Source organism: Corvus hawaiiensis, chromosome 8, assembly GCF_020740725.1.
Source record: "Corvus hawaiiensis isolate bCorHaw1 chromosome 8, bCorHaw1.pri.cur, whole genome shotgun sequence".
NCBI classification, from domain to species: domain Eukaryota; kingdom Metazoa; phylum Chordata; class Aves; order Passeriformes; family Corvidae; genus Corvus; species Corvus hawaiiensis.
Window position 1 is genome coordinate 34120315 of NC_063220.1, and position 143248 is coordinate 34263562.

At 47.1% G+C, this 143248-nt stretch overlaps 2 protein-coding genes and 3 long non-coding RNA genes across 7 annotated transcripts; 2 read left to right on the plus strand and 3 right to left on the minus strand.

Moving 5' to 3' along the window:
- The first annotated feature begins 16570 nt into the window (after positions 1 to 16570).
- Positions 16571 to 35477, plus strand: LOC125329539. Its single transcript, XR_007205201.1, has 3 exons — positions 16571 to 16658; positions 27062 to 27068; positions 35465 to 35477. It is a non-coding gene; the product is annotated as an uncharacterized LOC125329539 (long non-coding RNA).
- LOC125329540 lies at positions 30440 to 31565 on the minus strand. Its single transcript, XR_007205202.1, has 2 exons — positions 30602 to 31565; positions 30440 to 30503 (listed from the first exon to the last, which is right to left on the minus strand). It is a non-coding gene; the product is annotated as an uncharacterized LOC125329540 (long non-coding RNA).
- Positions 35478 to 52238: 16761 nt separating the features above from the next.
- Positions 52239 to 74377, minus strand: LOC125329785. Its single transcript, XR_007205273.1, has 4 exons — positions 73012 to 74377; positions 59848 to 59857; positions 57840 to 57844; positions 52239 to 52250 (listed from the first exon to the last, which is right to left on the minus strand). It is a non-coding gene; the product is annotated as an uncharacterized LOC125329785 (long non-coding RNA).
- Positions 74378 to 75267: 890 nt separating this feature from the next.
- Positions 75268 to 80359, plus strand: PCBD1 (pterin-4 alpha-carbinolamine dehydratase 1). The gene is made up of 4 exons (XM_048311247.1): positions 75268 to 75381; positions 78847 to 78978; positions 79322 to 79402; positions 79918 to 80359. Exons 1-4 carry the CDS (start codon positions 75379 to 75381, stop codon positions 80014 to 80016), a joined length of 315 nt encoding a protein of 104 aa, XP_048167204.1. The 5' UTR covers positions 75268 to 75378; the 3' UTR covers positions 80017 to 80359.
- A 1417-nt stretch (positions 80360 to 81776) lies between these two features.
- On the minus strand, positions 81777 to 112868 carry SGPL1 (sphingosine-1-phosphate lyase 1). 3 transcript variants are annotated; one of them, XM_048310941.1, is made up of 14 exons: positions 112736 to 112868; positions 104012 to 104177; positions 102086 to 102153; positions 100341 to 100488; positions 98947 to 99026; positions 97567 to 97695; positions 90077 to 90165; positions 89279 to 89384; positions 88738 to 88836; positions 87838 to 87987; positions 86585 to 86823; positions 85866 to 86012; positions 84848 to 84968; positions 81777 to 84766 (listed from the first exon to the last, which is right to left on the minus strand). In XM_048310941.1, exons 1-14 carry the CDS (start codon positions 112736 to 112738, stop codon positions 84626 to 84628), a joined length of 1686 nt encoding a protein of 561 aa, XP_048166898.1. In that variant the 5' UTR covers positions 112739 to 112868; the 3' UTR covers positions 81777 to 84625. The 3 variants fall into 3 exon arrangements, with proteins under 3 accessions (XP_048166898.1, XP_048166897.1, XP_048166899.1); XM_048310940.1 differs by having other exon boundaries at positions 104012 to 104192; XM_048310942.1 differs by lacking the exon at positions 84848 to 84968 and having other exon boundaries at positions 84533 to 84766; positions 104012 to 104192.
- Positions 112869 to 143248: the final 30380 nt, after the last annotated feature.

Consider the following 143248-nt stretch of genomic DNA (forward strand, 5'->3'; position numbering starts at 1 on the left):
GGGCGAGGCAGGGGAGAAATGGTGCCCAGGATCCATCAGGGTTGCAGATGCCCTATCCCAAATGTCAGATACAAAACCACAAGCAGTTTTCACCAGTGAAATACAAGCAGAAACCCAAAACAAGAGGGTGAGGGCGAGGCAAAGGGTCCTGCTTCGAGGTCAGCCCTCTGCCCCCGGGATGGGTGCAGGTGCTGGCTGGCAGCCTGCAGAGCCTGGGGAGCAGGAGGGGAAGGAAGGTTTCCTTTGACTGCCCTCTAATGCCAGGTAGAGGGAAAAAGGGATGGGTGCTGAACAACATGGCAGGAACCTGCCATTAGTAAGGCAGCAGGACTTGGGAACAATCCCCACAGGGAGGTGAGATGCTGCCATAAACCTAATGGAGCCCAAGAACAGATCAAGGACTGAACTGCTTTTCTGGAGCAAACACCACTGACTGCACTATGCACCCTCAGGGGTATTTTAGGCCACTGTGACTAGCAGGTATTCCTCTTTTTCCTCAGAAATCATTAGCCCTGCACAGAAATGATGGACAAAAGTCTTGTTGAAGGCTGGGGGGGAGGGGAGGTAGTCCCTCCATCCCAGCTGTTGGAAGCTTGGCCAGGCAAACTCTCCTCTATGTAAGCCAAGGCTTCCCAGCAGCAGGACCACCAAGGCTGAAGAGTGTAAGAGTTTGGTTAAAAGTTAGCAAGGCCCGGCCTCAAAAACGAACCTAAATATTAACTGCTAGCCTTAAAACCTGCCTCTGGTAATGCCCATCACTGGTGGCACCACTCAGGAGAAAGTCCCTGATGGAGCAAAGCAATGGAGGGTGACAGCTCCATCTTTGAGATCACAGCTTTGGGGAGAACTTGTGGCAAAGCTCCCCAGCTGTTTATACCCCTGGATATTTGCAGTCAAGCCTTCCTTCTTCCCCCATCCCAGCAATAGGTGACAGCAATGACTTGGGAAGCAATGTTGCTTCCCAGGCAGAAGCACATTTCAGGACTCCCAAGAATGTCACCCTGTGCCAAAGTCAGCATGAGGAGCCCTGCAGGAGAAGGAGCAAAGTCCTAAGCAATGCCAAAAGGGAAATGCTGACACCGGGATTCGTCTTGCTTAACTTAATAACTGCGGGCACCAGCATGTGAGCTACTCATTCCACACACCTGTCTGTGGGTAATGAAGAGAAATAGGCACTGTTAGGACACAAATCAATTGTAGGTGTCCGGTGCAGCGGATCAAACCTGAGCTGGAAGTACTTGTGCAGGGAAGTTGCAGCCATCGCCATCCAAACTGTCCATGGGGCAAATCCCTCCCAAGAACAGTTCGGGGGACAGCAGAAGGAAGTGGCCTGGGAGCAAGATGAGTCTTCATGAGAGGAGAGCTGATGTCTGGAGACAGCCAAGGCTGACAGGCGAGTGCTGACACCCTCCTTCCTCTCTGTCAGAGATGGAGTGCCTGCCTGCCACCTCTGCAGACTGGCCAGAAGGGAAGAGGGATGACAGACACATTAGCACCTTCTTCTTCTTGACAGCTTGTTTTTGTCCCAGCTTTTTCGTCCTCCACTAATTATTTCCTTTTGATTTGGAGACTTCAGATGAAACAAGGCGTCTGTGGCCTCCAGCTCCTACTTTGGGGCTGAAGAGAGGGAAAAGAGCCCTGAATTACAGAGGGCTTGGAGCAGGGGGAGGCTTGCTCCTGTCTTTGCATCAGGAAGGCAGGAGTTTCTCTTTAGAAACATTTGGTGCATAATTTTTACCATGAAGGTGGTGAAATCAGAGTTCTCCCAGAGAGGTAGTGGATGCTCCATCCCTGGGAATATTCAAGACGAGGCTGGATGAAGCTTTGAGCAACCTAGTGGAAGATATCCCTGTCCATGGCAGAGGATTGGACTAGGTGGCCTTTAAAGGTCACTTCCAATCCAAACTATTTTATGATTCTATAAAATCTTCAGGCCAGACCTGAGAGTTACAGAACATTGCACTGGGATTTGGGGCTGCTCAGGGTGACCAGAAAGGGTTGAGGTCCTATAGCAAGGAGCACAGACCCACAAGGTGGACAACATCTAGAAGTATCCAAAAACCAGCAGGAAGATATGCAGGGCAATCTAAGGAGTTTGTTTTCTAACCTGGAGGGCCATTCTACCCACCTGGGCATGGAGCATAAATCTCTGCAATGCTCCTTTAAATTAATCCATGGGAAAAGACTCATGAAGCGGCAAAAGGTCAGCGAAGGTGATGCAGACCAGTGGTTTGGAGAATTCTTATTCTGGCTGATAACTGAAGATCAGAAAGAAAAAGGGCACATGCTCACAGGAGAAGGAGTCAGTCTCCACCAGGAAGCCTGAACACAACCGCAGCCCCTTTGGGGTGTAAAACATTCTTCTGCACTGTTCCAGCCCTGCCACCAGCGTCCCTCACAGCTTTGGGGCATCACAAGCAAGCAGCCAGGAAGATCAACTCTCTGCCCATTCCCAAACCATCACAGCACACAAAAGACAGCAAGAAAGCACCTGAGGGAAATGCCAGCAGCCCAATGTCCCATCCCCGTGGGATGTGAGCTGGGTTGAAAGGTCCCTCTGCTCCACACCCTCCTGGCCAACAGAACTGCAGTGCCCCAAGGGACCAACTCACAGGTTTTTCAAGCCCATATGTTTGCATTAAATGGTCTGATAGAGATTTGCTGGTGGTTTTCAAGCTCTGACAGCCCTGTTTTTATTTCAGTTGCCTTTAAGCCACCGTGTGAAATTTTCATATATAAATATGGAAATATGCAAAACCCCACAGATTTATAGGATCCAACACTGCGGTTTAAATGAATCCCCTATGATCTCGTCTTCTGCGTATGCCCCCTCCCACAGCACCCCTTCCTCCAGTCTCCAGCACAGCCACTCCGTGAGGAGCGATAATCCTTCCCAGGCAGCTCTGGCAACATACCCACACTGTTCTCTGCCTCCCAGCCTACCAATCTCCAGTCATTTTCACTAGCTGGGACAATGCCTGCTGCTCCTCTCCCATAAACATGCTGTGCCCATGCCTGGAAGTGCTCAAGGCCAGGTTGGATGGGGCTCTGAGGAACCTGGTTGAGTGGAAAGTGTCCCTGCCCATGGAATGGGGCTTGGAACAAGATGTTCTTTAAAGTCACCTCCAAACCATTTCATGGTTCTATTTCAATTCTGTGATCCAGTTTTGAGCTGGATGGGGCAAGGCAGCCCTGGGGTACAACCACGGTAGTAAAGCAGTGGAAAATCCACACTGTGCTGCTGCAGGAAAAGCCTTGATCAGATCCTGTGTGGCTTCAGAGGAGACAGACCCAAGATGAAAATGTATTGGATGTGCAAATCCCACAGGGGAAAAAAACCCTCCTCTCCCTACAGCTCCATCACAGGAAAGCCCTGTGTCACTTTGGGGTTAAATCAAAAACTAAAAGCTCCATCTCTAACCATTTTCCATTCCTGCCCAGCTCTGCCTGAGGATCACAAAGCTTTTGTGATGGGAGCCAAGGGCAAGCCAAGGTTTCTTTTTCCTCTGAGAGGTAGACAGGAAAATGGAGCATGTCCCTGGGGACACAGGCCCTTGGCACAGGGGAATTCTTTTGGACTGAAAACCCCTCAGGGCTGGAAAAATGCCTTTCTTGTTTTTCAAACCACTCCCAGAGCAGGTGAATGCGACAAAAACCCACCCTGAGCTCCCAGCGTCAGAAAACTCCCCTGAAACCTTGCTCCCCATGGGCAGGGGCACACGGATCACCCAGAGAGGGGCAAGACCAGAGGCTCATCCAAGCTGCACAGCCACTGCCATCCCACACAAATTAAAAATCATGTTAAAAAAAATAAGTAACTCAAGGTTGAGGTAGTGGTAGCCTATATGAGGCTGATGCTTACACTGGGTTTAAATGAGTGAAAATCTATTTTAAAACAAGGAAGTAATAATATATATATTTTCTAGTAGAGTGTTAAAGAAAATCAAACCAGTGACCTGGAAAAAATTGCTCCTTCAGTATGTGCAACAAAAGCCGCTTAAAACAATCTTCCGGCAGCCATCCATTTTCCGAGAGGTGCTCCATGTTCCCGCCGAATTCCAACTTGTTCAACCAGTTTGCGGCAGCATGGGAGGTGCTTCCCTCATGGCTGCGAAAGCAGATGGAAAATGGCTGTGGCATCCTGTCGACCTCCGCCTCTGCCACTTGTTTTTGAGGGAGAAATTGGAAGTTTGGCTCCACAACAAGGGCTTGGTTTGTGAGCTTGGAGGACACACAAGGAAGGAAAGCCCAGAAGAGCCAAGGCTGATTTCCTAAGCACAGGCAATGCCTCCTTTGTTCAACAAATGTGGAGCTTAAAACACAAAATGTCTTTGCCTGGGAGATGGCAGCACTACTTCCTTACTGAGTTCAGCAGCTCTCCTCCACTATTTTGTATGATTTTTTCCTTTTGGCCTATTATCTGCATCAAGAGAATTTCAATTTTTCTCCAAAAGCAACTTGATAAAGATGATAAGAAGATAAAAAAAGTGGGAGGAAAAAGTGTTGGTGCAGCTTTTTCTGAAGGAGATGCCTATAAACAGCTGTACTGGAGCATGTAATTCTTACAGATAAAGTGTATTCGTTATTTTCTAAGACACTTTAAATTTAAACCCACAAGTTTGGTGTTCGGCCTGCACTTGGTTATCAGATTGACACAACCTCATTAACCAAGGAGAATTAACCTCTCCGAGTGCAGAAAAAGCTGATTATTTAAAATAAGTCAAAGATTCTTTTCCAGTTCAGCTCACACGGACAGACAGTTATTTTAAGTCAAGTCACACAAATACATTTTTGGCTGGACATGTCCTGGCTTCTGTGGGTTTGCTAAACTGCTCTGCCAAACCCTGGGCTTTTCCTGCAGCCAGATTGAGCCAGAGCCTTTCCTCTTGCCAGAATTCACTGAGGGAGGCTAAGGAAGGGCAGAGCACCTTGTCAGCCCCCAGCAATGTGTGCCCAAGCCTCTGCCAAAACTCCACTGCTCCTTTCTCAACCCCTTCCACCATCTCCCACTTCCTCCCTCAGCATGAATTCTGCCACTACTGATTCATGACATCATTAGCTTTTGCTGTCACCAGAGCTGACAATTCAAAAGGCCCTCAAGAGCTGTCTGCAGAAACACAATAAATGAGATCTCTTAATTAATGCCTCCCTTAACTAAATAAATTAATTTTATGCAGCTGATATGTCGCATCTTCACAGTTTGAGGGTGACTGAGTAGCTGAAAACATCCCTGTCCTCGGAGCTATTGGAAAGACTTTTTTGCTTGACAGTGTTTCTGTAAACAAACCCGGCTCCAACGTAGCTGCGGGTGCATGTGAAAGGAGGGAGGGAGGGAGACTGCTGGAAGCAGGCCAGCTGGCATCCCTCTGCTCCAGCATCCCTCAGCACCCAGGCTTCCAGGAGAAACCCCTCACCTGGACCAGGAAGGGGAAGAAACCCCTCTGCAAAGATTAAAACAAAAAGGACTTGAGCACACAAGACTTTGGATTTCAGCCCTTCTGTTGGACAAAGCAGATCCCACACCCTCACAAACAGATCCCTACTTAAATGTAATCGTGGAAAATGGCTACACATCCAGACTTCACATCCAGCAGGGATCCTGATGGATCCATCTTTCAGTGTGGTATATCTTAGATTTTACACCCACACACATCCTCCTCTCCAAATCCACCTTTCCTTTCAGGGCAGGTGATATGGGCACACTATTCCAAAGGCGGCCTTCTCTTTCGCCTCTTTTCCCTTCACTTTTCTCTCCCTTTTAACCCAGGGTCTTCCTTGGGAAGAAAGGAAGGAGATCTGGGCTCTGGTCAGGATGCCCACAACTTGTTCTCTATAAAGCAGCCACATGATAAAAGCCTCCTCTCTGGCCTTTGATGGCTGGGGAGAAAAAAAAACAACCTGAAAGCTTACCACTAAAAAAGACATTCCCCTCCGGGTCTGAATCACCAACACAGCTTTTGGTCCTTGAAGAAATGCGATAATCCAAGGGAACAGACCCAAAACCAAAATCAGATTGTATTATCCAGGTTATCACCAGGGTGCCCTGCAGAGATGCAGCCAGGAATTATTTCCTCCTCACTTTCCTTCACCTGGTAGAGCATGACAGAGAGAAAGACGCTTCCTATTTTCTTTTTTTTTTTTTTAAGGAAAATAATTAGATTTTTCAAGAGGCTTGGATTTAAAATCAATTTCCCAATTAAAAAGTGTAAGGTTTACAGTTAGTGTAGGATTTAAGCTGGGGTTGTTTGTTTGCCTTCTGGGATCAATGCACAACCCCCAGGTGCCATTGTTGTCACCATTTGGACAAGAACTCTTTAAGTAACCTTTGGGGGAAGTGTTTTCCTGCTCAAAAACAGTTTAAAAGATGGATAACAAAAAAGACTATGCTCCTGCCAAGTAAAACCACAGCGGGCAGATAATATTGAAAGGTATTAAAAAGCAGTGTCCACTTTCTTTGCAGGAGCAAGGAAAACAGTCTCCAAGAAACCAGAGACTGGAGGAGGTGGATTCTCTGATGTGCATTAAGGGACTGGTTAACTCCAAAATCCCCCCCTGAGGGGCACCACCAGCACCTTCCTTTTATCCAGCTCCCTCCAAAGGAATTGGTCCAAGGCTAAACTCTCTTATCACCTACAAGCAGAGCCTGACCTCTACTATACTTGCAGCAAGTCCTATTACTTTGGGGTCATTCAGAGAAGCTGATTATTGCAAGCCAGGAAGGAGCATTCTGACTTTTGCGGTGTTTACAGCTTTTATCACAGAAAAAATCCACCTGCGCCAGCTGTAAAAATAGATAAAATCTCCCAGCAAAGCCTGCTCTCCTCAAGATCCCATGTCACTACCAAGTCCCTGTACACTCTGGGAATGCCCCCCCAAAAGCTGTGAGGTTTTCTACCAGTTTAATCTAAGCCTGTGATCCTGGCTTAGAGGAGGTCTGGAGACAACCTGAACGCTGACAGTACATCATGTGGCTGTGCTCTGACCAGGGTGGGAGCAAGCTGGATCAATGATTCCATCATCTCAGCAAAGACCAAGGACAGAAGGAAGAAAAGCAGGTGAAAAAGCCATTTTATATCTCTTTTCATGTAGCAGGGGAGATATTTTCAGATGCAGAGCACAGGAAGCTCCCTCATGGCCGTGTTTCCACCTTCCAGGCATCAGGGAGATTTTGTCCCCTGCCACTGCAATGTAAAGTAGATGTGGAGGTGGCCCAAAGACAACCTGGAAGGAGGACAGAGAGTGGAGTCAGAAGCAGTGAGCAGTGCTGAGGGAGCTGCAGGAACCTAAAGGCAAGGAGATGTTGGAAAGCCATCACAACGAAGTAAAGTTGTTGGAGAAGGGATGCCAGGGGTTGGCACCTGAAGGGAATGAGACTGCACACAGCCTCCAAGTCTTTTAGGCTTTCTCAGAGCCCTGGTGACACCAGAGAGCATTTGATGAGCTGAAAAAGAACCCCTCACCTTGCATTTTAAGAAGTGTCTATCTCCTGCAGCCCAAGAGGGACGAGAGGAGGAGGAGGAGGAAAAAGTGCAAACACCCCGTACAAACTGGAAGGGAAGGAAGGAATTGGGAGACAGGCAGAACCCCAGGCTCGACTCGCACTTATTGATGGAAATTAGATAATTCTGCCTGCAACTGCCTCCTTCCCACACTTCTTGCCCCTCCCAACTCATCCTTTGATCCTTCTCACTCAAAGAACCCCTAATTCTAGTGGACTTGTTTTACCAAAGCTTGAAAAGACACCTGGGCTCAGAAGGAAGGGAGCTCTCCCTCCAGGAAAGTCATCCCTCCTTTTCTCATCTTTGAGTGAAGGGCTTGGTTCCACCGAAATCCCAGGGCCAGAAGCTGTGACAAGCCCTATGTTCAGCAGCCAGCTCAGCTTTTTGACCAGGATATTCCTCCAAACAAAGAGGGAAGATCCTCTGGCTGACAAAGGAAGAGTTTCTGGTTTGAAATTTTTACTAATTTCTTGCTTCCACAAGAGAGGGAGATATTCATTAAAGTTCACTTTTCAGTGAAAAAAACTCTCCCCAAGATTACCTGGAGTTCTGAGGGGAAATAAGCCGAAGGACAAGGCTGTGTGGGACTGCTGGACGAGAGCTCCTGCACACGCTGCCATCACCGGCATTTGGTTGCTCTGAGATGACATTATCACTTTTATCCTCATCTCTCCTTTCCAATTCCCAGGGAGTGAAGTGAAAGACGAAGTTTTTGAGGGGCAGGCAAGCACAAGTGCACTTTGACAGCGCTACCAACAGTGTCTGCTGCCTATATTCATTGGGGCAGCTAAAAGTGGCAGGAATAACCTCAGGAGAGGCATGGGAAGACTATGGGACATGCAAGACCTGGTGTCCCAACCCTCCTGACAGGGTATCCCTTGCCCCCTCCACTCAAGATGGGATGTAGCCCCTTTTTTGAGGATTTACAAGACACAAATGCATTTGCTGCCCCTATTTCTCCTTCCCTAAGTCAGTCAGCTCTCAGCCTCACTAGCTACTTGAGGACTATGTTTAGAAGCTCAAAAATTCCTTTTTCTTTAAGTAATTTTTAAAACCTATTTTTTGGTTCCCTGCTGTCTTCATGGACACAGCTAAAATTGTGTCTCCAATGACATTCATCCAGGGCCTGAGAGGGAGCAAAGAAATTGTTCACTCACTCCCCAGACAAGCACAGGAAAGTCAATATTCCCTCCCATTCCTGCTGTTCCATTAAACTAATTTTATGCATGAGGTGAGATCACATCTTTCCTAAAAATAATAATAAAAAGAATAATAATGAATACATTTTTCTCCAGTGACAGCACCAGTGATGAGGTTTTGCTTTACCAAAAAGTAGGTATTTCCAGAGAGCACATCTACAAGCTGCCTACTTAAAAATGCACCAGGAACAGCCAGAATTAGAGGATGAAGGAATTTATGAAGCTTCCTGGGTTATTCCGGAGCAGAAAGGTTAAGGAATCACACATCAACCTGTTTCCAAAGCAGCACCCTTCCGAGGGGAGATCGATACTTGTAGCATCCACACACACAACTGGAATGAGGGAATGAACTAAGATCTCTGAAGCATAGATTCACAGCTCCTAAATTTGGGAAGAATTAGACTTTTAAAAATCCAGAACAGGACTCTGGACACAGATGCCAGACAGCACCCCATGGAAAAAAACCCACTATCTAAAGTGAGTACAGGAATCTCCAATCCCCACCTCACCTGCAGAGAGCTCAAGGATGACTCCACTCATTCCTGCCAAGCCCCAAACTCCAGCTGGAACGAAGAAGGGGAGATGGGAAGATAAACAGATAAATCAAGTCCTTCCAGAGATTCCAAGGAATGCAGAGGTAGCTTTGAGGGGAGAGAGAACATTATGAGGAGATGTCTCAGGAGAGAGTCTGACTGTGCCATGCAAGGAGGACAGGGGAAAAAATACTTTTAGCACCTGTTTGCTTGCACTTATAAATAAGAAAAGAGGCAACTGCAGTTAGAGAGGACAGTAGACACCAATCTCTCCTTGAATCCTGGTTACTGTCCCTTCCATGAACTCCACATTTTGCGACAGCTGCAGCTGCCAAGAGGAGGGAAAAGGCGAAGGGATCACATCCTGCTTCCTCCTGAAGGCAGGCACGGAGGAGGTGCAGCTCTAGTCAGACATGCAGACACATTTCCCAGAAAGGAAAGCTGAGAAACATAGCACCCATAATTAGAGGGTAAGAGTTGCAAATACAACGGTGGAATTAAAAGCAGGGAGAAGTCCAGAGCAGAAAAGCAGAGCTTCAGCACAGTCAAATTTGCAGCATTTGACCAGCTCTTGAACCTGGTTTGCTCTGCCAGGGCACTCAGCTTTCCCAGCCAGAGGAATTTTCACATCCATGAGGATGAGGAGGGTTTAGCTAACAGAGCAACCCTGAGCATGCAACTGGCAGGATATAGGAAAAACCCCTTTTCCACAAGCAGGGATGGAGATGCCTCCTCCATCATTTGCTCCCAGGGCTGAATACATTTAGCAGTGATTGCAGAGAGTTATTACAAGCAAGGTTATGGGCAGTGAGGCCCCTGATTAAAGATCTGGACGTGCTATGCTAAGGAGGACATCTCCCTATTTGCAACCAACAAACAAGGTCACAGAGCACAGGTTCATCCAGCCAGAGGCCTGAATAAAACAGCTGTTTAACACAAAAAAGTGCCCAAACCCTTTTTTGTCCCTGCCACGGGGTGCCCTGAGCACCCCAGGCTTTGTTTTAGGTGGTTATGACCCAGAAGCAGCTGTGGCCTCCACACCTCCCCACCAGAGAAGCCTAGCTGAATCAGCAGGGTCCATGTCCAACTTGAAGACCTGGGTCACTTGGCTTTGCACCATCTTGCAGGAAAGGCCACTGAAGAGAGCAAAGTCCTGAATGATAACAAGCAACAAAGACCTAGGAAGGGAGAAATGCAGCAAAGCAATTTGCAAGCCCAGTTCTCTGATCATGAGATGGACAGAGGACCACTGCAGCACGCACAGCAATCTCTTGGATTTTCCACTCCAGAATTCTGGTTTTTTCCTGTAGGAGAAAGTTAAGGCTCTTGGCATCCAGCATCAGAGGCCTGTGCTTTGGATTGAAGATACTGAACACCAGCTCCTCACTCCCACTTGAGGGTGAGACAGAGCTGGAAGAGTTTGTTCCCTCTGATGCGTAGTTACAACCGTAACTTCTACTCATCTGGAGACTCAAGCAAAGCTGTGCCAAAGATTTGACACCACAAGAGGCAATGAACACAAGCAGTGCTGGACAAGCTGAGTTCCCTGTCAATGCCTGGATTCACAGCAGAGGAGAAAAATTGGCTGTGACAGCCCAGCAAGTGTAGCAGTGAAGCTGTGGAGCAAAGCCAAGGTGCCGTGACTTCCACGTCCTGTTCAGGAGAGCAGCAGGACACAGGAGCAGCTGACCATAGTCCTGGCTGGATCAGCCGCCTGGCTAATTCCACTAACACAGAGAGAGGAGCCACACCATTAGCTATTTCCCAGTTATTTTTAGTACTTGATGACTCTCCTGGAAGCATGCCACAGCGGCAGGTTACAGGGATGGCTGCAGGAGGGACAAGCGTGGCCCCTCTGCCAGGACCATGCCAGCAGCAGTAGATGCCAGCCCAGGTTTGAAGAAGCAGCTGATAAAGGTGTCAGCAAACTGAGGGCAAACTCCAGCTACCATCCCTCCATCCTCATCCTCTCTTTTTCCTCTCACCTGGGGAGCACCTGGGTCTCCCTGCTGCCAGCTCTATCCCCTCACATCCCAGCGGTGATGCTGAGCTGGCAGCACTGGCATGGAGAAACCACTTCCTCGAAGACCATGGACAAGAGTCCATAATTATTACTGAAGAGGGAGAGAGGGCATTGCCCCTGGAATGGGATAAAGACCACAGGAAAAAGCCCCAAAGGTCAGGTCCCAGGGGGAAACGGCAGCTGCTTTGCAGGACCTGCAAGGCAAATTGAACCAGCCAGCCAGGATCATCACTTCCCACAGCCCTGGCCAACACCTAAGTTGTCTTGGCATCTCCTAGACTGCTGCTGGCCATCAGGAGATGGAGTCCAATGCTTCAGTAGGGATTAGGCTGAAAATTAATGGCATTTTCCTTTATGCTACCAGATAGATACACCAGAGAGGCACGAAGGAATGCAGCTCCAGCAAGGAATTCAGCCGGATTTTCCACCTCATCTAACATATTCCCCCCAAAACAGTGTCTAGGGCAGCATCCCAGAAGCAATGCAGCAGAACAAGGACAGTGGGAAGAGGAGAAGAGCAGCTGGAGTTGAGCACAGAATTACCTCTGGGTTTGAGTTACCACAGAACTATGGATTTACTCTCCACCTGCACCTGGGGAAAACACTCCCAGTCTGGCTCAGCAGAGCTGGGCTGGTAAAATCTTAATGTTGAGGCACCCCAACTGAGCAGAGCCAAGGTAGCACTAAATAAATAAAGAGAAGGCATGAGAATTTCAATATGTCTTTCACTCCTTTAGAACCCAAACCAACAAAGGCAGGAATTGAGGAAGAAAATGGGATATGCAGTGCTTTGAAGTCATTCTACAGATGCATGAGGCAAAGGGCTTAATCTGTGGGGAGAACAAGACACAGCCAACTGCCTTGTACTTGGTTTATAAGGTTTGACCTGGCTGGGATCAGAATAAATACAATTGTGACAACAATAAAGCTGCCTTGGGGCCATATCCTATGGGTCCATGGGGGTGGCAAGGAGTTGGAAGGAGCAGGCAGAATTTTGCAAATTAAATTCTTCCCAATTCACCCCCTTTAAGGTCTTACAACATCAAAGAGAAGTTTGAACAGTCCCATCCAGTGCTGTGCCCACAATATCACTCACCCCATTGCTAGGATTTGTCCCACACAGCCCTAATCCCTCCCTGATGCTACCAGGGAAGCTGTGATCCAAACAGAGCCTTCTGCAGGGCTGGTTCCTCTCAGCTGGGGACCCACACAGTCCTTCCTCAGTGACCCATCCATGAGGTTTGAGCACTTGGTTGCTCCCCAGCATGGAGGGAAGCCCAGCACAGCCACACTCTGCTGAGAAATTCCTCATTTTTATCCTTCCATAAATGATTTATTCAAATTTACCTGCAGCCCAATTACACAGCATTAAAGGAATAAAACACCTTGATGTGTGCAAACTGTTGCTTTACTAAATTACTTTGGTTGTTTGCATTGTTTAAGATTATTATTTTAATGATTCTGATCCGATACCTGTTCTATTTTATTTTACAAGAAAAAGAACTGATAAGAATGAATCTCAAACCTGCAATAAGGACAGAATTTTGCAAAAAATTGTCATTAAGGGGGTTAGAAACAAAAGTGTTTGAGATGTGAAGCAGTAAGTGAGGAAATGAGGTGAAGCATCACAGTGAAGGGTGTTTATTTCCCACATCCCTGCCTCCCCAACTTCCTGATTGATCTTGATAACTAAATATATAATTGCAATTAACTGCAGGCAGTGTAAAGTTCAAACAGATGCACTTGCCAGTCCTTTGGCAGAGCTGTGTGCATGCAGAATGGCAGCCTTAGCACCAACTCTGGTCCCTCATCAAGAGGAATTGTCTGGATGTTGGATGGAGCACGTACGTGGCTCAGGCTGGTTAAGCAGTGACACTCAGAGAATGTGAATGAAGACAAGCATTTTTAAAGGCCTTAGAGGAATTAGGCACCCAAAACACACAGGCTGGAATTTAATACCCCTGAAAACCCAGTATTTCAGCTACCTTGCTGAAGAGATTTCCTTTGATAATCCAGAAAGCTGACATAATACCCGACAGAGATTTCTAATTTTTCTCTTTTTTCTCCGGCACACTTGGGATTCAATATAATGATTTGGTTGCAGGAAGAATTTGGTCTTATGCTTCTCCTGGCAAGGCCTCCAGCCTTTTGGGAAGTTTCTTGGGACTTCATTATAGTAATAAATGAAGAAAAGCTCCAGCTTAGTGGAGAGTACAACCTGCAAGCAGAGAAATCCCTTTTCTTTCTCACACTCACTTGCATCCATCCACTGCCCATACTTTTAGCAAAAAGTCAACCTAAATATTGAACTATTGCTGCACCTAAACCAAACAAACATCCAGTCTCACGAGCCAAGAGCACCACTGATGCCCTCCTGGAAACATCTCTGCAGACAAGTGACCTCCCTGCCCCATCCCTTTCACAACAGTTTGAGGGAAACCTGAGCAAAGGCACTCAAAAAGCCAGTGGAGTTATTCTGAAGCATCTCTCATTTCCCAATCCTAGAAAGAGCTGTGCAAATGGGATATCTCCCAGAACTTAGAGTGCAAACTACTCCTGTCAGCATCCCGAGGCTGCTCAGCATCCATGGCTCCCGACACTCCAGATTTCCCAAAGCCCTCCTCCATCACTGGGACAGGTTATTTTCAGGGCCATGTTATGCAAGGACTGGAAATAGGCTCTCATTACCATTTTGTGCCTACAGCAGAGACACCTTGGTTGGAGGACACAAACTGTCCCCCATCTGGACCCCTCCACACAAGAAGGACAAATGGACAAAGAGGGATTGGACACACAGATTCAAAAAAAAAAAAATTAGAAAGCACCAAGAATGCTGCAGGCTCTTGACCATGTGAGAAAGTTATTACTGTTAGAAGAAAGCCACCTGCATCAGAAGGGAGCAAAGCCAGCAACTGAGATCCATATCAGGTGAAAGGAAGGAGGTGGGACATAATGGGAATTGGCATAAATAGGAGGCTGAGGCAGAAATCACAGGAAAATAAGGAAAGGAGAAAGAGCACTGGGCTGCATGGCATCCCTGGGTCATCAAATCCAGACCTCCTGCAAGCTCCTGCTAAAAGCAGGAAGGGTTCCCACAGGAAGGCTGGTCCATAGTCCATTGCTCTCTAATTGTCAGAAACGAGCTTCCAATTTCCAGGCTGAATTTATTCTGGGCCAGTTTTACTTGTTCTTGTGCCAACAATATCCTCGGGCATAAATAGTTCTCCTTCACTGCTGCTCTGCCCTCCCCATCTTCCGCCAGTGTATTTATAGGCAGCTATCTTCCTCAGCTTTCATTCTTCTAATTTAATTAAGCCAGGCTTTCCTCATCTCCCCTCCAAATACACGAGCTTCATTTTTTTTATTATGTTAGCAGCCCTTTCCCAGCCCTGGCTCTCTAGGCTGGGCTCTGGTGTCCCTCAGAGGAAAACACGAGGCACACAATCACCAGCGGTGATCTCTCCTGGAAAACAGATGCTTGGGAGACAAGTGCCTAATTGCAAACAAACAGAGACAGTCTCCTCTTTTATCCTGTCAGCTATTCTGGATCAGTTAAGGATCATAAATAGTGCTGTGGAGCACGAGCAGGTCCTGGAGTGCTTTGCAATGTGTTCAGTTTACATTTCGGCTGAGTTGTCTCACTGTGATCCTGGACTCATTCTTCTTTTTCCAATTATGCTACAGCACTTGGGGAAACCATACGATGTCCCTCGGATTAAATATTATCCTATTTGGTGGTAGACAGCAGTTCATATTGCAAAAGGAGAAAGCTGTGGCCAGCAGAGGGGATGACAATAGGAGTTTTCACTCCTGCTTTTCTTGGGAAAAGAGAACTCCACGGGATGTAAATATTGCTGTTTCACTGAGCATTTGGGGAAGAAGTCTAATCCATGGACTTCCTGACAACTAAAGACGAGGAAAAAGTGGCAAAATGCAGCAACTTGGGGTGATCTTGTGCAGGGCCAGAAGTTGGACTTTGCTGATCCTAGTGGGTCCCTTCCAATTCAGAATATTCTACAATTCTTTTTTGTTTAAACATATGTCTAACAATGCCAATAACATCAAATCTTTCATGCCCCTGGTACTTCTCATTTTCTAGCTAGAAAGGGGCATTTTCTTCAATTTGAGTGAAAAGAGGACAGATTAATAAATACAGCCTGAGGACTTGATGACCTTAGAGGTCCTTTCCAACCTTAATGGTTCTGTGATTCACCCAGGGTACAGCTCAAACCTGGCTGTGAGGGAATTGTCATCCTCTTTTCATGAGGTGGTTTGTGTCTGGATATGAGATCTTAAGAAAAGCAGAGGCACAGAAACTCAGAATCCTGTCAGAAACTGAGAATGCTGTCTCTGCAGCTGGTGTTAGGCTGACAGTTAAAACAGGACTCTGCTGAAGAGCAACTCTGCTTTTCAGCCCATCTGATAATGTTTGCTAGCCCAGCAAAAATTGTTTCCTGCTTTGTGTAAGCACCTTCTGTCCCCTTCTCACCGATGCCCCAGACCAGCTCTCTGGCTCAACAACTCTACACAGAATCCCAAACTTCTCACACTCCATGTCAGTCTCCTCATGACATCAACCAGCAAAAGCTGTCCCTGGCACCACCAAAAGCAGAGGTGAAGGGGTACAACGCTGTTTCCACAGCTGTTAACCCCAGAGAGGAGCCAGGGCTGCACGTGGCAGAGCAGAGGAACATGGGATTGACCCCATGTGCCATCACATCCCTGCTGAGCAAGGCACTGTGTAGGAACCCAGAGTGCCGAGAATATTTCTCTGTCTGTTTTTAAGGGTTCTTACCCCCCTGAATAACACTGTTTTGGCTTCAAACCTTGGAAAAAATTACCTACAGTCAGACAACAACTAGAAAATACAGTGGTGTGAATCAGATGATAGACTACTATGTAATATTGTCACAGGGTGAAAATTTAGAGGTTTTAGGCTTCTCTTTGTAGTACATAGATAAGAGTAGGAAATACCAAAATGGAGGATTGTTGTTGTTCTCTAAACCTTCTTCTCCTTCTTCTACTACTCCATATTCTGCAGTAAAAGTAGTTTGGAATGATTGGATAGAAAATGCCGCAGTCCCTAGTCGTGTTACTGAATAATTGGCAAGAAAGTGAAAATAATGTACGTTTTTAGTAATTATTGGTTAAAATATCTTTAAAAGGCTGTGTAAATCTTGATAATTGCTCTCACTCCTACTTTTCCTCCTTCCATGCTGTACCTGGGTCACGCTGGTGGCTCAGTTTCTCTGATAAGACTTAATAAACAACTATCTGGAAGCATTGAAACTACAGAAGACTTCTCGCTTTATCCTTTAAACTCCTTGCAAGGACTTTCAGCAAATTCTCTCCCATCAGGAGAGACTCGATTTATGGCACGGTAAAGTGTCAAATGGTGCCCCGTGTTCGATCTCTTCGGAATGACGCAACCCAGAACCTTTTGGACAGCACTGCACAACCAGTAGCAGAATAAAAGAAAACCCCGGGGTCGGCTTTGAAACTCCAGGATCTCCTAACCTCGGTCAACAGGGGGGAGGAGGAGCCGTGGACTGCTGGACAGAACTCGGACTGGAATTTCACAAGCTGATAACATCTACCAAAAACAAGGTAAGCTGTCCAAAACTAGACCAAGAAACAAATCATGGGTGCAGTTCCATCCCACGCAGAGCCAAATGTAGTCCGTAGTTTTGAAAACTTAGTTCGAAACCATCCCTTACCAGCATCTAAAAAAGAAATACGCTGCTTGTTGTCCTGGATAAAGAGAGAATTCCCTGATGCAGTAATTGGAGATTTATATTTACCATCTTTTTGGGAGAATGTTAATTCTATTCTATATCATTACGCCAGTCTAAGAGATGAAATGGCTCAGAAATTAATATCACCGGCTAGAGTAATATATGAAACGCTTTTGGAGATGGCATCTCCTGCTTCTGATGAAGAGGAGTGAAAGCTGCGCTGACACCCATAAAAGCAGCAGGAGATTTTAAAACCCCACTCGAACACTGTATCCGCAAACTGCTCATTGAAGGCCTGGAGACCATTTCCTGGGATGATTTTTGATCACCCAGCAAGCCAGACAGGCTAGGCTCCCTCCAGTCAACAGTGAGGAGAAAAGGTGCAGCTGGAAACCAACTTGCTGTAGCACAACTGCCAGAAACAGCAGAGAAAAATAGAAATATCCTCCTAGAATCCCCAGCTTTTCAATAAATAAGAAAAGCTGCAGTCGAGATGTAAAATAGGCAAGTGTTATTCATAGGAAAGCAAATTGTGGTAGGGTGCAATAGAGCCAGAGGAACAGTTATCCACAGCCACTCACTCTCATTTCTTTGTGGAAATCGTGGTGCTGGCTGGAAAACACTAAAGCCATGACCATTTCCATCTGCGTTAGAAACACAACCAACACATCAACCATTTGTCAGAATGAAAAAACTAGCAAGAAAAAAGGAAATATGTCCTTTTCAAGCACCTCCACAGGGGATTTGCAGAAATTGGGTGATAAAAATTAAGCAAATGGCCATAATCCTCCAACACAACTCCCTTCATTTGTGATTTTACGCTTCTGGTTTGCTGGGAATTTTCTGAGCCAACCATTTCTGCTCAAAGAGAGAAATGCCCACTGCAGAGGACTCAAGAAGTTCTTCTAATAGGCTCTCTCAGGTAGAAACAGGCAGATTTAGAGCCAACTAAGATCCCAACTAGCCTCCCAACTAAGGGAGGTTTTTTCAGATCATTAATACCAAGAGAGCAACTGCAAAGCACCCAGCACTGTTGAAATATTAACCTTTAATTGCAGCATGGCAATTCCCTATAACCTGTGCCCTTCTCCTGCAAGGAGCTCCCAGGAGACAGGGCTGGCCAGGCTTCCCCTGGCCATTGCTGAGGAAGGAGATAAATGGCCAGCCCCAGGGCAGCATAATTGATTTCCCTCATTATCTGGAACAGGAAAGTGGGATGGAAGGGTGGCAGCATTCCTGGGTGTGGGGTTTGTCTTGTTCCAGCTCGATGTGAGTAATATGTGACAGGAGGCAGGAGGAGGCATCACATTTTTGACAAGGGTTATGTGTTGCACCACAGCTGACAGCCAGGTAGAATGAGCTCTTCCTTCCAGAACAAATTATTTTTTATTGTTGTTCCTCCTCCAGTGAGCTCTCCCCTTTCCACATATGAAGCCAGGTGAAATTAAAGCTCAAACAGCTGATGCCACCCAGGTGTGGTAGAGGAAAAGGACTTCTTCATGATGAAACCTCCAACCATCCTGAGTTAATGCTTGCACAGCCTGACCCAAATGAAAAAGTTCCCAAAAAAGTTTCTTTCTAACTCACAAAGCTCAGTTTAGCTCTTGAGATCAATCCTTATTTTTCATTTCCACATTGTTATCACTCCCAACTCAATGCTCATAACATTGAAATCAAATCTTATGGTGAGGCTGCAAAGGGGATGAGTAAGAAATCACTAAAAACTTTGCCACTTCCCATGGAAAATTCTCCTGCAATCTGTTTTAAAGGCAGGTTAACAATGGTCTGGAGCTTGGTGGTTTAAGGGGAGGTTTTTTGGAACTCGAACAAAAGCACCAACAATGACACTGTGACACCCACAGCGTGATGAATGTGTGAAGAAATCACTGCCACTGGCCATAACGGAAATGAAATATGGAAAATGGTAAAGTGGGGTGGGAAGGAGGAGGAGAGAGCACTGGAGGGTACCAGAGGCACTGTAGTGGGGGAGCCCCTGGCTCAGTGGGCATTAATGGATGCAAAGAGGGAAAGACTAGCTGGATTTTTCATTGCTCCCTCCAAAGCAGCTGTATCTCTCACTCCAAAGGAAAATAAACAAGATCTCATCTAAACACATCACTCCAACACCCTGAGCTGCTGCCGAGCCCTCTGCTGACATCCCAGGATCTGGAAGGGAGGGGTGTTAGTTCTCAGGAAAAACTCCATGCTGGCAATTTTTTGTCCTGGCTCAGCCCCTTGCTCTGAGATGGGAAGAGGGCATCTGCCTGTGTGTAAATAGGTCAGCACCGGGCTGCTGCAGACACAGATGCATTTTTCTTGCATCCTTAAGCAAGCTGGAAAATGTCACTTCCTCGCTTAGCAATCACTAAACATTGTGCTGCCCTCAGTGCCCACCTGCTTTGCATCTGCAGTTCTGGGAATAAGATGGAAGACTAAGAACAGGTTTCTCTTTTTTCATACATTTTGTTTGATTTTGGTTTCTTTTTTTTTAAAGGCGCACAGAGTGATTTAGAGCCCAAAACTGGGGCAAATGCCCCAACCCACTTTTCATCCCTGTTCTCACCTGGACCTCTGCAGCATCCTTCACCTCCCTTTTTATTTTAACTGTGTAAGGGAAACCCCTAAACCAGCAATTTTTCATTTGAAGCTGAATCTCAAGCAAAGCCCACAGAGTAGAGAAATGCCTGCAGAGGGGTAAGAAGCTGTTGCACATCCCAAGGGCAAAGTCCTGACTAAGGAAATGGAGGGAGCTGCCAGTATATATCTGCATGCAGAAGCAGTTGCACACATGCCAGAGGGGCTACTTTCCCTTAGTCCTGGCTCCTCCATCCTTGGGGAGGAACATCTGGAACAGGAGTTAAGCTCTCAGGTGTTTGCTGCTGAGTCCTGTGCTAGTTAAAACAAGAGGATTTGGGGAGCAGGCTCACAGTAGTGTTTGAAACAAGCACGGATGTGGCAAATCCTTCCTGACCAGTGTGTGAAGGCAAAGGGGAGAAAGATGCAATGGATGAGTCCAAGAGAAGGAAAGGAGCAGGGACACTGAACAAAGCTGAAGCTTTCCAGGAAGGTAGAAGGCAGCTGAAAATGCTTCAAAAAGGACAGTGCTTTCTATTTCCTAGCAACAGATGCCAGAAAAAAAAAAACCAAAACAAAAACCACAGGAGATGGTCAGAAGATAGTCTTGGTTGGGGAAATGGGGGTTTTGCCAAGTCTCACCCCAATGGACCCTCATCCCTCCTCTCTTATGAACACCACACCGGTGCCCTCATCCCAGGCTATTTTTGCCCCCAGTGGCCAGGATAAGAGATTTGGGTGTTTTCAGCTGCACTCAGAGTACCTCTTGTTCTCTCTCCCCAGCTTAACTTGGGGCAATAGGGCCACAATAGCTGTGCAAGGGAAACCAAACATCTTGGTAGCTAAAAGGGGAACCCCAATATTATAGGTAGGATGATGCTTGGCTGAGAGTGAGCTCTCTAGGGTCTTCTGCTGCTCAGCATTTCAGGCTCCATCTGCTTCCCTGGAAGTGTATCCATCTGCAAACAGGGCAATATTCACAGACCCCAAAGCATCTGGCACCAGTATGCTTTAACCCATTAGGAAATGGCTGGAGGACACCACATTCAGGGCTTTTAAAGACATTTGGAGGGGGAAAAACCCCCTGTGTCTACAGGAAAATCACCCCTGCTCATCCCTGTATCAATTACAGAAGAGGCATTAAAAGGTTTTAGTAATGATTTCTTGTCAAACAACCTGGATCTTCAAGTCCCAATGTTCTTACTCAAACTCTCCCAGGAGCAAGACATCCCAGCAAAAAGGGACACACCACAGACACATCACAGCAAAGGCAGAGGAAAAATAATACAAAGGAGATATTGGGCAGAGAAAAAAAGATCAGAGACAGAAATCTGCAGGAACAGAGACAGATCACGAGTTTAAAGGAAGATGATTCTTCACTCTACACCTATACAAACTATTTTCTTCCCTCTGCAGCTCCCTCTTCCCCTCTCCCCTGATAATTTGAAGGTTTTGGGAGCTGCAGTAAGTGTGACTGTTTTTCTGTGCAACTCAGCCAAAGATTTAAGTAGGCAGGAGGAAAGCACTCTCCTTTTCCATCAGTGTTCAATAGAGAGAGAGTGGAAAAAAAAGAAACAAATAGAAAAAGAGAAGAAAAATCAGGAAAGAGTCCAAGCTGTGAATTGTTAAAAGAAAAAACAACTAGGAACATAAAAACCAAAGAGATGGAGTGGAAAAATACACTCAGGCAATCCTTCCTGCCTCTAACACTTCTCATGTGCATAAAATCTTAACGCAGAGATTCATCTGCAAAGCTGCTGAGCCAGAGCTGGGCAAACTGGCCCAGGAGGAGCCTTCTCCTCCAGATCTTCTGATAATTCCCAGGAGAGCGCTAGGGGAGGACACTGGCCTTGGGTTTGTTCAGCCCTTGGGTGATAAAGAGGGGGAGCACAGGTCTGCTGCCTGTTATCATAAGGCTGCTCTATGAATGCTGATTATCAGCCTGGCCCCAGCTTGCTAACCCAGATCTCTAGATCCAAAACCCTTTTCCTGATCCTGCAAAACCCTCATATGGGGGCTGAGACAGGCACTTGTGTTATGAGGGTTTTGTGACACGTCCTGTTGGAAAAGTTCGATGACTGCGGCCGGGGGGAGACATCGCAGACAACCAATATGATCGATAAAAGCAAGCTCCCCTTATCAGCAATCCAGAGGCACTTATATAGTATACCAGCTTGTTAACTCTTAATTGGCTTAAACCTATCAAAGCGCAGTTCTGCTTCTACATCATTAGACTACATTGGCAAGCTTCTACTAGTTATGTTATGATTAAAGAATTCAGAGTTCACCCTCCCTTCTCCTGGTCAGTACATCTTATCTGCACAGCTGCACATCCTCAAAACTCCCTTTTTGTTCTCAGGCTTGTTTCTCACACAGGTGCTTTCTCATGCAGGCAGTTTCTCACACTAACTTCTGCTTGCAGGCCTTTTGCTTGTACAGTTCTTTTATTGATCCTATAATTCTATCAATGACCCATGCCCCTGATCTTCTAATCATTTTGCAACAACGTCCCACTTGCTGGCTTGGTTTTCCTGAGGAAACAGGGAACACACGGTCACAATGTCCATCTCTCCTTCCCTTCACTAATCAGTTCTGAACCTGTCAGTCCATTTTAACTCCATACAAAAAAAAACAAACCAGAAGAAATTCACATTGATACCCACTGGGCACCACAAATGTCATCCTCCCTAGTGAAAGCACGAAGGGGAAACATTTTACTGATTCAGAGGAATTCCTACCAGGAAAAATCACACAGGAATTCCACACAGAGCACAAGCACCAGCAAAAAGCAGGTTTTTGAATCTTGCAGATCATGGGATGGCTTGTTTTCATTACATCAGGAAAATTCAATGGGGTGGAACAGAAGAAGCTGTTATTGATGCAATCAGAATTCACCCTCAGACACATGACGTTGCAAAAACACATTTTTTCTGTCCTTCCCATGCTCCAATGGCATTCCCAGCTCACAGAAACAGGAATATTGCATGATAAGGGCTTGGCTGATTATTTCTTCTTCTTTCCAAGACCTTCATCTTTCTTTGCCACCAAACATTGCCTGGAGCCCATCCAGAAGTTTCCAGGAGCACAGCATCTTGAGTGTGCATGCCTTGCAGCTTTTCCATTCTTCTTGATGCTATAAAACTGTCTTGTAAAAGCAAAATTAAAGACTTGAGTGCTGGCCACAAAGCCCTTCCCATGGCCATGTTTTCTGTTGTGTGTAACTCCAAGATAGAAGGACGGGGACAGAAGGGGGGGAAAGAGCTTTATGCATTGAACTTCTTTTTAAATCTATTGAAGGTATTTCATCACTTCCCAACATTTTTCTATAAAACCCAGTCAGCTACATTTACAAATTATAAAATTAGCTTTATGTGCAGGGCCCAGGCTAATGGCACAGCTAAATCTAGGGAGCAGGAAGATTAGATGCCTCTCCTTTGCCCATGGTGGGATTTATTTTGCAGTATCCCTTCCTGGAGTAGAAGAATTTCCCTCCCAAGCCAAAGCTTTCAAAGGTCAAGAGATTTGACCACTAAGTGGAAAGTTTTGGAGAAGCCATGTCTGTGGGGAGCAAATAGAGCTGGATGGCTCAGGGCAACATTTGTGCTCCACAAAGACAAAACATTTTTGAAAAATGAGGGAATGCAGAACTGTAATCCCATGCAAGATAATTCAAACATATGGGATGGATGGAGAGGGGTGCAATACTGAGGATATTCAGGGAAAAGGGACAGTTTTCATTAACCTCAATGTTTCAAACAGGTACAAGCCTGCTGCTGGATTTTGTGTACTTGGTATCCTGCCACACTGTTCAAGGAAACCTTGGGCAGTACCAACCTATTTGCCAGTGGTCTCCCATTCCTTGGCTACAGCCCAGGGCAATACCCAGCACCTCTGAAGAGTGCTAAAAACCCATTACAGAGACAGGACAGGCATCAGCATGAAATCAGCACAGCACAGCTGCCAGGAAGAAAGGGGTGAGACACTTCAGCCTCCTCTGCCAAGCTCACATTCCCTCTCCAGACTCCCCAGGGTGCAGAAAGAAGCTTGATGTTGCTTGCCTGGTCCACAGGGATGCTGCCAGCCCTGAGAGGAGGTATTCCAGACCTGAGAGGAGGGATCTTATGGCAGAGCAAGATCACCTCCTGATGCTTTTGGCCACTTGCAAATCCTCACAGTGCCAGGGATCAACATTGCAGGGCAGGAGCAAAAATATTTCACCAGTTCCCTCATGCTGGAAGAGGAAACAAAAGCTAATCAGCTGCAAGCACAGGGGGCATGTAGGGAACAAGCTTCTTCAAGCTTTACTTCTCTGCTCACTTTTAAAAAAATAATTTCCCTCTGTAGAGTATTAATCACCACAAGTCAGCCTTAGGAAGAGTTATCCTTGGAGGTACACAGGGATTGCAAGGACACTGTGTTAGAGCAAAATTATTTTCTTTTATAACCTTTATAGAAACAAGAGATAAGTACATTACAACAGCTTGCTCACACACAGCAGCAGCGACTGATTGATTCCTGCACCCTCCCATTTGCGATGCTGCTCAGGATGCCAAAGGGAGAGCCTCACAAAACAGCACTGAACCATGCTGGGATGGCTTTGGAAGTGGGTTTTGCCTTTCAGGGAACCAGGTCTCCCATCCCACTGGGCAGTGACACTCAAGGGCTCAGGACCAGAGGCCACCCAGGGCTGCTCATGACACTGCGTGGTGGCACAAGGCAAAGTGGCTGGAGCAGCAGCATCCTCAGAGCCTCCCACTACTGCTGGTGGGCTTTCCTCTCCAGCAGGCACTGACCACCAGCAGGAAGCCTTCTGAGCTCCCTCAGACACAAGTTTTCCAATGGCTCACATCATGAGGAGCCTGCAAGAAACTGAGAGCCCTCCCCTAACAACCTGACCTGCAGTTCAAAGGGATGCTCATCCCTTGAGCCAAGAAGTGAACATCATCTCTGCATTGCTCTCTTTCTCTTCTCCCTACCCTCTGACGAAGAGCTGAAGTTCTGCAGGTGTTATTTATTTCCCTAGTCCCTGGCATTGTGGCCATGCCCAGAAGTCAAGGACACAGGGGCAGCTATTGAACTCTGGGGAGGCATTGCAATTTTCCAGCAGATTCACCTCCCCCCTCTGCCAGTCTGGGATCCCTTTTTTGAAAAAAATCAGAGGTGCATGGGGAAAACAAAGTTACCTCCAGTCTCTGCTGCAATGAGCCAAACCTCAAAGTGAAACTGTTCTACATCCCTCATTTCCATTTGTCCCTGCACTTGTATCTTGCACCCTCTGGAGCGCTCTCCCATTTCCGCAGAGCTCCGTGGGTGACATCCTGATCTACAGACACAGAAATGAGTCTTTGTTTACAAGATAAGAGCCACAAAATGCAAATAAAAAGCCCCAAATAGCTCAAGACCAAACAGGGTCCATATCTACCCTTTCAAAGGCATCCAGGCTGCAAAACACCACAAGCAATGGCTTTGTTTGGAGCATTAAGTACGATGCTAAAAACATCTCCCATGCAAAAACAACATGCATATAAGTTTGTTTATGCTAGAACTTTAATCTCTAAAATAACAGCTCTTCAGAGCTTGTTTTAGGCCTAAAAATTAATGCCAAGTAATGATTCAAGGTGTATTGGGTTGGCACGGCCAGGTTTTGGTAATAGGGGGCTGTAGGAGTGGCTTCTGTGAAGCTGCCAGAAGCTTCTCCTGGGTCGAACAGAGCTGGTGCAGCCCATGGTGAGGCAGATTGTCCCCTGCAGCCCATGGAAGTCCATCGTGGAGCAAGAGGATGCCTGAAGGAGGCCATGATCCCAAGGGACGCCTGTGCTGGAGCCCCAGTGAGAGAGGAGCCCACTGCAGTGAAGAACTGCAGCCTGTGGGAAGGACTCAGTTTGGAATGTTTCATGGAGGATGGCCTCCCGTGGGAGAGACCCCCACCTGGAGCAGGGAAAGTATGAGGAGGAAGAAGTGGCAGAGACAAGGTGTGATAAACTGACCACAACCCCATTCCTCATCCCCTGCACGGCTGGACAGGAGGTGGGAGAAAATTCAGGAGTGAAAATAAGCCTGAGTAAAAGGGAGGGTTAAGGTTTTTAAGATTTGGATTTATTTCTCATTACCCTGCTCCAGTTTGATTGGCAATAAATGAAATTCAATTCCCCAAGCTGACACCTTTTAACCCATGATAGTAATTCCTGAGTGATCCTTCCCTGTCTTGATCTTGAGCCTTTCATTAAATTTTCTCTCCCGTGTCCAGCCGAGGAGAGGAGTGAAGGAGCAGCTTTGTTGGGCACATGGCATCCAGCCAGGGTTATCACACCAGACAAGGTCTGAAGAGGCTGGGAATGATTCCCTAAAGCAGCAGAGAATCATTGCAGAGAGTGCAGCCCTGATTTCATTAAAGCCTTAAACATATTCCAAGCCACACAATCCATCCACCCATCAATAGGATGAAAAGACTGCAAGTTCCCTTAAACTCACCCAGCCACCTAATGAATCTCCTGGTTGGGAAAGCAAGGAAAAATGAAGTCCTCTCTCACTTCATTCTTCCATTTCCACACAAGCCTGAGCCATCTTACTGCTCCTGGGACATGCCTAACAGGAACTATTCCTGTGCAGTGAGGCGAGAGGAGGCTCCAAGCAAGAGCACAGCAAAATCCAGGTTGCTGGGCCCCCACTGTAGAGCTCAGGCCACATGTCACTGCCCTCCAGATGCTCTTCCTCCAGCAGCATCCAGTTTTTCGGTGTCCCTTGCCATGTCCAAAAGGATCCAAGATACCTTCAGGCTATACCTGAAGGCTATACCTATGCTGCAGGAGTTATTTTAGGCATAGGAGGACAGCCTGGGGGCTGCTCAGATGTCACTTTCCTTCCTGTTTCTCCTGGATTGGACCGGTGGTTTATTCTCCATTTATTCTCATTGGAGCAGTAAAAATCCAAGTCACACTTCATGGAGACATCCTACATCCCTGAGGATGGACACAGCTCCCAGCGACTGTGCGGGAACCTGAGAGCAGAGGGATGGAGGCCTGAGACAGGAGAATTCTCCCAGCTGGACCTCACCCATAGCTCTTCAGGTACATCCCTGGCTCAGGGGAAGCAGCCTGACCCACCTGGAAGGGGAGAGCCAAAGGGATTTAAGTCCAGGCTCATGGTTAGGCATGCAAGGAACATTTTCCCAAACCAGACCAAATGAAAAAAGCAAATATTTGCCAGAATGAAAGTGTCAAATCCTTGGCAGTTCTCCCTCTGCTTTGTTGCTTTTGTTCATGGGGGGCTTCAACCAGTTAATAACCACGTGATCCATGGATTTACTTCCTTTTGGTTGGGGAGGTAGGATTATCCTAACCCAGCTCAAGACAAACATGCTTATTTTTTCCTAAACAAAATTCAAAGCAAGGAGAAAAGGGGGGGAGGGGGAGAAGATTCATTGGGGAAGGTCCAAAGAATATTTTTTTTAAGTTACCATTAGTTTCATTTTGGCTCCAAACATCACTTCATAAAGAAGAAGTCAAGTCATCTAATATCAAAAATGCACAAACAAGTGGTTTGATTTTTTTTCAAATTGCTAGTTTCTGTTGTCATTTTTTTGTTGAGTTCAACACAAATAATTTCAGCTGACCTGAAATGCTATTTTTCAACAAATGTATGCTTTAAAAGAAAAAAAAAAGAGAAAAAAGGAAAGAGAGAAAGTCTCATTCTTTAGCCTGTGTGTGTGCTACACCACTAGTTTTTAGTCGTTGGCTTTCTGCTAGAGATTATCACACCGAAAAAATGGATGAATAAATTATTCTTCTCACAGGTGCATCAGAAGGGCTGACAGAAAGAAGAAGAAAATTAGATGGTGTATCAGAAAAAAGAAAAATATAAAGTGTGGATAGATGGGAACCACTGGAAACACTTATAAAAACCGAGCACCAGCATCAACACTTGGATGCTTGCGTCACTAAAGTCCTCTTTGCACTTAGGTTTCCCACATCATAGCTTTGCGTATTTGCTCCCTGTGATCCAAAAAATACAAACTAAGGAGGCTCATTTTATCTGGGAGAGCTTGGAGTGAGCTCAAGAACAAGCACTCTTAGCTTGGAGCTGGTGTTTGAGTTCCCTCCCGCCCGAGAGCAGCGGCTCCAAGGCCTGGGGGATGGCTGCTCCATTTCCTCATTAAATAATTCTGACTCATGAACACATCAGAAAACTTGCATTGTTCCCTTTGGCAGTTTACCTCCAGAAAGGCAAAGTTTGTCAAAGAAATCCTTTTGTACAAATCATTCACGCAGCATTAGCCATGTTTGTCCCTTCCCCTCCAAGACAGCTCCAGGAATTTGTGTTATTTTCATTGCCTTCCCCTGCACCCTTATCCATCCTGACCAAGTGAACTTGCAACTTTATCTCATCTTCCTGCAGCGTTGGATCAAGACAGAGCTGCTTCTTTTGGCCAAGAGGAATGGCTTTAGATAGAATTTTCATCCTTTATTTTATTTTATAGACAACCTAAATGTCCCCGATACCTCAGGCCAGGCTGGCTTTTGGCCTTCAGAGGGGTCTGACCAATAAGGAATAACAAGCATAAGGACATGACTGGAAAGTCAAACATTACTGATATTATATGTATATAAATATATTATGTGTATATATATTTATATGTATATATATTTATATACATACACCTCCGTTGCTTTTATTTATATAGCTCTGACTATTTCTCTTTCCCTCCTGATTTTTTTAACCAGCCAAACTACAGACCTCCCTCATTCCCACATGCAAAAATATTATAGAAGTGCTGCTAAAAGTAATCCTAAAGTTGCTCAAGCTTGCACATTTCTGGGCCCATGACCACACATCTTCTTGGGTCACAGCCGGGGGTGAGAAAACAGTTTTTCAGGAATTTTTCCAGGCAAGAGAGGAATGCCCTAAACATCTGATATTTCCCTGTCTCCCTTCAAACCCCAGCATACTTCTGGCAGATCTGTACATTTACATCCAACTGCTTAGCAGGGAGCTCTTCCTGAGCCATCTCCATCATATATTTTCTTCTGACATAAATATGAATTGAGGTTATGGCCCAGTATGATCTTCCCAGGAAAAAGTGGAGATTACATCAATGTGACCCATTAAAGCAATATTAAATACCCACTGATGGTTCATTATTACAAGTTACTTTCCTTCCTGATGTAGAATTTATTCAATATATTGGAGGGGCAAAAACATCTCCAGGAAGGCATTGACTGTGCACTGCATTAATAAAAAGGGACAGTGCAAGGGATGGGCTTGACAAGTTGGAAGAGGAGTTTCCATTTACACAACCCCACTGGATGAATCAAAACCCTCCTCCTGTAAGGCATGGAGGCCAAAAGGAAAACTTTAATTAGGTTGTAGCCAGGTGTCAGGCTCTTCTCCCAGGAAAAAAAGGGACAGGATGAGAGGAAAGGGCTTCAAGATGCACCAGGGGAGGTTTACAGTAGATATTAGGAACCACTTGTTCACTGAAAGGGTGGTCAGGCATTGGAACAGGCTGTCCAGGGAATTGTTGGAATCAACATCCTTTGAAGTGTTTAAAAAATGTATAGATGTGGAGCTTGGGGACATGGTTTAGTGGTGGCCTTGGCACTGCTGGGTTAATGGTTGGATTCCATGATCTTAGAAGTCTTTTCCAAACCGAAGGATTCTGTGATTATATGAAACAGTAAATTGAGCTGCCAGTTGGGTTTAGATGCAGAAAAGGGGATGAGGGGCTCCCCAAATCACCACCACTTGCTCCCTTCCCATCTCCTGTGCAGAAAGTAGTGACAGGAAGCAACTGCAAAGCTCTTTCACCCAGGGAACACAGGACTTCATAAAATCCCCTCTTCTTCTGTTTTACTCTTTGTCTCTGCAACCTGGATCGGAATTTACAAACATTTTGCAGTGAGTCAAGTCTAGAAGTTTGGTTGTTTTCTTTGCACCTATACGATTCAATTTAAAAAAATACTTTTGAAGGAAGAGTTTGTGCTACGGAAGTAAAAACCTCTCAAACCCAAGGCTGAGAAAATCATAAAATTATAGTAACACAGAACCATTTAGGTTGGAAAAGGCCTCCAAGATCATCAACTTTTGATCAATCACCACCTTACAACCAGACCAGAGCATCAAGTGCCACATCCAGTGGATGGCACAAGTGCCACAATTCCAGGGATGCTGATTCCACCACCTCCCTGGGCAGCCTTTTCCAATGCCTGATAACCCTTTCTGTGAAGAAATTCTTCCTGATATCCAACCTGAACCTGTCCTGGTGCAGCTTGAGGCTGTTTCCTCTCATCCTGTCCAGAGAACGCGAGCACTTTCTAGCTTTTCCCCCTTGCAGACACCCAAAGCTGCCCCAAAGGGCCAGGAGCATCCTGGGGATACCTCTGTCCTGACTCCTTGAGAGGAGCTCAGACAGTTTGTGAGCTGAAGCTGCAAGGAAAGATGTGGCACACCTTTCATTCTGGTCATTCATAGTATTGACAAAACATAAAATATTAACACCAGAGACTACAGAGTTCTCTTGAAAGAGATGGATTCAGGTCCTTTCCCACATGGAACAGGTCAGGGATAAGGTTCTCAGCATCAGGCAGAGGTTTTTGTCCCAGGGAGTGAGGATTGCCTTTCTCTCTCCTCTCACCCTGGGCTCCTGCTTGCAGTACCTGCCCTCAGCTCTACAGGCTCCCAGAACATCTTGGGTTGGAAGGGCCTTGGGATGTCTTCTCCTCTCACTGGCCCAAAGCAGGTGGTCCTTACCTCCCTTAAAAAGCCACTCCCTGCTGTCACACTCCTTATCCCCACCCATCACCCACCGTGAAACTGGGGACACCTGCCCAGGGGAAAGAGTGTAGGGAGTAAACACCAAATTGAAGCCTACCTTTTTTTCCCCAAAACGTTTCCAGTTGCATCCGCTTCTTTATTTGCTCCAATTTTCTGTCTTCTTCATGCACCTAATTAATGAGTCAATTCATTAATATTTTTGCAGCAGAATTCTATTCTCATCTATAAAGCAGCCGTGCCAAATTTTTGCCTTAATTTTAAACAATACCTTTTATTTAAAGCTTTCTGCAGAGAAAACAGTGAAGACTTCTCTGTCTCTTCACAAGACAATTATTCAGAATGTTATCAGCAAATCTTCAAGGAGGATTTCTCCCAACATAGTTCACCCACCTGTAGATGCACTCAGGACTACAATCAATACAAGTTAATTAAGCTGTAGCCCACTCCAATTAAAATTACAGGATCTGAAGGACAGACATTTGTTTTTGTCAGTAAATTAATTTAAGCATTCATTAACTTTATTTTTTAAATTATATATCACTTTAATGATAAGTAATTCCTCTCATTACAGAGGAAACATATGGAAAGGAAAGATAAGATGGGAGAGACTTGGACCCAGGGAGGAATATGTTCCCCAGCGCTTCCTTCTCCTTCGGCACATCAGCAACCCCATTTATGTCAGCAAACTGGGCTCTTTTGAAAATCTGGCTAGCAAATGCAGTGCTGAAATAAGAACAGAGATTCTTTGAGTATCTCACCTCCTTCTCTGCTGGGAACATGAAAGCTTGGCTGTGAAATCTCAGGGTTTTAGAATAGCTGAAACTTTGTACAGGCTACCAAAATAAACACTTTTCAACAGAAATCAAAATATTACCATGTCAACAGGTTTTTTAATTTATGTAGAAAAGGGCAGGTTGTTTTACAGCTTAACCCTTCCTGCACATTATCCCAGGCAGAAAAGGGTGATTTATAAGGTGATGTTTGTGCAGTGTCCTGCACTCTGAGTTAAACCTTCCCTGGCTTATTATGGCAGCTAATTAAATATGGAGCAGGCCAGCAATATTTGGTGCCTTCTTTGCCCAGCAGGTGCTGCACGGCAAATGAACTGGGTTGCTCCAAAGAAGGGTTTAAACCCTCAACACCTGAGGGACTGTCCCAGAGCTCACCTATCAGTTCCCATCACACTCTCACCGTGAGTTTTCCCTGCTTCGCCACAGTGCAAAACTAAGCAAACAGCCCTGTAGGTTACGGGTGTGGGTTCGGCAATCACGGTGGGCGCCAGACTGTAGGTTACGGGGGTTCTGGGGTCCAGTCGGGACGGCCGGACGTAGACGGTGACGGATGGAGACGAGAGATCTCTATAGGCAGGTCTTGGGACACAGCCGGTTTATTGTAAAGGGCGTGGGTATTGGGGCACTGCTCAGAGCTGGTAGACTCAGCTCTGAGCAGGCCCAAGAGAGCAAGAGAGTGAACGGGTGAGAGAGAGAGAGAGAGAGAGAGTAGGAGCAAGAGTAGAAGTGGAAGAGAGGAATGAGAATAGAATGGAAGAGAGAATGAGAAAGTCTGAAGTCCTGGTTACAATACAATAAATCATCTTCTGTACTGAATATTCTAATTGTCACTAACCAATCTAATACAAGATACAAATCCTATAGCATTTACATACAGCCTATAAGAGTTCTTATATTACCATAGAGTGTTACATCTTAACTTCTAAAAACTACTCTTTGGACCCCTTCTGCTGAGCTAGTAGGGTCTGCTCTGACCCTTGGACCTGTTTGCAAGCAGAGGGTATTGTTCCATCAAGAGGGGATTACTTCAGTCGGCCATACCATTGTTTTCTAGTTGTTCAGTAACTAAGACCTGGTATTTCAAAAGTGGCTTTCATTTCGATGTTGCCTGTAGTTTTCATATTCCCAAAATCTTTTGTCAGGCAATCATATTTCCAAGGCTTTCCTGTTTCATCTTCCCCAACATCTCCCCCTTTTCGACGGACAATTAAGATATTAGACATAGTCTTACTCGTCATTTTTTGCACACACTGAAGTATACAAGGTACTGCTACTAAAACTATAATTATTACTACTAGAATAATCAAGCCTATTTTACAGAGTTCCCTTAGCCAGGGTGCAAAGCTCCAACCATCAAACAAACTGTCTAGCCAAGACGAGTTATCTGTTGTAATTTCGTTAGCTAGGTCCCTTAGGTTTTGTAACTGTTTGTGAATGGAAACAGAATGATCGGATAAGTTCATACAGCATAATCCTTCAAAATCTTCACAGCCATGCCCATGTGCTAATAAAAGATAATCAACGTAAGTTTGGTGTCTATGGCTGGAAGTCGGAGAAATGTGATGATTATCACATGGCTAATATTTATCAAAAGTAACATTATCAAAACCTTCTGGTAAAGGTATTCCAACTAAACAGGTTAAAAAAGGTTTGTCAGGGCTTGTGTCAGATAGACAGATGGTATCGGAGCCTGCAGATTTGGCTAAAGCAACCCAGACATTTGTCTTTGGTTGATTTATAGGTAAAGTTTCGCTACAAAAACAAAAACAAAAGGTTAAAAGCAACATGCATCTACATAAATAATGCTAAAACTCCATTCTTTTCTTGAGCTGTTTCTGGCAGACAATCTTCTCTCAGTGGTTCTGCCGAGTTCACATTTCAGTGTTGGCTTCTCAGCTTCCACTCGTGGGGTCACTGACTGAAGTGGAACAGACAGTGGGCTTTAATGCGTGGTACAGCTTCACGGTCTTTGCTGGAATCCACTTGGTTCCTTCACCTGTGGAGAGACATGCAAATCCCTTTCCCCACATTATAAGATCATAAGGTCTTTCTATTTTTCCTGATGCTAAATTCTTAATTAAAACTGGAGGGTGCTTTTTCAGTTTTGCTTTTTTGTTGTTTAGGAAATGTCTATAGATGGGGGGTTCAGGCTCTTCTTCAGAGCTGTTCAAGAAATTAAAAACATACAAGGCTTTATTCAACCTTCTTTGAGGTGTAGCCTGGGCTTTTCCCCTTTTCTGTTGATTTAAAATGCGTTTTAAAGTTTGATGTGTTCCTTTTAGGGTACTTTTTGGCAGTTGTTTAAGATACGGTGAGCAAATGCCACTGTATCTTACAGCACTTTTTAGTTCTTTAATTTGGAGAGTGGAGATGGGAGCCCACATTTTAGGACTGTCAGGCTGTTGGCTAGCTATCACAGGCTTAGTTAATAGACTAAGACTTTCATCTTTATAGATTTGGGGTCTTATTTTATGGCAATCTGTTAATTTAGAATAATCTGAGCACTTTGGAGGATTTTTTGATTCAGAAGGTAGCGCTGACAAACTTTCAGAACTCGTTTTCTCTTTCTGGGTTGCAAGATCCCCGCCGCTTGCCGGCGGGACTCTGGGGCTTATTGCAAACAAATCTGGCTGCTTTTCAGAGTTTACTTGTGTTAGATTTAAAGCATCAGCTCCGGCAGAGGGGCTCTCCGTCTCCCCTGCCACTGGAGCTGCATTATTGCTCTCGGTTCCCCCCTTGCTCGCGGCTTCTGAGGCGAGGCTGCGCTGCGCGGAGGGATACGGCTGTACGGTGTCGGGGGACCCCGGCGGGGGCAGCTGCGGCGCGGGGATGGGACCCGGCAGGGGCAGCGATGGAACAGCAGAGTTCAGGAGTGGTGCAGCCGATCTCGGTGGCGGCGGGCAAGGAGGCGGGGTGGAGCTGCGCGGCGGAGTCGCGGGAGGATGCGCGGCTGGTCCCGGGAGCGGTGCTGAGGTTGGAGAAGTCTGAGCGGACTGATACCACTGGTCCGGGAGTTGCAGCAATTGCGCATGCGCGTGTTGCGTCATCAGGTCCGCGCGGTAGGCTGTAAGGGCAGCAGTCCGTGTGGCGGGCGGTTCGGGCAGAGTGGGAGATGGCAGGACTGCAGAACCAGGGGCTGGGGCTGCGGTCGCGGGAGGCAGGAGGGCTGGTGGCTGGATCGCGGCGTGCTGCTGCTGGAAGCTTGTAGGCTGGGCTGGGGTGGGTGGTGGCGGGGCGGCGGTGCCAGGAGGCGGGGCTGGAGCAGCGGCAGGAACGGAGGAGACTGCAGACCTCCATGCAGGCAGCGCGGCACCGGCATCAAGTGGCTCGCGGAGCTGGGGCGCTCCCAGCGCAAGCGATGGTGTGCCGGGATCGGGGAACCGCACAGAAACGGCGGCAGAGGCGGGAGTAGACACAGGCGTCTGTGCTGCCACGGGGCTGGGCGACCGCTCGGGGCGTGCTGTGTGCGCTTGAACGGCAGGGTGGGGGGGTAGGGTTCCTGCAGTAACGTGCACAGGGGGTGCCGGAGACAGCAGCGCGGCCGTGGCCGGCGCTCTGGGCACCAGTGTTTCGGGAGCGGCAGGGGACTGTGAAGACGCAGCAGCGGCGGACGCAGATGGAACAATGGCTATCATCGGCGCCGTGTGGGGGGGGGGGACCTGGGGGGCTGGAAGAAGGGTCGCCGCTTGGCTTTGGGGGGGGCCGGCTATAATGGCAGCCATGGCCATAACCGGCGCGGCTGGGGGAGGGGTAACACCCGTAGGTAGCAGGGGGGTAGGCGCTGGCCCCGCCGGGGGTACCGCCGGGGGGCGGGGCCATCATGATGTCAGCAGCGGGGGGTGGGGTAGCAATGACGGCAGCAGGGGGGGGTGGAGCCGCGGTGACGGGAACGGGGGGGGGGAGTACGGGAGGGCAGGGGCAAGGGGCGGGGCCGCGGAGACGCTGGAACTGAGGGCGGGGGCCGCGGGGGATGGGGCAGCAGGGGCCGCGGGGGATGGGGCAGCGGGGACGCGCGGGATGGCGGGGATGGCGGGAGGGGCCGTAGGGTCCGGTGGGGTGGCTGGGGCCGGGGGTAACGGGCGCGGGGGCCGCGAGCGCGGGGGGGCGGGGCGGCGCGCGTCAGCCGGACCGCGGGTATCGGAGCCGCGGGGTCTGGCGGAGGGGCGGGGGCCATGCTCCGCTGCGGGCTCGCGGCGGCAAGGGGCGGACTCGCAGCTGGAACCGGGCTCGGCGGGGTGACTGCTGCGGGCGGCGCCACCGCGGCAAACAGCTCTACCAGCGCTCTGCAAGCTGGGATCAGCTGTGCAGCTGCCATATCTCGGTAGGAGATATTATTAAAGAGCTTAACTCCAACTGTGTCCCAAAAGTCTCTTGTAAAGACGGCTGAACGGTCAGCATTTGGGAAATTAAGTCGGGTCCATTCTAAAAGATTTTTTAGCTCGTGTTTAGGCAACTGACTTGGACCAGAGCTTATAAGTAAATGCTTAAGTTGCTTATAGAGATCTCTGTCATGGGCAGAGTGGGTTTGTCCCATTTTTTAGACCAGTATGATACTCACTTAGGTGATGTCGCAGGAGCAGCGTCCTTACTCAGATGTCTGTCGTGGGGGGCTGGCCAGTCACTCCACTCAGCACTCAGGACGCTGCTTTTCGGTCCTTTCCCAGAGTTCCGATTTCAGTCGTCGCTTGGCAACGGCTTTCCGTGCTCAGGACCTCACGGGTGGGTCCGCACTGAGCTGCAGTGCAGGCGGTGCTCAGCACTACTCGCCTGTGCTCGGGGCGTGCGGCAGATTTCCCTCAGCAGAGCTCCGGTCAGTACTGCTTAGCAGCGTGTCCGTGCTCGAGGGGTGATACGGCAGACCTCCTCAAAGAGCTCCAGGGAGCCGCTGCGCAGCAGTGGCCGCCCGTGCTCGAGGACTGCCAGGCAATTGCCTCCAAGAGCTCCAGGTAAACCCCGTGCTCGAAGGCTGCCTCAGCAGAATTACAGAGCTCCAGCTATTACGATGCGCAGCATCGGTATGCCGTGCTCACGACAAGTTCTAGGTGGCTATAACTGGTCTTTTAGTTACCGTCCATGGAGAAAAGTCCTACAGATGGAGAAAGCTGAACCGGGCGTTCAATCACGTTGTGCGCCAGGCTGCAGGTGCTGGGTGTGGGCTCGGCAATCACGGTGGGCGCCAGACTGTAGGTTACGGGGGTTCTGGGGGTCCAGTCGGGACGGCCGGACGTAGACGGTGACGGATGGAGACGAGAGATCTCTATAGGCAGGTCTTGGGACACAGCCGGTTTATTGTAAAGGGCGTGGGTATTGGGGCACTGCTCAGAGCTGGTAGACTCAGCTCTGAGCAGGCCCAAGAGAGCAAGAGAGTGAACGGGTGAGAGAGAGAGAGAGAGAGAGAGAGTAGGAGCAAGAGTAGAAGTGGAAGAGAGGAATGAATAGAAGAGAGAATGAATAAAAGTGAGAATGAGGAATGAGAATGAGAATGAGAAAGTCTGAAGTCCTGGTTACAATACAATAAATCATCTTCTGTACTGAATATTCTAATTGTCACTAACCAATCTAATACAAGATACAAATCCTATAGCATTTACATACAGCCTATAAGAGTTCTTATATTACCATAGAGTGTTACATCTTAACTTCTAAAAACTACTCTTTGGACCCCTTCTGCTGAGCTAGTAGGGTCTGCTCTGACCCTTGGACCTGTTTGCAAGCAGAGGGTATTGTTCCATCAAGAGGGGATTACTTCAGTCGGCCATACCATTGTTTTCTAGTTGTTCAGTAACTAAGACCTGGTATTTCAAAAGTGGCTTTCATTTCGATGTTGCCTGTAGTTTTCATATTCCCAAAATCTTTTGTCAGGCAATCATATTTCCAAGGCTTTCCTGTTTCATCTTCCCCAACACAGCCCGAAGTCTTTTCCTGCTGTATGAAGCAGAATTCAGGAGTCTCTGACATTCCAAAGTGCTCTGAGATCACAAGCTCTTCACCCCACCAAGCACATCCACAGCGCTTCCCAGAGCCGGGGTGCTGCATAAATAGCAGCACTGCATTCCGAGCCTCCTCCACACAGACCCTGCCTGGGACCTGTCAAATGACAGAAATCAAAATAGATTAACTGAATAAATGATACACCCCAGACTGCTTTTACTCCTCAAGCATTGTGCTGGACTGGTAAGGACTGATCAGCTTCACAGCTGATGGCGGCAAACAAATAGCAAAACAAAATTATTCAGGGGTGTAGCGGGTTCAGTTTGAAAACTGGGCAGAAACACCATTTTAGTGTAGTGGTTTGGTCCAAAATACTCATTACTATTTACCTTCTGTGAGATAAGAATTAGGAGAAAGCAAAGCAGGCACAAAACTTGAAAGAATATAAAGAAGTTTATTAACAGACCTAAAAGAAGGGAAAAAAGCAAAATCATACCACACCTTCAGAACTCTTCTAATCCCCCCACCTTTCCTCCTTCTCCCACTGACAATGTAAAAAGACAACCCTTGAGATGTTCAGTCTGTTTATCACTTCCATAATGAATCCTTGTTCAGTTCACTTAGGTGTAGGTATCTTGGGGGGTTCGGTCTGGACCGGGCATAGACGGACGGTGACGAGAGATCTCTATAGGCAGATCTTGGAACATGCGGTTTATTGCAAAGGGCGTGGGTATAGGGGCACTGCTTAGAGCTGCAGCTGGCAGCTCTGAGCAGGCCTAAGAGAGCAAGAGAGTAAGCGAGTAAGTAAGGAGAGAGAGAGAGAGAGAGAGAGAGAGTGTAAGAGTGTGCGAAGAGTAAGAGAGGAATGGACTGGTGAAGTCCTGGTTACAATACAATAAATCATCTTCTGCACTGAATATTCTAATTGTCACTAACCAATCTAATACAAGATACAAATCCTATAGCATTTACATACAGCCTATAAGAGTTCTTATATTACCATAGAGTGTTACATCTTAACTTCTAAAAACTACTCTTTGGACCCCTTCTGCTGAGCTAGTAGGGTCTGCTCTGACCCTTGGACCTGCCTGCAAGCAGAGGGTATTGTTCAATCAAGAGGGGATTACCTTCAGTCGGCCATACCATTGTTTTCCAGTTGTTCAGTAACTAAGACTTGGTATTTCAAAGGTGGCTTTCATTTCAATGTTGCCTGTAGTTTTCATATTCCCAAATCTTTTGTCAGGCAATCATATTTATAAGGCTTTCCTGTTTCATCTTCCCCAACACTTAGGGAGAGGAGTCTCTCTTGCTCATGCTATGGAGATATCTCCACAAGAAATTCTCTCATGGGTTCAGTATCGCAAGACAGCCACCCAGGTTGGTTTTCTGCTCGCATGTGAGAGTCCCTTCCCCTGACTTACAGCTTTTCCCACAACTGCTTCTGAGGGTCCAATCTTGAGCTACTGGGGTACCATTTTAAGGTTGAGCCGTTCAGAAATAAAAGTTCTCTTCACCCGTCTCTGGGAGCACTTCATCTCTAAGAATAGAGGCCCTTCCCTTTTCCTGGGAGACAAGGGTCCTCATCATCTTCATCTCTAGGACTATCTCTGGGAGTGCCTCTAGGAACAGGGTCTTCTCCTTCCGATTGGAGCAAGAGTCCTCATTGCTTCCTTCTCTCCCTGTTCAAATTTCTCTTCAAATCACAGCTGCTTCAGCATTTGCTTATTCCAGCACAGGTGCTTTTGCTTACAAGTACAGTTTGAACGCTCGGGTACTCTGATATATCATAGTCCATCACCACCATAGCTTTACAACAGAATTTCAGCTTTAAGCATCTCCTCTTTCTCCTCCCTCAGGACTTCAGCTCTTCTTTCTTTACTTAATGTCTGCAGCACTTACAGCACTAAAAGGGTTAATCTCACCTGGGCCTTGCAGCTGGAATTTCGCTTATTGGTGTTGGTCACATGATCTTTGCCAGACAGCAGGGCAGCTTCAGCTGAATCTTGGCCACATTTTGGGGGATGTGGCTGGGCCGCGCCATCTGCACAGAGCAGGAGTGGGGGGGGCCATGGGTGGAACAGGGCCCATCGGCTCCAGGATGGTTGGTGTCCCGGCCCGAGCTGGTTTCAGCCTGGATCCAGCAGGGCCCACTGGGCCCTCTACGGGCCCAGCCCAGTTACCTGTCCCCCGGCGGGAAGCAAGAGAGCACTTCCCGGGGTTTGTCCATTCTTAAATGTGGACCACAGAGGCGGTCAAAATTCTAAGTGGCTTAAAAAATTGTCAATATTCAAACTAGCCAGTTGATAGGTTCTGTTAGGTCATAGAGGAAGCTGTAAGCACCCCTTTGCAGGAAAATCCGGAGCTATGCTTGCTAACTCATGACAAGGGGATAGACTGACAAGAAAAAGGAGTGAGAAAAGCACCAGGTCTCAACCTCTTGGGAGCTTTAGACCTGCAGTGCAATTACAGACTCTTCTGACCGTATTTCTTCCTTTGAAACAACTGCTTATTCCTCTTCCCAGACTGTTTTGCAGTTATCATCACAAGCCATTCCTGCTAGATTCTTAGGACACCACATCTGCTACAAACTCCTGGGAGACAAGGAGACAGAGCCTCTCTCTGAGGCCCACTGCACAAGCACCGTTCGTAGACACCTCTTTCCTGCCTTTAATCCAAGAGCCAAAATAGGAAAGAGTCAGTGGCCCAGCCAGGACTTCCAGAGGTAACCCAGGACCCCTAACTGCCAGACAAGTAACAACAACTAGTACCCACATTAAGCAGAGCTGAGCATCCCAGCCTTCTCTGAGCCAAAATTCCCTTTTTCCAGTTCCTCTGCCTCTTGACATCGCCTGTCTCTCACTTCATCACCCCCTCCACCCCACAAGGCCAAAATTAACTGTATTCCCTTCTCAAGATCCACACCCTTCCCTCCCCCATGGAAAGCCATCCCTAGCAGGGTGGCTCTGCTGAAGGCAAAGGGGTTCCTCCTGCAAAGAGAAGCCCTGCTGCCTCAGTTTCTCTGTGTCAGTATAAAAGCAAACAGGGGATAACCCAGTGTTTTGGGCAGGCTGAGAGTTGGAGCTGCAGCTTGGAGGAACACACAGGACTTATACAATGCAGAAGGCTCCATCAAAAGGGAAATGGGGCAGTGAAAGAGAGACTATGCAAAACATTACTTCACTGGTAATCTGTTTACTTAACTACTGCAACGATAGAAAAAAAAAAAAAGCTTTCTCCCCATTTATCCATTAGCTCCTCTTCCATCCAGCTCTGCTGCTGAATTCCCATATTTATGACATCAGTGCATGTTGCTATAGAGATAATTAATTAATGCAACATAATCAAGTCAGCAATTTTACTACTTTACAGGTTAACACAGGACTGGAAATAGAGTGGGGAGAACACCAAAGCTTAGTCCTGAAAAGCAGAGTTTTTAATGGTCCTTTAAGCACTGAGAGTTGGGTCTGAAAGTCATTTCCACAGTACATGAAATGTGCCACATTTGGCATAATCACTGTCATTAGAAGCCCAAAGAAAAATTAGAAAAACAGCAATAAAGAGGAATGAAAGTTCTGACAAAAAAAAGGTGGAGAGAAGAGTTCTCTGAGCACCCAGCAAAACTCTTCATCTCCACCTGGCAAAAATGCCCTGGCTCAACAGGCATCTGGCCAAAGAGGCTGCAAGCTGTGACGTCCTACTGCCTAACCCAAAGTATACCAGGCTTTTTTCCAAGAGCCACCCCAAAAATCACCTTTCCTGGGGTGCCTGTCTTCTCTGGAAGAGTAGCTCCTTGTGGGACCTCTGAGCAAGCTGGTGATGAGAAAGGGGTTGAAATGACCTCTCTGCATCCCAGAAGACTCGACGTCATGCTCAACCAGGAGCTGGTGGCTTTCCCAGCTGCTTATCAGAGACAGGTTTTCCTGCCTGTCACAAGGGGGCCACACAAGGAGGCAGGAGGTGAGACCAGGCACTTTCACCTCTCTCATCCGTAGCTGCCTCCTGACAGTCAAGTTGACATTTACAGCTGACAAGGACATCAGTGCCTTGTCAACATGTCCAGACAAAATCTTTGATGGGAGCTATAACTTCATCCAGGAGCTTGCCTTCCTACCAAGAACTAGGCCAAAAAAAGGGATGCTGTGGAAAATCGAAGTAGGTGCCACAGTTGCTGCTTTTAACTCCACCCCTTTGTTAATTTAGAAGATTAAAATCAGTCCCCTTTTTCAAGGGAAGCCTTATTTTTTGTCCTGTATTAATTAGAATCGTTTAATATAGTTTTCAGTTCAGGGTCTCTGCCTTCTGAGGTTAGAAAGACGAAAGCAGCACAGATGAAAATAGGTCACTTAACCCTCAGGACACTCCCCTTCCTCAGCAAAAGTTGCTCCACACACAGTAGAGCAAAGGAGAAAAAGCTTTAAGAGAGACACATGCAGAATAATTGAGCCAAAGTCTGTGTTTTGGGGACAAGAGTGACATCATCAAGCCATGTTTGTTTTCCATAACCATGAAGTTTTTTCAGGTTGTGGTATTTCCATGGCAAATTTCACTGCCAAGCCCTAACTGAAGATAGCTACACTTCTCAGAGAACTGCCCAGTGAAGAAACAACCAAGCAAATTATTATTTTAAAAATTTAAAATATAATTTAGTAGGAAAATCAGCAGGCCAGAATAATGCTGCCCAATTTATCAGCTGTCTCCACAATACACAAAAGTAGAGGGACTTTTCACAAGGGCATGGAGTGATAGAACAAGGAGGAAATGGCCTTAAACTGAAGGAGGAAAGGTTTACATGGGATATTGGGAAAAAATTCTTCCTTCTGAGTGTGGTGAGGCCTTGGCACAGGGTGCCCAGAGAAGCTGTCGTTGCCCTATCTCTGGAAGTGTTCAAGGCCAGGTTGGATGGGGCTTGGAACAAGCTGGTCTAGTGGAAGGTGTCCCTGCCCATGGCAGGGGGTGGGACTGGATGAACTTTAATGTCCTTTCCGACCCAAATCACTCCATTTGTCTACATACTATTTCAATTAAAGCATGGGAAAATGCACAGTTCTTATGTTGCATTCATGTACAACACAGTTGAAGAAAATTAGGACAAAAAAATCACCCAAGTATTAAACACATTATGATCTGTTTGGAGACTTCAGCATCAGCTCCCAATTCTCTCCAGGCTCAGCTACTTTCAATAGGGTAAATTGCACAGAATCACTAAAATCCAGAGCTTATTGCACACCATCTGCAGGCAGAGAGAGTCCTCTATTCCCAAGCCAGAGCTGTTTTCCTGGCAGCCTGCTGCTGTGACCTGTTGCAAGATTTCTCCATGTCTGCCTGCAGCAGAGTCCTGGAGGAGAATAATCCACCTTAAGGAGTCAGTTCAGCTGCAGAGGGAGAGTGGCAGAAACCTGTAGGACAATTTTCCTGTGGCAGTTTGGAAGCCAAAATCCAAGCCACCAGAATATTTGCTGGATCCACACAAAACCCAGAGGAAAAACCCACTCTTGCAGCCACCAGCTGCTGCAAAGGTTCATAACTGGAATAAAGAGAGAACACATCCTCCCTAAAGCCAGACGACAGCCCAACCCAGATAGAGGCAAGAAATCATCTCTGGTGAGAGCAACAATGAGCAATTTAGCTTGATTATATCCTTGCAGATCTTCCTATTTATAATGTTTTGCATTATTTTGAATGCAAACTGGTGGGGTTTTTTTCCCTGTGCATCAGCTCTCATGACCAAAAGTTGTCATTAGCTCCTGATTAAAGGAGATTTTAGATAAGGAGTGGGAACAAACCCAAAAAAGTGCTGCTGCATCCCTGTCCTGTTGTATCAGACTGACTGCTACAAATGTCAGTTTTATTTACTGTTTGGAGTCCACTAAGCTTTTTTTTTTCTTGGAGTAGAGGTAAAATTGGGAATACTGGATCAGATGGGAGAAAAGAACAACAGAGGAGAGGTAAATAAATAAACAACCATGGGACCCATGTGCCCAGGAGGGTCCAGGTAGGTCATACTTGCAACATACATTCAAGTTTGCCCACAGATTTGCAGCATTAATTAAATAAGCTTCGCTAGTGAGAGCCTGACCTTTTCTATCTTCCCCGCAGCAGAAATCAAGCTCCAACAGGGACCAAAAAGAGGGTTAGAAATAGCAAAGGTAATAAAGTCAGGCATCAGAAGCACAGGAGGCTGAAAGGAAAAGACAGGCAGGTGAAAGGACAACCCAGGAAAACCTGAAGTATTGCAAGTCATCCTCTATCGCCAAAATACCACGAGACAACCTATCGCACTAAAATACTGGCAGTGGAGGACGAGGCCAGGTGAGTCCTGGAGCTCCATTTCCATGCTGAGAAGAGGAGCTGGCTCTGCTTCAGACATGGACCTGCTCCTTTTGGCACACATTTGCAGTGCAATTTTCAGCAGAAGAGAATTCCCCTCTAGCAAGGTGCAGTCAGACACCAGACAAGATTAGTTTGAATTTTCCAGACTCAATGGCATCCAGACCACAGGAAACATCACTGATTATTCCAAGTGGCGGGTTCCTAGCCCCAGTGACAGCCAAGCCTCAGCCTTGAGGGGGTGTCTGTACTCACAGCCACAGATTCCTCTGGCGCATGGAGAACCCAACGCTGAGCTGGGTGACCCCATCAGCACAGGGCACTGCCTGGGTTACATGTTGGTTATTTATTGGTTTTATATTCATCTTAAATGCTGTGTCCAGTTGTGGGACCCTCACAAGAAAGATATTGAGGGGCCAGAGCATGTCCAGAGAAGGGAACAGAGCTGGGGAAGGGTCTGGAGCACAGAGTGGCTAAGGGAGCTGGGAAAGGGGCTCAACCTGGAGAAAAGGAAGCTCAGGGAGGACCTTCTGGCTCTGCACAACTCCTTGACAGGAGGGGGCAGCCAGGGGGGTCAGGTTCTTCTCCCAGGGAACAGGGACAGGATGAGAGGAAACAGCCTCAAGGTACACCAGAGAAGGTTCAGGCTGGACATCAGGAAGAATTTTCTCATGGAAAGGGGTGTCAAGCTTTGGAATTGACTGCCCAGGGAGGTGGTGGAGTCCCCATCCCTGAAAGTGTCCAGGAATAACTGGATGTGGCACTCAGTTATCTGGTCGACAAGGTGGGGATGGGGCAGAGGTTGGACTCACTGATCTTGGAGGGCTTTTCCAACCTAAATGATTCTGGGATTATACCCCTGATTAATTAGCCAGGCTGAGCTCCACTGGGAAACAACACAGCAGGACCTGAGCATGGGATTCACTGCTGTCTCGGTTTTGAAAGACAGGTGTTCTGCTAAGGAAGGCAGAAGCCCCCCCCTGAAGTGGCAGATATAACCCCTTTTCCCTCTAAGTTATTATATTTTGAAATCAAGGGCCTTTAGGCGAAGATGTGGGAAATAGGAATAACAGTTCTTTACTATATATATATATATATATGTATATAACCAGTCAAACAAAACAACAACAACTATGGCAGTAACAGCAATCACAAACCCAGTGCCAGCCTTCTCGGCTGTCAGGCCCTTTCCCCTCGGGTGCAGTTCCGCTCGCAGCCGGCAGGGGCGCTGGCGGCTCCCGGTGAGCAGGGCAGGTGCGATGGTTCCCCCGCGGCTGCAGGGGGCGCTCCGGAGCGAGCTCGGGGAGCACGCGGCACCGGTGCCCTGGGATCCCGGGAAGGATGGAACAAAGGCTTCACAAACCGCTGGGCAGCCGATCCCGGACTCTCGGGAACAGCAGGCTGGAACGGCAGGCTGGAACGGCAGGGACGAACGCAAATCCCGGGTGGCAGGCGAGATGTATCCAGATGGGAGAACCCCACGGAGGCCCAGGCAGGCAGGGCGAGCAGGGCTACAGCGTAGCGAAAGCTCGAAGCAGCAGCGGGGCAGGGCGGCCACAGCCCGGTCTCCAACAGGGCAGGGAAAGCGGCTTTTGGGGTCCCGGCGTTGTTTCCAGCAGGAAGAAAGAACGGCCGAAAGAAAGAAGCAGCAGCTCCTTTCTCTGCAGCTTCTCTCTCCGGATGCTCAGAGCGAACTGACCCCACACCCAGGTGTAGACAAAGGAGTAGCCAGGCCCGCCCCACCCCCCTTTTTGTCTTTCTTAAGTACAGCTATTTGTCCCCTAGCAACATGCATATGGGAGAAAATTCCTTTAACAGAAAAAAAAACTAAGACTAAACTGAAACCCCAACAACTGCACAGATGCATCAGCTTCATGAGTTCAGTCTCCAGAAGGTACTGGTTTTATAGACACATCTTTTAGTCAAGACAATGGGAAAGGGGATAGAAAGGAGGGGACCCTCACCCCTGCATCTTTCTGACAGTACTTACAGCACTCTGCCTTCATTAGGCAGGCTCAGGGCTTGCTGGTGAGCAAATCCACTGCTCAGAAAGCTCAAAACTCCTCTCTCAAGCCCTCAGCCAAATTCACACTAATGCAGTGCTCCCGATTGCACAGGTACTCAGCCCTCCTCCAAGCCCTGAGAGCAGGAAAAGCTAACTCCAATAAATGCAAAGCGATTCCATTCAATTCCACCTTTTAAATGCAACACTAAATTAACTCTACTGGGGCTTCTTTCACTCTCACTGTTTGAGTTTTCATGCCAGTGAGGTTAGGAAAACACCTTCTCCCTTTGCACAGAGGGGCCCTCCCTGCTCTGTGCTGGCATCACACGAACCACAGACCGGGCCCTTGGGCACACAGAGCCTGTCCCCAGACTATGAGAGCTTCTTCTTCAGAAACATGGGAGCAGATGATGGATTTTTACTGCTCTGTCTGACCCTCGCTTGGACTCCAACCCAGTAACTTCATCAGGCTCTGGTGCTCGAGTGGAACAGCAGAAACCAAGCTGTCAACCTACTAGATCCAACATTTAGAGTCAGCAATGCTGAACTCTCCAGAAGAAAAGAGAAAGAAAGAAAAGCAGAGATGGGGAGTGGAGGGAACAACCCAAACCAGATGTTTTAAGCAGCTGGCATTGCTGTTTCTCCCAAGATGCTGATGAACGCAAACTCTGTGGCTTGACAGACCCCCATCAGCCACCCTCTTCCTGCGAACAGAGAATTCAAATCAGCCCTGCCGGATTTAATCATCTTCTCCCCTTAAATAATAAACTGGGGGCAGGACAGGAAAAGGATTTATTCATGCCACTAACTGTCAGAAAAATGTTTACTGTGTTAAAATAACCCACAGTAAGGAAAAAAATAAAGGAAGAACAAAGAGAAAACACCCAGAGGAGAGGGAAGTGTGAGAACATCAGCTCTGCACGAGGGACTTGGACATGCCCAAGTTGACATTGAGAGAGGACAGACATGAGCTCTTCCAGCAGATATTAACAGGGAAAGCAGAGCAGGAAGGAAGGGGGAAGCACACTGGTTGGCTCAGAGTTTGAGCTGAGCTCTGCTTTTTGGGCAGAGCTGAGAACACACATTTTTTTAAGCAGAGTTTGTGGTGTAGCACCAAACTCCAACACAAACTCAACAGGTTGCAGAGTACCTCCCCCCAGCCCTGGCCTGATACCCTGCATGACAGCAGATCACCTTCTCAAAAAATCTTAAGAGAGAGGAAAAAAAGATATCAGAAGCAGTGCTGCAATGTGCTCCTCCTGCCAGAGAAAGGTCAGGGGATGCCAGAGGCCTGAGAAGTAAAAGCAAAAATCCAACGTACCAGGAAAAACACAGACTTTGAAGCATTACTGAAACAGTCTCCAGCTCTGTCACACTAGGCATGAAGCCCTTACAACAGGGCACAAAAAGGGCCCAGAACACAAAAGGCTTGAGCAATCTGGCAAGAGTCCATCAAGGACTATTACACATGAAGTTACAGATTAACTTTCAGCTCAGGAATCCCCCAGACTGGAAGGGAGCAAGACAAGGGTGTGGGTTCTTTCTCAGGATCTTGCCCCTTGCTGAAGCCCCCCCAGGGAACTCAGCAAAGCCAGTGGACACTGCAGATAAAGGGGCTGAGAGTCACACTTCACCAGTGCAGGGGCTGTGAGGCTGCTGGCACAGTCCCAAGAAGAGCAGCCCATTAAGGGGGACCTGTGGAGAGCTGTACCCACCCTGATCTTGCCCAGAGAAGCTTCCCTATCCCTGGAAGCATTCAAGGACAAGTTGGATCGGGTTTGGAGCAACCTGGTCTAGTGGGAGGTGTCCCTGCCCATGGCAGGAGTCTGAAACAAGATGAACTTTAAGGTCCCTTCCAACCCAAACCATTCTGGGATTCCATGACATCCAGGACCCCTTCCCCATCTGCAGCATGGAAATGGGGGCAGGCACAGAGCAGACCCCACATGGAAGATCCCATCATTCAACATACCCATTACAAATGTGCTTTGGTGGAGCACAGCCTTCCAGAAAGCCTTTCCAGACTGGACATACCACAGTTTTTCAACAGCGTGTAGTGAAATGACCCCAAGCTCCCCTGCAATTTACTTCTGTCATCTCATGCCAACCCAGCCTGTCTCCTTTCTCCCATCCTGTTTTTTTATACTGGTGCTCACAGGAGGAACCCTGTACAGGTCAATTTGTTGGTGTTTTGAGCACATTCACAATCTTTTAGAGCTCTCATGTGCTTTAGCAGCTATTTCTCAGCCTGGGAGACACTCTGCTGGTGGGATTGAACAGCACAGTGGAGGTGCAGTAGGAGCCAGACCAGGGGCTCACATTCCCAGCTTGAGGCTTAAAGGAAACAGCCACCTCCAGAAAACAGTCAGCAGGAAAATTAGGCACCAACAGCACGGAATTCCCTGTTCTTACATCCCCTCGGGCTGCCCAGCATCTGGGAATGCCCAGAGGCCTTTCTAGATAAATCAGTGCAAAGGACAACCTTACCACAGAAAATATCAAATAGCTGAACCCAGGAACAAATTGCTTTCTGCTCTAAGTCTGTGCCTTTCATCACAAGTCCTTAAGGGACAAGCAGTGGAATGAGATTGCCTCCTGTCAGAATTAAATCAGGACAACTGTTACTAGAAAAGGAAGTCAACTGCTGCAAAACGTCCTTGGACATTCCAGTCTCCTGATCCAGAGGTGGCCCAACAAAGGGACGTGGAGAGCAAGGTGAGATCCAAGAACCACAGGGAAGCAGATCCAGCCCATGCCTCATAACTTACTCCAGCAGCGGGATGTCATTCCAGGCCCAGCTGCAGGAATTTCTGACGGTGAGAGAGCCTTGAAAGTTAGATGGGAAAGGTGTTGCTCTGGGAAGTGAGGGAAGCTGAGGTTGGTGGGGAGGAACAGGCTGCAGGTGAGAAAAGCAGGGAAGGTGGTGAGCCTGGAGGTTGTATGAAAATACCATTAAATAGCTTGGAAAATCAAGTGTAGAGAAATGGCTGAGTGAACAGGGACATGTGTACGTGCACAATCCAAGCTATATTAGTGAACCGTCCTTGACTAGGGAAAAAAGAGAGGAGAAATGCTGATGTGGCAAACCGACAGGATGTTGCGGAGGGGGATGCTGACCATAGAAAGAGAAAGACTTATGTTAGTTAGTCGCGTGCATATTAATCTGTAACCAATTGCTTGCTATTAAAGGCTGTGTGAACAGTAGCTGTAATCCAACAGTATGGAGCTTGCCTATGCGTGCTTGAGGAATTAGAGTGTAACTATGGGTCTGACAATAGAATAAACGGAGTTCCATCACATCTCTACGAGAAGCGTGGTTCATCCCGGCAGATCTCTGGCTATTGTCAAGCGGGTTGGGTTTCTTGGCATAATCCCACAGGCAAATGCTGAATGCAGCTTCCCAAGAGTGCCTTCTAGCAACCTCCATGAATTCCCTGCTCCAGCCCATACTCTTCTTGCATTCAGTCTCCCCACACAGCCGAAGTTTCCAGGAGGAACATTTGCTGAAGCTGGATTTTACAGGACTATCAGAGATCATTTGCAAAATGAAATCTGAATTGACAGAAGGAGACATGCATGATACAAATTATATTAAAAAAAAAGTTACTCCTCTAGATCAGGGAATCACAATTGGTATGTCCTTGCAAAATTATTCACCCCTTTAATTAGAGGTTTTGAGGGGGTGGGAGGTCAGTTAAGTCTCTGTGATACTTCTGGTAACCTGACATGATTTGGCCATCAAGCTCACACTAAAAGAAGTAGAAATCCAGCTGGTTTCCTAAGTAACCCATCCTATAGAATCATTAGGGTTGTAAAAGAGCTCCAAGACCAAATCCAACCTCTAAAAAAGGGGAACACCATTAAGACGTAAAAAAAAGACCTTCAGTACTTTCACACCTACAAAAAAACCCCTCAAACTTACTAGATTTCAGGGGGAAAAAACCATTCCAGACCTTCAAATCTGCACAGTTTTTTAAAAATTGATATTTAGATGTTATCTGTATAGCGCCAATCGCAGTTAGGAAATGCATGAGCACGTTATGGCTCACAGGAGAAATCCCTGCAGGTAAAAAGTATGAGACAGGAGAGTTCCCAGCATGGATCGCCAGTCCCAGAGCTATGCGAGGCATGGAGAAAGCCTCACACAGGAAACAAGGAAAACTGTGACCTTGAGATGAGAACACATCTGTAATATGTCTATAAAGATGTCAATCTCCTATTTATATAAAATACCTGTGCAGATAGCCAGGAAGCCATGCATAAAAATCCTGCACCAAGCTTCCAAGAAAACCCTTCATCTGACTTCTCTGCTGCCACCTCCATATCCATTCCTGGCAAAGCAGTACTAAATGCCTCTTTTCCTCCCCACAGTTAAGAATACAAGGCCTAAACACTGGGCATTTTAGCTGAATTATCAGCATTTGCTGTGCCGGGTTTTACCTATGCAGACAGCAACCACAGGAAAAAAAAAAAAGAAAAAAAAAAGAGGAAAAATCCTGTACAACTTTTTCAAAGGCTGGAAATGCCTCAGAGCCCTGGTTGTTACAGAGTGATTTTCTTGTATCTCTCTTCAAACAGAAAAGCAGCACAACATGGACTAGAGATCGAAAGTGGCAGCTGAACTGACCAAGAAGAATGTTTGGTGGGGGTAGTACACACTCAGCAAAATGAACAGCATCCTAAATTTGATTGGTATTTGATTGGTTTTACCAGCTTTGAAAACCAAATTGAGGCTTGTAGGAGACTCCAGAGAATACCGGTGATTCAGAGTTCAAAACAAGCCTTTTTCCCCAGACTGGCTTTGCAGGGGTCTTTGAGAGAAAGAGACGGTTGCAATAACATATATAATACATATAACATTAACACACACACAGGGACAGACTGAACACCAACAGATTGATATTATCCCACTTAAATAATGAAGTGCCCTCTACAAAGACAGGATAAATGCAGTCTCAGCCCACAAGGCTGTGCTCTAGACAAAACAGTACTCTTGGAAAATAAGATAGCTTAAATTTCCCCCATGAACCTGTGCCAAACCGTTCCTGTTAGACAGACACCTTCAAATGCCATTGAAAAGCCAACAGGGAGCACCAGCGTGGATACAAGGACAGATTCCAGCAGTTTGTGTTCCATACCTTCCCAGCCTGGAGCTCTGAGCAACCTGGTCTAGTGGAAGGTGCCACTGCCCACAGCAGGGGGAGGAACGAGATAAGCTTTAAAGTCCCTCCCAACCCAAATCATTCAATGAGTCCATTATTTCCCTGTGCTTTCCCTCAGGGGGGGACCTCTGCCATTGCAGCACTGCCTGTGATCACTGGGACTCTGCTCTGGAAAACAACAACAGTAGTTTGTTTTGAGAAAGCATCAGCTCAGTTCTCTCAATACTTTTTTTGACAGATCCACCTTTCAGTTGCTGCACTGAGCCACATCCACACCCTTTAGTGTTTCAGGAGCATAGACAGGTCTAAGACACTATGAAAAAAAAAAAAAAAAGAAGCCAAAAGACCTTTTGCAAGGACAGAAACAGTTCTGGGAGAGCCACCTGGGGAGAGAAATCCAACCAACATCCAAAGAACTCTCTGTTCCCTGGTCTGCTCCAGCACAGCTTCACCAAGAGCTTGGTTCCACCATGGATGGGCTGGGCAGAGGCGAGGATGTCCGCCAGAACAGACTCCTGTCACCCTCCCGGGATCACCCCTCCCAAATAAGAACACACCATTATGAAGGATCAATTAAAACCAGCAGGAGCAGAGGAGAACGTGCAATTCCACCCAGTATTCAACTTTTCCATCCCAGTTTTCCTGGGGTTTTTTTGGGATCGGTATCTTTTGCCTGTGAGCAACAATAAAACTACTGATTAAACTTGAAAGTGGGACTGTCTTTGAACCAGAGGAGAGGCACAGCAGGAGGGTTTGTGTTTTCTACCCCAGCAGCCACCACAAGATTTACCAGGCAAAGCACGGTACTATTACAGAGTCAAAATCCAAGTGCCTGAAGATGAACATTCCATGGTAATGCATGCCTGAATAATCCCTTTATTACACCTTCTGATTGTAATTTTAACAAGGAACAAGTTTTACAGCTAATATTTTGGAGAACTGCAACAGGATTTTTTTATGGCATGCCAAGAATTCACGGGAGAACAAGTATCACCTAAGTTTACTTCTTCCATCAGGGGACTAAATAGATTTTTCACATAAAATTACCTATCACCTGCTGCCTATAAAAAGATGTGGCTGTAAACATCCGGGTTTTAACCTCAGGGCTGGAAGCGAGCATCACAAGAAGCAAAAAATTTGTACAGGAAACCTGTCTGGCAAGCTCTTCCTTCCCTGACCTGGCATCCCGGACACCTCCAGCCCCCTGCCAGCTGCTGGAGCAGGGCTGTGCTGTGGATGTGCAGCAAGCACTGCCAGGAAGGCAAGACTCTGTGTGTGTTTGCCCATCATTTAAAGTCAACGTTTCTCACTTCTTTTTTTCCTCTTAAATCAAAGAAGAATTAACCTTTGGGGGGGAAAAGATAAATTAAAAAACCACATGGCCCATCTCTTGCAGTGTTGACACAATAGTTTTCATTTGCAAGCAAATGGAAGTTGAACTTAAACGTCAAATATTCATTTATCAGCATTAACCCAGATGCCCCTTCCCTCTTTGTCCTCATTCACTCAGGCATTTTTCTTGTTTGCCTTTCAGTGGGCTCATGAGTGCGAGTGCAGAGTCATTTCTGTGCCCCAGATTACCCCCTGAACTCCTCTGATCTACCACTTGTCCCCGTGACAGGATTGCCCATTCTAGGCAGCATTTTAAAAAAAAGAAATAGAATCGACTTTCAAAAAGGCTGCTATCCAGGGAGATCCATTCTCATCAGTGGTAAGCCTCACAGAATCTGTTCTTCATTCCTTTTTCATTTGGAAACGTCAATGCATGTTGTCAGAGTGCAATTGTTTTCTTTAATCATCCGCAGCAGTGAAGTACAGTACTCATCTTTGCGGTGAGGAAAAGTCACTTGCTTTATTCATACCCCACTCAATTTCAAGAGGATGCTTTCCAGGCTGGCTTGGCCCTTGGGAATCAAGGCTTATACACTCATCTTTTGTACGAGCAATAAAGATTCTTCCACTGGGAAATTTGGGTTTCTTTTGCTATGGTTGCTGCTGAAGGAAAGGCACAAGCACAAGGACACATCCTAGAAGGTGTCAGAGAAACCTTAAGGAAAAGCCATCAAGAAACCCGGTCATCCTCTTACTTTAGATGCGGCAACTAGAAAAAGAAGAAGGTTGTCGTCTCGATTTTTGTCAAAGCCAGAAAGGCAAACTGCAGAAGGTAGTGGCTTTATCCCTCTCCAGAGCTGTTCCTCGTGCAACAAGCTACTTACAATATTTTCAGTTCAGTAATTGTTGGGTTTTTTCCCCCCCAGCAATCACAAAGAAAAGCTGCTGAAAGGTGCAGGTAATAGACTTCTTAAAGAGCTGTTGACAACTCCGAGGAAACTTTTACATTTTGAATGCATTCTGCCCACATTTCCTGTATTTTCTGTGGTTCTTAAGTTCCTCAATTTAGCACACAAAACTATTTGCATGAAAATAACATCTTGAGAGTTTCTTACAGAAGACATACAATACGTTCCCTTAAAAAAAAAAATACACCACATAATTGTAGAATTATGTGTTGAACATCTCAGGTAGCCAGGCTAAGAGGAGAACGAAGCACAAAACTGATTGCAAACATTTTTCTTTAATTTTAGATCCCATCGAGTTCTCATTCTCCAGCTGCCACTCACAATGGTATTCCTGGATACGCTAATCTAGCGCCATTATCATTCTCTAAAGGCAAGAAGCGCCTTTATTAAAGCAAAGACAAATTAATTTAATGGCTCCACTGCGTTTCTAAATATACATGTAGATTTCCTCTTGACCTACAGAGAGAAAATTCTGTATTGACATATTGGATAAACCCACTCTTGATGAAAGATAAACATCCCATCTGGTAAGCACCTTTTTCCCAAAGTCACAGAGAAATGGCTGGAACCTGTGATGCACCACACAGGTCAGCTGAGTGTTAGCTGAGAGATTAAATCTCTTTCTAGAGGAGATGATCCTCACTAAATCCACCAGACTACAAATTCCACCACGATAAAATGTTTTGGGTAGCCAGCAACTTTCACCTAAGGATGCTGCACTTCCATTCAACATCTTAAATTACACCAGGCAGTAAACAGGACAGTTCAATATGCTCCAGATTAACTAAAAAAACAAAGCCAGAGGGATGTGTTTACCAAATTTTACACTTGCTAGTGTTTCTGGGTGAAAGTCTCACAAAGAGATTGCTCCTAATGCTGGATGTTGGGATGAGCAAGGTATTTTCCAAGTATTTTACTTGCTTAGGTCCTGGAGTCCACATTTCTGCTTCAGAATTCCTAGTAAAGAAGAGGTATCTGGCCTCAAGCTGTGCCAGGGGAGATTCAGGTTGGATATCAGGAAGAATTTCTTCACAGAAAGGGTTGTTAAACAATGGAAGGGGCTGCCTAGGGAGGTGGTGGAGTGACCATCTCTGGAGGTATTCAACTAACAGTTGGTGGCACTCAGTGCTCTGGTCTGGTTGACCAAAAAAACCCAAACAACCTTACCAAAAAAAAACCAAAAAAACAAAAAACACCTCAAAAAAACCCCTAAACTAAACTAAACAAACCACCCACAAAGGATACCAAATCGCTGGAAAGAAGCCCAGGCAGCAACTGGAGTTTTCTTTGTGGACATCCCAGCTTCAACACTGCTTTTCTCACAAACAACATCAAGACCGTCTCCTAAAATAGCACATAGGAAGAACTTCTTTTTGTGTGAACAAATGCCGAATTATCTTGGTGGCTGGCAGTATCCAGCACATCATCACACAAATTCATTTTTAAAAAAAAAATGACAAGGTCACCTCCAAACAACTCTTAAGTAGCTATTCTCATGCAAGTGTTTGTGTGCACAAATGCCAGAAAAACACAAATAACAAGAAGTATAACAAGAAGTATTTTTTACTGAAAGTAAAAAAAAAAAAAAAATCAATTAATTTAAAAACCATTGCAAGTAAAGGAGCTCTCTCCCACGAGGCAGCAGGAGGTTTTTATTTTTTAACACTTCTGACTGTTATTGCAAAGGCAGGAAGAAAAGACAAATTAGAAAGATGAGAAGGTAGCAAAGCACAAGGTCAGCAATAATGTGACTCCAAGATATTACGAATTCAGTCAAGGTTAATCACAGGAGCCAAGTTTTTACCTTGGTGCCTTCACCAGGTGGCTAAACGTGATGTAAGGATTCAGCCCAAGAAACATTAGATTCTCTCATTTCTGCCTCACGGAGAAGTATTTGCAAGGCCCTGGTTAATTAAACTAATAAACCACAAGTGAAAGCCTGGCCTCGTGCCACTTTTTGACAAACACATTGTGCAGGGGTGTCACATTAACAGCCCTTATCCCATCGCGAGGGGATGGGAGCCGGGAGCAGGGAAGGAGCAGCACCGAGGAGAACAAGACAAACCAGCTGATTTTCAATTAAGAGTTGAAATAAAAATGAAGCGCTTTTAGTGCTCGGCCTTCGAACTGCCAATACTCTTGAATAACACAGATACCTGCCGTCCTACAGCCCTGTTAAATCAACTTCATTTGTTTAAAGCAGAGCTCAGCAGCACTTATTATCCAAGCACTGCTTCAAGCATGACTCAACACAGGGAGAAAGCCTTTCGGGGCAAAGGAAAATGTCTCAGAGGGATGCTGGGAGAAAAAAAAATCTCTTTGGACTAGAAATCACTCACCACAGCAGCTTCTGGCCGGGCTCGGAGCATTTGACAATCATCTGTCTGCTCAGGCTGAGGTAGGTCCTAGTTTGTCCCAGGAAAGAATGCTGATGTCCCCGGAGGTTAAGCAGTTGGTGAGGTGTTGAGGTTGGGATTGCAGGCTCCTGGAGAGAGAAACAAACACCTCAGAAGGTGGCCGAGTTCAGGACACCCTAAACATCCTCCTCTGTTACCGCTTCCTCCTTGTTGGCTCTGCGTCTGAAGCCTTTAAAGCACCGCACCTGGTTTTGGCCTGGGGGTTGGAGGTTGAATTTGAAAGATGGGTGCTGATCTCTTTACAAACAACTCGATGGATAGAGAGTCTTTAGGAAAAATGGGTGTTAATGTCCTCTAAGTGCGTCTTAATGCCTGTACCGACCTCAAGCCTAATGGGTTTGGTTACAGAACCCAGGCAGTTTGAACTCCTAAACTTTAGGGTAACAGGAGAAATGGGTCTGCGCAAAGTTTATTGCAGAGCCCAGACAGTCTGAACGTCTGGTGGATCCACAGAACTCAGACAGCCTGAACTTCCGAACTTTGGGGGGAAATGACATGTTGAAGGGCGGGAATATGTGGTAGGTGTTCAGGAAGGCTGTGCCTTCCTAGTACCTCAGCCAGTGGGGAAAGGAAGAGGACAACACGCAGACCGGAGTTTAGGACGAAAGGAGGCTGCACCCTCCAAACAGAGAGAGAAACCACACGGGGGGTATGCCCCAGTGGACTTTCTCCCTTTATTCGAATAACGTTGCAGGACTCCTCTATCTCCTTTGTGGACAGTGGCTTTTCATAGCATGGCTTTTCCGCACAAATTGGACCCCTGTTTTGGTGGGTCATCAGCATCCAAAGTGTCAGTGGGATCCATTGTTGGTGGATGGCTTCAAAGCTCCGCCTCTATATCCATTTCAGTCCCTGTCACATTTCACAGCCTGTCCCTTGTAATTTGGCCACCTCCCACCACAGGTCGACCTGTGCACACGTTGTGCAGATTCCAGCTGTTTCTCTGGGAGTATCCAGGCATCCATTGCCATCTCCCACCTGTACTGACATCTCCTTCCTTACCAGTTCCACCTGGGTGAATGTACCTCAGGCACCTGCTGCTGCTGCCACCTCACTATCCTGTTATTTAGGGCTGAGGGAAGATCCTGGACCTTCTTCACTGCATTTTAAGTGCTCAGGGCTTCACATTTCATTAGTGGTGACTCTTGCCTGTCATTATCTTCTGCTCTAGTTTCTGTATCCAGATCTCTTTGATCCATTTAGTCCAATCCCTAACCCCTCATCTTTTGATGCAACACACAACTAATTCTTTGCAAGAGCCTCTTTCCTTCTGCCAAAGAGCTCTCCAGGAGCAGCTTTGTGTTACAGCCAAACCCATTCAAAGGCCCCTTCACACACTTATCCTGAAGCTCTCTTTCAATCAGTTCTCTTCGTGGAAGTGCTCTTGTCCACACGTGCTTCAGGCTCTCGTGCTCTCCGTACAAAGCCTCTCAGTGCCTCCAGAGTGGGGTTTATGGACCAATGTGCATTAACCTTTCCTCTCAAACCTGAATATGGAAAACCAACGTTATCCCAAAGGCCTAATAACCAGTAGAGAGCAGGAGGAATGGCTGCAGCCTCGCAGTGTTGAGCTGCCTTCTTGGGATGCTTGGATGAGGGAAATAAGCATAGAAGTATTTTGAAAGAGTGCTCCTTCATCTCTCTCAAAACTACCAATAATCAGGAGCTAATTTTCTCTGTCCTGTTAGAGCTTGTTTGACTTCTTGAGAAATTAGTATCTGTCCTTAAGGTTAGGCTGGTAGAAGCACCAGTGATTTTTCAATAGCTCAGCTTCAGGCTTGTAGAACAGCAAAATTATCATCACGTATCATTATTTAAAGCAAAAATAATATGCATTAATATTCTCTGTGATAAATGCAGAAGCACATCTGATAGAATCATATAATATCCAGAGCTGGAAGGGACCCACAAGGATCATCAAGTCCAATTCCTGGCCCTGAACAGGACACCCCAACAATCCCACTCTGTGCCTGAAGAGCATTGTCCAAATGCTCCTTGAACTCTGGCAGGTTTGGGGACATGACCATTCCCTGGGGAGCCTATTCAGTGTCTGACCACCTCACTTCACACTTCTGGATACAAATATTTTGGAAAAAAGCCTGAACTCTTCTGTACTATCAACATAATCCAAAATATGGATCAAACTGGAGCTGTGGCAAAGGAGCAGCACCACAGAAACACATGTAGTTTACTTCTCACCTGCCCCCATGCATCTAAACTTAAATCATTATGAGTGCCTCACAGGAAAGGTGTGGAGGAAATGGCAGCATTCACATCCTGGGTTTAAAACATTTGCCGTCCAACGCTATGTGGCCCTTTCCTTAGAGATGCACCCATGCTTTGGGGAGGGGGAAAAAGGTATGAAGGCATTAAGTGCATAGGAGCACTCTACTCTGCCAGCCACATCAGCCCAAAGCATAGGATGATGCCAAACCAGCCACCCCACTCCGTTCCACTGATGAGCTCCAAACTGCAAAAATTGAGGCTGTGCAAATCACCCCACTCTGTGAGCCCTGCCAGCCCCACAGGACACTCACACAGAGCACTGAGAGGGGTATGCCTTGCATGCTCACCCAGCCTGGGGCTGACACTCTCCGCATGCTGAGGAAAAGGGGGTGTCTCAGCCCTTCATTTCAGAAGCAAGAAGTAGAAAAAGGGAGAAGGCTGCAATTATTATTCGAGGTTTTGGAACCGGGAGGGATGGGGAGGCTGGAAAATGTCACAGAATTCTTGTGGACATGACACAGGCTGGCTCGTGGGCAAATTAATACAACCAAGAGAATTTGCTCAGGCTCATCAGGGTAATGAAATGTGATATCCACTGGAGAAAGCAGGGGCAGGGACAGCTCCACTTTGCTGTAGCAGCGATGCCCTTTAGACAAAAGACTCCCTGGTGAAATGCAAAACAACTCTGGGACAGAGTGTATTCTATCAGGATCCAAGGATAGCAAACCTGTAACCTCCTAAGTAGATCTCTTCTGCTTATTTCTGTGCTGCAGGATGTGCCTAAGAGTATTTGAGGAGCAGGCACTCAGAAAACACTGCCATTTTCCTTTTCTCCTCCCTAACAGTCCTGTTGTTCAGGGTCCAGACCAAAAGGTCTCAACCCAAAAATCCTTGCTAACTACACATGTACAGGCCACATTTATCAGCCACAGGTTCTTTAAGACTGACTTACAGCAACTGCTGGACCATGCAGGGAGGCAAATTCACCTGGCAAACAACTCTGCCCATCCAGACAACTCTTTTCTCCTCCAGATCAACCCAAACCTGCCAGCACTCATTTCCTGTGAGGACAGATAAATTTCAGCTTCTTTTAAACTCTCCTGTTTGAGACCACTGGTTGTTAGGATGGTCTGTGACATCTCAAGACCAGCAAGGAAATATTGCTTGCTAACAAGAGGGACTGCCATTCCCACCTCTTCAGAAATGCTTTTTGATGCTGTCCCTACCTCTGCTCCTATGGCACATCCTTTTAACAGCTCCCAGCCTTCATGACTCTCTCCAGGCTTGCAGACGAAGACTTATCTTTTGAGTTATTATAGTATTTCTGCAAATCAACCTTATTTCAGGGTCCTCTGCCTTATCCTGAGCTCCTCATCTTCTGTCATTACAACCAGATTAATTTTTCTATAAGCAGGACTGCTGGAAAACTCTTTTAGAGGAACTTTAAGGAGATCATAGGAAAGGTTCTCCAAAACAGCTCTATTCTTGCCCTAATATGGTTTGAGCATTATACACACATACAGAGTAGGAAAATTCCCACGACCCTGTGGATAACGCCACCTGAGAACTCGTCTGCGAGTCTGCTGTAGCTCTGAGTAAAAGGGAGTCACCAGACCTAGGGAGAGAAAAAAAACAGGGATCACAGCTTTAACTTCACTTTTCACACTTTCCTTCGCAGAGGAAATGCTGCATTAAGATGTTGGGTGAAGCATAACACATCCCACACTTCCTCTCTCAGCTCAAAACGTGTACCCTTCTGTTACAGAATCCCAAATTGCTGTGCTTGGGCAGGTGATTCATTTATTAAATAATTTCTTTGGTGCTGCCTGGACTTGAATTAATTTTAGTAGATCCATAACCAAAGATGCCAACCCTTGTCCCTGAAAGCCTGAGCTGCTGTGACATTCTGTTTTCCCTGAGACTGTTGCCTCAAAACCATCTCATGGTCCTTGGTACCAGCAATACACAGATATTTGTTTCTCCACACATCTTGTTTTGGCTTTTTAAGGGCTTTAAATAAGCTTTTGCAAAACCATTGACTTTGCAAACAAAGTTTCCACACGGAGCAATTTATTTGCTGCATGGCATCTTAATTTGGATGTGTGTTTTAAGAAGGGTTCTGTGGGCAGCAGCAGCCAGGCTTTGGGAAGTTACATAAATCAGTACATTCACGTCTGTATGTGCTAACAAGGAATGAATGAATGCCTCTTTCCCTTCCAGTTAGCATTTGTGTGTGTCACGAGTGCCGCTCCCTCTCCCCACCTTGCCCACTGTCTTCAGGATAAGACCACAGAAATTGTCATATTGAATTACACTGATAAACCATCCTATTTGGTGCCCTCTCTCCAGTCATACCCCACACCAGCTGCTACAGATTTAACACTCCTGCTAATTGACAGTGATGGAAGAGCACCACCACAAGGGACATATTTCCTTTGCATTAGGGGCCCTCCTCCTTTCCTTCCACATTTTATCACATGGATCTTCATCCTGCCTCACATACCTGTGAATGTTGTACATTGAGAACATCTGCTGTGGGATTTTTGGGAAGGACATGGCAGTATCAGCCACAAAGATGTTCCAAGGGCTGGAGCACCTCTGCCTCAAAGACAGGCTGGGAGACCTGGGGTTGGTCAGCCTGGAGAAGACTCCAGGGAAACCAGAGAGCCCCTTCCAGTGCCTAAATGGGGGTGTATAAAAAGGAGGGAGAATGACCTTTTACATGGGCTGATAGTGACAGGACAAGGGGCAATGATTCTGAACTAACAGAGGGAGGTTTGGAAAGGATATTAGAAAGAAATTGTTCCCTGTGAGGGTGGGGAGGCCCTGGCACAAGTTATCCAGAGAAGCTGTGGCTGCCCCATACCTGGAAGTGTTCCAGGTCAGGTTGGATGAGGCCTGGAGTAACCTGGGATAGTGGAAGGTGTCACTGCCCATGGCAGGAGGGTAGAAAAAGATGGTCTGTAATGTCCCTTTCAACCCAAACTGTTCTGTGATTCTGGCAAAGAGTTTTGCAGTTTGGCACAATAACTGAGTGAACAACTATTGATTCCTGTATTGCCCCTCAGTTGCAGGTGACCAGCTCTTAAACATCCCAAAAAGGGCTACCTACACAAAGGCACAGGGTGACTTGCCAGTGTTGTTCAGTGACTTGAACATCTCGGTTATGTTCTGTCTCTTCTGCAAATGCGAACAGTCCTTGCAACTAAAGCAACCTCAGGAAGGACAATTTAAAAAAATGTGACACTTGCTGTAGCAGGGAGGCCTTCCCTTGCCTCTAATCACTGTCAGAGCCTATCTTCCCAAACCTTCTGTTTGCGCTCAATTGCCCTTCCTACCCGGCTGGAGGCTCCAGGCAATGCACCAGCTCCCACAGACACATGCAAGACCTCCTCCCACCCCAAGGCAAGGGAAGAAGGAGCCAGGCCAGACTCAGCCCAGCTGGAAATCCTCCTGTGCACCGGGCATGCACACAGCCCCGTGACTCAGATGAACAAAACCCATGGATAATTGGATGTTGCAGGGATCCCATGGCAGTGAGGGGATGGGGTTGGGCTGCCTTGCAGAGTTCAGCTTTATCCCTCTGCCAGGAAATTTGAGGCATAATTAAAATGAAATGCTGGTGTCTGTGTTGCACATTGAAATATTGATGAAGGGAGGCATAAAGCATTTTATGAATGCAGGCTTTCATTTTGTGATTTACTGCCCCCAAACATCACTTTCACAGAAACTACTTGGGAAAAAACAGGGAGAGATGAAAGAGCAATAGGGATTTTATTGCTGCAGAAAATGGGAAGGGAATTGGACAAAGTTAAATACAATGTAGTGAGATCGTCTTTGGCTCTGAACTTCAGATACAGCAGGAACTGACTCACACCTGGAAAAGGTCTTCTGAGGTCTATGGACATTTTTTTCCCCCTTTCCTTGTGCCATAGCAATGCTAGGAAGGGGCTACACTGCTTTTAACTGGAGTTAAAAAGAGGTCAAGCCCCTATTTATGAGACTTGGAGTGAAGTACTCAAAGCTGTGTGGGAAGGCACAGGAAGGACTCTCCATCACCTTTACCTGCCACTCTGTCTTTATTACTCAGCCCTACCAAGTACAGTTCAGCCAAAGGGAACTGGCTCCATCCTTATTTCAAAAAAAGGAATGAGGAAATATTCAGAGAGTATTAAATTAATGACTTAATTACAGCACAGACTAAGACAGAGGCCTTTGCTGTAGCAACAGGAGCAGCTAACTCTGCCTGAAGTTTATTTGCCACAGAAATGAGTGGCAAATTTGCCTCCAGGATGAGAGAAATCCCACATCTGAGTCAAAGACGAGACATTCACTGAAGCACATGAGTCTGTAAGCTGGCATTCAACCTACCCAATCCCAGGCTTCTTGCTCCCAGTCCCAGCCACTGTCAGGTCCAGCTGAGGTCACGGACAGACCCTGGTGGAGCAGTTCAACACAGCCAGGGGGTGAGATAAGGTGCCCAAATGCTTCACTTCAAGGGTCTCTGCTGGTTTGGGCTCAGCCTAGCTCCAACAACTGGAATATTCTCTTGCTACTTGATGAAGGCATAACCTTGTCTCATTTATTTTAATTCCCTTTTCTTCAAAATATGAAGTTCATTAGACTCAGCTTTACATTTTCTACCTATGTTTCTTTCAAGTTCCATTTCCTCTGCTAAGCTTAAGAATTTGGCTTTCTGAGCCAACTTAAAACCATTAAATTTTGACTGTTCATTTGAATTCAACTGTTTACAGGTACAGCTTTGAACCCTTGGCACAAACCAGCTGTTGTCCCACAAGCTGAGGCAGAAGAGGGAAAAAAACAGAAGCAAAACCAACCACATTGAATATTCAAAGCTGGCTGGGTGGAAGAGCCTTTACTCATCTGGTGAAAATACTTTTTGTTTTAAGGTTTGAGTCTGTTTTAACATAGAGATGGGATTCATCCAACAGGGCAACTTCCTTGCAAGATGAATTTTTATATTCTGAGCTCCCTTTACAAGTAATTCACTCAGAGCCATGCAACAAAACACTTTATGAAGCCCCTCAATTTACTGGTTCCTCAGCAGAAAATATCAGCAAGAGATCACTGGAAAATTAAATATATGCACATCTTGAGAAAAACAGTAAGTGATAGATACCACTCAATGAAGTTTTATATGACCAGTTGCTGTTGGTGGGTATGTGATTTAAAGGTTGCATTAAATATCTGAAGCTTTAACTAATCACTGTATAAATAACTTACAGTGGTGGCTCCAGGCAAACGACTGCTTTTCATCTTCTCAGACCTCTATGAACAGAGGTGGATTCAAATTAAGATCTACAGGAGGACAGAAGAAAAAAAACTAATTCTAGGAACACTGTTGGAAAACCAGAGAGCAAGCCTGAGTACAGCAGCCTGCAAAGAGCAAAATTATCATCTGTTGTTCATCTCCAACACTCACGACACCACAGGAAGTAAGGCCCAAAAGGTCTGAGATACACAGGGAATTTATCCGCTGTGCAATCCTTCTCTGGGTCATCCATGGGATTGTTAACAGCAGACAAATCCGCCACCCCCAGGACATTCATGGGGGATTGGAGGATCACATTGTGTAACCCAAGAGCAGAGGACAAACTTCAACATCTCAGGAGGTCTCACTGAGTCCTTTTAGCTCTTCAATTTAAATAACTTTAATCTGACAAAAGGAGGAATTGCTTCAGGGCAGATTCACCTGGCAAGAAGGAAATTACACGACTTCCCAACACGACCAAGTATTTGCCATGTTGCAGGAATGTTCAGGAAATAACCTCATGGATGAGTGTTGGGGTTTTAGGAGCTCTCCTGGGGTGTTTTTTCGGTTAAAGGAATTTTTGCCCCTACATGTTGCTAGGGGAACAAATGACTGGATACTTCAGAAAAACAAAAGAGCTGGCTGCTCTTTTTCTTTCACCTGGGTGTGTGGGCAGTTCGGTCTCCTTCATTCGGACAGAGAGGGAGTCTGCTTTCTTCGGCTGCTTTTCCTTTCTGCTGGAGAAGCCCCAGGATCCCAAGCCCGCCTTCCCTGCCCCTCTGGGAGCTGGGCCGTGGCCACCCTGCCTCTGTTGTTGCTTTGAGCCTTCGCTACGTTGTAGCCCTGCTCACTCTGCCTGCCCAGACCTCCGGGGGGGTTCCCTGTTTGAATACATCGCGTCTGCCACCCGGGATTTGTGTTCGTACCTGCTGCTCCAGCCTGCCGTTCCAGCCTGCTGTCCCCGAGGGTCCGGCCGGACACCGGGATCGGCTGCCCAGGGGTTTGTGAAGCCTTTGTTCCATCCCTCCCTGGGATCCCAGAGCACCGGTGCTGCGTGCTCCCCGAGCTCGCTCCGGAGCGCCCCCTGCAGCCGCGGGGGAACCATCGCACCTGCCCTGCTCACCGGGAGCCGCCAGCGCCCCTGCCGGCTGCGAGCGGAACTGCACCCGAGGGGAAAGGGCCTGACAGCCGAGAAGGCTGGGACTGGGTTTGTGGTTCTGTTTGCTGTTACTGCCATGGTTATTGCTGTTTGTTTGACTGGTTATACACATATAGATATATAATAGTAAAGAACTGTTATTCCTATTTCCCACATCTTTGCCAAAAAGCCCCTTGATTTCAAAATTATAATAACTCGGAGGGAAGGGGGTTGCATCTGCCATTCCAAGAGAGGCTTCTGCCTTCCTTAGCAGACATGTGTCTTTCAAACCAAGACAACGAGCAAGGACAGCAATATCCTCTCATTTTGGGGAGCAAGGGTGAGCACACAGCCATGGCTTCCCAGGAAAACACCAGATGTTTGGCTGGCTCAGGAAACACTTCCAAAACATTTCCTCCTTCCAAGTTTTGAGGTTATGCATACAGGTTTGGACAATATAGGATTACCTGTGTGCACATGTGGCTCCACCACTGGCCAAGTGAATTGTTAGGAGGAAGAAGGTAACTCGGACATCGATAAATATCGCTCTTCATTTTCTCTCCTTCATGACCCAAGAGACATTATTGGATTCCTTACAAAACAAGGATAATCATATCCTATTTATCACCTCTAAAGAGCATCCTGTCTCCTTTTTCCCCTAGGATAGTCACTTGGGATAAGGAGAGGAGCTGAAGCTACTGGCCATCTTCTCCTTTAACCAAGACACAAAGGGCAGGGAAGGGAAGAAAGAAAAATATCATCAAGGTCAGTTTTCACTAGGATGAGGAAGGAAAGTGCCCTTTTACTGACACTTTTGGCTCCTGCTCCTGATGTTGAAATCCAAAAGCGAATGAAGATAGATGGGTTCATCCATACTGTTGGGGTCTGGATACTAATGAATATTATTTAATGGTCAAGAGCTGTCATGGGGCACATTGATTAATTAGCAGAGTTAGGAGGAGAGTGACTCCACCAGCATATCAGCTACTAATAATAGAACCCAAAACAGTCAGGAAACATAGCCAAAAGGATGAGGCAACTGCAGGCTCTCAGCTCACCTTCACCACAAGAAACAAAGGCAAAAAACTCTTCCAGATGGATTTTTTGCATTTCTTGCCTCCTGCTAGGAAGAGATGTGTTGTTACAGGGCCAAGTGTCCTCAGGAAGGACCAGTGGGGGTGGAGATGAACGTGGCCATGGATCAGTGCTGGGAGAGGTCTGCAAACAGATGCTCCTTTTCCCAAAGGATTTGCTGTTTCCTTTCTGCAAGGGGATCTACCCCTCTTTCAGACCTGACAAGAGACCTCAGCACAGCCCCCCTTTACAACAACTTTCTACCTTTTGAGGATACAAACTTTTACTCTGAATTGAGTCTTAAACACGTTGAGGTCCCAATTTCTCCCTGCTTCATTCCCTACCTCTACAAATAAAATCTCCTCACATCCATTTTGTCTTGGTTTGAAAGACAGGTATCTGCCAAGGATGGCAGGAGTCTTCCTTGAAATGAAAAAAAAAAAAAAAATGCAATCCCCCCTCCCTCCAAGTTATTATAATTTTGAAATTAAGGGACTTCCAGGCAAAGAGATGAGGAATAGGAATAAAAGTTATTTATTTATTTATATATATAAAACAAGGCAAGCAAACAACAATATCTATGGCAGTAACAGCAAACAGAAGCACAAACCCAGTCCCAGCCTTCTCGGCTGTCGGGCCCTTTCCCCTCGGGTGCAGTTCCGCTCGCAGCCGGCAGGGGCGCTGGCGGCTCCCAGTGAGCAGGGCAGGTGCGATGGTTCCCCCGCGGCTGCAGGGGGCGCTCCGGAGCGAGCTCGGGGAGCACGCGGCACTGGTGGCCTGGGATCCCAGGAATGGATGGAACAAAGGCTTCACAAACCCCTGGGCAGCCGATCCCAGTGTCCGGCCGGACCCTCGGGGACAGCAGGCTGGAGCAGCAGGGACGAGCACAAATCCCGGGTGGCAGATGCGATGGATCAAACTCCAGAGCTGCAGCGGAACCTCCGGAGGTCTGGGCAGGCAGGGCGTGCGGAACTACAGAGTAGCGAAGGCTCGAAGCAACGACAGAGGCAGGGCGGCCACGGCCCGGCTCCCAGCAGGGCAGGGAAAGGCGGGCTTGGGAATCCCAGGGTTTCTCCGGTAGAAGGAAGGCAGTCGAAAAAAAACCAGAAACTTGCAGTGCTGACGAATTCTTTCCAGCCTTTCTCTCCACCGGAACTCGGAGAGCTACACCCACAAGCCCAGGTGACAAAGAGTAGCCCATTGGACCCCTCCCTCTATGGTCAGGTCTTTTGTTTCTCCCAAGCACCCAGCAATTTGTCACCCCAGCAACATATAAGGGAAAAATTCCTCAAGTAAAAAAAAGAACAGAAGGGGAACTCCCAAAACCCCAACACATTTCAAGCATAATCTACTCAAAACATGAAACCTTTCTCCCTGTGTGTCTACACAGCCTGGGGGGGGGAAAAAAAAAAAAAACCACAAACCAACAATCCCACAACAAGCAGCTTGTTATAGAAATTTTCTACACTACTGTAAAACAAACCAAAACACAAATTAACAAAAGTGACCTCTTGGAGAGGAGAGCTGCACTTAAGCTTCCCAGGTGTCTGGAGAAGTGCAAGGAATGATGATGAAATAGCTATATCATATATACACACATTTGTTAGAGCACACACTGACACAGCTGGGAGACACTGACAGCTCTGCAGAGTAAGACTAATTTCTAAGCACTGAAAATCATCTTGGTGGAAGGCTTAGGAGTAAAAATTATCCAGCCAATCTGACAGTGGTCATAATTTTGGCATCTAACATCTCAGTCATGCCTGAGCCACAAATTATCTTTCTGCCTCAGCAGAAAACAGAGGTTTTCATGCTTTTTGTTGACATAGCAGACTTGATCACTGACTACAGAGGTTAGGAAAATAAGACAGGTGGCTTTTGCACTATGCTTACTGCCAGTGAAGACAGAGGCATAGGGCAAAGAGGGGAAAGGTCCTGACCTGTTCTCCACTTTGCTGGTTTCCTGCAAGCTCTAAAATACCCTTTCTGGAGCTCTGTAAGGAAAAACCACAATTCTACATGCTAAAGTGCAACTAAATCTGCCAGCAGTGTAAATGGAAGCAAGTGAAATAAAAGCCAGTCTAGTCACCCTTAAACTAAAACTGGTGTATATCTCAGGTTGCCCCTCAAATTTCATCAGAAGATGGTACCACAAAAACAGCAAGAAACTTCCCCAACTCCTCCCTCCTGGTTGGTGACTTCTGGCAACGAACACCCAAAATGTGCCCCAGAACCACAGCACCTAGAGTCAGACTTCTTTGATTTGTAGCCCACAAACCAGCAGGTTTGTAGCCGATATTTTAAAGCATTAATTAATGAAAGCTATACACCACTAATCAAAATGGGAGCCTGATGCTGCAGTCCACACTTAAGCTCCAGACACAACAATTCAGATCCCAAATTTTGCTGTGCAGATGAAGTGGGTAAGAGACACTGGGTGGGCTCTCACTCCTTCCCCCTCACAACAGCCACACCTGTGCACTGGAGAACTGCAGCAGAACCAGGAGGGTGCCCAAAACTGCAATTGCTTTCAAATATCATAGTTCTCCCTCCTGCCCTATGCTGAATTTGCCTACAAAAGCAAGACTGAATTTCCAAGGAGCTATTGGGGTGAGGCACTCTCAAACCCTTCAGCTGATTTAAGGCACCCATCAGTCATATAAACCTGCTTAAGAAGGCAGAGCAGCTGCAGTCACCAGGCTTGAGTGAATCAGCCTCACCTGCTCCACTGTGCATCAGAAGAGACGGCTGAGTTATCACAGAGCTCCTTGTGGCCTCAGGCTCAGGTCTGCAGCAACACCACCACAGAACTTCTATTTATTTCCATGCTAGGCATTTATTGTAAACTGCTGATTGATACATGGAGGAAAACACTCCCTTCACTGACTGATGCCACTGCTACTGCCTACAGTTGCTTTTTGATCCTGCTGGCTTTAGTCCTTGCTGTCATGGTGGTCAATATCACAATCTCCTACTTGCCCTGGAGCTCTTCATCCTTTTTGTTATTGCAATGGGAATAGGAGTTTGGGGAGAAAAGTTCGTGTTTTGTTCTCCCTCTTCTTCTGCCCTTGGCCTTCTTTACTTTCCATTTTGTCCAAAGCCACTAATGAGTTCTCCTCAGCCTGATGATACATCAGAGGTAGATTCCCCAATACACCCTCACACTGGAAACCCTCCCATCCCATGAACAAACATTGTCTGCCCCTGTGGGACACACTCCTACTCTTCTCCTTCCCTTTGTGTGACCAGCATGAGAACCAGCCTCTCCAAGGACAAGGACTTTCTGAGGGGCTCATGGCTGAGAGAAATCCTACAAGACACAGGCCCCTAGAATGGTTTGGGTTGGAAAGGACTTTAAAGATCATCCAGTTATACCCCATGCCATGGGCAGGGACACCTTCCACTAGACCAGATTGTTTCAATCCCAAACCAACCTGGCCTTGGACATCTCTAGGGATGGGACAGCCACAGCTTTTCTGGGCAACCTGTGCCAGGGCCTCACCACCCTCACAGGGAACAATTTCTTCCCAATATCTCATCTAAATCTTCCTAACATCTAATCTAAATCTATTCCCTTCCAGAAAACAGTTGGGTCTCTTTCCCAGCACTACAACACTGTCACCAACATCTTCACTCCCCATGGTGCCTCGAGCAGGCAACAGCAGCAGCAGTTGTAGTGAAAGCTCTCTTGCCACAGGACATTAGCTCTGAGATGATAACACAGGACAGCTGGTGCCACCAAGCAATGTCCTGCAGGAGCTCACAGCACCAGCAATTTTCTACTCTGGATCAGAAACAATCACCTCCCTTTCTCCTTCCTCCCCTCCAGCTCCAACACTTCAGTTTTGCAAGGTCATAAACATTGAGGAATAATTTCCAGGTCCAAGGCACTACTCAGACAACCTTCTACAGCACTTCAGAGGGATGTCAGCAGAAGTCCAAGAGCTGAAACAAACCACTGTGAGTGACAGGTCCCTCCTTTTGAGCCCAAAACCCTTCCAAGCAATACAAAGCTGTCACAGAGGGAAGCGGAGCTGGCTGAAATCACACACAGCTCCATTTTGCTGTAGCACATCCACAAACTTCCCAGCCCAGTGAGGAAAGGGCAGTCAATAACTAACTCATGTAAGCACAAGTTAACTATTGGGAGACAGCAAATGTTAGTTCAGACAGAAGATGTTAATTACAAAGCCTGAGAAGCCGAATTCACCTTAATCTTGTCAAGATAGAGGGGACAAGGATCATCTCAGAGACTGCTGAATCACTCCTCAAAGGACTACGCATTCCCAGGGAGAAAGGTGAAAAGGGCACTGTGAGGAAGACTACTGATCTTCATCAGAAAGACCCCCGAGGAAGAAGAGGAACCTTCCTCAGTTCGACCACCAGGACACACATACAGCGCATGCATGACCTGTATGCTAATGATATTAATGACTTCCGAGAAATAATTTGTATAACCACGCCTGTCCCAAGGAATGTGATGAATATTCATAATTTAACCCTTAATACCGTGTTGTAGGGAGCACCGGTGTGTGTGTGTTTGGAGGAGCGATCCGAATAAACCAAATACCCACTTCTCTGTCTCTGAAGTGTCTCCTGGCCCGGTTTCAGCGCGATTCACCAGGCTATGAATCAATGGCACTTTGTAGAATTTCTTCTCTCCCCTCCTCACTGTGCCTGCCTCCAGAATTCTTTATCCCCAGACTTTGAAGCAAGCTGCTACATTATCTAATTCGCTACCCCCAGCAGTTGAGGCACAGTGGCATTTTGGGTTCTTAAGATTGCCACGTACACAATTTTCCCAGTAATTTTGATCCTGCTTCAAACAAACAGTGCAGACAGCGTAGTCCAGTGGTCCTTCCCACTAATAGCAAGAACAAGCAGAGCAGACAAATTCAGTTTCTGAGAAGCAGCACAAAGCTCATTAGGCTGAGGAGGAAGAGAGGTGGTAATGTAAACAAGAGAGTAACCTCACCAAAAGAGTATGTTTAACGCTAACAAGGAAAAAAAAATTCAGTGCTGCACCTGACATGAATATCATGAGTTTCCAGTAGCAGGTTCTGCACTAGGAAAAATGCACAATTCGACAATGTATCTCCAGCAGCTCCCTGTACACCACGCTCCACGCCTGGATACTACCATGTGCTCCCAAACTTCCCCAGCTCACCTCCTGGGAGGGCTGCAGATGAAGCTGAGCACCCGAGCACACTCCCACAGACAATCCGTGACAGACAGGCATACCCCCCAACCAGCGGGGGACCATTTATCACAAAAAAACCAAAATTACTCCATCTGCTTTCTCAGCCCTGATCCGGGGGGGGGGGGGGGGGGGGGGGGGAACCACCAAAAAACAAACAAAAACCCCCCCAACACTACAATGAAACAGCACCCAAAGGCAGATCTAGGAAATAAAATTCACAACGCTACCGTACAGCAAAGCTTCTGGAGTTGGCCCCTGTCCCGTTTAGCACCTCATCACGTGCCACAGCGCATAAACTGCTTCTCTGTCTCCAAGGAAACCGCTGCCTTAGCATATCTTTTCTCCTCTCACCATGTCCTGTATGTTACAGTCACTCCTTCCTTCTAAAGCATCCCCAGGTGTTAAATACCTCACTAATCTCTGAGCAACTGTTCTCATCTGGCTTTGGAGCCTGATGTTTCTGGTTCTGATCAGAGGGTTTGTTTACTCAAAAGCTTCCCTGCCTTCTCTAATCCTGCCCAATAAAACATTTGTATAGACAGACCTCACCTTTACATCCACACCCAGGGCCCCTCTCTTGTCCCTTTACTGCTTTTTTTCTGCAATTGCAAAGCTGGGAATAAAACCCGAGGACTTCCAGGACTTGAAAACAGCAATGGCGGCCAAATTATATGGGGACAAGATTTTAGCAGAGCCTGTTGCAATAGGGACCCACAAACTGGACAGGGTCTCTTCATCAGAAACTGGAGTGACAGAACAAAGGGGAATGGTTTAATACTAAAAGATGAGAGATTTAGAGGGGATATTGGGAAGAAATTCTTCTGTGTGAGGGTGGAGAGGGACTAGAACAGGTTGCCCAGAGAAGCTGCGGCTGCCCCATCCCTGGAAGTGTCCAAGGCCAGGTTAGATAGGGCTTGGAGCAACCTGAGATAGTGGAAGGTGTCCCTGCCCACGGCAGGGGGTGTAACTGGATGATCTTTAAGGTCCTTTCCAATGCAAACCATTCCATGATCTCCAGCAATCTGGCTGGAGAGACACCCTCAATGCAAGCATGTCGCAGCAATGGCACCGATGCTTTGGAACACACCAAAGGATCTGGAAATGCTTCTCATGGGAAACAACTTGATCCCGAAGGTCCAGCTGAAAAGCCGCTTCACAGAGCACAGCCACACTTTCGCAGGGGTGGCAGTGCCAGGAACCACTGCCGGTTTTTGGGATCAGGCAGGTTTCTGAGAGCCCTCATCCTGTGCCCTCCTGCAAGGGACTGCCGTCTCAGGCACACCTCTGGTTTTCCAGCATTTTCCTGACCCCTAGTGACAAGATGTGGCTGTACAGCAGCCGCCTAACATGCAGTGCCGAACTCTCCCTGAATAAATAAGGAACAAAACTCTTTAACATGGGAAAACGGTTTCCAGATCTGTCAAGATACTTACCCTCTGCAACCCCTGCAAATCTGCCAGAAAATCCAACCGGTTTAGCAAAGAGATTCAAATTTGGACTGGAAGTCAGAAAACAAGCTGAACGAATACAAGAAGCTTCCCTTGCACCGGGCTCCAGCTGTGCCCAGGGAACCCAAGTTACAGGACTAATCCATCAGCAAACCAGACAAAACAAGGGATGGGGAGAAGGCAGTTTTGATGGACTGCCTTCCCCCGGGGCAAATGCATCCTGTTGCAGGGACCTGGGTGACCTTGGCAAGGCCACAAACTCCATGATCTCACCACTGTCTGCTACGGACCATGGAGCAAACTCTTGGGAAGCTGGAGGACAAGACCTGTGATACAGGGGTACATTAGCTGCCAGGACCCAGGGCCCTTGTTTTTGGTTTCAAGGGCAAACACAGAGTCCAAACAGGATTATTCTGTCCCAACTCTGAGTTTCCAAATCTAAACCATGCCAGGTTTCTCCATGCATTGGCTTGGAACAGGCGGTGTCCTCCAGCACTGTTACAGCGGGGGATTACTGCAACACACGTATCAAACAACAAGGCCCATGGAAAAGAAATATATATGGACTGATTCTTGGTAGATGTTTCAGAGAGATGTTTATTTCTCCAGCCGCGTGGCCGGAGCTCTGCCGAGGAACTGCGGCAATCACGGGACCCGAGGGGGAACACAAAACAACCAATGGGGAACAAGGCTGACCAGGGGCCAGGGAAACCCCGTGCCTCCCCCCAGGGCCCCTCTCCCAGGACCACATGGCAGGGGGAAGGGACCCCGACACAGCACCAGTCTGACACAGAAGGGATCCACAGCAAAGTGCTTTTGGATACTTCGGACAACCCAGGTTTGCATCATCCTCCTCTGGGAAACCTCCCTTCAATGAAACACTGCTCACTCCTGTATGCTCTGATATCCCTTGGAAAACAGTCACCTCCCACTTTGGGATTCATGTTTTCAACCTATTAGAAGTGGTTATGCCATTTTATTGCTATTTTTCCACCTTATTTTCCATGCAGGGTACCTGCACTCTGCCTGACACAAAGAACCTTCACCTAACACCCACTGTGAGCAGAACAAAGCCCCAATTTCTGCCAGCCTCCAATTTATTTTGTTCATTGCTCTGAGGGCCTCACTGATTTTGATAAAACACTGCTACAAGAGGAAATCTCACACATAATTAATTAATGCTTCATTTCTGTTTATTGGGCCCTTTTGTCACACCTGCCATAAACCCCCCCCCTCCCCCAGTGCTAAACAAACTCTTTAATTAAATCTATTGTGCCATGAGAGCAATGCTTCAGATTGCAGATGATGAAGGAGTTTGGCCCACCCTGGCTTAAAACACCCTTTGGGTCACAGCTTCTCTGGGCTACCTGTGCAAGGGCCTCCCCACCCTCACAGGGAAGAATTTCTTCCCAATATCCCACCTATCCCTGTCCTTTGGCAGTGGGAAGCCCTTCCCCCTTGTCTTGTCCCTCCAGGCCTTGTCCAAAGTCCCTCTCCAGCTCGTTGGAGCCCCTTTGGGCACTGATTTGCTGTTCTTGTTTGCTCCTCTCACAGAAAGACAGACTGGGAGAGCTGGAGGTGTTCAGCCTGGAGACCCAAACCAACCAAACAACACTTGTTGCTCTGTTGGGCCATCAAAATGGTTCAGGGAAAGTGAAATGAGGAGGGAGGGCAAAATTCAAAAAGCAAATATTGAGATGGGAGACAGAACACTGCTCTCAAGCAAAGCAGCTTTCAGGGTCCGATATATTTCGTTAAAAAGTTATTGACAAAATATCCGTAGGTGAGTGATATGAGACCTCCCTCCAAATATGCAGAATCCTGTACACGTGTGGGTTTAGCTGCCACCAAAAGCAGCACAACTCTAAAACAGACAAAATGGAGAGGGAAAAAGAGCAAAAATCCAGTAAACAGGTTCACCCCTTGCACAGGGTGAAAACTGCTCTGAGCAAACACCTTGCCCAACGCCCTCAATTAATCATTAAAAACAAACCTAAAGGGTCCCATCTCAGAAAGGGAAATTAAAGCTGTGCAAATCGGGAACTTAGACATTCAGAAGTTTGAGTCAGCCAAAGGATTTCCCTGGACACAATTCCACAGTGTAGAGTGAGGAAAATCACGGCTGCCCTGTTGTTGTTTTTCAGGATCAGCCCATCCCTGTGCAAGAGACCCCTCCCATGGAAGGTTGGCAGTTAAGGCTGGATTTATCACCCAGGAGAGAAAATGCCATTACAAAGGAGCTGAGCAATGAGAAGACAGTGTAAGGAATCCTATTTCTCCTCATGTTCTCAACCTCTAGAGAGCTGAGGTGGCCATCAGTTACTCTGCACTGGCAGCACACGTGTCAACAAGGGAAATAGGATCAGCTCCCAGGTAGGCTGGAGTAAAATCCAATGGAGCAAAAGCCAGGTAACATGAGGGATTTGCTTCCTGCCCATCTCCAGATCAATAGGGAGGCCAACAGAGGCACTGTTACCCAGCCCAGCTGCCCTCAGTTCACCTGCTCAAACTATTATTTACAGGGACACTTCTGCTGGACTGTGATGAAACTGTCAATCTTGCAATTCCAACTTAGGCCAAGAAAATATTCTGCTGGCCTTTCTCAACCTTACAAGCAACCCCACTTCCTGATTTCATTGCTGGAAACCTCAGAGCACACCTCCTCCTGCCATCCATAGCAAAGCTTCCAGCCTTGCATCTGCACGTAATTTTTTTCTTCTGAGGTGCTTCATTGCTCTCCAAGTCTTTTCTCCCCAAACAGACACTCAGTATCTCCCAGGACACAAAAGATGCTCATTTTTCCTTTTCATTACCCTGGCAAACAAACCTACAGAGGGGAAAAAAAAAAAAAAAAAAAAAAAAAAAAAAAAAAAAAAAAAGAAGGATTTACTTCCCTCTATCTTGCCCACAAGAGTATATACAAGGGATGTTATGTCACAATGTATTTAAAAAAAATCTGGAATTAATTGCTTCAAAGGTGAAAAAAGCCATGAGGGAATAGCAGGGGGCTAAATTTCTGTGTACCACATACACCAGTACAGTAAAAAATTGTTGTCAGCACTGGTAAATTGCCCATCACGTGAGTGGGTTTAGCAGACAATGTGCTGCAGGACATGGGCACAAATCCACCTGGCCTGGAGAGGTAAAATGCCAGGGAGCAGCACTCAGCATCCACGAACATGCCATTCCCTCGGCAACGGGAGAAAACAGCTTTAAAGCGCTCGGAAGTGTTGTGGGGCACTTCGCCTTCTTCCGCCCCATTTCCATGGCTCTTTGTCTACGTGCTGAGATATAATCCCGGTAGCCCCAGACAATGGTCTGGTGATTATGGGTACACTGAGCTCATGCATACGCTCAGCCAGGACCACCATCTCACTCCTCACACGTGCTGCCAGCAGCATCCAGCGGTATCGGCTTCAACTGCCCCCTCCATCCCGCTCCACCTTTTCCTTGTGCCCCAGGTTAAGGAAGTGACCCCCAGGAGAGGGGTAGGCGGTTCAGGGGGAAAACGCATCGGGGCTCCGTCGTGCAGGGCTTCCAAGAGATCCTGTCTGGGCATCCCCGGAGCCCCACGGCCCCGTGCGGCCCCTCAGGCAGGCGGCCAGTATTAGGAAGGCTCGGCTGGCCGTGGGTGGACCCAATAGCCTCGCCACGCCTCCCGCCATCCCGGACAATCCCCGGCTCCAGCGGGATCCGGCACGGCGAGCATCACCCGACCCGCACCGCGGAGGGAGGCCACGGAGACCCGCGGACCATGGTAAGTCGCTGCTGGGAAAGCCGGCTGTTTCTTCTGCCTTTTCGAAGGCAAAAATGTTTCAGCGGCAGATCCACGCTCTGAGGAGAGGCAGGAGGGAAGGGAGAAAGGAGCAGAGCGCTGCGAGTGGTTAATCAGTAACGCGGGAGCTCCACCAGCTGCTGCTGAATTTCCAAAGGCAGCGCCCTCCAGGCTCATTCCTCTATAAGGGGGAGGGAGAGGGTCCGCCAGCAACGACCCCCTCTCACATTCTGTAGGACAAGGACGACCTCCACGTGTGCTCCATCTGCACAGCCCTGCAACACGCCTGGGGCGGCTGGAAATCGGCTTTTCCACGAAAGCATAAGACCATGGGCCTTGTGGAACACACCATTCCAGTCCTGCCTGCTTACCCAGGGCTGTCCCTTGTACCTTCTCCTAGGTGGAAAGTCATACCTTTCATTAGGAAAAAATTCCTCCCTGTGAGGGTAGTGAGGCCCTGGCACAGGTTGCCCAGAGAAGCTGTTGTTGCCCCTGGATCCCTGGAAGTGTCTAAGGCTAGATTGGACAGGACTTGGAGCCACCTGGTCTAGTGGAAGGTGTCCCTGCCCATGGCAGGGAGGTAAAACTGGATGGGCTCTAAGGTCCCTTCCAACCCAAACCGTTCTGGGATTCTATGAAAGGGAAGATTCTAGTTAGAGCAGAGAGTTCAAACTCTCCCAATTTCCCATGCAGGTTCCTTTCCCTCAGTTGCACAATGTATCTACTTGGTTTCCTGCTGGCAAAAAACCAAAAATTAAAATCCCAACTCCTTGGCATTTGAGAGCCAGCAGAAGAAAACAAAATAATTTCATTTCTCTAATGAGAAGAGTGTGTTTTAAAGGAGTGAGAGCACATGAAAGCACTAACATGCCATCCTGACAAAACTAGCAGGGTGGCCAATGTCCTGGGGTGAAGAACGAGGGATTGGAGTGGAGTGGAGGGCAGGGTGGTGCTCCAGGCAGAGGGTTTGCCATCACAAGACACAGCCAGAGGAGCTGGCTCTGTGTGGTCTGTGGGCCAAACCTCAGCCTGGCCCATGCCTCCCATTGGTGCGGGGGTGCCTGAGAGGAGCTGGGCTGGAAGAAGCCTCGGGGGCCATCCTCCCACATAGTCAACGGAGAAAAGGGTCCAACAACAATTATACCATGTCCCTTTGTTGCTCTGCCCAGGGAAGGTTGGTTTGGAACCCAGCCCCCTGCATCCATACCCCTCTGCTCCAAGCAACAACTCCAGCTTTTACCTTTCCTCTCTATAGCACCGATAAGGAGCAGGTTTTAGCCCCTGGCCCCAAATCCTGGTGCAGCCCCTGCTCTATTCCTATCAGAGCCCCCTGTGGGTGCCCCCCTGCCAGCGCCCCGTGCAGAGCCATCCTCTGCCCCACGTTATCCAGTTGCTAAGCAACCTGTGCCCAGCTTATCACACCATCAGCAGGGAAGGGCAACGGCTGAGGGTTTATTGAGCTACGTCATGTTTACTCACTACCTTCCCTCCCAGCCCAGGACTTGAGAGAGGACAGGGTTGACATTTGGTGGGTAGGGAGGGGGGTGACAGAGCCAGGGCTGGCAGGGGGTTGTCCAAAATGCAGTGAGGCCAAAATATGCAGAGGCAAGGAAGGCCTTCCCCAAAACTCCTTTCAGCTGCAATGCCAAGGGAACAGGAAGCATCCCACCCCCCAGACATCCTGTGCTAAGGTTCAGTGACACCCTGGCACTCTCCATTCCATGCAGTCTAAGGGTCACGGATACCACAGACAGGTAGGCACCCACACAGCCAGGGGAATGGGGTATCATCTTTCCAATCTTCCCAAAAACATGCAAGAACCACCCACAAAAACCGTCAGCTTCACAGCTGGTTCTTTGGTTTTGTACAGCCTGTGAACAGAGAAGCCATAGGAGAGGATGATCTACCTCAGTTTCTCAGTTGTTTAAGGTGCCATTTCTGAGCACTGATGCCCAAGCAAAGTGTCTCAAGGGGCCGCTGACCAAATACCCACAAAACACTGGGCCAGATTTGTCAAGACTTATATCCAACTTGCCACACGTGGCTCTACAGCACATAAAGGAAAGGATATCGCGAAGAGATATTGTTCTTTATCATCACCAACTGGAAAGATCAACTCACCCAAACCTGACAGAGCTCAAGGAACATTTGGACAATGCTCTCAGGCACATGGTGGGATTCTTGGGGCTGTCCTGTGTAGGGCCAGGAGTTGGAGTTTGATGATCCTTGTGGGTCCCGTCCAACTCAGAACAATCTGCAATTCTGTGAAAGAATTTTAACTGCCAGAACATAACATTTCAGAGAGCAGTGCCCCTGTGCACTCACTTCCCTGCAGAGCCAGGGCAGAGCTGGCTCAGGCTGCCCCCATGCCCAAGAGCTTCATTTTAGTTTCATCTCTGCCTATAAACACTCCGCAAAGCCAAGAACCGCTGCTTCCCCATTACCACCCCTTAAAAACTAAGTACCCGCAGCTCTGCCCAAGGCAGAGCTCAACCACAATCCCTCCCTCTGCCCTTTGTTCCTCACAGACAGAAACAGCCTCTTAAACTCCATTGTAATATAAAGGAGATGGAAAAAGGAGCTGAACTGCAGCTTAGTGTGACTCATCTCTGATCTACACCACTTCTTTCTCCTCAAAAGCAGGCTCCTAATAAACAAATAAACAAACAAATAAATAAAAAGCCCTCCTGCTTTGGGACCCCTAAAGCAACTCTCAGATCTAGAAATGATCATAAGAGCTTCAGCTTTTTAAGCTTTATTTTTTCCCCCAGAAGATTATATGTAAAATAAAATATAATTTGGAGTTTAACTTTACACAGGTATCATTTCGGAGTACCTCAGGCACTGTGTGAGATGTTGTAGGTGAGAGGATAGAAGGGACCTGTGGATACTAAAAAGCTAGCAGAGAGATTTTCTAGCTTTCTGCAGCCACCTGTGAAAGTCTCCTTTCTCACGCAAAGTAGCTGGGAAAACAGTTTGAAGTTTTGTAAACTATTCCACAGGTGCAAGTTGTTTGTGTCTTTGTTTTCCACACTGGGAAAAATATTTTGGAAATGGGTGTTATACAATTCAGCCAATCACTCTGGGAGGCGGATGGTCAAGCACCCAATGATGTTATGCCACTCTTGTGAACAAAGTTATATAAGCTGATTTATATAATTAAATATAGCCGCTTTTGGCCATTGAACCTCATCCTGGACTTGCGTCGTTTATCACCGTTCTTGGTACAACAGTGACAGGAACCAGCTGGACTTCCTTGGTACCTGCAGAAAGTATTCCAGGCAGGGAGCAGAGGACATTGATATTCCAACCTTCCCACCCACTCTGCAGCTGCCTCCTTGTTCCCATAACTCCATGACCCATGGGATGCCTCATTACTCTGAACATCTGCTTCATCCCACCTCTGCCACACTGATCTTCTCTTCCCTTTCCTTCCCATGGTGCCAGGCAGGAAAAGCCCACAGGCTGAGCACAGAGGAGAGGGAGCAGCTGCTGCCAAACCTGCGAGCTGTGGGGTGGAATGAGGTGGAAGGCAGAGACGCCATCTTCAAAGAGTTCCACTTCAAGGACTTCAACCGGGTATGAGCACCAGGGGCATGAAGTTTTACAGACTGGGACACTCGGTTTGCGGAGCAGGGAGTCCCCTCTGCAAAGCTCAGCCAAAGAAACCCCTTTGTGTCTCTCCTGAAATGGAATGGCTGAGCAAAATAGCCTACCCAAGACACCCGAAGTGCTCGACCCAGCATAGAGTTTGTCTGGGAAATACTCCTCAGGAAGAGGAAAACCCATAGAAAACTCCCAGACTATCCCAGGCCTTGCATTTGGTTGAGTTATCTAGACACAGGCAGTGTAAAATTAATAGTAATGGGGTGAAAACCAATATATTGCAGGTTCAGAGTTAACTTTTCTTCTTACTTTGCAGGCCTTTGGCTTCATGACCAGAGTGGCTCTACAGGCAGAAAAACTGGATCACCATCCCGAATGGTTCAATGTGTACAATAAGGTAAGAAACAGGGATTGTGGGGACAAAGCAGAGAACTTCAGGGAGCAGATCCCTTTTTTGAGAGATAAAACAGGAACAGCGAGTCCTGTTCACATCAGAAGGACCTCTTCCCTCAGATGCTATTTCCATACCACAGCCAGCCTGTGGCTATCACAGATCCTTTCCTCCTCCTTTTTCCCTGTCCAGCTGAGCAGTAGCTGCCATAGGCTGGCACCAGGGTTGCTTTTTAAAATCAGTATCAAGTAGCAGCCACAGAAAAAGCTTCTGGGGAAAAGAGTGAGTTGGAAATGGGCACAGGTGGCTGCTGTGACCAGGGCAGGGGTGGCAGTGACAGCTTGTGGCCAGGATGAGCTGTAGGAAGAAGAAAAACCAGGAAAAGTGCCAGAGCGCCTCTCCCACCCCAGGGAATTTTGCTAACAAGTTTGGAGCTACTGCCTCATCAGGTGCAGCACTGGGGGAAACCAGCCCTGCTGTTTCTGTCAGCAATACTCAGCCTGTCTGTCTGTCTGCCTTAGGTTCACATCACCTTGAGCACCCACGACTGCGGGGGTTTATCAGAGCGAGACATCAACCTGGCCAGCTTCATCGAGCAGGTGGCAGCTTCCCTCTCCTGACCAGTGATACACACAGCCACTGTGTCCTGCCTAGATGGCTGCACCCAGAGCCTTCTCCCACTTCCAAGCTAGATCCTGGATACAGACTGCCCGACACCTCGCCAACCTCCCCAGTGCAGCTCAGATGGATGGAGGCACTTCTCAGGGTGCATGTATCCACCTCTGATCTTGCAAATTCCATCCTTAAACCCATTAGCCATGAGATCCCACACCCCCTTCACTACTGAGCCTTTTACCAGGAGTCAGTCATAGAGTCATGGAATATCATAGTCATGGAATGGTTTGGGTTGGAAGAGACCTTAAAGATCACCTCGTTCCAGCCCCTGCCACGGGCAGGGACACCTTCCACTAAACCAGGTTGGTCCCAGCCCCATCTAACCTGGCCTTGGACACTTCCAGGGATCCAGGGGCAGCCACAGCTTCTCTGGGCAACCTGTGCCAGGGCCTCATCACCCTCACAGGGAACAACAATTTCTTTCCAATATCCGATTTAAACCTATTCTGTGTGAATCCGTTCCCCCTTGTCCTGTCACTACATGCTCTTGTACAAAGTCCTTCTCCATGTTTCTTGTCAGTTCCTTCAGGTACTGGAAGGCTGCAATTAGGTCACCCCAAAGCTTCTCTTCTCCAGGCTGAACAATCCCAATTTTCTCAGCCTTTCCTCAGAACTGCTGCATCCCCTCTGATCATCTTGGTGCCTCCTCTGGACTCACACCAACAGGCCATGTCCTTCCAGAGTCATGTTACACCACTGCACCAGTAAATCCATCCAGCCTGCCCCCATCCAGCCCCTATGTTGTTGTTTTTTACCTCTTGGAATGTGCTTTCTGCCTAAAACATGTTTTGTGAACCCTCTGGCTTCTCTGTAACCAAGCAGCATCGTGCTGTGCAATTTGTCATTGCTGTAACCCCTCGCTAGCAGTAGGCACGTGGTCTCACCCCCACTAAAACCAGCCTTTAGTAGGATACCAACTGAAAATGTTTACAATATTTCAAGATGTTACAATAAACATCTTGTTTAACCTGATGGCTCTTTGGAAAGAGGCCTCACTGATCAAATTACACCAACAGGTTTTCCCAAGGGCAGGTACTGCCCTGACTGCTCTCAAGAAGGTGCTTCTGCCACGGAAAAACTTCACACAGAAATGGCAGGTCCCTTCACCTCAGAGTGACTGCGGTCTGAAAGACAAAGAGATGATCAAAGCCGGAGCAGGTAAAAACTGCTTATGTAAAGTCCCAGCTGTGCTGTAGCCAAGGCACAAACACAGGGAAAGTACAACTAAAAGGCACAAAAGCAACACAGCACCTGACCACAGGCTGCTTAGGGTGGAATACTTCCCAAAGCGAGGTTGTGGGTGGATTTGGTGGTGCAGGGTCTTCAATGACACAATGAACTATCTGCTGTAAAACCAACAGCATTTGCTTTCAGCACAACAGTCTGGGGAAAAACACTACAAATGCCCAGTTCGGGTCTTTTTTTCTTCTCTTTTTTTAACCCTTTAAAGTTCTACAAAGTCTTAATAGAAAATCCATAGCTCTTAACTTCCAGCATCTTTGAACATCACACACAAGATGCAGACACGGACACCACCTTCACTTCGACAGAAACACAGAGCAGCCCTCAGGCAGAGGTAGCAAGATTCATAAGCCATCCTCCCTGCCACAGACCAGGCTGTGCATGAGGAAATTCCAGGAACAACAGGTCCTCGTTCATTCAAATGAGCACTGAAGCAGAAAAATAAGAACTCGGTGAGCCTAGATAGCTAAATGCACCATTTTAATACAAACCAGGCCCATTTTCACCAGCTCTCCAGCTACTTCAGCCTCCAGTTCGACAGTGGCATATCAGAGCAATGCAGAAAACTGCCATAAGATCAACTTATCCCATTTGTCCATTAAAAAGTCCACATGGATTTATTGGGCAAGGTATTATTGTGTTGTACGCAACCCTTCCGCTTCCCTCTCCCCAAGTCATCAGAAAAGTGCAGATGAAATCCATGGCATGAAGACACACATCTCTTCTTGGTCCATCCCATTGGATATTCTTCATTCTAGTACCTAAGAACAGGCAAATCCCTTGGGAGTGCTTTGTACAATCAACAAATTGAATGTCCCACTTGGAAAACAAGGACCATCCTTGGAAAATCCTGCAGGAATTAACAGTGGCAAGGATCCCTCCAGGTCTAAAAGTACCGTCCAGTTTCAGATCATAATCCAGTCCATCAAATTCTTCCTTATTTTTTTTTGTCTTTTAAACAATCACACAGCCTGTAAATCCATTTTTCCAAGACCATTTGGCATGATAAAGTAGATGCAGATTACATATTAGGCGACAAGGATGAATAAAAACTACACACCAGGGAACTACAGTGGCCTATTCCTGACCACAGGATTACATTTACAGTATAGGACAAATACACATGGAACAATTAAACCCACAAATATTATTAATAAGCAAAGCCCAGAACAGAATACATTGACTTACAAATAACATCTTCAAATACATCCAAAAATGTGAAATGGAGCACTGATCTGTTAGATCCATCTACTTCCTGGGAGGAAAATGCAACTAGGGAAGGAAGAGAAGGGAGTTTCTCTCCTTCAGCCCACCCCATTCCACCCCTTCTTTCTTTTAAAGCAGAAACAAAAAGAGTACCTCCCTTTTGTTTTGTTAAATCTCGGTCCCAAAGAGAACCATCACAGCAGCCAGACACTCAAGACTGTCTCCAAAGTACTGCAAACTCAGAGATACAGTAATGGTCACATTGGCAGGACCTTGAGAGAATAAATAGGTCCAATACAAACTGCCAGAGCTGATATCACCATCAAGAAACTCTCGGGCAATTCAGTGATTTCAAAAGGGCTCAGAGACTTGCATAAAGTCATCAATTTCAGGGCCAAAATACTTGCATCTCCTAGCACAGGGAATAAAGCTGTTGGAAAGCCAGGATCCTTCCAACAATGGCCAAGCCCAAGGCTGCAGTGGCTGGTAAGTGACCTTCTCATTCCTTAAAATTCTGTGCTTCAACCAGGGTCAGCTTCAGGCTAACAGGCTACAGCAGAGAGATGCTTTCAGATGCCTTGCACAGGACAGTGCAGACAGGGCATGAAGTCTTTGCCCACGTGTGGGATTCTCCCTGGGAAACTCTCTGTTCCATGCAAAAAGCTGAGAGGAAACATGGGAAAGCCCTGCAGGAGTAACTCCAATGCTACTTAAGAGATTCTGGCTTGTCCTTGAGGCCACAACTGCACTGAGAAAACTCTCTCACCCTAAAAACAGTGAGGAAAAATAGGAAGGCTGAGCCACATGTCCAAGGCTTGAACACTTCCAACCTGCTGCATCCTTTCCTCTGCTTCTCCGAGCTCTCCCAGCATCTTTGTGATACTGTGAAGGGACTTGGCTCATTACAACTACTATCCTACCCAACAGGCAAGGGTGCTTCCTCTGAGGCCTTTGAGGTTTGTTTTCAGAATTAGTACCATAGAGAAATGACCACAACCGAGGTCACGGTCAACAGCTGAACCCTCTAACCCTCTCTGGCATGCCACAAAAAAAATGCCAGAGAAGCATCAAGGCACAATGGTGAATGCCCTTTTGAGAATGTGCCTTAAAGAATCAGTGCAAAGAGCTGAGATTACTGCTATTACAAAAGTCACCTTTTTGATACTAAAAGACCGTGGTAAAAAAACTGTCTGCACATGACATCCCTGTCTGTGACATGGGCCAGGGCCTAGCTGGCTCTGCTACAGCATCATGAAGGGAGAGCATAAAACCTTCAAGTTCTGAACAGTGAAATGAGCTTTGCACCTCCCTCCAGATTTGTGCAAGGGAAAACAGCACTCCTGGGTGGTCAATGCATGTCATCTGCAAGAGGCAGGGGAGCAAAACAGCCATGATGTACCTGGGGTTTTCAGTACCATCCAGTTCCCCTCTCTACGCCGCCTGCTTCATTTCTATTTCTGCTGTTGTTCAAGAGATTTCAGAAAAGGATTTTGTGTTGGCTTTTTCTCCCCCTCAGCAGATATTGATTGCAGTCTCACTGAGATCTCCAGAGGGAATTTCAAAAGGAGGCCATGACTGCCTTCCCTCTGCCAATTTATCAGCTCTGCATTAACAGATATAAGGCTCCCTGCACTGTCTGTTAAATGCAGCAGCTTAGAGGAATACTCCAAAGAAAACAAAATTGCCAATTTATTGTCTACCATTAATTTCTGGGAAGATTGGAGCCATGGCACACAACGTGAGAACTCAAATTTAACACTTGGCTGGACACTGACTGAATACCAGGTCTGAGGAGGAGAAACAACATGGAATGAAGTGACATGCAGAATACCTGAGGAATTTGGAGCTGTGGAATGGACATTCAATTCACCATCAATAGCCATGATGAAAACAGGCAGGTGGGAGGGAAGAAAAGCCCTAAAACTGAAATTGGGCATGAAAACAATGCAGATTTCAGAACAGACTAAGATAGGGAAGGAATTTTTCCAGATCAAGCCACCCTCAGACCTGCAATTGTAGGAACAAAGGAACTGTAATCTCTTTCCCTACAAAACCTTTGGAACCACCGCAGTGCTCGCTGGCAAGGCACCGATTGTTGCATTACAGTCAGTGGTGGCCGGGAGAGCCGTTCATGTGCTTTTCACTGCTGGGAACATCCGTGCTGTAGAGGCCATCCAGGTATGCCTGGGAAATCTCCGCTACCAGGCTCCTGTCTGGGACGGACTGGGCCATTCCATAAATGGCTCCCTAAGCAGAGAAGAGCAGGCTGTTACACAGGAGAAATACCCTCAGCCCAAACACCCCCTCACTGTGTGCTGGCCTCCTCACCATGCCAGTGGTCTTGGCATTGAGGTCTTTCATGATGTCCTGGATGCTGTCCCTGACATCCTTCAGGAACTGCTCAGCAACGCCGGGCTTTGTGTGCAGCTGCGTGATGCAGAGATGGATGCTGGGCAGGCAGGGTAGAGGGCAGAGATTAACTACCTCCAGTACACACAGCTCCACGTTTTCTGAGCAACCAACAGCAACGGAGCCCTTCTGTGGCCACTGATAACCGTGTATCTCCTTAAAATAGCATTCCCACTGAGGGTAATCCCTGCAAAATGTTTGCTAAAACCATCTCCTTCCTTCCTTCCTTCCTGACTTCACAATTAGGTTAGAGTTTCTCACCTCATTCCAAGTACCCATGCTGAGAAAAATGTAGCTGCCTGCAAGCACGGGGACCCCGGCATCATTTCCCTCTCCTTCCTCTGCAGCTTGTAAGCTATCACGAGAAGGAGGCACCCACCTCTGAGCTATCACCTCAGGCTCTCTAGACTTTGCTTCACATGGCCAGTCAAAATTTTTTTCAGTGCAGCTACATCTGGGAGCACTGGCCACTTCTGTCCACAGAAACCCAATTTCCCACTTAAGGAAAGTCTCTGACAAAGATTAATTTTACATTGAAAATTATCAATCCTTCACTGTTCTTTTAATTGCCTTCATCTTCAGTGGGCAGGAGGAAGATAGTAAAAATAAATCAATCAATCTACAAACCCTCAGTTAACTAAACATGAGATAAAGCCTTGGTTATTTATATTTTTCTGCTTGTATTAGATAAAGGTAAATAGAAAGGGAGCCTCAGATATGTTCTCTGCCAGGCTCATTAAAATTATTATTACTTTATCTTCACCGCTGTATAATGGCAATTACAGAAGTGATTCCTGCTCTGCAGAGGAAAATTCTACATACAATTTATCGGATATGGACAACAGCATCCAGCAAATAACGAGAGCTACATGGCCTGAAGTTGACCATCTTGCATACCCTGGCTAAAGACATCACTCCCTGGTCTCCACAGACTCACCTTGGTGGGAACTGTAGGACATTCAAGTTCCATCCTTTTGCAGCTAAAAAATTAGATAATCGATAGATGTCAAAAGTGTCCGAGCCAATGGAGAGGACAGACACCTCTGGCTTCCCAAAAATGAAGATGCTGTCGATTTTTCGCAATCTTGAAAAGAAGGAGGAGAAATGAAATGACTGATCAGGGTTACAGGGTTCAGACATTCTGTTCACCCAGCTGGAGCCTTAAAGGAAAAGCTACAAAAGGGAACAGATGGCACATTCCCACCCAAAAATCACGCACGCAGCCCAGGCCACTGCAACTTGCCAGGTCATTACATACCCTAAAGTTAAGCAAACTCAGGAAGAACTGGGAAAGAGGGAAGACAGAAAAGCAATGGAAGACAGAGGAGCAGAGAAAATCAGCTTCTCTCACATAGTCACCCAAGCACCCCAACAAGGAGGAGTATAACCCTTCTTTTGTCCTCCCTCCAGATTCCCCCTCAGCCACCACTGAGGCAGAAGGAATTCTCGAAGCAAAGTCAGCTGAATGAAGGTGCCTGCACCCCTCCCTTCTGTGCCCCTCAGCTATCTAGGCACAAACAAAGCGTGTTCTCCCAAAACTGCCCAGTAGGTCCCTACCCAGCAGGTACCAGGAAAAAACAAAACAAAAGCAGTTTGGGAGGAGGAGTCTAGCCCAGGGTTTAAGAGCAGGATCCAAACACTAAAACACCCACATACTCAGATTCGAGGAAACGGGCTGTTTTAATGATCCTCTTCGTAGCCTCAACGTAGCCCGACTCTCCGATGTGCAGCAGGGTTGCCCAACATGCAGCTATGATCCCACCAGGCCTGGAGCCTGCCACAGAGGGGGAGGCATAAATTCCCCCTTGCCAGTCAGGGGCTATGAAGAACTGGTACTTCCTGTACTCCTTGTCACTGTAGAGCACCACCGAGGAGCCCTTGGGAGCATAGCCATACTGCAAGAGGCACAGAAAAGGTTAGAAAGCAGCAAGAGGGCACAGGAATGCATCCAAGTCCTCACCAAGATTCCATTTGTTTATCTGCTGGAGAGCAGGAAGGCTCTGCAGAGGGCTGGGACAGGCTGGATCCATGGGCAGAGGTTCAGCAAGGTGAAGTGCCAGGTCCTGTCCTTGGGTCACAACCACCCCCTGCAGCTGCAGGCTTGGGCAGAGGGGCTGGAAAGCTGGAAAAGGGCCTGGGGGTGCTGGTGACAGTGGCTGTACATGAGCTATTGTGTGCCCAGGTGACCAATGGCACCTGGCCTGGATCAGGAATAGTGTGACCAGCAGGACCAGGGCAGTGATTATCCCTCTGTCCTGAGGGCCCTTGAGTTCTGCGTCCAGTTCTGGGCCCTCATGGACAGAGAGACATTGAGGGCCTGGAGCATGTCCAGGAAAGGGAACAGAGCTGGCAAAGGGTCGGGGAGCACCTGGAGCGGCTGAGGGAGCTGGGGGGGGGGCTCAGCCTGGAGAAAAGGAGGCTCAGGGGGACCTTCTCACTCTCTGCAACTCCCTGACAGGAGGGGGAACCAGGTGGGGGTCAGGTTCTGCCCAGAGAAAACAAGTGACAGGCCAAGAGGAAACAGCTTCAAGTTGTGTCAGGAGAGGTTAAGGTTGAAAATCAGGAGAAATTTCTTTGTGGAAAGGGTAGTTAGGGATAAGGGGCTGTCAGGGTTGGAGGGGCTGCCCAGGGAGGTGTTCATAGAGTAACCGGATGTGGCACTCAGTGCTCTGGTCCGGCTGATAAAGTGGGGATTGGTCACAGGTTGGAATCAACCTTGGAGGTCTTTTCCAACCTGAAGGGTTCTGTACTTTGGCACACTGCACAACGCATGTGAACAGAGCAGCCCCTACCCCTACACCTCAGTGCTCCTCCACAGAGTAAAGAAGGAATGCCTGAAGGTCGGGATGGCAACACAAATCACACCCCAAAAATGAAAGCACTGGAAGACCCTTCTCCCCTCTCCTTACCTTGTGGGTATCAGCAGAAATGCTGGTCACACCTTCCACACTGAAGTCAAAGGGACGCTTTAGGGGGAACCCTGCCTTGTCCATGAAAGCAATAAGGAATCCACCCAGGCAGGCATCCACATGGAAGGGGATTTTGTACTTCACTGCAAGCTGCATGTGAACAAGAGATCAGGGAACAAAATTATGTACCCAAACTCCAGTCACTAAAACGTATTTGGCATTTCATGGTTAAATGTTCACTGAACCCTTTGAAAGCATCACACCATTCTCAAGCTGCGGAGGACAGAAGATCTGGAAGGCCTGGCTACTTGTGGGACGCCTTTTTCTGCCTTCCACACAGAGGAAAAACAATGTGGCATTTTGGTAGTTTGCTGTGCTTGCCAAAGGAATGTGACAACATTGTTTGAAAGGAGTATCCTCAATAAAGTAAAAGTGCGTGAGTCAAATGAATGTAAGGTCAGAGGAGAGGCCCTGGCTGGTCACATAGAAAATAAATAACTGGAGCACAGAGAGGAAAGAAATCAGTGTGTTTGGAAAATAAGATCCCAGCCCTCTGACTTGTACTCCCTCCACAGATACCTCAGACTTCCACACAAATTTTGCTACAACCAGCAGGCCCTAAATCAAAGTCTCTTCACTAAGTGGGCCATTTAGGTGTTCTTTCAGGTAGCAAAGAACGAGCACTTCTGGTTGGTCTCACAGTCACACATTCCCCCTCACTCCCAAACTACATCCTGTGTACCCTGCTGTTGGTCAACACCTTCTGAGGACAGTAATACCCTTCCAACCAGTGGGATCCCTCCACCAAATTCACTGCTTGGCATCCTGGAACCCCTCTACTCTTCTTGTGCTGGTTTTACTGCTACAACACACAAGTTCCTAAAGGTAGGGGTGTCTTACCTCTGCCACCTCTTCAATGGGGTCCATAATTCCATGTGGGAACTGGGGAGCAGAACAGACCAGCATGGCTGTGTTCCTTGAGATAGCTCTCCTCATTGCCTGAAGATTTAAAGAGAGAAGATGCTCACATTCCATTTACCAAGTGCCATCCTGCCAAAAAAGATAAAGAGTGACAACATGCAGAGTCTGGTCTTAAAAACCAATGCACGAAAGTGTACAGAAAGGAAAGCAACGAGCTACAACCACTCATCCACTTGGAAATACCATAATATTTTTGTTCATCCTCCTCTGAAATCTGGGGCTATTTCTGAAATACATAAATTACTTAATTCTAAATGAATCCCATGGGACAAAGGGATAACATCCAGTTATTTCAAATAAAACCTCATCTGCAATGATAGGCATTTATCCATGCTGTTTGTCTCTGCTTCCAGAAAGCATTCCTCCCCCTTTATCCACTGACTTGCTACCTGGACAGGTAGATTTCTTGCTAGTTGCTGTAGTATGCTAATTTCCTCACAGAAAGAGCCTAAAGTGATACCTGAACATCCACTTCCATAGCCTTGGTCAGTGGTACTTGGATCAGCTTCATGCCAAAGTAGTGTGCTGCCTTGTCAAAGGCTGCGTGGGCACTCACCGGGACCAACCTGGAAAAGAAACAGATCAAATGAAAATAACATTTTGCTATCTCCCATCTTGAGTGGCAGTGGCTGAACAGCCTTAATTAACCCTGTTTTCTGAGGCCTCATATAATTATCAGAGCCTTAAATGTTAGAGAGGGAAGAACCACCAGTGTTTCATTTATTTTTACATTTTCCCCCTCAAAGCAATTAACCAGAAAAATATTTTCCATGCACCGTCTAGAAAAGAGGCAACACATCAGAGACAGAAAATCCTCTATTAGCAGTGTAATGATTAGCACAATTCCTCATTTGAGCTCCAACCAGCCCAACTCCAGCCTCAGAGTTTTCAGGCTAAACCCTCTGATCTGAGTAAATCCAAACCCTTGAATACTTCAAAGGGCCTGACAATCTCTGCTCAAGAGCAGAGCTGATCAGAGCAGGCTGTCTAGAGCAGCAGACAGGTATTGCCAGAATACATCTGCTCAGGACTGCCCCCCCCAGCAACATCTCTGCCCCCAGGCTGCTTTAAAACTTCTTGTGCTTTTGAACTGCTTCTTTCTACATAGGTTTCCCTCCTCCAGACAGAAATAGACAAGGAATAGGTGGTAATGAGCTATGAAATGAAGGATTATTGAAGTCCAGCAGCCACCTCAGCTTAAGGGGCACAGTAAATCCCACAAGCCCCCAAAGGAAAAAGCTGTGGTGGCACCACTCACATTTCTGGCTGTTTAATGCCTCTCTCATAAGCCAGGTCTCTGTATGCCTTGCAGGCCATCAGGATACTCTCAGTTCCCCCAGATGTCATCTGTCACCGGAAAAGAAGCAAACAAGGAAAAATAACAATGGATGTTGCAGGAGGAAAAAGCAAAAAGGGGATGCAGGCACAGCATCTCGTCTCTGCTTCAGAGATGCATGAGACAGCTCAGGGTTTCAAGGGCAGAAGCCACTGAACAGCATGAGGCAACTTTCTGACACTCGGCTTGAAAATGCACATTTAAATGTTGAATCCTCTGTTTAATTGGGATGGGGGAAAGGGAAAACAAAAAGTATTGAATTCCAGAGCCAAACAGGAGGGGACCACATTGCACAGTCACTTCACCTCACAAAACTACTCGTATTCAAGCTCTTGATTACCTGGGGATTGTTTATCTGCATTACAGATTAATTATGCCACATATATGGAAACAACAAAGTTGATTCTGTGTTAAGTCAGGTGAAGTCCAGCAGGGTTTATTAGGTCTGGAGTAGTGCCACGCTGAGACACAGAGTCAGCTCAGGGTTGGCACCACTCCTGAGCTACAAAACTTTCCCAGAACCCAGGATGCTGCAAGACTTGGAGCTGTCTTCCCACCTCCTCTCTGCAGAGGCCAGCCAAGGTCTGCTCAATACCAGAGCTTCTAAGCCCTCAGGGACCCAAGAAATTTTACACCACGAGGAATTTGGCCATTCCTCTCCCCAGCCAGTCCCTCAGTATCCACACCACCCACTAACCCTGCTGTCCCAGCCCTCTTCACCCTGACCACAGGGTTTGCATCAGGAGGTGGAAGAGAGGAAGGCACACACAGGTTTACTATTGCATACTTGAACTCAAGAGCTGGTGCAAATACATAAATTAAACTCTTTACAGGAAGGAATTCCTCAAGTGGACCGTCTCTTGTGGGTAAGCTTTTATGAGTTCTGGCATGCAGAGGACACTGGGCACAACCTTCCCCAGTAAAATTTTAACCTGGGAAAATGTGAGATTGGTTTTTCAAGCAGCCTGCAGGACTGACTTAACTGGGTGAGCCATAACCTGAGGATATGGGGTAGCTGGGACAGTTATACAGAGGTTCAGGGAAATGAGGAATCAAAACCTACTTATACTGCTTATGGGGAACTAATTTTGCTCCTCAGACCTGCTGAACCAACTGCAACTTCCCCTTTTAACCTCTTCTGTCTCAAAAATAAACATAAAAAGGACCCAATCACATTTGTATTTGTTTTCCTTTGGTTTTTCCCCGCTGACGTGGCTGCAAACCCCAAAAATGCCAAGAAGTGTGACTGGATGACAGTGACTGAACACTAAGTTTAAATATTAAGAGATAAGGAACAAGGTTCACAGCCTGCTAGGATTTGCTCCTAACACAATCCAAGCCAGCAGCAGCTGCTGCCACAGGCAGCGCAGAAGCAACTGCCACACCACAGAATTTCTACTTTTTGGGGGAATTTTAAAAGCAACAGCTGTCAAGAGATAAAACCTAACAGAGCCTCACACTGGATAAAGACACCGCTGCATTAGTTGTGAAGCAAATGGATGGCGGCAGGAACACAGTGTTGGTTTTATGGGCTGTGTCACTCACTTCTCAATATCCTTTATGAAAAGATCTGTCAGGTTGTCAGTGATTACCTTTGGGGAAAAAAACCCAGCTGGTGATAACACAGACTGCCTTCCCACTAGGTGGAAGAAGAGGAATGGGATTATTGCATGCTTGTACCTATCCTTGCAACACTGCTTAGGAAATTGCAATGATTGTGAAAACTTTACTAGGAAGGACCTGGGGATCTTTGCATTCATGTTACTGAACACCAGGCCTGCTCCTTGTTGGGCAGCATTCCCTACTCTCACCTAGATAATCTGCTCTTGAAAAAGCAGCCTCTGTACAGTCTTATTCCCATTTCAATTATTCCACCAAAACACCAACATCTTGCCCTCATATGTAACAAGCCTTTCCTCAAAGCCTGGCTTTATTCCCTGCATGGAAATGCTGAGCCACACGCAGTTTTGGGTAGGTCAGAGCCAACACTTATCAGCCGCAGGGTAAGGAAGAGCATCCCAGGATGGATCCTTCTCCCAGGCACCCAGACTGGCATGCAGACAACAACACAGAAAGCTTGTTTAGGCAGCTGAAATTCCACCCAAAAAGCTGAATTTCAGCCAGCTCAGCTTCCTAAATTGGCCCACAGTCAGCATACCACAAGTCTCCACCACAGAGAAGTGCTAGAGTCTGGAGCAGCCCAGCACAGCTCCAACAGCAGAATCCTCTTGGTCCACATGGATTGTACCTGTGGATGGAGCCTGCTCCTTTACAGGAGGCTTTATCAGCTTAGCCACCGACAGCAAACTTGGTTCTTCAGTAGCCAGAACCTGAATCACTGTCACAGGATCCAACTTCCCCAGTGCCTGCAGTGCTGGCACCCAGCCAATGCACGGTGATTCAGCACCTGCCAAGGGCTCACACACATTCTTCTCTCCCCTCAATTAGAGTCCACAAGCTCAGGCCATGCCAAGCAGAAAAGGGGCTGGAAACAGGCATTGTTTTAAGCAGCTCTGCAATCTTGCACTATCTTCACAGGCCAGGCAAAGCGTGGGGAAAAAGGAATATAAACAGACATTTTGTGTTCCTGATTTATTTGTTGTTTTCCAAATGGGAGGGGAGAGGAGAGAGCACAGGGAATAAATATACCTCCTGCTTTCCAAACTCAGTATATCCATTGCTCCCTCCCTCCCTCCCTCCCTCCAAATCCCAGTGCTCTGGAACCTCAACATTACAACCGCAATAAGAGACGTGGTCCCTATTCTAGGATTTATTTGGCCATGTGTTGGGGTTATTAGGAGTTCTCCTGTTTTCTTTTTCTCTTCAAGAATTTTCCCCATATATGTTGCCAGAGCAACAAATTATTGTGTGCTTAAGAAAAACAAAAGATGTGGCCACAGAGGGAGGGGTCGAATTGGCTACTCTCTTTCACTTGGAGGTTGGGTACACCCCGGGCAGGCTGGTGTTCTCAGCGCTGGGAGGAAGAGAGGCTGCCATTGTTGTGGAGGGATTTCGTCAGCACTGCAGGCTTCTGCTTTCAGCTGCTTTCCTTCTACCATGAGTGGAGTTTGCTCACTGGAGCGGCTGTTGCACTGGGACCCTAACACCCCACCTTACTAAAAGAGGTTCACCATCTGCTTGGGTGCCTCAGGGAGAAACCCCGGGATTCCCTAGCCCATCTTCCCCTGCCCCACTGGGAGCTGGGCTGCAGCAGCCCTGCCTCTGTCACTGCTTCAAGCCTTCGCTACTCTGTAGTTCCGCACGCCCTGCTTGCTGAGACCTCCCAGGGTTCCACTGCAGCTCCGGAGTTTGATCCATCTCATCTGCCACCCAGGATTTGTGCTCGTCCCTGCTGTTCCAGCCTGCTGTTCCTGAGGGTCCGGCCGGACAGCGGGATTGGCTGCCCAGGGGCTTGTGAAGCTTCTTTGTCCCATCCCTTCCCGGGATCCCAGGGCACCGGTGCCGCGTGCTCCCCGAGCTCGCTCCGGAGCGCCCCCTGCAGCCGCGGGGGAACCATCGCACCTGCCCTGCTCACCGGGAGCCGCCAGCGCCCCTGCCGGCTGCGAGCGGAACTGCACCCGAGGGGAAAGGGCCTGACAGCCAAGAAGCCTGGGACTGGGTTTGTGGGTGTTTGCTGTTACTGCCATAGATATTGCTGTTTGCCTGTTTATCCATACATATATATATATTCCTATTCCTCATATTTTTGCCTGAAAGCCCCTTAATTTCAAAATTGTAATAATTTGGAGGGAAGGGGGTTGCATTTTTCATTTCAAGGGAGGCTCCTGCCTTCTTGGCAGATGCCTGTCTTTCAAACCAAGACACCATGTCACTGTCAAACTGTCAGACATTAACGAACCACTTTGGTTCATGGTCTCTGAAGTTTTGTTTCCATTTTCTCCTGAATAAACATGTCCATTCAGACCCTGGAGACAAAGCTGACAGAAAGTTTCACTGAGCTGAACTACCCCACGAATAAAAAAAAGCAAACTACAACTTATTTCTAGGGTAACAGAGTAAAAAAATCCCACCACAATCCACTGCACAATCATAACATTGCGGCAGCCTCCCATAAAACCCCTGGAAACCTGCAGGTTGTAAATTCCACAGCTTATGTCTCTCAAGGTAACCTGCTCATCACTACAGATAAAATCTGACAGATCTGCACAGCTTAAGACCCCCTCAAGACACATCACTCTCATTTCCCTACTTCAAATGTGCAACAAAGTTTGGAAGCCCCAGAATTTTGGGAGAAGAGACAAAACGAGTTTCTACAGGAGGTTTAGGCTTGCATCTGGTGATTTTGCCTTCTCTCTCCTGTCCTCAGCTGTAGAATAAGTGGAAGAAGAATTCAGAGAGATCCACATCAAATACATACGTCACCCACACACAGAATTTTTCCCTACACTTCAAAGCTGCCCTTTCTTTTTAAAGTTCAGAAAGCTACTTAAAAAAAAAATACTGAAGCTTGCATAAAAATGGTGATTTCTCCCCACATTACAGGGGAAATCCACAGAGCCAACACTGCAAAACAAAGCACCTTGTGAACATGAACACATGCACACATCAGACAAGAACAAACCCCCTTGTTCCTCTTCTGTGTGCTGAGCTTAATTAGTCCTTCCAAATCATTTCAAGAATGTGATTAGAATCTTCTAGGTGCCCAAACTCACCAATTCCTGTCTTTTTGCTCTTGCATAACACAATTAAAAGTAAGAACAACAGTAGTAATTAGTGAGAAATAGGAAGCATCCATCTACTGCTGAAAATGAGTCCGTCTAAAACTGCTTAAAAACCTGAAACATCCCAGAGCAATTTAAGGCAAAGGCATGTCTGAACCGCCCCCAACCACCAGGGCATTGTTAGAGCTTTTATGCCCATGTTTAAACAAAGGAGAATTACAGCCTACATGGCTCAGCTAAAGGTAACTCCTGTAAATAATGCAAGCTGCTCATCTAACATTCAGAAATGTAAAAAAGACAGGTTTCATTTTAGCATTTATGAAACGCACCAAAAACCTTCAAAGAGGAAGCTCCCCAGAGATCCTGCTGAGGGAGGTGTCCACATGACACAGGGCAGGACCACACAGAGATCCCAGGCTGCTGAAAACCTTGGGAACAGCATGGATGTGTCACTGGCCTGCTTTTCCCAGACTGAGCAGCAGAATATTACTCCCACAAAGTGCTGTTCTGCAAAGTGCTGTGGAAACCAGAGCACAAAGGAAGTGAAACTGCCTCACTGAGAAGTCCAGACAGAAACTTTTTTGTGCTTTCCATGCAGCACAGAAGCAGACACCCTCTCCAGAAACACCAACAAGTTCCATCTGCCTTCAGGGACCACCACCATGCACCAACAAATTAGCCAAGCAGTCCCTGCTGCTTAAATCAGGTGAGTAAATCCAGTGGACAGGGGCCTGGCACTATGACACTCTGCTTCTCAGAGGTGGCAGTGAGGAATTTTGGGGGAAAAAAAAGCAGTTGTTCTAAATTTCAACACTGCAAAAGTCGAATCAAGTGAACCAGAGGCCTTCTAAGTAGAAGGAGCCAGCAGGCCCTCTTGGACAGATTAGTTTAAAGATAAAGATAACTCAGAGCATTGCACCTTCTCTGGTTTAGCATTAAAACCTCTCTGCTTTACAGCCTCACCGGTTATAGAAGTATAACTGCAGCACTCTGAGCCACCAAGCTACAGCAGGGCCTTCCTAAGACAGAAATCAAATCACCAGTTTGAAAAAATGCTCTTGTTAAATGACTTTGTAATTGTCCAAGCCTCCAGAAATTATTTTGAAATGTTAATTCAGTTCTGGGGGAAAAAAAAAAAGAAAATAAGAGAAGTCTTTGAGTCCTACTACTTAAAGAGCATGTGACCTCCATACACCCACCCACATCTCTCCATCACTGATCAGCAGCTCTGGGCACTTCATAGTCAGGAAGAGCAGTGGGAGGAAGACAAAAAGTCTACTGGAAACACAAATTTAGACATGATAATTACAGGGGTGCAATTAATCTTCTGTTTCCAAATGATCAACTTTCCAGCCCTCCCCTTCTCCTTGCAAACTGGGCTGTGTTCAAGCAGTTAGGACAGAATCCCACAGCAGGTTGTGCACTTCCCCCTTTGCTTTGCAGCACCATCCTCGGGAGGGAGAGGAGGACAGAGGAAAAAGCAGAATTCCCCGGAGTATAGCTGTGCAGATCTCACTTTGCCTGTGGCAGTTTTATACCCGTTCTGACCTTCTCTTAGGCAATTCCACTTTCCCATTTCAGTGGGAAAGCACCCAGGGCCAAGGCTGACACTTTTACAATGCATTTTATGTAACAAAACCCGAAGGCCCCCTGGTGCAGGCTTCAGCAAGCAAAGTTTCCCAAGCACCCATCAGAGTCGCACAGCTCTCCACCTGTTGTATCAGCTGATGTCCCAACTGCTGATAGAAACAAGTTCCAACAGCCTTATGCCCAGTGCCTGCCCCACTCCAGGGATAATTTCCCTTGTGTTCTCAGCACTGCAAGCCAGGAAGGAGCTGAGGTGAGGTGAAATGTTTCTTATAAGCGAAGAGGCACTTTCCTCCTCTAAACTTGAGGGTGGTACAGGGAATACAGTCCTGAGAAGAAAAGTCAGGTCAGAGGGTGTCACCTCCTCCTATCAAAGACAATCACATTTTGCACTCCCACAGAGTCAAGCTTCATCTTCAACCCTACTGGGAGTCTGACCCCAACCACACCTTCTATAAGGCTACTCCAGTACTCAACTCCTTAACACGACCAAGCCTCCAGCTGACAGGGAAAGCCCACTCAAGGCCAGTTCAGCTCATAAGCTCTTGTGTCAACACTGCCTTCCAACACTGAAACCATCAGTTTAAAAACACACATTTGGACTCTTGCTGAGAATTTTATCGAGGCTGTAAAACTGGTTTGCACTGGAAGGCCACATAAGCCTGGAAACGCAGCTTTCCAGCTGGACAGCTGACAATATATGCCATGCCTGCTTGTTGGTGAGTAGCCGGCCAGCCAGCTGGCCTTGCCTTTGAGCTTAGCAATCTGGCAGGCTCACAGATTTCTGGCTCAGAGACCAAAACTGAGGGGAGCTTCTCAGAGTGACACTTCTCTGTTCAAAACTCCCCACTGACAACTAGCCAGGCTGCATTTTTCTTTTCTAATTGCCATCAAGCAGATGTGTCACTTAAGAGTGGGGGAAAAAAGCTGAAGTCTTGTTTACACAACTGTTTCTCTGAGTTAAATTGTTTCTCATAAAGCTTCACCAAGAAGAGGAATTAAGCAACCTACACACAGCTGGCATGAAATACACCAGAATGAGCTTAACCTCAGTCTCCTCTGGAGAGCACAAGATGGATTTGCACTTATCAAAGTCAAAAATACCCAAAATGTTCAGGAGGCAGTCAAAGACAGGCTACTTACAGCACCACAAGAGTTGGGGCCCCCGTGGAAGAGCGTACAGGCAATCCTCACTACTTCTGCTTCCATCTTCCTCAGACCAGGGAATATATCTGGATGGAGAGGATTACTCCAGGCAAACTCTTCATACACCTTCAGAAAACAAAGAGAGAAAGTTAAGACTTGCAGATGAGGCTTTGAGAACACCCCATGTGCACTGTAGAAGCAAATTAGCTGCATTTTATCATAAGAACACTACAGAACTTAACTACTCCTGCAGGTAGATACCACAAGCTGGGAAGCTGTAGCTGAGGAGTAAAATAAAAAAAAGTTTTTCTAAGGCATTCAGACCTCTGGAATGATTCTACAGCACAACAATCTTGTAAGAACAGATTTAACAATTTTGGTGTTTTTAAAAAAGAATACAGCATACATCCTGCAATTGCTTTACACAAAACAAGCAAAAAAAGTGACTTTGCAGAACTTGTTCTCAAGTTTACTGTTAAAGAGAGGTTCTAAAGCTGGTAGAAAAGCACAAATGCCCACCCACACCACAACAAAAGTAGCTGTGGAAAACAGTATTTCTGCTCATTCCACAACTGTGGATTCACAGGATTCAAGGCTGGAACAGGCCAGTCCCAACCTCCTGCAGGGATGTTAAATAAAATACAGCAAAACAAACCAGTGAATAATCAGCACAAACAAAGGGAATGTTTCCACAAAGTGATCCAAGCCAAGGCCCCTCCAGAAAGGCTGCTCTGAGCTTTGTTTCCCCAAAAGCGGCACAGAAAATGTCAACATGAGGAGGAAAACAGCAGTAGCAACCACCAAACAGAGCCCATTACAGCTGCTACAAAAGCTGCTCCCAGGAGCAAGAGGGCCAGACTTCCCTTTCTAGCAAAACAACTATGGAAGGAGATGTACTTGAAAACAAACCTTTAGACTGTTTAGGTTATTTTCCAGCCTCCCCAAAGGGACAAGTTTCTGAGCAGGTAAACAGACCTCACAAAGACACCACTGAAGCGTGCCACTGCTCCATTGTTTATAATTTGGACCACACAGCCACGCCAAAAAAACATTTCACAATGCTTTTCTTTTGCTTAAACCAAGAGGGGTTTAGTTCCGCTCAGTGACAGCTGTTTCAGTACCGGCCTCCAGTTCATTTGTAATTACTACTTACTTTCTCACTCAAAACAGCACCTCATCTGATTGGATACCAGTTATCTCTACGAGGTGTTTTCACATGGACAGTTACATGGCCAGAGTTACGCTGCCCAAATTGCCACTAATTCCCCTTCCCAGACTTAAGTTTTAGATCTTCTCTATTTATTTTGGGATGCTGGAAGAGCTCTGAAGAGTTTCTGGTCACCCCGAAGATGCAAATTTGGCCTCCTTGCACTTTACCTTCACCAGCAGTTGGGTGAGTTTCTCTTCACCACTGTACACAGTCCCGGAGACTTTCCCATCCTGCCAGCGTACATCTCCTGGAAGAGAGGGAAGAGCACACTGCTCACAAACACAGCCATTCCCAGCCAGTGTGGAAAAGCACACAGAAAATCACCTCAGTTATGTAGAGGAGGACTCAGCTGTTGAGATTTCCCTGAGTTTTGTGGCCCAGGAACAAGCTGTGTGTGAAGTTGAGCCTCTGGCATCGTGTGAACTTAGCAAACAGCAAGTAAATGATGACTAAAGAGTCAGCACATAACCAACATGTAGCTGCAGCAAGCAGTTACATTAATATGTAATCCACTTAATCCCCATCAGTCTCCCCAAACTGCTGTTCAACCAACTGGACACTAAATTAAAGCCACCTTCAAAGAGCACCCACCACCACTGTAAGCTGAGAAGAGATGGAAAGGCCAAGTTTGCACTGCTAAAATCCACAGTGCTGGCACCTCAATTAAATTTCACCTAAACAGGTATTTCCAGGCAACTTCTAAAGGGGAGTGGAGAATTCAATGGGGCCTTAAGAGAAGAAAAAAAGAACCCAGTGAAGGAAGGAAACAATAACTTAAGAGAAAACACAGACAGAAGAAACATTAGCAATACACAGCAGTAGAAAAGAAGGAAGTTGTTCCAGGATACTCAACTATGAAATTGTTTGTTTCAGAATTTGAAGCAGATGCACTGTTCTAGCAGAAAATTCAAGGCATTTCTCAAATTTGGGATAGCAGCAGGGCAGTCATATCTTCTCCTCTAGACAGGAAGTCACCCACATTTGCTCATTAGGAGTAACAGGTACACAAATCAGGGGGAACATATTTACATGAGAGAGGCAACTCAAATTAAGTGTCAGACACTGCTTGAGTGGACTCAAGCCAGAAGAACATCATCATGACTCTTCCTTAAAAGGCTTTTTCAAAGAACAAACAATTGCTCCTCTAATTGAGGTCATAGTCTTGGAAATTCCCTAACAATCCTACTTGGAAGTTGCTTGTGAATGTTTTCTGGGGCTTAATGGAAAATGCATTTCTGGTAAAAGTCAAACATCAAGGTAACTGCAGAGAAATGCAATCCAAAAAGAGAACTCCCTCCATGTTTCTCTTCTCCTCAGCTCTCCCATCTCTCCATCAGCCTAGAATTCCTGGGGAAGGAACAGAATTTCAATGTAGATACCTGAACACAGTATTTGAACTCATGGATCTCAGTCATGTCTAGAAGGAAAACAGACAAAAATTTGCAAGGGGACAAAATATTTAAGCTGAAACCATGAGCAGGAGTCCCTGGGACTCATTTAAGAAAGGAAGTGTCATGTTTGTCGTCTGAGCAGACCCACCTCTGCTGCCGTACAGACTCACCTTTTGAGCTGTACTCTTTCATCTTCTGCAGCACTTCAGGCTGGCTCATGCCTTGCTCTGGCAGTGCTTTGATATAATCCTTTTCATCTTTCAGGAAGGATAAACTGGAAGTGACATCATTCAAGGCTTCATCAATCTTCTTTTGAATCTAAAAAGAAAGAAGAAAGCTTATCAAACAATGGCACTGGTCAAATTCTAAATAACAGTTGAGTGTGTGCAGGACAGGACCCGCTGCCTACATCAGTGGTGTTGATGGAACAGACAGGAACTGCTCCACTGGGAGCTTTGACAACTTTCCTTAGTGCTTGAGAAAATAAAACTCAAAGAAAACAACCTACATTTTTATCCAGAAAACCTTTTTAAGTCACAGTTTAATTTGTAGGGGTCTTCAGATGCATTGGTTTGTACACCTTGCCTTCTCTACCACCATACACACAGTTTAGAAACTCATGAAAACAGAGACACAATAAAGAAATCTCCACACAGACACAGTTCAGAGATTTCTTTCTTCCCACACACATCTTGCACTCAGGAAACCCCAGACTTCTTCTCACAACACATACCAAAGTAAAGATTCTTTTTCCAAGCAACACAGGTGTTGGGATATTGACTTTTGGACATTGGAATGCCTCAAAGTCAAGGCCTCTTGTGAGCAACTGATAAGTTATCAGGTATCAGCCTATCAAAGAGCAGAAAGAGGACACAGATAGGACACAGCAGGAGTGCCCTGGCACAGGGGAGCAGTGTTAGCCCTGAGAAGGGATATAGGGATTAAATAGGGAACAATAGGGATTAAAGTGTCCTTTTCTAACCGGCAGGCAAAAATAAGCAGAAGAGAATTTGTCTGATCAAGGGCTACTCAGTTTAGGAGGTGAAAGCTGGGGCACTTAACAGGACAGGGAGGGAATTTAATCCCTTCCAGAGGAATGTGGGAGGAATTGGATGACTCCTTCTATGTCCACAGCAAAAGGAAAAAAATTCGTCTGCGCTACTCTCTTTGGACAAAACTGCCTGGAACAGATCTGACCCCCAGAATCAATGCATAGATACACCAGCACAACAAGCAGCAGGAAGTGCAATCAAGTGTGATACCATCGTTTACGAGGTAAAAGAAACCCAGCTGTGCATTTCTTCATCCCAGAGTCGTTAACGTGCTAAAATAAGCTTACAGTCGTGCTTTCAAGTTTTTATGCAAAAGCAAAAAAAAAGCAGCTCCCAAACACTACAGCTCGTTTGTCATTTTAATGATTACACAAAATGCTGATATCCTTCTGCTAACTTTTGCTAATTGTTATCTGAGCCCTAAACTCATTATGGCCAGTTGCTTGGTTAAAATAAATACCCTTCCATGTTGCACAACAAACCCTTGGCTATCTCACACTTCACACTGTTTCAGAAGAACAGCTCCAGTTCAATTCTGTCTCTTCTTCCAGAAATAAAATTATTTTCTTAAAATCTAACAATGAGAAAACATTACTGGAGAATTCACTCATTCTTGGTTGATATAAATAGTTCAAAAGTTAAAAAGGCAGCATTCCCTTTTTTCTGAGAGTGATACAAAAAGATTGGGTAGAAATTGTATCTATCATTAAACCAGGAGGCAGCAGAAGACATTCCAGATCTATATTCTTGGACCACTAGGATCATAGTGACCTGACAATGAAGATGCACAGAACTGTATATTCTCCAAGAGAGTTGAAACAAGGACCTGGAATAATCCTCTAAGTAGTTGTTCAAATACTTACTATAGCCCCAACAAATGGCATTTTTCTCAGCAGTTTAAAGAACTGTTTTTTAGTTCGGGATGTCAAACCTGAAAAACAAAAGGCAGAAATGAACCTAAGAAACAAAATAAAAGAAACTTCTGATGCAGCTCATGATCAGGCTCAGCATTCCTGACCCAAGCTGAAATAACACAGTGACCCAGGGGACATGGTGAGACAGATTCGTGAATCCAAGAGCAAGGTTTTCAGGGATGGACCATGCCATGGAAACATCTGGACTGCAGAACAGCAGCCATCTACAGGAATGAGTTATTTGACCTGCTTCCTTACTTACCTGGGAATTCGCACCCATGTGTGGAATTTTACAAGAAAAAGAATTCTTTCAGGGTTTGCTAAAGGTAAGGAATTACTATCATTTCCTTCCTCTTCAAACCAGAATAGTTACTAGAGAACAAGAACGGCAGTGTGAAACAGGCTCCCAGACCAAGGGAGGGAACAGGGACATTTATGATAATGTCAGCCACAACACGACGTGAATTTGCCCCATTTGATGCACCAGGAAGTGACTCAGGGAAGGGGGGTGGATGGAGGAAAGAGCAGAAATTCTACCACAGCCCAAAGACTCAAATGAGAGAAGCCACTGATGACAAGCACTGGAAAAATCCTTGGGTAGCTCTAAAGGCAGAAACAAAATCAGGATGACACAGATGCTTTATAGCCACCAAAAATGCCTTCCCAGTCCTACTTGCACACCAGCAGTTACAGGACACACCAAAAAATAACTGAGTTTAAAAATCAACCATTTTAAGACTTCGCAATTTTATCTACACTTTCCCTCCCACTTCATATATATTTCACTTCATATATACAACTGGAAAAGCTACCCAAGGACACTAATTAGCTCATTCTGTAGCAAATACTCGTTAGTGCTCTGATAATAACATTTCTGTTGCACATCTTAGTGTGCACAGTTTCATTAATAATTTTCACAGCAAGAAAAGACTGCAAACTCCTGAAAAATTCTGACAATCTAATCAGAACTTCTAAGAGTAGTCAATACTTTAAAAAAATACATTGTGCAACAGTACAAATACTAGCCAGTAAGATAAGTGTCCTGAACAAAAGTTTCATACCAATTTGTTCCTTACATACATTCCCACTGTTAAGCTACTCCCAGCTCTACAGAGAAAAGGCTCTTGAGAAACAGCGACACAGGAGGAGACATCAAGTTAAAAACGTGGCTATTTTTAACAAGCTGCCACCGGAGTGTAACCCTAAGGCCTGTGGGAACTGAAAAGCACCTCTGAGGGCATGGCAGGGACCTCAGGCCATCTCATGACCAGAGAAAACTGCAGGTTCTACAGAGTTCAGCTCCACTACAGAGCTGCCAGTATCAGAAACCACTCAAAACAGGAAGATACTCCAGAAATACAAAAAAAAAAAAATTAAAAGAAGAAAATATCCTCCCACCATCACATGCAATTACCTTGAACACTGAGGATGAAATGTGCCCCCAACACAGAACCAAGACCACGTCTCCTCCCCCAGCAGGAAGGGAAACAATCAAGTGTTGTTATCCAGATGCTTTGCAGCAGTGACAAAGCCCACAGGAGCCCAGCTCTCCATAAATCTCCCCAGGGTTTGGGCAAGAAAAGAGTCTTGTGACAAGAAAATGGTTTAGCCAAAGTAAAAAGGGAAACAAGGGAAAGGGAAGGAGACAGAAGCACATTCCATGCACTCTCTGAAGGAACAGGGGAGCTTCATTTACCAGACAAGCCTTGACCTTAATTTAGATGAGAGTTTGGTACATATTAGGTGACAGCAGAAAGCCTATTTTAACAAGTGTTTGGCCTTGTTCCACCCTCTTTCCTTCCACTGTCCAGGAACAACTCAGGCCCACCTCCCCTCCCTCCCGAGGTAAGAAAATCCCCTATTTCAAATACTTACTCTCAGGCTGGCAGAGGAAGCCACGCAGCCACACACTTAGAAGGGTGGAAGAAAAGGTCAACCCAATGAGCTGCCAGGGTTCAAGTCCATCACACCGGGCATTCACAAAGCCTGTGACTTTCTCCCAATACATCTGAAGGATTTCCTTGTAGGGAATAATGGCATCCTGTGCAAAGGAAAACTGGAAGGATATTGAGGAAAACACAAATGAAAACAAGTAGGGCATCAAAAAGCCTACTGTTGATTAAAAAGGTGCTTTTTCAGTATGCAGACCCCATGCTTTCCTTAACTCCTACAAATACAACAGGTAGGAGATAGTTTTCATTCACTTCCAGTCGAGTCACAGATAAAAATACACACCTTGAGAAACTTCAAATATTGAGAGAGAAGCACCAAGAGCAGATGAGCAAAGTAAGGTTCTCTGCAGAGCTTCAAGAACCACCACCAGATCTTACCACCGCCCAAGAGAAGTAACTGTGTTAATTTTTTTCTAAGGAATTATCAAGTAGTGAGTGAAGGTACCACAAAAACAGGTCTATTAAGTACCTTGGGCTGGATTTTTAATGAAGATGGAAGCACTTAGCAAGTCTTTAAGTTAAAGATCTAATTAGCACATTACACACCAAGGGAGGACAGGAGAGGAAAACACTGCTGCTGCCAAAATAACCCCCAGAAAATGGTGATGCAAGAACAATTACAATGTCAAACCAGGAATTACTGTCGGGACACAGCCCAAGTTCCTAATCAATAGCTTCAAACCAGATGCTCTTCAAGAGCATCAGAACAGGGCAAGGAAACTGGATGTACACAGAAGAAAAAGGACATTTCCCCCTAAACAGGGGTCTTCCATCCAATTCTCTGCGAAAAGGTTTCTAGAGATAAGAAGAATAAGCAAGAACAGAGCCCTCTTCCAAATCCCTCCTCCCTTTTGACCAGCCATCCAGCCCAGTTTTGCCCAGTTTTACTGGGGAGATCTTCACCCCGCAAACAACAGGGAAAGTACGCGGGGCCTTTCAAAAGATTTGTAACTAAACCTTGGAAGGAATAAATCCTTGATTCCTGTGCTGTTTGACTTCAGATAGGAACAGAGCAAATTTTCAGTAAACCACTAAATAAAAAACTGCTAAAACTTTGCTTCTCAGGACCCTTCACAAGTCTCACTTCTGGGTCAAGCCAACAACAGAAGCAGCATTTAATCAGCTTTTTTTTAGGGGGTAACATGTCACTCCAACACAACTGGATAGGCTACTAACAGTCTAAAAAAAAGCCAAGTTTTTCCAAATAATCAAAGGAGGAAGGCAGGTTTTCTTTTCAAAAAGCAACACTAATGAACACTCACTACTTTGGAAAAGCAGTAAAATGCATATAACATGGCAGAGTTTGAAAGTATTTAAGCAAGCCAAACATAAATTCCAGCAGAATTAACAGCATTTACCCTTAACAGAGAAGGGTTTAGATCCATGTCCTAGCACAGGCTGAAGGGACACTGAAGGGACTGAATTCAGCAAAAGCAGGCAGCACTCAGCTCTGAGAAGGCAAATTAGCACCTATTCACTTGGCAAAGGGCAATTAAAAAATACACCAGAGCCACTTCAGCCTCCAAAACACGGGGGCCCCACAAACCACTGCAATTAGGCAATGTCCCAGCTAATGAATGCCCAGTCCTCCAAGCCACTAAGCACACAGCTGATTTAACCTCAGAATTTAAGGGAAGAGCCACCTTTTCCAGCTTACCAGAGGTGGTACTTAAGTTTCAGCGAGTTTGCACAATCTTCACTGGCAAATCCCTGGAAATGCTCGTTTAACCAGCAACAATGACTTTGATTCTTTGCCTAGGAGGAAATGCTAGGATATCATTCAGTTTTGGAACTGTGCTTAAAGGATGGAAATAGAGCCACTAATGGGCTGGTGTCTTAATAGCTGTTCTCAACTCATGGCAAGCTGCAGCATCAAATATAAAGTGGGCTGTGCTTTTTTTTCCCCTGAAGATGGAGAATGCTGTAAGCCCTGACTCAAAATGGAACATGACCTTCTTAACAGAAGTCACTCCAGTCAACGGCCAAGTTAAAATAAATAAATCTGGCAAGCAATTGACCTCACTCTTGGAGAAAGCTCTGGACAGAAGATCCCAGCTGACTGCACATTTTGTTGTCACTGAAACCTCTAAGCACTGACATACAGGAACTCAGTGGTATATTCAAGTTTTGAACAAATAACAGAAGATTTTCATTATGTGCATTCTAAGACATGGAAGAATTTCTTCCCCTTTCGAAAGCTTTAAAAAAACCCAACCTGAAATCAATCTGCAAGTGATACAGTTTGACCAGGTAAAGTTTTCTCTGTATTTCTCACTTTCCTTCTTCACTCATTTCATACTTGGAGAAGTTTGAAGGACGAGGTTGATCATTTTAGGAGGATATTAACAACTGGGATTAAAAATCCCAGTGAAAACTGGCATGGAAGATGAGTTAGTAGTGAATTACAATTTCTCAGATCGCTGGCTAACCATGCACTCCATTTTTCCCATGTGCTCCTTTCCCTGAAAGTATCCAGCAAGACATGAGAGATCTTTACTTTCTGAATTATTCACTTAATTCCACAGAAACCACAGGGCATTTAGAAGGTTGCATCCAAATGTTTTTATTACACCCAAGAACATGCTGGGTTAAAAGAGAGCTTATAAAAAAAAGAGGAAGAATAACTTTTTACATAGGCAGAGTGACAAGACAAGGGGGTGTTGCTTCACACTGACAGAGGGAAGGGTTAGATGGGTTATCAGGAAGGAATCCTTCCCTGTGGGGGTGGTGAGGCCCAGAGAAGCTGTGGCTGTCCTATTCCTGGAAGTGTTCAAGGCCAGGTTGGACAGGGCTTGGAGCAACCTGGTCTAGTGGAAGGTGTCCCTGCTGATAGCACGAGGTGGGACTGGATGATCTTTAAGGTCCCTTCCAACCCAAACCATTCTGGGATTCTCTACGATTGCAGTCCCATACCACTTCTTCATTTTACAGGGAAGAGGCAGGGGGAATAAACAGCTTCTGTGTAGCCCAGCCATTGGAATCCCTTCCCCTGCAGCCCTGGAGATGCTGCTCAGAGTGAAAAACTCTTACTGCTTCCCCAGCTGGGCTAAAGACAACAGGCTGACCTGATTTTAAACCTGTCTACAGAACATAATTTCATGTAAGACAATAACCTGCTTATTTTTGAAGGCATCAAAAATTAAAGGTTTCCCTTCCCGTTAGAAGAGAGTAGATAAGCTGGTTTTATTTCTGTAAGAGAACCCTCCCCACACAAAAGCTTCACAAGACACAGGATTATTTCAGAAGCAGTTTAATAACCCAACTTATTAGCACACTAAAGAGCGGGGAGAAAAAAAAAATCTCCACTGGAGGATTTGTTTTTAATTCGCAGAGCAGTAAGACAGACCCAGGTATCAGATAAAATACTAATTGCTATCATTAGGACTTGCAGTGCTCATTTGTACTGACATAATGCACTCAGCTACCTAAGCAGTTTACATATTGAATTTTTAGCTGCACAGATTAAGAATACATCCTTTGTACTTTATTTCTAAAAGCCATTAGCTAGCTGAGCTGGTTCCAGGGATAGCCCTTACACCACTACAAAAGAGCACAAATTAACTGCAGTAATGCTCTTCTGTCCGAGATGATAGAAGAGGGAGAGGGGAGGAATGCCAAAGCTAATGAGAGCACATTTTGTATTTTTGCCAGAACAGCATTTCCTCGGCTGTGAGTTTTAGGACATAAAAAAGCTTAAAAGAAAAAAAAAGCACGAGAGAGAAGCAGAAAGGCAATAAACTGAAGAACCTCAGAGTTTTGTTACAAGTGCCTTCTGTTTCTGTGGAAATGGAAACACTGCCTGAGTTTACCTGTGACAAAAATGAGAAGAAAGATTTTATCAGCTGAACTTTCCTTCCTCCAAAAGAACGATTAAAGTGGGTTTAAAATGGGGCCACAGAATAAAAGTCGCTTTTAAAGGAAAGTTTATGTTATGCAATACCATGAGGCTGACTGTGGAAAGAGGAAGTGCTAAGATCAAAGAATCACAGAAAGGCCTGGAAGACACCTTAAAGACCATCTTGTTCCAAACTTCTGCCATGGGCAGGGACACCTTCCACTAGACCAGGTGGCTCCAAGCCCCATCCAGCAAGGCCTTGGACACTTCCAGGGATCCAGAGGCAGCCACAGCTTCTCTGGGCAACCTGTGCCAGGGTTTCACCACCTTCTCAGGGAAGAATTTCTTCCTAATATCCAATTTAAACCTGCTCTCTGTCAGTTTATACCACATTCTCAGCTTTCACTTGAATCCACACGGATTCCCAAACCAAGGACTCTCTGACCACTTCCCCACACCCTAACCTGAACGTCTGTATCTGCCATCAGCTTCCCTCACATCCCCAGAGCTGAGGCAGGAGGTGGCCGTCACACAAGTCAGCACACAGCAAATCAAGGCCAAGGGAGATGGCTCCAACAGCACAAGTTAGGTCAGCTCCAATTATGGGAGCACGTGCAATACCGGTACTTCCACTGTAATTAAGGCCTCTGCTCCAATACAACGAGTTTTTCCGAGTAGAAGCTTCCTGACTGAAAACAAACCACAGAAAGCCAGCAAGGACACGGCAGCTTTGCTTATTTATTCTGCTCCTAAGCAGAAGGAAAGCTTCAATTAGCCCTGCCTTCACTGACACCTTGTTGCCTGCACGTGCTCTGTCCACAAAAGGCACATCTGACCAGCATAACCAGCCTGGCCACAGGGAAGTCCTGGACTCAGAGCCACCAGCCTGCCAACTTCCTACTGGAGAGCCGGGAATGGGATTGAGCAACACTACCCCAGCCTCTTCAGAGGGTGCTTATTGCTGTCTGTGCCTACAGTGTTTTGATTCGCACCCCAGTAATGACTCTGTTCCTCCATCCCTCTCTGCCAACCCCAGCCTGACAAATATCTTTACATCAGCACCAGGCAGGGAATATTTGTTAGTCAGCTCCTAATTACAGCTCGAGGTTTGGACCATGTGGTGTCCATCCTGACCAAAGGATGTGGGCAGACAGAGCGACACTGGATGCATGATCTCTCAGAAATCAAAAATCATGAACTTTCGGATGTATGGGCGGAACTAAGTGAAATTAAAACCACATTCAGGCCACGCTCATCTTACCACAGGTCCCCAATACCACTAGTTTCATCTGCCTTGTATTTATTTCCACCCCTGCCATACTGAAACTTTTTCTTTTTCCAGAATGACAGCAGTTTGGGGGGTTTCTTTGGCCATGTACAATGTCTGCAAAATGAATGCATGAATATACTGTCCCACCAGCCCTGAGAGTTCAAGAGGAGTGGCTAAACAATGGCTAATTATAGCTTCAGCACAAAAACAAACAAGGCAGCAAGTCAGAGTAAGAACAACAGCATTCCAGCTTCCACTGCGGAGATGGAATGTAAAACTACCAAAACAAAATGGGAAAAGGCTGATTGGAGGCTCAAAATATGTATGATTTTACAGGAACCCAAAGGCCTCCAAAAATCAGGTGCAAGTTCAAATTTCATTTAACTCAAAATACACACAAGGTGTCGTGTTCACTTTGCTCACTTAGGCAAACCAATTTATAAAAGTTTCTGCAAACATCTAGGCACACTCCAGGCAGCACAGACCTCACAAGAAACAGGATCCACCCAATGGATGCTGCACATAAACTCATCAAGGATCTCTGTGGGTCACCAGCTCCAAGAATGTGCAAGGAAACATCCTCTGCTGACACCCACAATAATTAGGGTAAAAGAGGCACCCAGTTCCCGGCATGCAGGGGCTCATCTGGACACATATCATTCCTCCACTTGGCCTCCTCTCAGCCTCAGATCACTGCATGCCTTCTGGACAATAAAATGGGTGTTTCTTGGAAATATTTTGAGAGCATACACAGAGGCACCCGCAGCATTAAGACATGAAGTCTTGGCAGAAGCTGTCCAGAAGGAAACCCTAGCAAGGCAATTGTACTGGGAGCAGGCATCCATGAACAAAGGCAGCACCAAGCCCTGGCACAGCTTCCCAGCAGCGTTATGCAAGCCTTGGACAAAGCCCCCAGTATCAGCACAAACTGAATGTTGCTATTATCCATTAAGGGCTCTGCTCTTGGGCAAGTCCAACCATAGGGTAGAATCCTCAAAAATTATCTTATCAACACCAACACACAGAACCCTTCGACCCCTGCAATATCTGTCACATGCCCTTCCTGATATGGCATGGATAAATCTTGATGAGCAAAGAGAGACAAAGGAAATGCTCAGAACACAAAGGATTCTGACTTTTACATGCAAATTTCTATATTTCAAATATTTCCTAATACAGAAAACTGTATCACAATCACCACAGCAAATAGACCAGAACACCTGCTACTACATCAATTGGCAGAATCCTAAATCTCAGTCCATGCTCTAAGGGCAGGACTAAAACACATAGTAGGCCTGCTAGTACTTGAAAGGGAATGCCTTTCACTGCCTGGGATGCAAAGAACAGGAGCAATAGAATAGTAAAATCACAGACTCATTTGGTTCAGAAGAGATCATGATGATCATCTCATTCCATCCCCCTGCCATGGGCAGGGACACCTTTCACTAGACCAGGTGCTTCAAGCCCCTCCAACCTGGCCTTGGACACTTCCAGGGATCCAGGGGCAGCTACAGCTTCTCTGGATAACCTGTGCCAGGGCTTCACCACCCTCACAGGGAGGAATTATTTACTAATATCTAATCTAAACCTAACATTCTGTCAGTGTGAAGCCATTCCCCCTTGTCCCTTGTAAAGAGTCTCTCTCCACCTATCTTGTCAGCTCCTTCAGATACTGGAGGCCACAATTAGGTCACCCCAAAGCTTCTCTTCTCCAGGCTGAACAATCCCATCCTCCCAGCCTTTCCTCATAGCAGAGGTGTTCCATCCCTTTAATCATCCTGATGCCTCCTCCAGACTCACTCCAACAGTTCCACGTCCTTCCTGTGCTGGGCCCCTCCAAGCCGGAGGCAGTTCTGCAGGTGGGATCTCAGCTGAGCAGGGGCAGAATCCCCCACCCACCCTGCTGCCCAGGGCACGGGGGGTTTCAGGTATGGCCAGCCATCACCCACCAGCACCCCAAGTCCTTCTTAGCTGTTCTGTGGTGGGAGCAGCTGGTGCAGAAGATGAGATGGAGACATCTTTTTATTGGCAGAGTTGTGTGTTTGGAAGAAGAGACAAGCAGAACCCCAAAATCATTACTCAGAAAGGGGCTCTACTGAATCCCTTTGACCACAGGAGTCACAGCAAGGCTGTGATTGCTGCCAGACCAGGCAAACCACATGCAATAAATGCTGTGATTAGGTTTATCTCCACACCACCAAACACTGCTGCAGAAATCCAAGGCGGGAAGTGAGTGAGGCGTTACCTCAGCAGACCCTTCCCTGCTCAGTGATTCAGACACAACTTCTAAGGACAGAAAGAGGATGAGAAGTTCTGAGTAGACTGGACATGAGCAAGACATGGAAAAAGAAAGATTTTACTCTGTCTAGGTAAGAAAATTTCCACACTGCCTTTTGCTAAGATCACAGGAAGGATGGCAAAGTGAAACCACAGTTTAGGAAAAACGTTATGTATCAGTGTTTCTCCAGAGGAAACCTCAGTCCCCAAGTACAAAGCCAACTTCCTAAGCTTTCCAGAAGCCATGAATCCTATGCAATAGCTTCTGAATAGTCTAGTGAATAGAAGAGCAGACCTGAGCAGGTCTTCAGGTGCAGTAAGTAGCAATTTTCTTTGCAAAGCTTTGGCACAGAAGGGACTGAGGTGAGAACAGCCTCACCACACAGCATGGCTCCAGCAACCCCAGGCCAGTCTAGACCACCCCCTGCACAATTAGCAAAGTATTTACCCAGTGTCAAATTCTGGCAGCTGAAAGCAACCCAAACACAAGCTGTGCAGGCCCTTGGTGCTATCCCAGGCTACCCATGGCAGCACACAGCTCCACACCAAAGCAGAAAGAAGCAACAGCACTTGGGTTCTTGGGAATGGAGTAACCAAGTGGGACAAAGGAGTGAGACAAAGATAATGTTTTGTTTATCACTCAGCAGCTGTGATTTCAATTTCCCTTGCTGATAGGGAAAAAATCCCAACCAAGCAACCAAAAAACCCCTTCCAGATTTGAGGAATTGCAAGATTCATGCCATGCCAACGTGGGCTAGGGCCAGCTATATTCCAAGCAGTCCTGAAGTTTGCTTCCAGATAAAAAATAATAGCCAATAAGCAAAGAGTGTCTCTAAAAAAATATATAATTAAGCAGCAAACACGATTTCTCTTAGCCAAATCAGCACCTTCACCAAAATCCTGAGGAAGATACCATTCTGCCCCACCCAAGTGAAATAAACACAGACAAGCGAAAACACCGTTTCTAATCCTCTCTACCCCGAAACTAGGTAATTGTGGGGAGTAAGTAAAGCAGTGCATAAATAAGAGAGACACGTTTACGTAAAGGGTATGAGCCTCGGGTGAGGGCCGAAGAGAGGACCTGACCACCCACCCTTGCACCCCGCCGGCGGCCGAGCTCGGCCAGGCATCCCCTGAGGTCCAACCGGGATCCCCCAGCCCACACCCGGCCCCTGCCGGACAAGGCCCGGGCCTCGCTACCTCGCAGGCCGCGACGGGACACCCCTCTCTCTCTCCCCATACCGGCCTCGCACTCCCCCGCTCACCATCACTCCTGCTACCGCCGGCTCTCTCCTTCCTTCTTTCTTTCCTTTCTTTCCTTCCTTCCTTACTCCCTCCTCCTCCTTCCCGCGGGGTCCCGGCGCGGCCGCGCTCCGCCCCGAGCCTGCCGCTCCCCGCTGGCCGCGCCCCCTCAGGGCGGAGGGGGCGGCAGGAAAGCCGCGCCCTCTCAGGGCGGAAGGGCAGCGGGAAAGTGGCGCCCTCACTTGGAAGGAGGCGGTAAAACCTTAAAAAAGAGGTATTTTTTGGTTAAAATACAAAAAAAAAACCCAAAAAACCCTCAAACAAAAACCACAAACAAACAAACCACCAAAAAAACCCAGTTTTTAAGTCCACCCTAGTTATTAATTATCTGGGGCTGGAGCCCCTCAGCTTTGGATCTGGCCTGAGAGAGCTCAGGGTGTTCATCTGGAGAAGAAAAGGCCCCGGGGAGATCTCAGAGCCCCTTCCAGTGCCTAAATGGAGCTCCAAGAGAGCTGAAGAGGGACTTGGGATAAGGGGGAATGGCTTTCAACTGACAGAGGACAGGGTAGATTGAATATCAGGAAGAAATTGATACATGTAGGGTGGTGAGGCCCTGGCACAGGTTGCCCAGAGAAGCTATGGCTGCCCCGGAATCCCTGGAAGTGTCCAAGCCCAGGCTGGACAGGGCTTGGAGCAACCTGGTCTAGTGGAAGATGTCCCTGCCCATGGCAGAAGGTGGGGACAAGACACTCCTTAAGGCCCCTTCTAACCCAAACCACTCTGTCATATCTTTTGAGAAGAGTTTTTGTTCTGCACAAAATATAAGGCAGGAACTACTAGCCACTATAGCATTATCCAGTCTCTTAGTTCCCTTAATCCATGGATTAAAATCTACTCTATTCTGCGTGAATCAGGTGGGACCCCTCATCACCTTCACCGGCCACACCTGGGGCTGTCCCACCACTCATCAGTCTAACTTCCCACACCTGGGGCTGACATTTACTTAGACCACAAGGATACCAAAACCAGCTGATTTGAAGGAGAAGGATTTGAAGGCTGCTGACTCCTGGGGCTATTCCATAAAACTTACCAGTGGGAAGAGTGGCAATAGCCAAACTGCCCAGGTGTTCAGGAAAGTTCTAAGAGGTTAAAGGTTTCTGTGGCCCCTAGGGTTAATTTTGACCTCATGATATAAAGGCTGGGTTTCAAACACTGCAAGTGGAACGTTGGGACCATCCTCATACAAGCACTGTGGTTTTTAGACATCGAGGGCAAACCTGACGAACACCCCAAGGCGTTTAGGTTATGCAAAGGAACATTTTGAAGCAATTGTGTTGCAGAATAGTTGCAGGGGGGGAAAGGCAGAGATGGGCAGCAGCAAAAGAAGGGAAAACTTTTCACATCAGTAGTTCCTTGTGCAGTGACAGCAGAGCTTCAACTAAGGCTGTCTTTTGAGGGCAAACACACAAGCGGGTGCTCTGGTTGCCAGTAAGTGTGAACTCAACAGATACCACAGCAGCATTTGGCTCATTTCCCAAAAATTAACACCTGGAGCAATTGCAGCGCACTGTGCCATGGGGTGCTGCCTCTGCTACCTGCAGGACACACTGGAGAAACTGCCCTTCTCCTCGGAGATGACAGCAGGAGCAAATATTCATATGAAGCCATTTCTGGTTAATCTCTACAGAACACATCCTGGCTTTAGAATTTATAAATCTGTACACTCTTTTAGACAGAGCCTGGTGCAGCATTTTAAAATTTTGCTCTTAACCTCCCTCGCTTTTTTCTCTACACTCTTTTGAAGAAGATGCACAAGCATCAGCTCTTGGCATTTGTAGTTTGCTGTGTTACAAGCAGTGACTGTTTGTCTGCTGTCACTGTGCCATCTGAGCTGTCTCCTCACAGAAGATGGCACCTGGCATAAGCCAGCAGACAGTACTTTTATCTCAAGAAAACTGCCCTCATGGGATTGTTTTTAGAAGCATGCCTAGACATTGGATGCTCTTTTTAGCAGAAAAGGGAGGCCGGAGATTCCCTCTGGTTCCACAGTGGTGCCTCAGTGCATTGGGATCCGTCCGTGTGTCCGCAGAGAGCGAGGGATGCCATTTCTGCCCCACGGGCTTGGTGCTTGGCAGGACCAAGTGCTACTGGGTTTCCAACAGGATGAACCCTTGGAACAGGAGCTGGGAGGACTGTGAGAATCAGGGGTCTGCACTGCTGGTGCCATGGGATCAGGATGAGCTGGTGAAGGAAATTATAGTGCTGGGGATGTGGCATGGACCTGGGGCTGCACCCAGGGGGGCTGGTGGTGCCGGAGGGGCTGGAGGCACCCATGGAAGGGTGAGGGGGTTCCCAGAATCCTGTGATCAGCCCCCTGACCATGTTCAAACCCCCCCGTTGCCTGTGGAAGAGTGCGGGGGACACGGGTGGGGCTCAGTTCTGGGCTGAGGACAGAGCCTGTTTTGGGGTGACCAAAACAGCATCATCACTTCTCCTTTCCCGGGACAGGAATTCCTAATTGAAAGCCTGCAGAAACCCACACGGCACTTCTGGATCGGCCTCTTGGTGCCTGTGGCCGGGACAGCCAGGATGTGGGAGAAAAGCTCAGGCCTCGACCAGGACCGGTGAGCGCCAGGGGGAGCGCTGGGGGTCAGGGGGTGCACCCCACTGTCCCCGAGGGACCCCCAGGGGTGACACCCGCAGGTTCCAGCTGGACCTCGGGAAGCAACCTGGAGCCTGTGGAACGCTCAAGGGTAATGGGATCGACCCTCAGAACTGTGACACGAGGCTGCATTGGATCTGCCAGAGAGAATCTGCTGAGATCTGAGCCTCCATTGCACCCCAAAACAAACCAGCATTAATGCAGGAAAAATCCCAATTCCTGCAGATCCGCCAGCTCCCGTGGGGATGGACAGAGCCGCAGCCGGTGAAAGTCTCTCTGAGGCGGGCGATGTAGGGAGAAATTGACCTAAAAAAACAAATAAAACCTAAAAATAACTTGGGAAGTTGCACTTCTGGGGTGAACATTGAGAAAAGGGAGGAAGAAAAAGTGGCATTTTAAGAGGTGTTTTGGTGCTGGGATGATCCAAGATTCAGCCGGAGGGGGGGGGAACTTGAGACTGATGGTCCACTGTGTCCCTGCCTGTGTCCCCTGTGCTCCCCGCCATGTCCCCCCCATGTCTTCCCGTGTCCCTCTCTTGTCCCCCGTGTCGGGGGCAGTCTAGAGGCAGCCCCCGGGAGTCCCAAGGCCAGTCACAGCCGCCGGTCCCAGCAGCTTTTGTCTGGGAGCAATGCCCGGAGGTTCGCAATTTTAGGAGGCTGAATCCCACCTTCGGCACCCGCAGCCTCTGAGCCCGTGTTGCCTGTGCCTGGCAGAGGACCAAGGCAGCTCAAAGACAGTGAAACAGCTATTAATTACCTTAATAAACGGCTCCTACGTAGTGGGTAGGAGAAGTGAGGCCCCAGGGCTTCCCGCTGAGGTGGTGCCACTCCACACACAGGGCTGGTAAACTGGGCCGTGAGCTCTGCAAAACGATTTGTCCATTTTCAGATATATCTAGCATTTCATGGATCAGTTATTGATGTTTTATGCCTCTTTCAATGATACTTTGTTGATTATCATCTCTTAGAGGACGGACATTTTGATCTTTTATTTTGACCATTTTTGAGGAGGGGTTTTGCTCTTGCAATAACTCGTGCTGCCAGCTCCTTGTCCTTTCCCCCGTGGGGAGCAGCCCCGTATGCCCGTTTTCCTTTGTCTGGAGACAAACCCCCAGCACCGGCAGCCCCTCGGTGTCCCTCACCAGGGCATCAGGGCCAGCCTCCCCAGTAGCTGTCGGGCTGCGGTGGGGGCAGGAAGCTCCGGTCCCGCTACCAGCTCACACCACACTGGGCCAGTGCCAGCAGACAGAGGTGCTTTGACTTCCTGTCCCCTTCCCCGTGTGCCCAGCCCAGTGTCACCACCCCCGTGTCCCCAGCCTGTGCCTCCTCGGCTCTGCCATCACATGAGGACGACGACGGCTATGTGGTCATAGACCGACAGGGCAAGTGGGGGAGTGCGGGGAGCTCCCCACCCCTGCAGGGTTCAGGTACTGGGGGGTCATGTCCTCTGGGCCACCTCAGATCGTTGGGGGAGAGTGAATCGTGCCGCAACCGGGCCAGGAGACACTTCAGAGACAGAGTCAGAGAAGTGGGTACTTGCTTTATTCGGCGCGCCGGGTGTGTGGGGATCGCTCCTCCAAACACACACACCCTGGTGCTCTCTACAACACAGTATTAAGGGTTAAATTATGAATATTCATCACATTCATTGGGACAGGTGTGGTTATACAAATTATTTCTCGGAAGTCATTAGCATATGGGCCACGCATGCGCTGTGTGTCCTGGTGGTCGCACTGAGGAAGACCTCTCCTCTTCCTCGGGGGTCTTTTCTGATGAAGGCCAGTAGTCATCCTCCCAGTGAACTTTTCACCTTTCTCCCTGGGAATGCGTAGTCCTTTGAGGAATGATTCAGCAGTCTCTGAGATGATCCTTGTCCCCTCTATCTTGACAAGATTAGGGTGAATTCGGCTTCTCAGGCTTTGTAATTAACATCTTCTGTCTGAACTAATATTTGCTGTCTCCCAATAGTTAACTTGTGCTTACATGAGTTAGTTATTGACTGCCCCTTCTTCAAGAGGAACTGGAGTGGGGCGGGGGGGGGGGGGGGGGGGGGGGGGGGGGTGAAGCCACTCAGGATTTGCCAAGAGCTGCTCAGGTTGGGGAAATTGAGGGTCTGGGGGGCTTTTCTTGAGGCTGTGGTTGGCTGCTGTCCCATCCCCCCAAGCCATGACCCTAAAAGAGGGAGCAGAGGGGGTTTGGGGGTGACACAGCTCCTTGTGCTCCTATGCAGGGGGGGGTCTCACTCAGTTGCTTTCCCCCAGCACTTCCTGCCTTGGGCTCTTTGGGGTTGGAGGGGGTAACAGGTGCTCCTGATCCCGCTCTGTTTTCCATATCCCTTGCCCAGCAGCAGGATCTGACTTTCAAGGATCCCGAAGGGTTCCCAGAGCATCCCTCTGCTGTCCTCGCCGCCTCCCTGGGGCCCTGACAGCTACCCTGGCCCTGTCCCTCGTGCTCTGCTATGAGTTTGCAGAGTGGCAGAGGCATCCAGGCACTCCTTCCCACACCTCCCCTGATTTCCCTGACTGGGCTCAGCATCTCCCTCTCCCAGTTTCCTGGTGGGTGGCACAGCTGTGGCAGCCCAAGGGGACCACAGGATACAGGAACGCCTCACTGGGAATTGCGTATTCGGGCTGGGATGGCATCCTCAGGGAGCTGCGGAGGATCCTGTGCCCCTCCCAGGTAACGCTCCCCCAGGGGCTCCTTAAAGCCTCCTCCCGCATGCTTGCCAACACAGAAAGCATTCAAAAGAAAGCTGTTCAGGACAACCCCAAAGGAGCTCACTATAAAAACCTCTGCAAACACCAGTGACCCCAGTCTTCAAGAAAAATGTTACTCTTTGGAAAATAGCCTTAAAACCCACATTTATGTATTCTAAGTAACAACTTCCTCTCGAGGGCATGAGAGGAAATCTTATTTGTTCCTTCAACCCTGAAAAGAGCCTCTTTGGATGCATCATTTTGAACTTTGCTAATCTTCATGCACACCTTCACATAATGCCAGGAAACAGAGGGCTTGGGTTTTTTAATATGGCTAAAAGTACAGGTAGAAGGGAATATCTTGCTATGAATATCTGGGTGGAGATGAAGAGCCACAGGGCAGGGAGAGGAGCCATTTGAGTGAGGGGACAATGGTGGCAGAAGAACAAATGGATGCAGGTTGGCCCTGAACCCATTTCTGTTTTTCTTTGGTCTATCACACAGCCCAGGTAGAAATTGGTTTTCCCACTATTCAAAAGAATTAAAAAAAAAAATAAATCACAGTACCTTCGCTTCTCCTCACAGGTGGCAGGATTAATTTTGAAACTGTGCCAAAGTGACTGCTCTCCCAGGAGAGGCCAAGCATCACCTGGCCAACATTGCCCATGCTAAAACAGAGATCTCACACCTTCCTTTAAAGGCTGGCTTGGAAGGGGGCTGGAGAGAGAAAAATCCAATGGATTCTTGATTTTCCAGTGCTCCAGGACCCTGTGGGGGGTTGGCATTACCCTGTGCACTGGTATTAGAGGTTGCATATTTATGAGAGAAAAACCTGTCATGGAGACCAATCCAGCAGGACCAATTGATTGATGTTCTGATGCAGAAGTCAAGTCTGAAAGCAGTCAAGTTTGAAAAAAAGGAGGGCTTTTTCCTCTTTCCACAAAAAAATGGGAAGAGGGAATTATAACTACTTTCTGAATGGAACAAACCTGTGTTTCTTAGTTGGACTTGCTTTGGCTGAATCCCACTTCTGGCCAGGGTTGCCTGTCTGCAAAGGATGGCTCTTTTCCAGAGGATGGAAAGCACATCACTCGCAATGTCTTGGGGGCAGCCTGAGGCAGCCCCTGGGAGGCCAGGGCCAGCCAGAGCTGTTGGTCTTTTTGTCTGGGAGCAGCCCTCCAGCGTTCCTGGGCTTCCTGGGAGGGTCCTGGAAGGTCCCAAGGCATCTCAGGATGTCCTGGAGGGGTTCTGGGAGGATCCTGATATGCGGAAAAGGCTCCACTACTGGAATAAGTAGTGAAGTAAGTATGTTTATTTCAGTGCTGGGACACATGGGGGATAATTCCTCCAAAGTCATGCGTGCCCACAGCTGCATTCAGCTTGATATACATCGGGTTACAAGTTCCATATTCATTGAGTTTCCCAATATGCCTATACATATTCATTACTTAGCCCCGCCTAGCCTCGCCTCATATTACAATGAGCCCAAAAGTCATTTACATCCACGTTGCGCTTGCGCAGTGTTGTCTGGTGGTCATGGGCAGGGGTCACTGATGAAGTAAAGGGTCTTCCTCCTTCTGAACTTTTCACCTTGCTTCCCTGCGCATGCTCTTTATGTCCCTGGCCCAAGTCCAAACTTCAAGGCTGGTTTAAGTTAGTTTTAGGTTGAAAACAGGATCTTTGGTTAAGATTCTTTCTCTTTATCAATAGTCTTCTATCTTCTCATCCTGCTTTGGTAGGCACAATAAGTGTTGAGCAAGCTGTACGCATTGCTTTTAACAAATAGCTCCTTAGCAAATCATTTAACCTCTGCTTCCCCATCCCCCCTGGTTCAGTACCATGAGGGTCCCAGGGGGGTCAGAGGTCCTGAGAGGTCCAAAGGAAGTCCCGGCTGGTCCTGGAATTTCCTGGGGGGTCCTAGAGAGGGTCCCATAGGGGTGTTGTGGGGGTCCCACATGGGGGGTCCCAGGGGCAGTCGGGAGGAGGGAGCATCGTGGGGGTCCGGGGGTTCCTGGGGGGTTCCTAGTGATTCTTGAGAGGTTCTGATGGGGTCTGAGGGGGTCAGAGGGGGTCAGAGGTCCTGGGGAGGGTCCTTGGGAGGGTTCCATGTGGGATCCTAGGGGTGGGTCCTGGAAGGTCCCATGATGTCCCAGAGGGATCTTCAAATGTCCAGGAGGGTACAGGGGCTGTTCCGAGAGCAAAGCCCAAGGGGTAAGATGGAGAGTGGGCAAGGCCTGAGGAGGATGAGCGGGGTCACAAAGGGGCGTGGCTGAGGTGGGTAAAGCCAAAACACTGCTTTGCCCAAGCAAGGGGGCATGGATCTGCAGCACAGCGAGGCGAAGAGCATGTGGTGAGTGACCACTGACCCTTGTGTCACCAATGACCCCCAGTGTGCCCCCCTGCTGACCTCTGACCCCTCAAGCTGCCCCATCCTGCTGGTGGTCGGTGACAATTCCCCCCACAGTAGGACGTAGTGGTGTAAAAGAGGTAAAAAGGATAAAAGGGGGATGGCCAAAGGGGAGGGGGAACATCTTAGGATGAAGGGCATGGTCAGAGGGTGAAGGGACGTGGTGTAAAGTCAATGGATGTGGTCTTGGGATGGGGTGTGGCCAGGGTCCCGCCCCATTGTCTGTCTGAGGGAGTGGGGTCATGGCCAAGATGGAACGGGCATGATATAAGGAGAGGAGGCATGGCTTTAGGCAAGAGGGCGTGGTCTGATGGGAAAGGGCCATGTCCTGAGCAGCCCCTCCCACAGTGGTAGCATGGGCTGTGACACCCGCCCCACTCCCGCACCGGCTCCTGCAGCGCGGACGCCCCCTCCGACCCTCAAATATCACCTGTGACTCTTCCGTGACGCCTCTAACTTCCCCAAACCCTCCAGGACTCCCCCAGTTCCTTCTGGGACACCCAATCCCCACCATAGACCCCACCAGGATTGCCCAGACACTACCTCAGGACCCCCCCGGGACCCCCAGGATACCCGGGACCATCTGGGAGCGTCCAGGGATGGGGGCCGTGCCTTGAAGGGGATGACTTTGGGATGGAGGGAGGTGACTTTGAGATGGAGAGGAGGTGTTAATATTATTATTAGGGTTTAATGAAGCGAGTCCATCCAAGGAGAGAGATTCCGCCCCAGTCTCTGCGTCAGCTGCAGGACACCTTCCCTTCTCTCCCCTGGTTTATCAGCAGCAAAACTGCCACCGACTTCCCCTCTGCGTGCCTGGATTCCCACGGAGCCAGCCCACAGTTCCTCCACTCTACCCCACCCTGCGTTCCTTCCCCCTCAGTGGGTGCGCGTAGATGGGAATCACCCTGGGATGGGTTCCAAGACACGCCCCCATTCCATCCGAGGATCAGCGACTGGCATGTGCTATTGCAACCTTCCCGCCCTACTGTAACTCTTGTGGAGGTGCCGATACAACTCCTCAGTTTCCTCGGACTGTACCCACAGTTTCCTGTCCGCAGGGTCCCCAGTCATGTTCCCACCCCTCCACTGACCTCTGGGACCTCCCCTCCAAATCCTTCTGTGACCCCCAACCCCCACAGTGACCCCCCTGGACTGCTTCAGGACCACGCCCCTTTGTGAGCCCACCCAGTCTCAGGCCATGCCCACCCCCATCCCCCGTCTTGGGCTCTGCTCCCAGAAGCCCCCAGGATCCTCGGGACCCTCCCAGGACACCCTCCCCAGACCCTCTGGGACCTTCCACAACCCTACCCCAGGAACCTCACCCAGGGGACGCTCCGTTACCCTCCCCAAGACCCCCTCTGGTACTCCCTCATGGAACCCTCAGAACCACCCCAATGGGACCCTCCCTGGGACCTTCCAGGACCCCCTAAGAACACTTCTCGTGACCCATCGGGCCCCCCAGGACCCACCCCATGGGACCACCGGGACCCGCCACCCAGGACCCTCTCTCGGGACTCCCACGTGGGACCCCAAGAACCCCCCCCATGGAACCCTCCCCTTGATCCCTCGGGACCTTCCAGGACCACCCCATGAAACCCCCATGACCCCCCACAGAACCCCCCCTAGCATCACCCTATGGGACTCCCAGAACCCTTTGATGGGACCTCCCTCCCAGGAAGACCCCAGGACCTGCCAGGACCCACCCTGGGGCCCCTGACCTCTCCCCAGACCCATAAAGGCCTCATCGAGACCACCAAACTGACCCCCTCAACCCCTAATGCATAACCCACATCCCCCTCAGAACCCCCAGACCACCCCAGGGCCACCCCAAGAACTCACATGACCAACCCACATCACATTATTGACATCCTGCTTGTCCAGTTGTTCTAAGACCACATAGCCATCCTCGTCCTCCATGTGATGGCAGAGCCAAGGAGGCACAGGCTGGGGACACGGGGGTGGTGACACTGGGCTGGGCACACGGGGAAGGGGACAGGAAGTCAAAGCACCTCTGTCTGCTGGCACTGGCCCAGTGTGGTGTGAGCTGGTAGCGGGACCGGAGCTTCCTGCCCCCACCGCAGCCCGACAGCTACTGGGGAGGCTGGCCCTGATGCCCTGGTGAGGGACACTGAGGGGCTGGGGGCAGTGGGGGTTTGTCTCCAGACGAAGGAAAACCGGCATACATGAATCAGGGGGGATGGAGAAGCAGAGGTTAAATGATTTGCTAAGGAGCTATTTGTTAAAAGCAATGCGTACAGCTTGCTCAACACTTATTGTGCCTACCAAAGCAGGATGAGAAGATAGAAGACTATTGATAAAGAGAAAGAATCTTAACCAAAGATCCTGTTTTCAACCTAAAACTAACTTAAACCAGCCTTGAAGTTTGGACTTGGGCCAGGGACATAAAGAGCATGCACAGGGAAGCAAGGTGAAAAGTTCAGAAGGAGGAAGACCCTTTACTTCATCTGAGGAAGACCCTTATTCCATCCCAGAGCCCCTGTCCACGACCACCAGACGACACTGCGCAAGCGCAACGTGGATGTAAATGACTTTTGGGCTCATTGTAATATGAGGCGAGGCTAGGCAGGGCTAAGTAATGAATATGTATAGGCATATTGGGAAACTCAATGAATATGGAACTTGTAACCCGATATATGTCAAGCTGAATGCAGCTGTGGGCACGCATGACTTTGGAGGAATTATCTCCCATGCGCCCCAGCACTGAAATAAACATGCCTACCAACTTTACTACTTATTCCAGTAGTGGAGTCTTTTCCGCATATCATATGGGGCTGCTCCCCATGGGGGAAAGGACAAGGAGCTGCAGCATGAGCTATTGCGAGAGAAAAACCACTCCTTTACCCCTGGAAAATTGTGAGAATAAAAGATCAAAATGTTTGTCCTGATCTCTAAGAGATCTGACTGTGACCCCCATTCCCCTGGGCCACTGTGGAGGTCGCTGCCTGTTTGGACTCAATTTATCCATCGGATTGCAAACACCAACAGACACTGAGCACCGACGAACACCCACCACTGCCTGTGTCGCGCCCCAATGGATCTAGCAGGGGCTGGAAGCTCCATGGAGCAGCTCAAGGCCTGCTCCACACTCGCCCCTGCAAGCCCGGGATGGTGATGCGTGAAAGGCAAGGACAAAACACCTTTCAACCAGTTTGGTTAAAAGGGGATGTTTATTTTCAGCGCTGGGCGGACACGCAGGATGTCTCCCAAAGGCGTGTGCGCCTTTCCGCAGCTTCTAGCTCTCTATTGATCCACAAAAATCATGCATATTCTAAGGTGCCTGTGCATATTTATTACCTATCACTGCCCATTCCCCACTCGGTATTATAATGAGTTTGCATGCTCATTACGGCTGCATAGTCCCTTTTCTTTATTGAGTCAGGGGTCGTAAACTGAGTCTGGGGACGCAGAGATGAAGGAGAGAGAAGTCTTCCTCCCCCCTAAACTTTTCACCTTCGTCTTGCTGCTAGGACTACCTGACCTGCTGGTCTCTTCATTTTTTGGTTTTGATTAGTTTCAAGGTTAAAATTCATAATGTATAGGTCTCCCCGGGTTGATTCTGAGTGTTATTCGAGGTATATCGGTTTCATTTAAATGTTACCAGATGCGTTGGTCCCGCTTTGGCTGGCTCTGAGTGTTACCAGATGTAAAACAATCAACCTTGGTTGACACTATCTGTCTTTATTGGTTACATTCCTAACTCCTAACTTCTAAGCTTTCTAAAAAGTCTCATAACTTGTTTCTCAACATTTAACTCTCTAGGCTCTAACTGAACACTATAGTTCATTCCCCCCTTTTCTATAAGCTTAGTAAATTCTTTTAGTACTACCCAGATTCTTCATCTTCATACCAAGTAAAAGTATCTCTTAAGGCCACACTATATGCTTTTGATAATGAGGTTTGAATCGCTACCCATCGTAATATTTTCCAATTCCAAATGAACATTATAATAGACATAATCAAACTTATGCTAACCAAAATCAATAAAACAATAATTGGATGAACTAACATATTGAGTATCCCAGTCGCTTTTGGTGACCATCCAAAGAGCACATCCCACCAGCAATGAGATGTGTCTATTTCCAACCGTTTAAAGACTCTCCATATAGTTTCTGCGTCATGGTGTATTGTAATCAGTCTTCTTCCCCATGTTCTTAATTTCTTCAAGAATTTCCTTTAAGTCTTCATGTTTCAACAGCTGCTTGACTAGAGTTAAATTCATCCCTATAGGCACAGGCGATATTTCCTGCACGATAGTCAGATTCACCTTTATGTATTGATGTGATACAACAGGTGCCTGATAGGAGAAGTCACAGCCTTCAATTCTGACAAAATTACATATGCACAGATTAGATTTGGTTTCATTTATGATCAATTCATCCACCACTATCGCGGGGCATGATGTCCTAAGACACGCACAGCCCTGGCTTATGTACACAAGCAAGGTTGTCTGATTGACCGAGTGAACTTCGAAGTGGCAAATGCTCTGGTCCGTATCCAGGCAAGTATCTTGATCCTCATTTATATTTCCCTCACATATAAACCCCAATTGTTTCCTCATGGCACAAGACTCTATATTAATAGTCTTCCACTTCCCTTTAACTTTTCGCGCCCACTTTCTGTGTTCAGAGGGGTATAGGATGGTTCCTTCATGATTTAATCCTAAAGCAGTTATTGGGTGTATCAGACTCACTGGTGCATTATTTATAGTTAAAACAAAGGCAGTCACCATACTTGTTAAAGGATCATAAGTAAAGTTAACTAAGACCCACCATGACTGGAGTTCTCTTACTAAGTCAGAGGCATTATCCCAAACAATTTTGCGAACCTCAGCAGGGAACGTGCCTTCACCACCTTCTCTGATGATTGATGCAGCTGCTGACTGCATCCATAATTGTGCTTGTACACACCCAAGGGCTAAGGATGTGTTCTCACTAGCTGTACCCATGGCATTTACTATTAGCCCATGATTTCATTCTTCTATATCTTCCCATCCTGGTAATATTTTAGATAATTTCCACTGACTAGTACCTAATGAAAGAAGATTGTAAAGGTTGTTGCAATTTAACTACATCATTACTGGTCGCAGTCAATTTGTTCATTAATACTTCTGAGTCCACTGTGTTCAAAATCCCCAGTCCTGTTCCTAGTATTCCTGTAAGGTCCCTTTTCTGTCTGAACGTATCAGGTGTATGCCTCTGTAACCAAGTGGTCCGATCTATAAAAGAAGTCTTCAGGAATGGGGTACAATCTGATTGGATATCTGAAGCATTCACCTGCATTGCCATCTCTACTCGCTTCAGAGACCATTCTGGGTTCAGTAATAATCTTTGGATCCCTACTCTATTAATAGCATAAGGTCCAATTCTGGTGATTATAGGCTGAACCATTTCCTTTGGGGTAGTTTGAGTGGTTGTGATTTCTTCCGGTGCTTGGGTTGGTGGGTTTATTCCAACCTCATCTTTCTGGGGATAAACACAATCTTGAGTAATATTATAATTGAAGTTATAACCCTTAACTGCACACCCCTCAACCTTCAGTCTATATTCAGGACAGGTAGATAAACATTTGTAACAACATCCGGAATCAATCCGCATTAGCTCCATAGGTTTTTGGTTGTAGCGATGGAATCCAGTCTGAACGAACGCATGTTTGCAGCCCTAAACATTTCTTCCTTGCCACACAGTTGCATCTATGACCTTCAACATCTGAGAGAGCATTTTACAGGAGTAAGCGTCATAAGCCTTTCCTTGACAAAAATATCTCCCAGTTACACGATAACTCCCATGGTGGTTTGTTGGCTTTGGTTGCAACCCCAGCTATAGTCATGAGAAATACAACTTTCCAGGCTAGCATTTCTGCCCAAAATCTACTCATCTTTCCCGAGTAAGTTTCAATTTCAGTTCTTTATCACTCAGTGTTGCTTTCCAAACGGCTTCCGGAGCTTTCTTTACTCGTGTATGATGAATCCAAGAGTTCTGTTCCTTAATCCTGATTGGAGTATTGGTGATGAGAAGCACCTGGAATGGTCCTTCCCACTGAGGTTCCAAGGTCTTTTCTGTAAAAGACTTAACATACACATAATCTCCAGGTTGTATGTCGTGTACTGGGCTAATTCTCTGCTTCGAGTTCCAGCAAGAAGCTTTTCAATCTCTCTGAGTTGTTTATTCTGGGCCATCATATACCCGTGTAGGGTCTCCTCCCCACTTGGGCTGGTGTTCCTTCTTGTACCCCATATGGCCTTCCACAGAGAATCTCAAAAGGACTCAATTTCTCTTTTGTTCTTGGTTTAGTCCAAATCTGCAACAATGCTAATGGAAGTGCCTGGGGCCAAGGTAATTTAGCTTCTTGTCCTAATCTCACAATTTGCTGTTTAATTAAATGATTCATTTTCTCCACCTGGCCACTTGACTGGGGGTGATAGGGGATGTGAAGTTCCCAATCTATACCCAAGGCGGCTAATTTGCTGTACAACCCTTGAAATAAAATGTGGTCCTCTATCTGAGGAAATTGTGGCTGGCACTCCAAAGTGTGGTATTATTTCTTGTAACAGCACTTTGGTGACTTCCCGCCCTTTGGCTGTTGTCCTGGGTTGCATTGTAGTCTATTACCATTCTCATGAGCTGTTGAAATCAGGTGGGGCAGTGTTTTCCTTGCCTCCTCCCCCCAGACTATCTTTCTGTTAATGGCCCATCAATGCCCTGCTGCATGACTCAAAGATAACTGCCTCCGGACTATCTTCTGTTAACGAGCCTAATCAATGCCTGGCCTCATGACTCATCATCTCATTGTGAGATGCTCCACCCAGAGGGAGGAACCAAGCATTCCATCCTGGATATAATCTGAGATTCTGAACACCAGAGACAACATTTCCACTGGATTCCCAGAGGACAGGAGCTACATAGCCACCACAGGACCTTCTGAGGAAGAGCAGGCCTTTTCTACCGGGTCACTGCTTTGACAGAACCACATCCATCACTTCAGGAGGACTGCAGCCACCGTTTTATTGGACTGCCACCACCACCCTGACTAACAGGGTGTCAGGTTGTATCCTGACTCTGTCAGTTGAACCCAGTATTTTCTGCCTTGGTTTTTTTTCCCCTTTATTTCCCTATTAAATTATTTTTCTGACTTGGTGCCTTCCACTAGTTTGTTTTCAAACTAGTACATATTTTGGCACCCAATGTTGGGTTCGAGTGCTGAGAAAAGTCAGAATTACAATTTTGTATTGTAGAAGCCACGTACTCACTGTGATGCTCAACATGACTACATAGGTCTTGTACCTAGCTTTCTATATTTTTCCGCACATGTGGAACTATCTGCCGGTTGTAATGCTCCTGTGTAGACCAGGGTATGGTATAAAATTTGCTTTATTAGTCTATTATGCCTGCTGCATAAAAACCTCCAAGGCAATGACCATAATTCAGAATATATACTCAACTTTGTCTGCTTGTCCCACTCTAGGCTGCTACATCTGGGGCCTCAACAATCACACCCAGCCCCTGGGGGAAGGATTAAAGAATGTTTTTTTCCAGCCATTCAGGCCTGACACAGCAGTTTTTGAAAATAGTGAGTTCCCTCTGGATGTCAAAGACGACATAAACTTGCTGTTAGTTCTGCTTTGTCTTCTTTGTACAGCCTGCACCGTGTACACCATGCCTAGAATCAGAGCTATGGCACAGCATCCTCAGGATGAGAGAGGAAAAAAGAGCAGAGCAACAAACACCATGTCTATACAGACTGTCACAGAGGAGAAAGGAACCAAACACAAGACAACAGTGTCCATCTCTACACAGACTGTCACAGAGGAGAAAGAAACCAAAGGCACTGTCAGCACACAAACTGTCACTGAACCAGAGCAGCCTAAACCAGTATCAGTTGCCCCTCTTCAGAAGAAATCAAAAGCAAATCAGTCTGCATAGTGACTGACGAGGATGCAGCAGGACCTTCGCACCCAGCAGAGCCAGAGATCATCACTCGGTCGCTGTCCCTGGGTGAGCTGCGTAACCTGTGGAGGGAATTCACCCGCCAGACGAACAAGTCCATCCTGACCTGGCTGCTCCACATCTGGGATGCTGCAGCCAATGACACCATTCTGGACGGAAGTGAGGCCAGGCAGCTGGGATCTCTGTCCCGGGATGTGGTCATTGACCAGGGGATCAGGAGAACCCAAGAAACTCTCAGCCTCTGGCAGCAACTGCTGACAAGCGTAAGGGACAGGTACCTTTGTAAAGAAGACCTCCAGGTGCACCAAGGAAAATGGAGCACAATGGAAAAAGGTGTCTGGTGCCTGAGGGAATTGGCTGTGCTGGAAATAATTTTCTCAGAAGACAAGAGATTTCCTAAGAGTCCAGATGTTTTCCAGTGCACATCACAGATGTGGTTGAGGTTCGCATGCCTTGGACCCGAGATGTACTCCTGTTACCTGGCAACGCTGCAATGGAGGGAAGGCGAGGACAGAGTGGGCATCTTGGTCAACAAACTGAGGATTTAGGAGGACACTGTCGCAGCCCCATTTCGTACCCATGTCTCGTCTGTGGAAACAAGGCTGGCTGAGCAAGTCCAGAGCTTGATTGAAGAAGGCCATCAGAAACTGAGAAAGGAACCTGAAGGAGGAAATTTATCACATCTCGCCAGAACCAACAAGAGTCTCTGCCATTAGGAGCAGGCATCCCCCAACCAGGGAAAGAGGATACACTCCACGAGGTAATCTCTGGTTTTTTCTTCAGGAACATGGAGAAGACATGAGTAAGTGGCATGGAAAACCCACCTCCTCCTTAGCAGCCAGGGTACTTGAACTAAAAAGTGGGACAACTACCACAAGAAGCTCATCTAGAGTCAACGCTGCTCTGGTCTCTTGTGCACAGAACTCCAGACGGTATAGGAATGATAATATGACCGATCCTCTTGAAGGGACGTCAGGAGCATATTCACCGGAGGGAAGCAACATGTACCATGACCAGGAATAGTGGGGCCCTTCCTCTAGCCAGGTAGAGGAAAGGGACAATTGGGTCTTTTGGACTGTGTGGATCCGATGGCCTGGCACGTCTGACCCACAAAAATACACGGCTTTGGTTGACACTGGCACTCAATGTACTCTGATGCCATCAAGGTGTGTGGGAGCGGAACCCATTCCTTTTTCTGGGGTAACAGGAGGATCCCAGCAGCTGACTGTACTGGAGGCTGAAGTGAGTTTAACTGGGAACAAGTGGCAGAAACACCCCATCGTGACTGGCCCAGAGGCCCCATGCATCCTCAGCATAGACTATCTCAGAAATGGGTATTTCAAAGACCCAAAAGGACATCGTTGGGCTTTTGGGATAGCTGCTGTAGAGACAGAAGATATCAGACAACTGAGTACCTCGCCTGGCCCCTCAGATGACCCCTCTGCCGTGGGACTGCTAAGAGTTGAAGAACGACAAGTGCCAATCGCCAGAGCAACAGTGCACCATCGGCAATACCGCATTGACAGAGATTCTGATGTTCCCGTCCATGAAATGATTCGTAAACTGGAGAGCCAAGGGGTGGTCAGCAAGACCCATTCACCTTTCAACAGCCCTATATGGCCAGTGCGTAAGTCCAGTGGAGAATGGAGACTGATGATGGATTACTGTGGCCTGAATGAGGTCACGCCACCATTGAGCGCTGCAGTGCCGGACATGTTGGAACTTCAGTATGAGCTGGAGTCCAAGGCAGTGAAGTGGTACGCAACCATTGATATTGCCAATGCCTTCTTCTCCATTCCTTTGGCAGCAGAATTCAGGCCCCAGTTTGCCTTCACCTGGAGGGGTGTGCAATACACCTGGAACTGACTGCCCCAGGGGTGGAAGCACAGTCCCACCATTTGCCATGGGCTGATCCAGACTGCATTGGAAAAGGGTAAGGCTCCAGAACATCTGCAATACATTGACGACATCATTGTGCGGAGGAACACAGCAAAGGAAGTATTTGAGAAAGGAGAGAAAATCATCCAGATTCTTCTGGAAGCCAGCTTTGCCATCAAAAGGAGCAAAGTCAAGGGACCTGCCCAAGAGATCCAGTTCCTGGGAGTAAAGTGGCAAGATGGACGGCATCAGATTCCCACTGAGATCATCAATAAGATCACAGCAATGTCTCCACCAACCAACAAGAAGGAAACACAAGCTTTCCTAGGCGCCATAAGTTTTTGGAGAATGCACATTCCCGAGTGCAGCCAGATCGTGAGCCCTCTCTACCTGGTTACCTGCAAGAAGAACGATTTCCACTGGGGCCCTGAACAGCAGCAAGCCTTCGCCCAGATCAAGCAGGAAATCGCTCATGCGGTAGCCCTTGGCCCAGTCAGGACATGACCAGAGGTGAAGAACGTGCTCTACTCTGCAGCTGGGAACAATGGTCTGTCCTGGAGCCTCTGGCAGAAGGTGCCTGGTGAGACTCGTGGCCGACCACTGGGATTCTGGAGCCGAAGCTACAGAGGGTCTGAAGCCAACTACACTCCCACAGAGAAAGAAATCTTGGCCACCTATGAAGGAGTTCAAGCTGCTTCAGAGGTAACTGGCATTGAAGCACAGTTGCTTTTGGCACCCCAACTACCGGTGCTGGGTTGGATGTTCAAGGGAAAGGTTCCTTCCACGCATCACGCCACCGACACCACATGGAGCAAATCGATCACCCTCATGACACAGCACGCCCGTACTGGAAACCCAAATCGTCCTGGGATTCTGGAAATCATAAGAAACTGGCCTGAAGGTGAGACTTTTGGATTATCTTCTGAAGAAGAAGAGGAGCAGGTGACACATGCCAAAGAAACCCCACCATATAACGAGCTACCGGAGACTGAAAGACGATACGCCCTCTTCACTGATGGTTCCTGCCGAATTGTAGGTGCTAACCGGAATTGGAAAGCTGCAGTATGGAGCCCCACACGACGAGTTACACAAGCTACCGAGGGACAAGGTGGATTGAGTCAGGTTGCAGAGCTTAAAGCCGTCCAGCTGGCTTTGGATATTGCTGAATGAGAGAAGTGGCCGAGGCTCTATCTCTACACCAACTCATGGATGGTAGCTAATGCTCTGTGGGGATGGCTGGATCGCTGGAGAAAGGCCAACTGACCGCACAGAGGGAAAACCCATCTGGGCTGCTGAGATTTGGCAGGACATCACCGCCCGAGTAGAGAGGCTGACCGTGAAGGTTCGACACGTGGATGCGCATGTACCCAAGAGTTGGGCTAATGAAGAACATCGCAACAACGAGCAGGTGGACCTAGCTGCCAAGGTGAAAGTATCTCATGTGGATTTGGACTGGCAGCACAAGGGAGAATTATTCCTAGCTCGTTGGGCCCATGATGCCTCTGGTCATCAGGGGAGAGATGCAACGTACTGATGGGCCCGTGACCGAGGGGTGGACCTTAATATGGACAGCATCTCACAGGTCATCCACAGTTGTGAAACCTGTGCTGCAATCAAACAGGCCAAGTGGTTGAAGCCTCTGCGGTACCGTGGACGATGGTCAAAGTATAGGTATGGGGAAGCCTGGCAAGTTGACTACATCACCCTTCCCCAAACCCGCCACGGGAAGCACTACATGTTGACTGTGGTGGAAGCAACCACTGGATTGTTGGAGACCTACCCTGTGCCTCATGCTACTGCCCGGAACACCATCTTGGGCCTGGAAAAGCAAGTCCTGTGGAGACACGGCACCCCTGAGAGGATCGAGTCAGACAACGAGACTCATTTTAAGAACAGCCTCATAAACTCTGGGTCAGAGAACATGGTATTGAATGGATATATCATATCCCTTATCATGCACCAGCTGCTGGGAAAGTTCAACGCTGCAATGGACTACTTAAAACCACCCTAAAGGCACTTGGTGGGGGAACCTTCAAAAACTGGGAAGTGAACTTAGCAAAGGCCACCTGGATGGTCAACACCCGAGTATTACAGCTGGTGAGGGGTCAGGAGCTCTGACCAAGGAAGAGGTGACCGGTCCAGAGAGATGGTCCCAAAAGGAATCGCCTTCCTGAGGCCTGGTATCCTCCCTCAGCTGCTAGCTAGGAGGGCCCGTGCAGAAGCTGTCAGCTCTTTAGTGATTATCAGCTCGTGATTTCAACTCAGCTCTGCAGGGCAGCCTCCAGGCCAGACCAGAGAGAGACGAGAGGCTCGTGTAGCTGGTTCCGCACAAAGTAGCTTTATTGTTGGTCCGTTCTCCTGGTCCGTACTCCGGCAAAGGGGAAAGCCAGGGATGAGAGCTCTCTCCCCCGCAGGGGCAGAGGGCTAGCTTTTATAGGGATACAGGGGGTGGGTATCAGAGGTGTCACAATCCACTACTGCAAGCGGGGGTCGTGATGGTTCGTTTATCGATCTCAGAGTGTAAAAGGACACAAGGGATTTCAGTTTTAATCAAAACAGTGCACCTTTATTCAGTGCCCACAACACAGTAATGCAATAGAGGAGAGAGAGAGAGATAAAGAAAAACAAAGTAGAGAGGAAGAAAAAGGGGGGGACAATAGCTACCAAGGGATGAGACGAAGTCCTCGTGGTCTTCCGCCAATAGATTTGTCTTCTTTCTGTGGGGAGATCTCAGGCTCAGTTATTTCAGAAAGTCCCTTTATAGTCCTTTTCAGAAGTGAGGGGCAACTGGCCAAGAGGTTGGGAAATCTACAGCCGTTGTTATGGGGCCCCTTGCTTTGGGAAACAGGTACAGGACAGGCGTACAGGATAGGTGTACAGGACAGGTCATTCCTTTCTGCTTCAGCGCAGTCCTTTCCTCCTGGGCAGCAAGAATGATGCAGTCCATTGCAACCTGCACTAATTTTCCTCAGGAATGCGTACCAGCTCCCAGTGGGCACACCCGCAGGCAACACTTGGCAGACATCCCACCTCAGCCAGGCCAGGATTCCTGTGTTCAGTCTCTGTCCTCGGCGATGATCATGAGGCAGATGAGGGATCTTCGGACCGTCTCTTACACCACCCCGTGACTCACGATTGTCGTCAAGCGAGCTCCATCAGCACGATTTCGTAGTGTCATTGCAAAGTCTTCAGGACTCGTCAATGTTGGTAGCATATCCCGGAAAAAGGGTAAAGAACGTAAGAAAGGAAGAAAAAGAAAAGAAAAAGAAGGAAACAAAAGAAGGAATAAGTAATTAATTTATTAATCAAAATACACCTCTAATTTCTTATCACATCTTATTTTAATACTCGTGTAGTTCGTCTCGTGTCAATAACCTTGGGTATGTCCACAGTGGATGGGATATTGACCAAATCGTGGGCATCTATTATAGATGTCAATTGTGTTAACCGTTTCATGATTCTCCGATTCATGATGTATAAGATTGCTGATAAAACAAAACCAATCAAAATCAAGAGAACAATGATGGGATGACACAATTTGTTCAGGACACCTGTAGCAGTAGGTGACCACCCAAAAAGAGTATCCCACCACCTGTGTCCAGCATCTTTCTTTACTCTTTCTAGAACACGATGTATTTCTTTCACATTGTGATGAACAGTTACCATAGTTATCTGTCCATTTTTCTTGATCTTTTCCAAAATTTCAATGAAATCTTGGTGAAGCAACAATTGCTTTACCAAAGTAAGGTTCGTCCCAATGGGGGTAGGCAATAATTGGTGGATCAGTGTGTAATTGGACTGTAAAAGATGATAAGAAGTAACTGGGGCTAAATATGAAAAATCACAGCCTATGATTTTAGTAAAGTTACAAACACAAAAATTTGAATGACTTTTAGTATCTACAACTAAATTTTCTACAAATACTTTATCATAAGCAGTTCTTAAGCATGCACATCCACCACCTATATAGACAAGCACTGTTTCAGGAATCTTGTTAGGATGAATTTCAAAAGGACAGATATTTTGTTCTGTATCTAAACAAATGTCTTGAGCTCTAATTGCATTACTTTCACAGATGAACCCTTGTTGTTCTCGGACAATACAAGTTTCTAAATTAAGTTTGCAACTTCTCACCAGTTTGACGGGCCCATTCTCTATGCTCGAAAGGATAGAGAACAGCTTCATCATGGTTCAGCCCTAATGCAATGACAGGGAATATCAAATGCACTGAAGCATTACATATGGTTAGTACAAAGGCTGTGGCTGTGTTTGTGATAGGATCATAGGTAAAATTTACTAAGTTCCACCAGGATTGGAATTCTCTTTCAAAATCAGTGGCACTGTCCCAGATTATTTTCCGAATTTCAGTAGGAAAAGTGCCTTCTTTGCCTTCTCTTATAATTGAGGCAGCAACTGACTGCATCCATAATTGAGCCTGGATGCAGCTGAGAGCCAAAGAAATGTTGATTTGTGTAGCACTGAGCATGTCAATTATCAATTTGTGGTCATTCACATTTACCTTTTCCCAATTTGGTAATATGTTTGATAACAGCCACTGATGGCTTCCCAAGGCAAATAGGGATGACTGTAGTGGTTGTTGTATTTTAGTCAAATCTGTAGTTGTGGCAGCCAATTTATTCATTAGTACGTCTGAATCAATACTATTTAAGATTCCCAATCCTGTTCCCACAACACCGGTTATGTCTCTTTGCGTTCGTTTCTTAGAAGGGTTCTGCTTTTGCAACCAGTTTGTCCACCCCTCGAATGAAGTTTGCAGAAAAGGTGAACAAGCTGGCTGAACTTGTGAGACATTGTTTTGCATCAGCAATTTAACTTGTTTGAGGGACCATGCTGGACTCTTCATGTCCCTCGGAGTTCTTCTGTGAAAAGCAAACACAACAGAGTCTGCCACCAAAGGCAGAAAATTAGAATGATGGAATTATCCAGCATGTATATATCCAATGCTCTCTCCCTAGGGCATCAGAGGCTACCCATGCATATTTATTCAGAGGGCTTTTTAGCACTAGTGGTACTTCTCCTACAGTAGGGAGGTCTACCAAAACAGGTTGTCCAGGGTAGTGTGCTGGATTCTTAGGATCATTTGGTCCCTGTAGTGAGAGCATTCCCAAGGCATTTAAAACACAATAGCGGTTCTTTGTTGGAACAATTCCACACCTCTGGGCATCTTTCTTTGTCAGTGCAGAAATTTGTGCCCCAGTGTCAATTAGAAAAGTTACAGGTCCCTGTTTAGGGCCTGTAATAGCTGTGATCATTATATCTCCTGTTTTATTTTTAGTGAGCATTCTCAGGTATACCCATGCTCCATCTCTTCACCCACTGACAAGAGACGGAGGGTCTAGTTTCCATGGTTTTGAGGGAGAGGTCGTTTTGGCTCACTGCACAGACTTTGAGGGAGTGGTTGCTTTGACTCACTGCCCAGATTCTGAGGGAGGAGGGGTGCACTGGGTTGAATTGACAGATTCAGTAGAATGGGTTTTCGGCAGTGCCAGTTAGACACTACCTTACTCAATTTATCAAGGGGTAAGCCATCCATCATATCTCTGGGGACCCCCTTTTTGATGCCTAATAACCACCAATGCTGACAGTTAGAAATCTGTTTTACATTTTCTGGCTTTTCTCTATGAGAAGCCTTAATGTACCTGACACCTTTTGTTTTTTCTGATTTTTCCTCTGGGATTTTTATAGGTCCATATTTCCTACTGTAATTAATCAGATCTTCTGCAACCTCACTCCATGTCCAAACTTTGCAACCACCGGCAGGTGAATTCGATTGTGAACCTGGCAGCTGAGAGGGGGTTGAGTATGGAGTAAACCCAGGATCAGTAGATCCAGTTTGGTCGCTCGGGTTTCCAAGGAATCTATCCAGCCTTTCTATGGGACCTACAGCTGCTATGGTTTTTTGAAGGACAATTGCTGTAGGCTTGAGTGATTCTGGAAGGCCTCGAATTAAAGGGGTCACCAGTTCAGGTTAAACAGGTAATTGCGTGGGGGATTCATATCCAGGAGTTAATTTCCTTTCATGGATCATTTGCAGACAGGCAGCTTTGTGGACGCTTTCTAGAAGTTGATCGGGGATACCAACTATAGCTAAAGGGTCTCCCCTTTCTAAAGGATTGAGTCCCCTGGCCCAGAAAGCTGCGTGCTGAGTCAGGGACTATGTGCCACATTTGTCTCCTGTTGTCAAGAAAACTCCATGTCCCCAGTATCCACTGGCCTCCTGTTCAGTTAATAGAATTTGTTCTCCTCCAGTGAGAGACACTCAGAAAACATATTCCGTCTCAGATTCCTGGGGGAGCCGCCCATACTCCTTTTTTAACTTAGCCAATTCAATAGCAGTGTATGGTATTTGCTTAGTGGCGATATGCGGTTCAAAATCTTCATCGTTGATATAATTAAATTCTGTTTTAATCAGAGGTCTCATACGAGGGCAGCAGTTTTCCCCACAATTTTTCACTAGCATTAGTTCTTTCTGGGGGTAATTTGGTTAATGTGAGAAGTTTCCTTTTCCTCTCTCTTTTGGTGAGTCAGCATTCTTTGAATTCTTAAAATATTCCTCTTTTAAAACAGCCCGCAGCAAATGATTTTTATTCTTCTCTTCATCTAATTGTTTCTGTAAAATCTTCACTAGGTTTTGAAGGGAATCTATGATTGCTTTCTCCTCAGTACATCGCTTTAAGCAGTGATGTATAGCTGCTGTAAGGCATGCCCCTAAAACGGAGCAGATTATGGTTTTATTTTGGCCAAATTTAAATTTTGTCTCATGTTGTAAAGAACATACTCTATCAGTCACATTCTCCAAATTAAACCAGTTATTTTGAGCCCATTCTTCCCCTCCCAGAGAGGGCCGGGCATTATGTTTTGCTAGCAGAGCATAAAATGCAGCTTAATTATTTGCAGTGGGGTTTTCAGTCATTTTATGAAGGGATCAAAACCACCACAGGGAGGTAAGAGTTAATTACACACTGCGACACACACAGCTTCACTGTGTCTCCCTTCGCTTCCCTGGGTGGGTGAAGAGACCAAATCTGCCTGGGAGGTACTCCTTAAGTTACTTATGGTTGTCTCTTTGCTACACCAAGCAGTCTAAATTCACACACACACACCAAAGCAGTTCCCCCTTTTACACTAAGAGATCTTTTGTGAAAAATCTGAAGACGGAGCCCTCAACTGAGTATGGGGTGCTTTTCACCCAGGTGTGTGCAGTTTGCAGGAAATTCGAGTCACCCCCCTTGCTTTCTAGACACCGCTCACCCTTTTCAGGTTGTTGGGCTAGGTGTGGCTGGAGCGAAACGTCCTTCCCCTATTACAGACTACACACAACCTTGCAAGCCCTTCTGTCTGTCAGAGATCCTGTCCGTGACGCCAGTTTAATGTCACAATCCGCTAATACAAGCGGGGGTCATGATGGTTCATTTTATCGATCTCAGAGTGTAAAAGGACACAAGGGATTTCAGTTTTAATCAAAACAGTGCACCTTTATTAAGTACCCACAACACAGTAATGCAATAGAGGAGAGAGAGAGAGAGAGAGAGATAAAGAAAGACAATGTAAAAGAGTAGAGAGGAAGAAAAAGGGGGGGACAATAACTACCAAGGGATGAGACGAAGTCCTCATGGTCTTCCGCCAATAGATTCGTCTTCTTTCCATGAGGAGATCTCAGGCTCAGTTATTTCAGAAAGTCCCTTTATAGTCCTTTTCAGAAGCAAGGGGCAACTGGCCAAGAGGTTGGGAAATCCCTTTGTTATGGGGCCCCTTGCTTTGGGAAACAGGTACAGGACAGGCGTACAGGACAGGTCATTCCTTTCTGCTTCAGCGCAGTCCTTCCCGCCTGGGCAGCAAGAACGATGCAGTCCATTGCAACCTGCACTAATTTTCCTCAGGAATGCGTACCAGTTCCCAGTGGGCACACCCGCAGGCAGCACTTGGCAGACATCCCACCTCAGCCAGGCCAGGATTCCCGTGTTCAGTCTCTGTCCTCGGCGATGATCATGAGGCAGATGAGGGATCTTCGGACCGTCTCTTACAAGAAGGTAAAGGCCAATGGATTACAAAGGATCTGCATAGGGTCTCCCAGAGGATTCTGGATCTGTCTTTTCTCACCGTAACTGAAAAGTTAGCTGCCTTCCCAGGGGGGTCCTGCTGGGAGGTTAAGCAATCTCCTTATCTCAGCAGACATCCCTCCAGGGCAGTGGCTGGACATACCCTACACCTGAGGGTCCGTCAATTGAGCTGGTCCCGCCGAGTCTGAACCCTTGCACACAGTGGATGGAGATAGACTACCTGTGGTATATTACTGTATCCCACAGCCATAGGAGAGGAGAGAAGATCCAACAGGCAGGAATCATGCAGCAAGATTGATTTATTTAATTATTTTACAAACTCTTTTATAGACTTTTTTCTTCATAGTCTAATTGGACAAAGGATCAGCCACTCCCTGGGTGGATTGGCTAGAAGTCCTAAACATCCATTGTCAAAATATTTTTCTACTGTACCATAAACAGTTCTACAAGGTTGCAGGTGTTCATAGTTTGTAGAACTCTGCTAATCTCTTCGTGAGAGAGAAAAGTATCCCACGGGCTTAGAAAGAAGCAAGAAAATTCTTGCTAGCAGCAATGTTGTATCCACAGTGGTACACGAGAGGTATTTTACGAAAGACTGTTTGGATTAATCCCACTTCAGGCAAAGCCAAACCCATCCGTAGAATTGTCTTTGCTCAAGGACCTGGTTACACTTGGTGGGTAATGCAGAAAGATGGGGAAACCCATTGTGTATCACAAGGAGACCTAATTTTAAGTGAGAACTGTATGTAGGGTTTCATTGTGTATATATATATATATATATATACACATGTGTGTGAGAGTGTGTGTGTAGAGTTTAAGGAAGGTATTGATTTGGGATGATGAGCCTCTTATCCTTTTTGTTACCTTCTGGGGAGATCTGTCCATCTGGAATTAAAGGTGATTCTATGGGTACCTCACCTTTGGCTGCTTCTTTTGCCTCTCTGTCCGCCAGTTCATTTCCCTCTTCCAATTCGGAGCTCACTTTCTGGTGTGTCCTAATATGCATGATAGCTACCTTTGCAGGTAGTTGAACCACATCTAACAATATTATTATTTCCTGTGCATGTCTAATGCTCTTTCCTTGTGAATTCAACAGTCCTCTTTCTTTCCAAATAGCTCCATGGGCATGCATGACCCCAAATGCATATCTTGAATCTGTATATATGTTGATTTCCTTTCCCTCTGCCAATTCTAAGGCACGGGTTAAAGCAATTATTTCTGCCTTCTGTGCAGAGGTGTTTGCTGACAATGGTCCAGATTCTATTACCTCTCTGCAAGTGGTGACTGCATAGCCAGCATGCCTCTTCCCACTGATGACATAACTGCTTCCATCAGTGAACCAGTTCTCAGTGTCCTCAAGAGGAATGTCCTTCAGATCCAGGCGACTGGAGTAGGTGGCCTCAATGGTTTCCAGGCAATCATGGATCACTGGTTCTCCTGTCTTCCCACTGAGGAAGGAAGCCGGGTTCACAAGGTTAGTAACCTTAATTTCAACATCGTCTTGCTCTACCATTATAGCTCGGCACTTCAGGAATCTCTGTGGGGAGAGCCAATGTTCCCCTTTCACTTCCAGCACTGCAGATACTGTGTGGGACACTAGCACAATCATTTTCTGGCCCAGGGTGAATTTGTGCGCTTCCTGGATATTCAACACCACTGCAGCAACAGCTCTAAGACACCCTGGCCATCCTTTTGCTGCTGCGTCTAGTTGTTTAGAAAAGTAAGCAACAACCCTCCAATATGGGCCCAGGTCCTGTGCTAGTATTCCTAGAGCAATCCCCTACTTCCCATGAGAAAACCAGAAAAATGGTTTACTCACATCTGGAAGTCCCAAAGCTGGGGCTGACGTAAGGGCTTTCTTTAATTAGTCAAAGGCTCGGGTATCTTCTTCTGTCCATTGGAGATCTCTATTTTCGTCTATGATTAAGGCATGCAGGGGTTTTGTTACAGCGGGGATTACTGTAACACGCATATATCAAACCAGGAGTCCTGTGGAAAGGAAATATATATGGACAGATTCATGGTAAATGTTTCAGAGATGTTTATTTCTCCAGCCGCATGGCCGAGGCTCTCCTCCGGAACCCGGGAGTCACGGGACCCGAGGGTCTTTGGCCACACTGGGGAACACAAACCAACCAATCGGGAATGAGGCTGACCAGGGGCAGGGAAACCCCATGTCTCCCCCCCAGGGCCCCTCTCCCAGGGCTCCATGGCAGGGGGGGAGACCCCAACATCTCACCCGTTTTATTTTAATAAAAGGAGAATGAAAACAACTGGATAAACATAACAAGAACAGTTTCAAAACAAAACAAGCCACCCTCCTGAGTCTTTAAATGTCCAAACAGATTCTGTGGAACATCTTAGGGCTGACAGAAGGGAGACAGAGCTCTCCGGGCATGCTTTGTGGGGAAACTGAGGCAGGAGAGGGTTTAATTTCTTCCCTCCCTCTTTTCATCCCCCCCTCGGCATCGGAGAGGAATTGTAGGGAAATGGATTTGTATAGGGAAGCCATGGGGTGAAAAACGGATTAGGAATAAACTGGGGATAGGGTCAACTTAGGAAAGGGTTCATATTGGGTATAGGGTAAAAGGGGAAAGTAGGCTGTGGGTAGGGAAATTGCTGGGATGGATATTGTTCATAATTTTGTGCATAACGGCTGCCTTTGACAGGAATACCTCCAGGACCAGTAACATTCACTGCTTGTAAACCCTTCTTTCCTTGCACTATATCAAATTGTACAACTTCTCCATCTCGTACACTTTGCAGGTAATTTTTAGGGTTATTCCTTTTAATGGCAGTTCTATGGATGAATAGATCTTCCCCTGTATCATCTCATGTTATAAATCCATGGTTGTTTTTTACATTGTACAATTTCACAGTTCCTGTGATTTTCGTTGCTATAACTTCTCCTATCACATGCTTGCGTGTTCATCGTGGCTGCTGGTCCCGCGTGGCTGCCGCCTTGCCGACTCTGACGTCTCGGCCAGGCCCCCACGTTGCAGCTGCTCCACGCTTTCCGAGCGGTGCTGCTCTGGCGCGTGTCTGGGCTCTGCGCGGCCCCGCGTTGCCATCGCCGCTGGCTCCGTGGCCTGTGAGTGGTTCCGCTCCACAAACTCCACGCTGCTTTGAGAGCGGCCCTGTTTCAGCTCGGCTTCTCGTGTCGCTGTGGAACTGCCGCTTCTCCCTCCACAGGGCTCTCCGAGCCAGTCGCTCAGAGTGATGCCCGGCCAATGCCCGGTTCCTGGCTGCTTGTGACCCATGACACCCACGGCGCCTGCGGCATCGCTCCCTCACTCGCGGTCGCGTGGCCGGGGACCCCAAGACAGGGATGGGGTCCGCGATAAGGCGCGCACTCCCCAGGGGGCCGGGCGCATCCAGCACAGGCACCTCCGCTGGCATGGCTGCAGTCACGCACCCCAGGGATGGCGGCCGCACGGTCTCAGCCACAGGATAAGTATGATCTTCTGCTTTCGGGGTAATGGGACCATACAAATGCTCCTCAAGAGCTTCATTGATTATAAGGAATGCACGGAAAGCTTCTCTTTGATCCCTTACCTTATCCCAGATCTTGTCCCAGAAACACCCCTGACAAGATCCAGGAGGTTCGATATCAAAAAGTAAGTCTCGAGAAATATAGGAGAACCTTTTGAAAAGCCAGATAAAAAAATGTTCTAGATCTCCCAGTTGCAATACTTTTTTGTTTTGTTATTCAAGGATTCCTTTTACTTCTAGATACATTTTTTTCCGTGGCTCAGAGAGCCCCATTTCCCACGATTCTTCCATAGTCCAGAGAGAATATCCAAACCAAGATGAGAAGAGAGAGGTCTAGAGTGGTTTTTTACTCACGAATTTTCCTCAGGGATCAGTGTCGTGCCCGCATTCTCCATCAGTTTGTTACAGCAGGGATTACTGTAACACGCATATATCAAACCAGGAGTCCCGTGGAAAGGAAATATATATGGACAGATTCGTGGTAAATGTTTCAGAGATGTTTATTTCTCCAGCCGCATGGCCGAGGCTCTCCTCCGGAACCCGGGAGTCACGGGACCCGAGGGTCTTTGGCCACACTGGGGAACACAAACCAACCAATCGGGAATGAGGCTGACCAGGGGCAGGGAAACCCCATGTCTCCCCCCCAGGGCCCCTCTCCCAGGGCTCCATGGCAGAGGGGGAGACCCCAACAGGTTTGACCAACAGTCCATAATTATAAATCCACAATCTGCACCACCCTGTCATCCCCAAAAAGGTCATCAGCTCTTTTACTGATTGGGGTTTTGGAGTCTGGCATATTGCCTCTTTACGATCTTGTCCTAAAGTCCTTTGTCCAGCCCTGATCTCATAGCCCAGATAGATAACTGTTTGTTTCACCATCTGAGCCTTCTTTTGAGATACTTGATACCCTTGTAGGCCTAAAAAATTCAGGAGGCTTACCGTCCAGTTCATACATGCCTCTTGGGTTCGAGTAGCTATCAGGAGGTCATCCACATACTGCAACAGCTGCCCTTCTTCTGTTGGAGCTTCCCAGGATTCTAGGGCTCTTGCAAGTTGTTCTCTGACTATTGTGGGACTATTTTTGAAGCCTTGGGGCAAAACCGTCCATATGAGCTGAACCTTACGACCCATCTTTGAGTTTTCCCATTCAAATGCAAAGACTTTCTGGCTATCTCCATGTAGAAGGAGGCAAAAGAAAGTATCCTTCAAATCTAAAACGGTGAACCAGGTTAGTTCAGGTGTCAAATGTGTTAATAATATATAAGGGTTTGCAACTACTGGGTATAAGTCCTCAGTTATTTTGTTAACAGCTCGCAAGTCCTGTACTAATCTGTATGATCCATCAGGCTTTTTAACT

What these genes read in the sequence shown, in the direction of transcription:
- PCBD1 (XM_048311247.1), top strand. An exon ending in ACTTCAAGGACTTCAACCGG is followed by an intron (nt 78,979 to 79,321) that starts GTATGAGCACCA and finishes CTTACTTTGCAG; the next exon opens with GCCTTTGGCTTCATGACCAG. An exon ending in GGTTCAATGTGTACAATAAG is followed by an intron (nt 79,403 to 79,917) that starts GTAAGAAACAGG and finishes TGTCTGCCTTAG; the next exon opens with GTTCACATCACCTTGAGCAC.
- SGPL1 (XM_048310940.1), bottom strand. An exon ending in GGCATTAAACAGCCAGAAAT is followed by an intron (nt 89,385 to 90,076) that starts GTGAGTGGTGCC and finishes TTTCTTTTCCAG; the next exon opens with GTTGGTCCCGGTGAGTGCCC. An exon ending in GCCCGTTTCCTCGAATCTGA is followed by an intron (nt 86,013 to 86,584) that starts GTATGTGGGTGT and finishes CTTCTTTTCAAG; the next exon opens with ATTGCGAAAAATCGACAGCA.